Source organism: Cenococcum geophilum (genome assembly GCF_001692895.1).
Source record: "Cenococcum geophilum 1.58 unplaced genomic scaffold K441scaffold_88, whole genome shotgun sequence".
Taxonomy (NCBI): Eukaryota; Fungi; Ascomycota; class Dothideomycetes; order Gloniales; family Gloniaceae; genus Cenococcum; species Cenococcum geophilum.
This window is the reverse complement of record NW_027137646.1, coordinates 407,185-531,507: the sequence shown is the minus strand read 5'-3', so window position 1 is coordinate 531,507 and position 124,323 is coordinate 407,185. Positions and strand designations below refer to the sequence as shown.

At 44.3% G+C, this 124,323-nt stretch overlaps 36 protein-coding genes across 36 annotated transcripts; 17 read left to right on the top strand and 19 right to left on the bottom strand.

Moving 5' to 3' along the window:
- Positions 1-2,861: 2,861 nt before the first annotated feature.
- On the bottom strand, positions 2,862-4,531 carry K441DRAFT_742625 (uncharacterized protein; the record flags this gene model as incomplete). The annotated part of the gene is made up of 4 exons (XM_067654393.1): positions 3,860-4,531; positions 3,697-3,784; positions 3,224-3,636; positions 2,862-3,094 (listed from the first exon to the last, which is right to left on the bottom strand). Coding segments are annotated over exons 1-4 (1,334 nt in total), but the record flags the coding sequence as incomplete, so codon positions are not given.
- A 1,228-nt stretch (positions 4,532-5,759) lies between these two features.
- K441DRAFT_359617 (glycosyltransferase family 48 protein) lies at positions 5,760-11,754 on the bottom strand. The gene is made up of 4 exons (XM_067641372.1): positions 11,700-11,754; positions 11,405-11,594; positions 11,226-11,354; positions 5,760-11,156 (listed from the first exon to the last, which is right to left on the bottom strand). Exons 2-4 carry the CDS (start codon positions 11,560-11,562, stop codon positions 5,948-5,950), a joined length of 5,496 nt encoding a protein of 1,831 aa, XP_067496833.1. The 5' UTR covers positions 11,563-11,594; positions 11,700-11,754; the 3' UTR covers positions 5,760-5,947.
- Positions 11,755-13,883: 2,129 nt separating this feature from the next.
- On the top strand, positions 13,884-16,284 carry K441DRAFT_623285 (carbohydrate-binding module family 43 protein). The gene is made up of 5 exons (XM_067646034.1): positions 13,884-14,289; positions 14,347-14,384; positions 14,444-14,469; positions 14,524-15,285; positions 15,340-16,284. Exons 1-5 carry the CDS (start codon positions 14,206-14,208, stop codon positions 16,035-16,037), a joined length of 1,608 nt encoding a protein of 535 aa, XP_067496832.1. The 5' UTR covers positions 13,884-14,205; the 3' UTR covers positions 16,038-16,284.
- Positions 16,285-17,330: 1,046 nt separating this feature from the next.
- Positions 17,331-20,664, bottom strand: K441DRAFT_701375 (developmental protein-like protein fluG). Its single transcript, XM_067653331.1, has 3 exons — positions 19,307-20,664; positions 17,979-19,254; positions 17,331-17,850 (listed from the first exon to the last, which is right to left on the bottom strand). The coding sequence occupies exons 1-3, from the start codon at positions 20,441-20,443 to the stop codon at positions 17,621-17,623; spliced, it is 2,643 nt and encodes an 880-aa protein (XP_067496831.1). The 5' UTR covers positions 20,444-20,664; the 3' UTR covers positions 17,331-17,620.
- A 623-nt stretch (positions 20,665-21,287) lies between these two features.
- Positions 21,288-21,588, top strand: K441DRAFT_671032 (uncharacterized protein; the record flags this gene model as incomplete). The annotated part of the gene is made up of 2 exons (XM_067650363.1): positions 21,288-21,460; positions 21,531-21,588. Coding segments are annotated over exons 1-2 (169 nt in total), but the record flags the coding sequence as incomplete, so codon positions are not given.
- K441DRAFT_671031 (uncharacterized protein) lies at positions 21,405-22,260 on the bottom strand. Its single transcript, XM_067650362.1, has one exon. The coding sequence runs from the start codon at positions 22,081-22,083 to the stop codon at positions 21,649-21,651; it is 435 nt and encodes a 144-aa protein (XP_067496829.1). The 5' UTR covers positions 22,084-22,260; the 3' UTR covers positions 21,405-21,648.
- A 1,057-nt stretch (positions 22,261-23,317) lies between these two features.
- On the top strand, positions 23,318-24,083 carry K441DRAFT_682739 (uncharacterized protein; the record flags this gene model as incomplete). The annotated part of the gene is made up of 2 exons (XM_067651614.1): positions 23,318-23,591; positions 23,641-24,083. 2 exons carry the CDS (start codon positions 23,318-23,320, stop codon positions 24,081-24,083), a joined length of 717 nt encoding a protein of 238 aa, XP_067496828.1.
- A 313-nt stretch (positions 24,084-24,396) lies between these two features.
- On the top strand, positions 24,397-25,280 carry K441DRAFT_359421 (uncharacterized protein). The gene is made up of 2 exons (XM_067641369.1): positions 24,397-25,183; positions 25,257-25,280. Exon 1 carries the CDS (start codon positions 24,515-24,517, stop codon positions 25,082-25,084), a length of 570 nt encoding a protein of 189 aa, XP_067496827.1. The 5' UTR covers positions 24,397-24,514; the 3' UTR covers positions 25,085-25,183; positions 25,257-25,280.
- Positions 25,281-26,589: 1,309 nt separating this feature from the next.
- Positions 26,590-27,976, top strand: K441DRAFT_359405 (uncharacterized protein). Its single transcript, XM_067641368.1, has one exon. It carries the CDS (start codon positions 26,646-26,648, stop codon positions 27,825-27,827), a length of 1,182 nt encoding a protein of 393 aa, XP_067496826.1. The 5' UTR covers positions 26,590-26,645; the 3' UTR covers positions 27,828-27,976.
- A 434-nt stretch (positions 27,977-28,410) lies between these two features.
- On the bottom strand, positions 28,411-29,432 carry K441DRAFT_671022 (Mog1p/PsbP-like protein). The gene is made up of 3 exons (XM_067650361.1): positions 29,255-29,432; positions 28,996-29,199; positions 28,411-28,875 (listed from the first exon to the last, which is right to left on the bottom strand). The coding sequence occupies exons 1-3, from the start codon at positions 29,326-29,328 to the stop codon at positions 28,563-28,565; spliced, it is 591 nt and encodes a 196-aa protein (XP_067496825.1). The 5' UTR covers positions 29,329-29,432; the 3' UTR covers positions 28,411-28,562.
- Positions 29,433-29,453: 21 nt separating this feature from the next.
- Positions 29,454-30,489, bottom strand: K441DRAFT_648779 (uncharacterized protein). Its single transcript, XM_067646908.1, has 2 exons — positions 30,011-30,489; positions 29,454-29,953 (listed from the first exon to the last, which is right to left on the bottom strand). Exons 1-2 carry the CDS (start codon positions 30,241-30,243, stop codon positions 29,824-29,826), a joined length of 363 nt encoding a protein of 120 aa, XP_067496824.1. The 5' UTR covers positions 30,244-30,489; the 3' UTR covers positions 29,454-29,823.
- Positions 30,490-30,868: 379 nt separating this feature from the next.
- K441DRAFT_682735 (putative mitochondrial aconitate hydratase) lies at positions 30,869-33,443 on the top strand (the record flags this gene model as incomplete). The annotated part of the gene is made up of 4 exons (XM_067651613.1): positions 30,869-31,592; positions 31,725-32,783; positions 32,837-33,123; positions 33,180-33,443. The coding sequence occupies 4 exons, from the start codon at positions 30,869-30,871 to the stop codon at positions 33,441-33,443; spliced, it is 2,334 nt and encodes a 777-aa protein (XP_067496823.1).
- A 566-nt stretch (positions 33,444-34,009) lies between these two features.
- On the bottom strand, positions 34,010-34,924 carry K441DRAFT_483749 (uncharacterized protein; the record flags this gene model as incomplete). The annotated part of the gene is made up of 2 exons (XM_067641913.1): positions 34,010-34,269; positions 34,357-34,924. Coding segments are annotated over 2 exons (828 nt in total), but the record flags the coding sequence as incomplete, so codon positions are not given.
- Positions 34,925-37,132: 2,208 nt separating this feature from the next.
- K441DRAFT_594694 (purine and uridine phosphorylase) lies at positions 37,133-40,408 on the top strand (the record flags this gene model as incomplete). The annotated part of the gene is made up of 5 exons (XM_067644963.1): positions 37,133-38,165; positions 38,341-38,354; positions 38,423-38,677; positions 38,825-39,360; positions 39,415-40,408. 5 exons carry the CDS (start codon positions 37,133-37,135, stop codon positions 40,406-40,408), a joined length of 2,832 nt encoding a protein of 943 aa, XP_067496821.1.
- Positions 40,409-42,056: 1,648 nt separating this feature from the next.
- On the top strand, positions 42,057-42,317 carry K441DRAFT_480859 (ankyrin; the record flags this gene model as incomplete). The annotated part of the gene is made up of 1 exon (XM_067641896.1): positions 42,057-42,317. A coding segment is annotated over one exon (261 nt), but the record flags the coding sequence as incomplete, so codon positions are not given.
- Positions 42,318-42,997: 680 nt separating this feature from the next.
- On the bottom strand, positions 42,998-44,657 carry K441DRAFT_742576 (glycoside hydrolase family 16 protein). Its single transcript, XM_067654392.1, has 6 exons — positions 44,135-44,657; positions 43,998-44,093; positions 43,798-43,880; positions 43,611-43,746; positions 43,461-43,567; positions 42,998-43,416 (listed from the first exon to the last, which is right to left on the bottom strand). The coding sequence occupies exons 1-6, from the start codon at positions 44,262-44,264 to the stop codon at positions 43,288-43,290; spliced, it is 681 nt and encodes a 226-aa protein (XP_067496819.1). The 5' UTR covers positions 44,265-44,657; the 3' UTR covers positions 42,998-43,287.
- Positions 44,658-45,213: 556 nt separating this feature from the next.
- On the bottom strand, positions 45,214-47,751 carry K441DRAFT_671018 (uncharacterized protein). Its single transcript, XM_067650360.1, has 4 exons — positions 47,455-47,751; positions 46,829-47,387; positions 45,449-46,773; positions 45,214-45,399 (listed from the first exon to the last, which is right to left on the bottom strand). The coding sequence occupies exons 2-4, from the start codon at positions 47,325-47,327 to the stop codon at positions 45,355-45,357; spliced, it is 1,869 nt and encodes a 622-aa protein (XP_067496818.1). The 5' UTR covers positions 47,328-47,387; positions 47,455-47,751; the 3' UTR covers positions 45,214-45,354.
- A 684-nt stretch (positions 47,752-48,435) lies between these two features.
- On the bottom strand, positions 48,436-49,821 carry K441DRAFT_594722 (golgi transport complex component Cog5; the record flags this gene model as incomplete). The annotated part of the gene is made up of 1 exon (XM_067644965.1): positions 48,436-49,821. One exon carries the CDS (start codon positions 49,819-49,821, stop codon positions 48,436-48,438), a length of 1,386 nt encoding a protein of 461 aa, XP_067496817.1.
- Positions 49,822-49,975: 154 nt separating this feature from the next.
- K441DRAFT_671014 (uncharacterized protein) lies at positions 49,976-51,055 on the top strand. Its single transcript, XM_067650359.1, has one exon. It carries the CDS (start codon positions 50,030-50,032, stop codon positions 50,972-50,974), a length of 945 nt encoding a protein of 314 aa, XP_067496816.1. The 5' UTR covers positions 49,976-50,029; the 3' UTR covers positions 50,975-51,055.
- A 191-nt stretch (positions 51,056-51,246) lies between these two features.
- On the bottom strand, positions 51,247-53,072 carry K441DRAFT_648759 (uncharacterized protein; the record flags this gene model as incomplete). Its single annotated transcript, XM_067646907.1, has 2 exons — positions 52,370-53,072; positions 51,247-52,315 (listed from the first exon to the last, which is right to left on the bottom strand). The coding sequence occupies exons 1-2, from the start codon at positions 52,895-52,897 to the stop codon at positions 51,248-51,250; spliced, it is 1,596 nt and encodes a 531-aa protein (XP_067496815.1). The 5' UTR covers positions 52,898-53,072.
- A 346-nt stretch (positions 53,073-53,418) lies between these two features.
- On the bottom strand, positions 53,419-54,840 carry K441DRAFT_623251 (uncharacterized protein). Its single transcript, XM_067646033.1, has 2 exons — positions 54,610-54,840; positions 53,419-54,554 (listed from the first exon to the last, which is right to left on the bottom strand). The coding sequence occupies exons 1-2, from the start codon at positions 54,758-54,760 to the stop codon at positions 53,722-53,724; spliced, it is 984 nt and encodes a 327-aa protein (XP_067496814.1). The 5' UTR covers positions 54,761-54,840; the 3' UTR covers positions 53,419-53,721.
- A 117-nt stretch (positions 54,841-54,957) lies between these two features.
- Positions 54,958-56,974, bottom strand: K441DRAFT_671011 (mitochondrial carrier). The gene is made up of 2 exons (XM_067650358.1): positions 56,711-56,974; positions 54,958-56,521 (listed from the first exon to the last, which is right to left on the bottom strand). The coding sequence occupies exons 1-2, from the start codon at positions 56,808-56,810 to the stop codon at positions 55,350-55,352; spliced, it is 1,272 nt and encodes a 423-aa protein (XP_067496813.1). The 5' UTR covers positions 56,811-56,974; the 3' UTR covers positions 54,958-55,349.
- Positions 56,975-57,254: 280 nt separating this feature from the next.
- On the top strand, positions 57,255-58,907 carry K441DRAFT_682725 (uncharacterized protein; the record flags this gene model as incomplete). Its single annotated transcript, XM_067651612.1, has 2 exons — positions 57,255-57,647; positions 57,705-58,907. The coding sequence occupies 2 exons, from the start codon at positions 57,255-57,257 to the stop codon at positions 58,905-58,907; spliced, it is 1,596 nt and encodes a 531-aa protein (XP_067496812.1).
- A 2,406-nt stretch (positions 58,908-61,313) lies between these two features.
- Positions 61,314-63,222, bottom strand: K441DRAFT_594640 (uncharacterized protein; the record flags this gene model as incomplete). Its single annotated transcript, XM_067644960.1, has 5 exons — positions 61,314-61,417; positions 61,476-62,510; positions 62,566-62,887; positions 62,939-63,105; positions 63,177-63,222. 5 exons carry the CDS (start codon positions 63,220-63,222, stop codon positions 61,314-61,316), a joined length of 1,674 nt encoding a protein of 557 aa, XP_067496811.1.
- Positions 63,223-63,910: 688 nt separating this feature from the next.
- On the top strand, positions 63,911-64,393 carry K441DRAFT_594668 (uncharacterized protein; the record flags this gene model as incomplete). The annotated part of the gene is made up of 1 exon (XM_067644961.1): positions 63,911-64,393. A coding segment is annotated over one exon (483 nt), but the record flags the coding sequence as incomplete, so codon positions are not given.
- Positions 64,394-65,277: 884 nt separating this feature from the next.
- K441DRAFT_359128 (uncharacterized protein) lies at positions 65,278-66,477 on the bottom strand. The gene is made up of 7 exons (XM_067641367.1): positions 66,295-66,477; positions 66,213-66,233; positions 66,007-66,160; positions 65,849-65,947; positions 65,742-65,790; positions 65,378-65,679; positions 65,278-65,327 (listed from the first exon to the last, which is right to left on the bottom strand). The coding sequence occupies exons 2-6, from the start codon at positions 66,225-66,227 to the stop codon at positions 65,532-65,534; spliced, it is 465 nt and encodes a 154-aa protein (XP_067496809.1). The 5' UTR covers positions 66,228-66,233; positions 66,295-66,477; the 3' UTR covers positions 65,278-65,327; positions 65,378-65,531.
- A 25,355-nt stretch (positions 66,478-91,832) lies between these two features.
- On the top strand, positions 91,833-91,988 carry K441DRAFT_594670 (uncharacterized protein; the record flags this gene model as incomplete). The annotated part of the gene is made up of 1 exon (XM_067644962.1): positions 91,833-91,988. A coding segment is annotated over one exon (156 nt), but the record flags the coding sequence as incomplete, so codon positions are not given.
- A 1,562-nt stretch (positions 91,989-93,550) lies between these two features.
- On the bottom strand, positions 93,551-94,157 carry K441DRAFT_359063 (uncharacterized protein). Its single transcript, XM_067641366.1, has one exon. It carries the CDS (start codon positions 94,006-94,008, stop codon positions 93,604-93,606), a length of 405 nt encoding a protein of 134 aa, XP_067496807.1. The 5' UTR covers positions 94,009-94,157; the 3' UTR covers positions 93,551-93,603.
- On the bottom strand, positions 94,024-98,088 carry K441DRAFT_671006 (transcriptional activator spt7). Its single transcript, XM_067650357.1, has 5 exons — positions 96,496-98,088; positions 95,545-96,440; positions 95,021-95,494; positions 94,744-94,964; positions 94,024-94,678 (listed from the first exon to the last, which is right to left on the bottom strand). Exons 1-5 carry the CDS (start codon positions 97,865-97,867, stop codon positions 94,198-94,200), a joined length of 3,444 nt encoding a protein of 1,147 aa, XP_067496806.1. The 5' UTR covers positions 97,868-98,088; the 3' UTR covers positions 94,024-94,197.
- Positions 98,089-100,590: 2,502 nt separating this feature from the next.
- K441DRAFT_682720 (uncharacterized protein) lies at positions 100,591-101,178 on the top strand (the record flags this gene model as incomplete). The annotated part of the gene is made up of 1 exon (XM_067651611.1): positions 100,591-101,178. The coding sequence occupies one exon, from the start codon at positions 100,591-100,593 to the stop codon at positions 101,176-101,178; it is 588 nt and encodes a 195-aa protein (XP_067496805.1).
- Positions 101,179-102,071: 893 nt separating this feature from the next.
- On the top strand, positions 102,072-102,913 carry K441DRAFT_594738 (uncharacterized protein; the record flags this gene model as incomplete). The annotated part of the gene is made up of 4 exons (XM_067644967.1): positions 102,072-102,096; positions 102,203-102,321; positions 102,373-102,486; positions 102,539-102,913. The coding sequence occupies 4 exons, from the start codon at positions 102,072-102,074 to the stop codon at positions 102,911-102,913; spliced, it is 633 nt and encodes a 210-aa protein (XP_067496804.1).
- Positions 102,914-103,332: 419 nt separating this feature from the next.
- Positions 103,333-104,015, bottom strand: K441DRAFT_671003 (ribosomal protein S26e). Its single transcript, XM_067650356.1, has 4 exons — positions 103,981-104,015; positions 103,797-103,924; positions 103,585-103,687; positions 103,333-103,506 (listed from the first exon to the last, which is right to left on the bottom strand). Exons 1-4 carry the CDS (start codon positions 104,001-104,003, stop codon positions 103,383-103,385), a joined length of 378 nt encoding a protein of 125 aa, XP_067496803.1. The 5' UTR covers positions 104,004-104,015; the 3' UTR covers positions 103,333-103,382.
- A 249-nt stretch (positions 104,016-104,264) lies between these two features.
- On the top strand, positions 104,265-106,901 carry K441DRAFT_701352 (CBS-domain-containing protein). The gene is made up of 4 exons (XM_067653330.1): positions 104,265-104,693; positions 104,754-105,627; positions 105,675-105,769; positions 105,823-106,901. The coding sequence occupies exons 1-4, from the start codon at positions 104,523-104,525 to the stop codon at positions 106,678-106,680; spliced, it is 1,998 nt and encodes a 665-aa protein (XP_067496802.1). The 5' UTR covers positions 104,265-104,522; the 3' UTR covers positions 106,681-106,901.
- A 135-nt stretch (positions 106,902-107,036) lies between these two features.
- K441DRAFT_648733 (ARM repeat-containing protein) lies at positions 107,037-111,358 on the top strand. Its single transcript, XM_067646906.1, has 8 exons — positions 107,037-107,475; positions 107,538-107,760; positions 107,820-107,995; positions 108,047-108,478; positions 108,528-109,215; positions 109,263-109,334; positions 109,382-110,687; positions 110,793-111,358. Exons 1-8 carry the CDS (start codon positions 107,293-107,295, stop codon positions 110,998-111,000), a joined length of 3,288 nt encoding a protein of 1,095 aa, XP_067496801.1. The 5' UTR covers positions 107,037-107,292; the 3' UTR covers positions 111,001-111,358.
- A 625-nt stretch (positions 111,359-111,983) lies between these two features.
- On the bottom strand, positions 111,984-114,031 carry K441DRAFT_648730 (uncharacterized protein). Its single transcript, XM_067646905.1, has 2 exons — positions 113,457-114,031; positions 111,984-113,394 (listed from the first exon to the last, which is right to left on the bottom strand). The coding sequence occupies exons 1-2, from the start codon at positions 113,751-113,753 to the stop codon at positions 112,354-112,356; spliced, it is 1,338 nt and encodes a 445-aa protein (XP_067496800.1). The 5' UTR covers positions 113,754-114,031; the 3' UTR covers positions 111,984-112,353.
- A 327-nt stretch (positions 114,032-114,358) lies between these two features.
- Positions 114,359-115,590, top strand: K441DRAFT_623222 (ClpP/crotonase). The gene is made up of 2 exons (XM_067646032.1): positions 114,359-114,715; positions 114,774-115,590. The coding sequence occupies exons 1-2, from the start codon at positions 114,372-114,374 to the stop codon at positions 115,342-115,344; spliced, it is 915 nt and encodes a 304-aa protein (XP_067496799.1). The 5' UTR covers positions 114,359-114,371; the 3' UTR covers positions 115,345-115,590.
- The last annotated feature ends 8,733 nt before the right edge of the window (positions 115,591-124,323 follow it).

Here is a 124,323-nt window from a genome sequence, read left to right as displayed (position 1 = left end):
GAGCGGATAGCCCAGGAATCAAGGTTTAGCCCACAATCTCCGCGGTGCAGGTATATACTAACCTACATACAGGTGAAAATCCGCTTAATGGGTGCAGCTTCTAATACTATTGTTGTCTATGATAACTTCGACTACCTCCAACGAGTTCAGCATCAAACACTTGGGGATACTGGGACGTTCTATTCGCGCACGACTGGCAAGCTTGTCTTTGGTGTAAGTATACCTAATGGTGGGCTTCGACAGAGCATGCTTCGTGCGGATATTCCAATTAAGTTCTCGGATATTGCAGAGGCTCCAGGTAATTTACAAGACGAGATACAGAAGCAGATCTCGACAGCTTTNATCTATAAAGCCATTGTAGAGGCGTACCCAGGCCTTGATATATTACTCAGCAAAAACCCGCGGTTCAAACATCCACGTATGCCTTCTATTAATGTAATACCCGCTGCGCGGACGTCTAGGTTTAACCTAGGACCTATTATGACTGGAGAGGCTTCTATATCTGAAACCTATAAGGTACTAGACGACATTTTTCTCCATCAAATGAATCTACAACGCACCGATAAAGCATTTGAGGAGCGACTGTTTCTGATCTATGGTGATCAAAAGACCGCAAAGCTTATTCGGTCATGTCAGGGAGAACGTACTGAGTCAATATCCGCCTATGATAGCCTGCGTTGGGCTCTGCCTATTCCAGCTCTTTGGCACCTAAAGCTGAACTACCTGTATATGGTTATACGGTATCACTATGGTGGCAAGCAATCAGCCCAAGAGTACTCTACGCTGTACACCCACATGAACCACCTAGGTCGAAGAAATATCCCAGCCGAGCGCGCGCCGTTTCATCATATGGAGGAGCTAATTCTCCATAGCTTCGACGCTCGTATCNTAGCGTTGCTCCATACTCAGATTAAGGAGTCTTGTAACACCAAGTCGCCTATAGATATCAAGCGGTACCTTAAAAGCCTATCTCCGCAACGTCTATTAGCAGTGGTCGAGGATATCCGCACAGCGGTTTTCGGTCAGGAAGTCTCTCGGGCGGCCAACCATGCCAGCCAGCCTGCGGAACCACGGCAAAAGGGTCACCTTAAGCAGGCTGGCAGTGCTGCATCCTCACAAACACTTTCTAAGCCTGCTGATGCAGAGTTTCTAACGCACGTCCGCTTTTTACAACTGGTAGAGACGTACAAGGTCCTCAAGCACGCCATCAAGCTTGCGGATATTGGCCTGCTCAGCCGCGTGCTCCCCCGCATTTGTATCTATTTCGCAGGTGGTCGAAACAAGAACTATCTACCAGAGATGTTACGTTTCTTCCAGTTAACTTCAACAGATGCTTGTTCCCCTGAGCTCCAGCAAGCTATCCTAGTAAATAGTCTAGTGAATATCCGCGGCGAACAGGATAGTCACTACCCGATAGATCTCGACAACGAGCTACTTAATGGGGAGCTAAAGCAGCTTATGCACACTCGTGGCAATTCGACATTTAACCTAGACTCACTCTTCCGCTGGAGCATTCATATGACTAATTATACAGGGCCACTACGTGCAAAGTTTGAGATCACGTTCGGCGAACGGATGTCTACTCGACATACTGTTAAATCTCCTGCAGCGGATATTCAATCGCTTGCTAATGCGATTGCCGAAGGTTCTATTATCCGCCGTCAGGCACGGCGAGCAAAGATGGAAGCGCCGCCTCTACTACAACTAGGTATTGAACGACTTAATCAATCTGCCCTCAACGAGTTCAATTCACGGCTAGGCGGTGATCTTTCCGCCGTGTTTGATGAGCTTGATCTCCATGACGATGATAATGAGCTAGATGGCTTCGTACTCCCTGCCGACTTTGCTCAAACCCAGCTTCAACCTGCGTATGAGTTGCTCGATGAGTAATACAAGATATTAGCTATAAGCTATTACTACAACCGTTCAATATCCGCTATAGTTAGTAGCACTGGTACATATTCCCAAGTAATTGATATTATTAATTAATTAATCTATTTAGTTCCTGGGCCGCGCTTGCTAGGGGTGTAGGGTATAAGGGGAAGGGGGGGCGTCATCCTAATAGATATCAGCTACTATGGTTGCAATATCCGCTTGGCGGATATAAGGTAAACTCACCTAGTATTAGCTAACCCCGCCTGATATCAACTAACCTCGCCTAATATTAGCCCGCTGTATACTAATTGGCGTTGCCGTTGATTTCCTGTAGTGCTCTTCGCATACGTTTGCCTCTGTTTAATCGCGCCGACCGCCTTTGCGGTACCAATAAAGACGTATCCAACTGGCGGGTTGCTGGCGGCATAGATGTATCTAACGGCTGGTATAAGGGTAATGATGGAGGAGTAGGAGCTGGAGACCCAAGAGTTGGCGAAGGCATAGGTACATCCTCTTCCTGAGTTATTGGCAAGAGGTCTATGGCTGACTGTTGACTAGCCTGCGATATATCAGCGCCACAGTGAGGCGCTGATTGCCACGGCGCTGATATTTCAAATCTCCTATCTGAAACCTGCGAAGCCCGTATAAGAGCCTGTGATAAGCGCTCATCCGCAGCAGCGTGCTGCTCTAACGCTTGGGAAAACCGCTCTGACATCTGCATAATTAACCCAGAAGAACCTGAGAGTTGCCCTATTTCTTTCTGTTTCTGCTTTCGTTCCTCATCTGCTAAAAGCTTAATAAGGGACGGAAGCTCCTCACCGAGGATATCAGGATCCCACTCAGGCATTGCTTGCCTTAATGATGCCGCATCTGGAACCCACCCTATGTTACAGAGGCGACAAAGCTGCTTATCCGGTATAACACAATTAACTGTAGGCGTCCATAATGTATCCTGATACCTGGCCTCCGCCCATTGCGTAAACCACTTCTGTATATTGCTTAACATAGGCTCCCGGCGGGTTTTCGCAATATCCGCACTATGGCTAGTGCGGATATCGTACTCGCAATCCATGAATATTGCTGGGTTGCAGTTACTGCAACACAAGTCTTTACTAACAGTAGACTGTGGGTCTCCATAGTGTGTAAGTTGTATTGCTCGTAAGCATACCTGATCCTCATTAACTAGCCGCCATAGGGTGAACGGCAGTTTACCACGCAACTGCGCATTAGTCAACCGCTTCTTTGGGCGTAGGGTCGGTACGATAAGCTCTTCAGGTAGGCGTACTGTAGAACCACCAGGGCTTAACCCACGCCCGCTTCTTGTATCTACCAACTGCTCAGTACTGACTGACGCTATAGATGAAGCATCGCCCGCAATATCCGCAGTCTCTGCGTTTTGTCGCCCGCGGATATCATTGCGCAGCGCGCTTGCGCGAAGATCGCCTATACACTGAGGTTGTGTATGCTTAGAACCACCTAATTCATCGCAAGGACCCCGCCAGCGGCTCTCAACCATAAAGATTGCTTCGCCTGAGAGGCCTTCTCCTCGGCCTGCCCGGCCAAACCGCTGTGCCAGCATATTACAGGATTTGTGGCGAGGCATTCCATATTGGATCGAACGGTAGATATCCGGGACATCTGCACCGTGTGCTACTGCATCTGATGCAACGAAAATTCGAATTCGAGACGTTGGGCGCGCGTATTCGGCGTACAAGCGGTCTTTGTCAATATCCGCAAGCGTTGCGTGGTAGCTCTGCACCGCTTCTCTAGCAACAGCAGCATCGTAGCCGCGATGGATCAACCAGCTGCGAATAGTATTACGACAGGCAGCTATCCACTCCTTAGAATCAAAGAAGATGATCGTCTTTGGAATCAGCTGAAGTTGATCGAACTGTTGGCGGTATGTCTGCTGTGCGGATATTAAGCGGCTTCTTGATTGCTCGCCTTCTCCTCGGTCACTATTACTAGCAGTGTGCGAATACACTGGAGCAGCAGCAATAGTAAAGTAAAGAGCTCGAAAGTCCTTCTTCTCTGGCGCGGTCATGACCCTCCGTATAATCTTTAGCTCCGGCCGATCGATTGGGGTTTTAATAACTTGTATATTAGGTTTAAACCCAGCNAGCTTGCATACAGTCCGAAACGTAGATGGGTCTAGTGTTGCGGTACATGCAAACCAAGGCTTATCAACTAAGACTGAACGTACTTTAAAGAGTTGTGTGTACGCTATACGGAAGGTCTCTCCCCAATCAGCAAGCAGGTGTACTTCATCAACCACCACAAGGGCAACATGGGAACGAAATATCGGGTCTATCAGAACCTTATGCAGCTTGTCACTAACCAAAAGCTCTGGGGAGATAAGGATATGTGTGTAGCTGCCCGTGCGGATATCCTCAATCAGCTCGGCGGATATTGTTTTCTCCCACACATGAACAGGTCGAACATAAGGTAGCTTTGCAATCTTTTTTACTTGCTCTGACCCAATCGCGTTAAGTGGAAGAACAATAATAACAACTGCATTAGGTACAAGACATGGTAGTGCTTGCATTATCATACTCTTGCCAAAAGACGTCTTTGCCACAAGCATGAGATCTCGCCGCTCAAATATCAGCACCCTCAGGGCCTCGAGCTGCTCCGTATGACCGCGGTACGGATATATCTCCGCAATAGCTTCATCTAGCTTGCTTATTTGAAGTTCATGAGAGCTGCTCATAAGCTGGGGTAGCTCCCTCCGCAGGCTATATAGCCGTGGAGACCGCTGGGGATCCATTTCAATATAATCCCCAGCCCATTGCGTACTGCCAGCTTGTTGATCTGCTTGACTGGCTTGTGGTTTGCGACCTCTTTGCCTTATTCGCTTTGATGGAGGCATTGGTGGATAGCGCTTAAAAGCAGCAGAGGGAGAATAGAGGGTTGGATAAAGGCAGGGAGGACTTAAACACGTTGTAATAGATAGATCTTAATGGGTTTTAATCATTGGATTATGGATATAATGGATGGAGAGTGGGTGGTTGAGATTGACGCGTCGTTGGTGCGGATATTGCTGATTGTTCACTTTGGCAAACCGCGTCACGGCTATTTTGAAATTAATGTCAGGAACGGGAAGGCGGGGAGACTTCTTACGTAGACCATTTGATTCGCCGGAGCCTAGTGTATAATCGATGGATTTTTCAAGCTGCCTAAACTTGTCGTAAGAATAAGAAGTGAATATCCGTAATATCAGCCATGCGGATATCGCGACGTGCTTTACAAACGTCGGCCAAAGTGTCTCAGACCACACAGGGACAGATGGCCTAAACTGGTTTAGTGCCATCGGGCCGGATTTATCCGGCGTCCCATGTGGTCTGAGCATGCTGAGACAACGCGAACAAGGCACATAATTGGGATCACGTGATCTAATCCCGCTCAATTCCGCAAGTATTTTAAGCTCACGAAATGACACCAAGGACTCGTAAATTAATACAGATTCATATATTTGAGTACAATGCATTCACTATCTAACAGATGATTAACCCGAATCCATCGCCCATCCTCATAGTATATGTGCAAACCGCGCCTTGGTGGCGAAGAGATCAAAAAGAGAGAAAACCTAAAGTATCTATTCCACCGAACACCAAAACGAAGAGATGCTAAAGTCGGCTGCTCAAAAATTACTATCGTTACGTAACCGCTGCTCAGGCAGACGGTTGCCAGCGTCATGCTTCTGAGGTGTTGTACAATGCACGAACATGAGCCAAGTAAACGCGCCTGTCGCAAAATGCATATGCCTATTCAACTTCAGAAAGCCCGGAACCTCGCTCCACTTGTTGCAGTCGCTGCTGCTCCTCCTGCCAGGGCAGTTCCGGTCTGCGAGCTGGATGTATCATTGTTGTTAAGGCCAGTAGGCTGAAGGAGCTGCATGGGAATGGAAGGCAGCGAGGTGAGGAATTTTCCGGCAACGATCGGTCCAGCAATGAGAGCAGCGAAGATGATGAGAATGACGAAGTAGAGGATGGCATATCGGACGACTCGCCGCTTCCTAAGCTTCGTCTGCTTGAGAGAATAGATCGGAGGTCGGATTTGACGGCTACGACAGTTAGCAAATGAACTGTAGAGAAGTAATGGTAACATACCTTGGACGTAGCCAGAAAAGCATAACGGAATGGAACTTGTCAATGTAAGGGACAAGCAGCGCGGGAAGCATAATGAACAGTAAGATATGGCCAAGAATGAAATCGGCTGCAAACATGCCAAGTTCAGTGATCTTGCACAGAAATTCACGACCGGGTTGCGAAATCGTGTGCCATCCCATCGCGTACCACTTGCCAGTCCACCAGGCAATGTTGGCAGTATCCGCCTTGAATTCTCTAGTCAGTGCCAAGGAAATGATAAGCTTGAAGAAGAATCGTTGGATGGCAACGACCGCAACCATTCCCAGGAGAGCTTTCGAGAAGCTCCAGCCTTCCAAGAAGAACATGACTTCAAAGAAAGCAAGGAGCATCACAACAGCGATACCGTGTGCAATAGCAGCCAGGACGGCGCCAAACTTCTTGCAGCAAATGCTAAGAAGGGGGCCCATGCAACAAGCCATACCAAAGAGCCCAGCAAGAACACCAGCGTTGATTGCGATAGGTCCGAAGGCGACTAGAGCCACACGAATAAGTGAATTGGTGGCCTTGATTGTCGTGGGAGCTCCTTTGCTGTCCAGACTACGATCAGCATCCGAGACACCAGTCTGAGCGTTGATGAAGAGGTAAGGAATAAGAGTAACAGCGACGAGGACAAGTGGGCCAAGTATTTCACTGAAGAATATGTTGCCAAAGGTCGCCCGTGGAACATCACCAGACAGCTTCGAGGAAGGATCTCCGAGAGCTTTGCGTTTGTAACCAGTAATACGAGTTCGAGAAAGGCGACAATACCCAATCCATGAGGCACTGTGAGAACGAGTATTTCCACGAGAGAGCCAGCGGAGATATTCTCGGTAATCAATGAAGAAGTCGTCCCATGAAAACTGGTGAGGGTTGAACAGGAACGGGCAGATACACAAAGCGAGCAACGAGGCCCAGAAATAGATCAGCCAGGCTCCCCAGACAGTCATTGTTGCGAAGAGCAACATCATTAGGGATCGAGCGCCAATATAGATTGAAGGTCCAGCGAAGCGGGAATAAAGGATGCCAAACGGAATGCGAGCGGTTGCAAATCCACGGCCGGTACCGATGTATCGTGCACCACCGAAGGACAGGTCGGTATGAAGAGCGTTGGCGTAGATCTGACAGACGAACACCTCAAAGAATGGCGAGAGAGATGAGAAATGCTTAGCAAGACGAGTAGCAGCACGCCAGAAGCCGCGTTCAGTGAGTTCCTGAACCACTAAAGGTACGAATGAGATGAAGAAAACAATGAAGATGGAAACGATGCAACGTGCAACCCAGTCGAAGATAGGCACGAGGTTAGCGCATCCAGTAGGCATCATCGGATCAGTGATGGGCACATCCTTGTTATAGTGGCAGACAATCGTCTCATGCCTCAATGCTCCCAAGTTGATGATGACAAACATGAATAATTGGACAGAAAGCATGATGAATAAGTTGTTGATGTGGAAGCCAGGATGTGCGTAGTAGAAGGACAAGAACCGATCCAGAGGTAGCTGGGTGCCGAGATAATAGTATTCACGGGAAAGCATTTGCTCTCCCATACCGGTGCCAATCTTCGTAGTAAAGTTAAGAATCGATCCAAATCCGAGATCACGACCTTTACCACACTGGTAATATTCGCAATGCTTTATCCTACCACCACGAAGCAGAGCATTCATACCAGCGTAGATATCCTCGTTGAGATGCAAGCCTTTTTGAGCCTTAGACACACCACCGCGAGTCGTCATGAAGATGCCGTTGAGGAAATCGGGATGACCGTAATGCAGCTTGCCACCAATTTGAGCCAGGGTACGAGCAAACATAGTACCGAACGTTTGTTCCTTCCCAGCGGCAACGTCACCAAGGATACCAATGTTCTCAGAGAAGATGTACTCGCGGGCACCAAGAATAGCCACAGGGTTGAAGTTCGGAGATGGAATGCCCGGAGTGTAAGGGGAAACGTTGTCAGTAGTCATCTCCTCAAACTCGGCCAGTACGCTTCGGATCTTGAGACACTCTTCCAAGTAGTTGTCTTGGTTGGCATCGATAAGCTGAATGTACTCTCCTCGGTAGAAGATAATACAATGGTTCTGATTGTCTGATTTGCCATCACCAAGAATTGGGTTACCAGAAAGTTGAATACGGAACTTAGGTCGACGCATGCCGTTGTCCATCAGCTCGGAGTGACCATCAATCAATGCGGAGTACAGACGAGGTTCTTCGCCTTCGTTGACTGGAGGTTCTTCATCGAGGTAAGCAATTTGAAGGTCTGGATAAGCGCGGAGGAGGAATTCAGTGTTCTCTCGCTCTTCCTTGGAAAACTTGGCGTAACGCTGCATCGAAACAACGATCTTGAACTTCCGTCTGGCCATCCGTTCCAGTTCCCGTTCAAGCTTGTCAGAATTACCGCCAAACATCTGGACGACCTCGGGATTTTCAACGCGATACAGCAGCTTGATAGCACGGCTGTAATTCATGAAACCAGAGATTGTACGATACAGAGTTTGCGAGCGAAGGGACGCCCAGATACGGGTTCTGAGAGTGTACTCCGGAGCAGCTGACTTAAAACCAATACAATAGAACGGTAGATCGTCGATCTTGCTTTTAGCAGTATCCTTCTCGCTCTTCTCGTAGTCACCGTTAAATTGCGATGTTTCATCTGCAAGAATCTTGGTATCCTTAACGAAACAATCCCATTCGTGAGGATGAAGTTGCTTGAGATACTCCAATAAAGTGACGCGGGAATATGGTTCATCCTCACGAATAATTTCACGAAGGGAAAGAAGAATCTTTTCGCTGTAGTGAGGAATCATGACGGTGAATGTTGGCATATTGTCAACGGGCAATGGCTCCGGAATGGGTGTAGATAATGACTGGGCGAAGAAAGAGATACGACGTTCAGCTTCACTCTGAGCTGGGAAAAACTCGGTCTTGAAAGAGTGATCTTCCTGGGAAACGAAGAAGGTGGGGGCGCGAAGAGTCCTCTTGCCTTCTTGCTCAGATGGTACTTGATGATAAAGCAGCTTCTGGACATGGTCAATCGCGAGAAGATGCTCACGGTACATTGAAATGACCACGGCATTCCAAATCTGCGAAATGAGAACCTTCGGCTTGTACTTGATCTCCATGTCTGTAGTGGCAAGAATCTTCGAGTAGATACGCTTAGGGAGCCGGGAGAAGATATTTCTCCAGGGCGTCCAGATAGAGACACCCAGATAGAAAGACCGGGCCACAGAGAAGAGCATGTTTAAAATGATGTACCATAGATAAGTATCCAAGAAGAAGAGGATCAAATCGGTAAAGAACATCAGACCGAGAAGAATCTTTGGTTGATGCTTGCACAGAACGTCTCCGATAATGGCGTCTCCAAGGCAGCTGTTGATCTTCATAGTAGACAAAATCCGAATCGGGTCACGGAGAGACAAAGTTAGGAAGAAGTACGACTCCGTCATCTTAGCTGCAAAGACCAATACCCAAAGGCCGAATGACATCCACATGTCGTTACCATGGAGGCGCGGATAGCTCGCAGTGAATGTTTGAGACGCAACGTATTGCCGTGAATTTCGGGTGAGATAACTGCCAAAAAGACCCCCAATTGGCATGACTGAGAAGAACAGAAACGTGACGAGAGCGATCAGAAACTGGACCACACCTAGAATCTGAGCAATCTTCCCGGTCTGACTGATTCCGAAGATGTATACAGCTGGTCCAATGTTGACAGCGAAAACAGCAAGGAGGAACAAAAGACGCTTGGTCAAATGCTGAGCACCTGACCATTTCCGCGGTACATATGCCCATTCTGCCACTGTAGCGAAGATCATGATCAGCGAGGCAATAGTTCCACCCAAAGCCACAGCTGACCATTGTGCGGCTTTATTTGGCTTGTTGTTAAGTTGTTGTTGGTAACCCTTCGTATACAACGTTGGGGAGTTGAAAGCTGTGTAGAACCAGAATGCCGTTACGTGGATAACCCAGATTCTGTTGAAGTTGACCACCATGTGGAACCACGACCGCCGCTCATAGTAGGTCTTGAAAAATACCTTTTTCCAATGAACATCTTTGAGCTTTTCATACCGCTCCGCAGGAGATAGATCGACAATTCGAGACTTATCTTCCATAACGATGCGTTCGATACCCTCAGGATACCAGAAGAGTTGATTGATGTCGTCATACCCAATAATCGAAGCGTGGTCACGCTCACGACGGACGTATTTGCCATCTTGGATTTCATAACCCTGGTCTCTGCAGTATTGATAGAGAGGTGTAATCACATTGTTGAGGTATGTGAACTCCTCGACAGGCTCCTGGCGGTTCTGGCATGCTGGAGAGTTTAGGTAGTCATCCGCACACTTAAAGATGAAGCAAAGCGCCTCAGGCATGAACCGCACCTGGTTGGCTTCACCCCAACATAAAAGATACAGAGCTATTTGTCGAACACGGTCATGTTGAGACATTCTGTTCATTCGAGTTTTCCAGCGATATTCAGCAGCTTCCAGGCTGTTATCACCTTCCAATGCTTCTAGAGTCTGATCCTCGTTTGTCGGGTTTTCTCCAGCCTTCTTTTTAGCAGCTTTACGAGCCTTCCGGGTTCTCCGGTTCGCTTTTCCAAGCTTCATATTGGCGAAACCAACAGCATCGTCCAAGTCCAAATGAGCGGCGAAATACCATCGACGGTAGTTAGCATTCTCCCCTCCGATGTAATCGGCATGTAGGGATAAAAGAGCCTGGTTGGGTGACATACGAGACGCACGAGAATCCAAAAGTGTCATCAGGTGGTCGTACATATTGCGCATGCTGTCACGCTGAAATCCAAACTTAGATGTGAGATCCAGGAAGATGTCCTCGATCTCCTCTTTCGTTAGAGGAATTTGGGCATCGGCTGTCCAAGCTGGATATGGCTCCCGGGAGCGCTGACCGGCAGGTAGAGCGTTAGTGTAGTCCATGCCGTAGATTGGTGTTGAAGCACCAGATGATCGATTTCCGCCATATGAGACTTGGGATGATGGAGGTCGATAGCCGCGGTTCTGGCCTTCGTTGTAGCTGTTATACCTCTCGTCACCCCGACCGTAATAATCCATGTCAGCGGCGCGAGCCATATCTGATCTCATTGTGAAATCGCTGAAGGTTTCGGAGTCCTCCTCGGAGTCGTGGCCACGGCGCTTTGGCTTCGCTCTATCAAGAGGTTAGCAACTGAAAATGGCTCATTTAGGTTTAACCGACCCATAGTCGTTCTGTGCATACCCCTGTTGACCGTTTGCTCCTCCTTGGTCATAATACTGATCGTTGTAGTACTCATCTTGGTAGCCCTGGTGGCCACCCTCGTAATAGCCTTCTTGTTGATAATGACCTTGGTTTCCATCGTAGTAACCACTAATATTTTGTCAGCATTCCAATTAGTCGTAGAGGTCAATCCGACCTACGCTTCATCATAGTAAGCATCGCCATGTTGCTGTTCTGGATAGCCATGCCCTCCATGATTATCATACTGTCCGTATTGGTCATCGTGGTAGTAGCCGTCATTGGCTTGACCATGGCCGTAGCCATCGTCGTAGTGGCCTCCTTGCGGATGTCCCGACATCTTGAGTAATTAGAGCAGTACGATGTCGGAGTCTGTAGGGACAACAGTTAGTAATGGGAGCAGGCTGGGCAGTGCGGAATGTGCAGCGGTTGTTTAAGATCACAACCTGAAACCACCCGCGTCGGAGGGTTGCCAACCTCAAACAGCGACCATCAGGACCAGCCAATTCCAAATTAATTTTGTTCCGAAGCCCAGAGTGTTAAAATTGATGGTTATTACAGTTGTTGAACGAGTGGTGGTGATGTTGTTATTGTTCCGTCGAACGAATGTTGACGTTTGGTTAACGAAGGTCAAGAGACGTCCGGTTGCTCGGGCGGGCTCGAAATTTCTGCACTGCCGCCTTTACTGGTGCTTGCACGGCAACGTGTTGATATGAACGAGAGAAGGCGTAGGGTGTTGATGCAAGTTGCTGTGGGCGACGCGCGGCTGGGATAGGGAGCTGCGGGTTCCTCCACCTTCGTGATTGGCGGACCTCCTTTCTGTTCACCGACGCACTACTGGTTAGGCTGCAGTTACGAGCGGCTTCCCTCAATGCAACCCGAGGCCAGTAACAGGAAAGACAGTCGAAAGGGTAAAAAGACAAAGGAATTAGGAGGGAGGTGAGGGGTGCAAAGTAGATGTAGGAACGAGTGGACAAGGACAAAAAGGGGAGATGGAATGGGAATTCGTTTTGAGCGCCGCTAGGAGCATCGGGGGGGCTTTCTCGCTTGATGCAGGTTTGCGGCGCCAACGCTGACTGGTGAATCGCAAATTGGGTGGGTCACCAAGGATTTCAGGTCAAGGCTGTCCAACGCTTTTTTTGTCAGCATATACTCGTCAAGGCACAGCTACTGGGCCCAAAACGGCTCATGCAATCGCCCAAACCTCGCCGCGAAAGGCCCCGTATGCTCTTGTCGTCGTTACGCCTACTCGAGGTACAGTTCTGCAAAGTTCGCCGCCGGCAGTTAGCAGGCGATTTCGTAGTAACTTTAACAAGCCACACGATGCAGTGATCGGCATCTCCTGTGGCTTGTCTCGCTGTGATAGTCGCCATTAAACTGTCATGAGTAGGCCAGCCGAGTGGCAATACAGCTCCTATTCTAAATGTAGGCGCACCATGCTCCATCCAGCCCATCGGGCTTGAAGCTTTCGAGACACCCAGAGGTCCCAGGATGCCCATCAACTCGGGTCGGCCTATGGAAAAGACTGCTTGCGATGATCTGGATCCCCGCCGTGTCTGCTATCGCATCTGCAGCCCCCCCTCCATGCATGTCGCGCGGACGTCACGATTTCCAAGGTCAACCGCCTTGGACACTCCCGGCTGAAGTGACCGAGACGATCTTCCAACCTGCTCAAGCCAGATGTGGCTGGCCGTGCCAACTTCACCCGCATACCAGTCAGCCAAAATGATGAGGTGGCGGCCCGTCATTGATACCCTTGCTCAAACGTTCGCCTGGGCAAAGCTCGTTACAAAAAGTTTGAGAAAGGGGCGCTTGCGGCTGATCGAAAGACGGATCACCGAGGGGAGCCTCAGCTGCGGCGTCCACCGGCAGCGGCTTTGCTTGAATGGTTTTGAATAATTTGCAACCAATTGCCCTCCCGCCATCTGCGAAGCTCTCCTCCGTTCGTACAAGTTCCCCTGAGCTCTGCGCGATTAGATTAGCCCGCAGGTACCTAAAGTAGAACGGAGAGACATGGTGCCCTTGTCCAGCGAAATAATCATAGCGTTCCTCGTCTCCGTATATTACGAGCGTTACAGACAGTTGCAGGCCTTACGAATCTAGTCGTGCACCAGGTTTTTCCCTAGCCACAAATCTTATCTTGCATCTTTGTCTTGATACGGCAGCAAGCCCTGCATGCAAGCCTCTCAGAGTGACAGACAGACTTGCGTAGGCTGGCTCCAGTAAAAAAATGTACTAAACCAAAGCCAAAAACCCGCAGACCGCATCCAGAAACAACAGCATGGCTCCCGGGAATTCTCCACATCCAAGCGTGCGCTCGCACTTCGCACTTCCGTGCGGCACTCCTATCAGTTGATTACGAACCTGAACAGCCCCATTTCCTCCTTCAGAATTATGACCCCTATCACCCCTCAAGCAGGTTTGTGGTTATGGGCTTGGGCAAAATAATAAGTTGTACTCATTACAATGACTGTGGGTCCAGCGGAATTCCCAAATAGAACTCTCTATACTTTCATAGCTGTAAAAAATAGAAATCTTTTACAGTATAGCAATTTTGGCGACAATCTGTGATTAGCCAAGAACCGATCATGCCGCTACCGTTCTGTTGCTGATTGCGCGTCAAGCTTCGGCGCCTCCACATTTCTTGTTTCGGCCGTGGGAGGACAACCTGGCGGCCGTATCCCCTGAAAGTTGAACACGCTTCACCAGACCTTCCAATCGACATCGCCATTCACCTGTTTCTATGGTGACTTCTGTTTTCAACCCTCTCGCTGACTCTCCTCTTAATTATTATTGAACACCTTCTCGACACTCATTGCCTACACCTTTCCTACCTTCGTTTGTGTCGCGGTGCGAGCGCGTCGACTCCTAATTTCCAACCAAACATCCACCGTAACACGACTTCTGTGCAGCATTGCCTCCACGCCAACACCGCTAAGTTATATCCCCGAGTTCTCATCGGTTTCTCTGGTTAGAAATCATCATGAGAGGCTTTGGAATTGCAGCGGCCGCCGCGGCCTTCTTCATATCTTCCGTCGCCGCAGATGTCGACCCGATCGTCATAAAGGTGGCTTATCTCTGAGCAATTTATCGCTCCCGAGACATGTTTCTGACTCGCTTTTAGGGATCTAAATTCTTCTATAAAACTAATGGCACACAATTGTTAGCCCATTCCGTCCTACTAGTTATCCGCCACGTTCCGTGCTAACCGCTTCTCATAGCTTCATCAAGGGTGTAGCATACCAACGTAGGCTATACCAGAACACCTCCGCAAAAGATCACCTACTAACCATTGATACAGAGGATGTCGGAACAAACAGCTCTGAAACCGAAACTGTTGACTACGTCGACCCTCTGGGGGACGTCGCTGGATGCAAGCGCGATATCCCTATTCTTCAACAGCTTCAAACAAACACTATTCGTGTTTATGCCATCGACCCAACGGTAAATCATGATACTTGCATGGAAATGCTTCAGGATGCTGGTATCTACTTGATCGCGGATTTGTCTCAGCCCGGCCAGTCAATCAATCGGGACGATGCTACTTGGAACGATGATCTCTACGCCAGGTACACAAGCGTTATCGATACGATGCAGAAATATAACAACGTTCTAGGCTTTTTTGCCGGCAACGAAGTCTCAAACGCACCCAATAACACTGACGCCAGCGCTTTCGTCAAGGCTGCCGTCCGTGATATGAAGGCATATATCAAGGCCAAGGGATACAGGGTAATGGGTGTAGGCTATGCCACGAACGACGATGCTGACATCCGTGTGAACCTGGCTGATTATTTCAATTGCGGCGATGCAACCGACTCTATTGATTTCTGGGGCTACAACATCTACTCCTGGTGCGGTGACTCCTCCTACACTAAGTCAGGTTATGACGTCCGCACTGAGGAGTTTGCAAACTATTCCGTCCCAGTATTCTTTGCCGAGTATGGTTGCAACGTACCCTCGCCTCGCAAATTTACCGACGTCCAGGCCCTATACGGTTCACAGATGACGCCCGTTTGGTCTGGCGGTATTGTCTACATGTACTTCCAGGAAGCAAACAACTACGGTAGGTTTAGGCAAGTTCAATGATGATATTTTCCTGCTAACAGTTGTACTTTAGGTCTCGTGTCTGTTAGCGGAAACAGCGTGAGCAAGCTTCCAGATTTCACGGCTCTTTCGAGCCAGATTGCCAAGATTACTCCAAGTGGTATCAATTCCGCATCATACACACCTACCAACACCGTACCACAAAGCTGCCCAGCCGTTGGTTCGACCTGGGCTGCGAAGGCTACTCCTCTGCCACCAACCGTAAACGCCGAGCTTTGCAGTTGCATGATGTCTTCTTTGAGCTGTGTAGTAAGCCCATCGGTAAACGAGACCACTTACAATGACCTTTTCGGCCTTGTCTGCGGGATGCCCGGTAGCCCTTGTGCTGGTATTCAGCACAACGCTACTACCGGTACTTATGGAGCTTATGGCATGTGCAACGCTACTGAGCAACTCGGGTTTGCCCTCAACCAGTATGCCAAGAGCCAAATCAACATTGCGCAGGCCTGCGACTTCGGGGGTTCAGCAACTACCCAAGTGGCTGTCGCAACTCCGAGCGGGTCTTGCAAAACGTTAATGGCTGAAGCTGGTACAGCAGGTACCGGTACAGTGACCTCCCAGCCGACAGGAACCGCAGTTAGCTCCGGCAAAGCCTCTCATTCTGGTGCCGCTGGTGCTGTGACAGTTCCCAGCCTTAATATTGGTATACTGCAACTTGGTGTCTATGTGTTCTGTGCTGTTGTAACCGGTGCGGGTATGATTTTGTTGTAATGCAGTCAATACTGGCTTAGGGTTCCTTGCTGTAATTCTACACAGCTGGCGGTCAATTTCTATCCTTTTGTATTCTGACTAGTGCACTGGGTAGAGGTGTTTTCTTTTGCGGAGACTGTACAAAATCCTCATACCCTGCTTTCCAACAGCCCTCCTGTCTATCCCTACTAGGTTCCTACCCTAACATAGCATCATGAACACAATTCTCTGGATTAAATTTGGGTTGAAATCAAGATGACTGCTTCACTGAACTGCTGTTCTCTCCCTAGTGCTTAATTCATGACTGGTGTGTTATGCACGCCTAAATTCTCGTTTATCTGTGACGTCTTGACTAATACAACTAGGAATATCGCCCCCCAAAGATTAACCATCAGAATCTCTAATTTATACAGATAGCCCTTGAGGTTGTAATTAGTGACTGGCCAGACCAGCAATGGCCAGACATATAAAGAGTTAAGGGACAAGGAGAGAAGCGGACTGTCAGCCAAAAACAGTCACATTTAATGTAACAAAGCCGTTAAGTCTTCGGAAATTGATTTATCTAACATCCTGCCAACTCAACAACATAAGTAATACTGCATATGATTTAAGATCCTCTAAGCGCTCTATACGCTACTACCGTGGGAGTTTACATTCCCTAGTCCTCATGGCGCCGATAGTTTCGTTTTTGGGATGTTATCATTTATCATTTCACAATCCGGTCATTTACTAGAGAACTTGTGATCCAATCGTCTCTACTCCCCTTGAAATACATTATCAGGAAAAGATAATTTCCTTGCTTGCCCAAGAGATACACCCCTCCTGCCGCCCATTCGTTTTCCTCATTCAAGTTTATTTCTATATCGCAGGTTCTAGGGTTTACAAGAGATATTACGTATCTCTACATTCATTTCCATCGCCTTCTTTCTGGACTTGGGGTTCCCGGGAGAAAGATGCTCCTCGAAAAGTTTACGGTCTTTTGACGGATTTTCAGCTTCTCCACACTTGCACGAGCGTAATAATTACGATCACTCATACCAGTAATCTGTGCGACTTGAAGCAGCCGTATGTGCAATATAATTTGTATCCTGATAACTCGCTGGTCTTTTAAAAAGGCCATTTAAAAAGGCGATCATTTAAAAAAAGAATATAGTTGAGACGAGTTAACTGTTGGCGCGTAAAAATCAAGTAGCGGTATTAAGAATGCACTCTAGCTCGGACCCAAAATGATATCTTTAGAAGCTACGGGATAATTCACCACATGGGCGCTTAGTGTATGTAGTCGTGGAGATGGTAGTATGATGGATATTAGTGACCCCCTTAAAGGTGATAGTATCGGTGGGCAGGTAGTTTTGGCCATTTAAATCCCATAGCAGTCATTGTCTCCACACCAGTGATGTTCCGTTTCCTTGCGTTGCCATAAAATTAGATATGAGTGCCCCATTAAACTTAGAGGCAGCACACCTGAACCGCTATTGTTGATATACAACCTAAAGTGATAGAAATAAAAAGCTGCCGCACAATATTACATAAACTCATTGCCCTCCGAAAGGTTGCGTGCGCCTAGATCCAAGAAAAATTCCCAGAGCAATTAGAAAAAGGCTCTAATATCTCTCAATAAGCCAAACCCTCCTCTCCTGCTCTGGCATATCTGCCAACATCTTCTGCTCCACCTTCTTCATTGCAACGAAGTCAGAGACAAGGCCTTCCGCTAGTATCTCTTTCAAATCGGAATCCTTCTCGAGGGCTTCAAGAGCGGACCCTATGTCGGCGGGCATCCGACGCTCGATGCCGTAATCCTTCTTCTCTTCCGGAGACATTCTACTAGGGTTGTCTACAGCAGAAGGTTAGTAAAGGAGATTCAATGGGAAAAGAGAAATTTCATGGCTAGCATAATATCGTTTCCGAAGCCACCTTGGAACCCCAGGAAGATGCCCGGTGAAAATGAATTACAAAACTTACATGGAGTATCTTTCTCCATAAAATCTTCGCCGCCTGCTTTTAATCCTAACAGGCCAGCTCCAACAATCGCAGCCATAGCAAGATACATATTTGCCATTCCGTCAAGGCACCTTACTTCCCACCTTCCTCTATTAACCCTCCTCAGCGGCGTCTCACGATTCTGCGTCCCCCACGCTATCCAAGTCCCACCGGTCCAGCTATCATCGACTACTCTATCATAGCTTACAGCTTCTGGCAATGAAAAGGCGCAGATAGCTCCAAGATGTTTTAGTACGCCACCAACGAAGAATGCAAGCTCTTTATCAGGAGAATTTAGGGATATGTGTGCGTGAGCAGCAGTGCCAATGCCCGAGAATGGCTGTGGGTGTAGTGTAGCGCGGAGATTATGCGTTGCTGCTATCTGAGCGATCACCTGACGAGCTTGGACTAGAGTGTCAACGGCCGCGAGGGGCGGGAGAGGCGGCAGCACAAACTCGTACTGTCCCGCCCCAGACTCGGCGTGGAATTGTTGGATAGGAATACCGATATCTGCGAGACTGGTTGCTATTTCGGCGAGAAAGGGCAGTTGTAGCCACTGTTCGGGTGTTAAAGTTCCCCAAGCATGTGTTTTTGTGAGTGCACTGTAAGGGTTTGTTTGGTCGTTGGGATTGCGGGAAAGGAACGTTACTTCGATTTCGAAACCAACGAGAAGAGATGTTGAGTGGGTTGTAGACAGGTCATCAAGAAGTATTTGGAGACCCTTGCGGGGACATCCTTCGATCGGTCTGCCCTCTTCATTACGCCAGAAGGCAAGCACGGTTGCAGATACAAGAGGGTCTTTCTTATGCGTTCGACGCAAGGTAGTAAGATCTGGCTCAATATAAACCTGGCCTGTAGTATTGACCGCAGGTGTGGTACCATCGTTTTGCAAAGTGCCCGTGTTCCCTTGCGAGATGCCGATACGACTTCCGGTCTTGATGAGACGCTCGAATTCAGCAAAAGGTACAATACGGACCCGCATTGTGGCCATGTAGTCAAGCCATTCGACATACACAAATTCGATCGAAGGATTTTCCGTCTTGGATTTCTCAAAAACCTGGACGTCGTAAACTTGTGTTGGTGACTGTGGCTTTGGATGCCATGTGAGAGCTTTTTGGATGTTCTCACCCATTTCTTTAAACTCCAAAGGATAGCGCAAGTCGTATAAGACATTGGCGTTATTGAATAAAATGTCTTTAGACAGCGAAACTGCTTGTGCCGCAGTCAAATCTTCCTTTCCGACATATTCAACAAGGACCTATAAGTCTAATGTCAGTGTCAGACTAGAAGATGCTGAATAGAAGCCGCACCTCTTGGAGCACTTCTCGAAATTGCTTGTTAGCTAGCCAATAAGTCTCGGGGAACCAATGTCCGTCGGTTGAATATAGGATTTTGCTACCAGGTACGAGCTCCAAGGATTGACGAAGAACTGATGTCTGACCATCCCTACTCAACATCGGGAAAACTTCCCCAATATCTAGATAAACGTGCTTGAAGACTGTCGCCAGATAACCAGCTTCTCGAGTATATGGATAGGATGAGTGAAGAAGGACAAACGGCACATTACCATAATTCTCTATGAGTGGCTGTAGATATGCTGGGTTGGATTGCAGAAGATTAATGTCAGCATCCCCAAGGCCGGTATGGAATTGTAGTGGCTTTGACATTCCACCTCTGGGACTGTCGGCTAGTATTTCCAGTGTTTTAAGCACGAGGTAGTCGTTCACCGCTTTTCTTTCAATTCTATACTTCCGCTTCTTGATGGCACGTGTAACGTAATGCTCAAAGGGCGTTCCCACCTGCAAGAGGGCCTCGTTGTATTCAGGTTCAACGTCCAGCCCAGTCCTGTAACACACAATCGTCTTGAAACCAGCTACGTCGACATCCTGGATGGCACCTATTATTTCACGCTCAAAGTCTTCTGTAAACGATAGCCATATATCAGAGAGATACTTTTCATCCTCGAGATCTTCTTCCGTGGCCTTCCTCAAGATATCTTCCATTAGCCCTTCTGCAACAGTTTCTACCCGCACGATCCGTTTCGTTGGGGCTGGCGTAAACTTATCATGCCAATCAAACATTTGCATTTTTTCGGCACCTCCAAGACCATCGTCCATCAGGATGCAGTGAGTTCCATGGAGGCACTTCTGTATGAGGTTCTCTGGGTCTCTTCTAAGCCATTCTGCCCGCTTTTGAAGGATCGAATCCCAACTAGCATCGTTAGGGCATTCATAGAGTTCTCTAAGTTGTCTTTCTGCCCGGAGATGTGAAAGTGATTTAAAGGTGTCCCTTAGCGCTCGCCCTTGAGCTTCGGATGCTATTGCTTCGAAAGGGTATGATTCGAGATTCGTTGGAAGTAGAAGGTTATGAGCATGATTGTCAATGATTGGACAATTCTTTATGACAGCCTTCAGCCGGTCAAGAGATGCATGGTTAGTACTATCCATTGTTCGTTGAGGCGTACCCCGCGTGAGCGCGATGCAATGACGACTTAGGCGCTTCTCGTGATGGTGCTAGAATGAGATCTAGGCAACTCATCAACCAGTGTGATGAAATGAGATTTTGTTTCTTCCTGTATTTCCAGTTTGATGCCCGTTTTATATGGTGGAAAAGCTTTTCTTGACACAGGGCGGTTGAGTGCTCTCCCGAACTTCCAGGGGTCGAGGTGTCTAATCGATAAGAAAAGCGCTAGGCCGAAATGGTCGCTCGGATTGGTCCGCTAGGCAGGTTCATCGCCAATTCCCAAATTCTCCCATGGTTTTCTTCTGTACGGAGGTCGCTGCCTAAAGTTTTTGCACCTTCCTAATTAGGAAGTTATGCGACTGCGCACGCACAATCACGGGTGCGCAGCTATCAGCCTACCCCACGTAAATTTAGTCACGATCTCGCTACAAGTGCGTAATTTTTAGCACTGCTACGTAAGCCGTAATACCAGCTGCGTAAATTATAGCACTAATAAATTTTAATAAATTTTAAGTTATAATAACTACTTCAATGCTATTAACTATACAATAATTTTAATTTAGAAATGATATAATGCTTATAGAATTGCATAAAATAATTTTTTTTTTAATAATATACTAATGGAGTTAGTAAGTTAACTTCCTAATTAGGAAGGTGCAAAAACTTTAGGCAGCGACCTCCGTAAATTTGTATGTAAACACCGGGGAACGGCGTTTCGACGGCACCGACGCTGGCCCGCGCTGGCCCGCGCGCGCGTTGCCAAGCTCTGCACTTTAGACAATCCCCCAGCCGGGACCTTTCCTAGGCAGGGTTCTTTTTCTTCCATCACTCCGACAATGACCGCCACATGGCATCACATCCAGTATCTGGGTACGTCCTGGAGCGATTGGGATGCTATATCAATCGATTGAGGACTCTAGAAGGCGAGGGCTTTGGAATACATGTCTCGTCCTCCAAGCTTGTTGATGTATGTGACGACCGCTATTGGATGACGACAGAGCGTAGGTTCCCCTCCTGTCCGGGACTGCGTACTCGATAGTACAGAAAGTAAATATGACATTCGTATGACAGCGATTAAACGACTAGGATAACAGATGGAAACACGATGCCGATGTAAACGCCCGGCGGTAAGACAAGCAGCAAGAAACCATTCAAACGCCCTCTCTCTCCTACACCGACCATACCTCTCCTACCAGTCAACCTCAAATTCTCCACCCTCATCAACTGACGCCGGGATATCTTCATCATCTATCCCGCAGGTAGATCTTGGCTCATTTCCCGGTTCGCTTCTTCTGCGCAACTTCTCCGACCCTCGGACCCAGTAGGTGAAAACTATACTTCCATCCGGGTTCGTAGCTTCAATCTGGTTGACCTTGCCCTCATTGTCCGCTTTCTGGAGGGTTGGATATTCATCATTGTACCAAATGCCATTCTTATTCACTTTCTCCTTGTCCTTGGTCTCATTGACGCTCACGTCCATAACAGTGGCGAAGACATCGCACATAGTGGCCATGGCGGTGGACATGTTTCTAAAGTATTGTTTTCGCTTGTCTTTGTTTTGCGTAATGCAGCGTAGCGGATTGGATTTCACCTGTTTCAACACGTAGAGATCGCTCGTCCACATCTCCTATTCTTGTCGTTAGCTGATTCGTCACGTCAATGGGTCAAGGGCCGAGAGAAATACCCAGATCGTGGTCATGGCATTCCCGCCTTTCTTGGAGAATTTCCTGGCAGCGCCGCTGAGACCTCTCGTGTAGAAGAGACATGTGGCAGCGGGGGGCCGCTTGCAGGTGTTGCTGATGAACCACTATAGTATCACTTCCCGTTAACCAAATGCTATAAAGCGGCAGATCGAGGTTAAAAGCTTACAGCGACGGTGTATTTAGATATGTCATCACACGGAACGGTTGCTTTCTCGACGGGGTCTGTAGGCGCGGCGTGGGCAAGCCCTGGGATAACGACAAGGAGCGCGTAGAAGCTCCGGATGAGAAGAAGTTGAAATTGCATGGTGGAGGTTGTAGAAGAACGATTCAACGGTCTTATACGAAAGATGATATTGAAGAAAGCTCGAGGTCACTGCTCCTGTAGAAGGAGAGTGTTCGAGAATTAAATAATGGTTGGAGATGGACATGGTAAACGTGTACTGTTGCTGAAAATGAGCAGCTCCCGTACGGCCCCGCGTTCTGATGTCTGAGCCTGAGGTATGATACAATCAGTGTCGAATAATATACTTCCAAATATATCTTTGGAAATAGTAGGATGAGGCTGGGTTGAGAGAAGCTCCACTTTGGATGCGGCGTAGTATGGTATGGGGTTGACATACCACACATGGTGGATCGGACGACAAGTCGTACATGTTATTCAAGTCTTTTATGATTTGACTTGGTGAGTAAAGTCTAGGTCGGACGTGATGCCTTCTGTATCCATTCTACTAAAAGAGGATCGCAATAGATTAGATGGAGGCATTGAAGGAGACAAGCACTATAATGCTCGTACGCTGATAGCGATGTGAAAATTGGCCCCAGAATTCCAAATACAATATCTTGCTGATGTCCAAGTGTTGGATTCCAATGTGCTCCTCTGTGGTGTGGTTGATCGGCTGGTTGGTCTGTTCGTGGGATGGATTTCGTATGTTGGTGTTGCGCATGCTGTGCCGTAGAGGAGCAGAGGAGCTGCAGCGCTTTGCCACCCAACCTGAGCATTGCCTCAATTTCTCGCCGCACCAAAGGCGGAGTTGTCAGGCTTTCACGTGGCGTGCTGTGTGTGGCAGAACAGGCTGCAAGGCTGGATTGCTTTGCCACCTAACCTCGATATCATCTCAACGTGAGTCTGCACTCTCTGAAAACGCAGTCTAGAAAATGCATACCTTAGTACCCTCTCCGAACAAACCTTTAACCGACACGGGACGACCTAAGTCTCTATGCTACCTCCAAGCATCCGAAGCGAAGCAGAGGGGAGAGATCACCGAAAGTGAATACTTCCATCATCTATTCGCTCACTGCACCTGGGCAGGTGAGGAACATGAAGACGACGAGAAATACTTAGATACTGGAATAAATTGGGCGCTTCAGGACGCGGATCCTCTAGCATACTCAATATCCTGTTGGGCTAAGCGGATGGATCCAGTCGATGGTAAAGATGAGCATCATGCGATCCTAAAATAGGAACTAACTTACGGCAGATGCTACCCCATTCGAAGACGTCTTTAAAGCCTACCGCAACGGCGGTGTCGCGGAGGTCGAGGCTGCACTTAATGCCTTGCCAAAGCCCGATCATGTCCGAGAATTTCGGAAAATGCTTGCGATGCTAGCGTTGCAAGAACGACGAGCAGACGTACTCAAGATGTGTTTGGATGCGGGAGGTTTTTCTTACGAAAGTTGCTTCCAGGACGAAGCCAATCGCCTTGATCCAAATAAAGATCCGGAGACGGACAAGGTGCTTGAGGAGTCCGACTTCCGGAAGATATATCCGCGGAAGCGCTGGATACCCTGGGAGGAGCGTGGTGCGAAGAAGGAGGAGAGAGACAGTGGTGAGGAGAGCGACGGCGAAGATGAGGATAATGATGATTGGGAGGTCGATATAGCTGCCTTTGACGAAGGAGGTGAATTTGAGATTGATTGGTAGAGAGTAAGGTAGTTAAGAAGAATGGTATCTCTTTGGAAAACCCAGCTGCGCGGCTAAAGACTGAAGGACCGGCAGTCTCACCGTCACAAAAAAGTGAGACTCGCCCCAGATGGATGACACTGTCGGGGGTGCTTTGACGAAGTTTACGATGCCCCAAAACTCAGGCGGATTAAACTCTTATCGTCAAATATCTCCCAAGTTCGTCTAGGAGAATGCGAAATCTCGTAAGTTTGGGGGCATCAGGAACTACGTCAAAGCACCCCCGGCAGTGTCACCAACCACCCTAACTCTTGACGAGACATTGCAGAACGTCATGATAGCTTCTTTTAACGGACAATTACCTAGGTGGCTTTCTACCGGCTTCCATCCACTGAGGGCTCAAAAGAAGACATACTGACAGGTGACTTTCCTCTAAGCAGCTACCGCCAGTTATGTGCCCATACTCAACTCACTGGCTCCAACCAGTACTCAACCCGACCCTCGTGAAGCTCCGAATCCTAATGTTGTGCCATAGTCCCCTCGCCCTACTCAGCAGCAGACATCGCATATTTCTCAGCCTCCGAACCCCGAATCCCCTCCAACTCCTTCACCAATCCCTCCCACACCGCCGCCGGAATAGGCACCTGGTTCTCTGGGATATCGACTTCGTACCAATCGGGCAAAGTGCGCTGGTACAGGGAAGGATCCTGCTTCTCCCCCTTAGTCAGACCCCAACGCATGCTCGCCTGCTTAAGAGCAGACGCGAGCAGTGCCCGAATCATGTCTCTCACCACCGGCGGCGCGGGGCCAACTCCATCGAACAAGGCCACCAGGTCGAGCGGGACAGGGCGGCAAGCGTCGAACTGGGAATCGTGCTGAAAAGAGACGCGCAGGTCGCGGAGGTTCGACATTTTGTGGGGGGCGGTGAAGCTGAAGGTAGAGAGCATGGTAAAGCCTGGATCTTTAAAGAGGACGCCGTCGATGCCTCGGATTTTGATGTGAATGTGCAGTCGTCGCACTAAGCTTAGGTCCTAGTTGGTGGCGTACGAGCCAGAGTTGGAGGAGTGTCCCTATGGAAGGTTGAATCGCGGGCAGCGCAAGCCCATACCAATCTAGAATATGTGAGAACTATAGAGAATCTCCTTTGCTTCCGCGCAGAGCTTTAGTTGTTAGTCCTAATTCTGTTGAAAATAGAGTACCATTTTAGACTCCTGGACAGATGTGACACTGTCAGAAGTGCTTCAACGAGGTTTATAACACTTCACCTTCCGCAGAAGATCTTATAGAACCACCTGGCTTCCTGAAAGCCCAGGCAGTATCATGTTAAGAGTTTTGGGGTGTTATAAACCTCGTTGAAGCACCCCTGACAGTGTTGCCATCGCCGCCCAACTAAAATGGTATAATGTGATTTCCATTGCGAACCTGCTTGCAAGTGAGGAGGATAGCGTTTCGCGGTGCCTGCGGACGCGGATGTGGTGGCTCTGGGCGTTGAGGTCGGCGGGGGACGACCGGAAGCTTTCCATGGATAACAGAGGTGCCCGAACGATCGACGAATTTGCCGATTGGCACCAGAAGCTTACGATACACTCCATCGCGCATTTCGCGCGGGAGATCAAGGAACTGCGCCATCGTGGTGGCGAGGTTATATGTTGGTGGTGAGTGGAAGTGTTATTGACGGGCGTTGCTATTTTAATGACGGAAGCCAGGCTTAGCGCTATGAAAATTAAGGCCTAGGAGATTTACTCTAGGTTAATAACACTATTAGGAGTGCTTTAATAAGGTTTATAATACCCTAAAACTCTTAATATAATACTATTTAAGCTTTTAAAAAGCTAAGTAGTTTTATAAAAAAAATTATACTAACGTACCCTTTCTAAGTTTCCATCATTGCATCATACTGCGGTTTACTGTTTTCACCAAGTTTTTTGTGGACTAGGTTATTGCTAATCCCGGATTTATCCTTAGAGAGCTCATTTTGTATGGCCGCCTCGAGTCGACTGTCTGGGTCCCTCTTCTTTGGACCTCGTTTTCTATGCTGGATACTCATGATGTATAGGGTTCCGACTGGGAAACGAAAAGGGAGAGATGAGAGAAAAAGATGAAGAGGTAAGAGGGAGGTCGGCCATTGTTATAGAATAGCACACTATATGGTAATAAGGACAAGGGTAGATAATCCTCCCCTGGTCCTGTTTCGCGCGAAAGTCGGTTTCGATTTTGGTTTGGGAGCCTTCGTTCGCTTAAAGGCAGGGATAGGTGTGGGGGGGGCAAGGGTTATGCTTGGCATTCTGGTAAATTTGCCGCTTAAAACAGCGTCAAAACCATCCAGATTCGGAGGCTTACCTCAGCAAGCTCAGACCGAAGAATCAATTAGCGGACTTACGTATATCCGCAAGCGGATATCGCTAACCTTTTTTGTCAAAAAGTTGATTCTATGGTCTGAGAGACTTTCGCGAGATTTATTAAGCGGTCAAACTTATTTGTATGTAGAGCAGTTACCTTCTTCACGAAATTAATCTACACCCCAAAACAGCTATTATCTCAGAAATACCGTCAAATTGATCCGCAGAAGCAGCTCTATAATTGATGAGTATATCTACTCCGTACGCCTCCACGGTATCTAGTAGAAAGCGCCGCCGAATGGGCGATTCGCCTACTCAGGGTCTGCACGAAGCTCTGCACGAAGCTTTGCACAAAGCTCCGCACAAGGCTCTGCGTACGGAGGCTCTGCACGAAGGTCTACACGAAGCTCTGCACGAAGGTCTATACGAAGCTCTGCACGAAGCTCTGCACGAAGCTCTACACGAAGCTCTACGTACGGAGGCTCTGCATGAAGCTCTGCACGAAGCTCTGTGTACGGAGGCTCTGCACGAAGGTCTGCGACGGAGGGCTCTGCACGAGGTCTACACGAAGCTCTGCACGAAGGTCTATACGAAGCTCTGCACGAAGCTCTGCACGAAGCTCTACACGAAGCTCTACGTACGGAGGCTCTGCATGAAGCTCTGCATGAAGCTCTGCGTGCGGAGGCTCTGCACGAAGGTCTGCACGAAGGTCTGCGTACGGAGGCTCTGCACGAAGGTCTGCACGAAGGTCTGCGTACGGAGGCTGTGCACGAAGGTCTGCACGAAGGTCTGCACGAAGCTCTACACGAAGCTCTACGTACGGAGGCTCTGCATGAAGCTCTGCACGAAGCTCTGCGTACGGAGGCTCTGCACGAAGCTCTGCACGAAACTCCGCACGAAGCTCTGCGTACGGAGACTTTGCACGAAGCTCTACACGAAGCTCTACACGAAGCTCTGTACGAAGCTCTGCACGAAGCTCCGCATGAAGCTCTGCACGAAGCTCTGCACGAAGCCCTGCATGAAGTTCTGCACGAAGCTCTGCACGAAGCTCCACGTACGGAGGCTTTGCACGAAGCTCTACACGAAGCTCTGCACGAAGCTCTGCATGAAGCTCTGCACGAAGCCCCGCACGAAGCTCTGCACGAAGCTCTACGTATGGAGGCTCTGCACGAAGCCCTACACGAAGCTCTGCACGAAGCTCTACACGAAGCCCTGCACGAAGTCCTGCACGAAGTCCTGCACGAAGCTCTGCACGAAGCTCTGCACGAAGCTCTGCACGAAGCTCTGCACGAAGCTCTGCACGAAGCTCTGCGTACGGAGGCTCTGCACGAAGCTCTGTATACGGATGCTCTGCACGACGGCTCTGCGTACGACGGTTCTGCGTACGACGGAGGCTCTATATAAAAGCTTTGTGCAGAGCTTTTAAACACGGAGCCTCTGTACGGCCTACCCAAACAATAACTGCCTAAGGTTCTTTAAGGTACCTATCGTAGATCTATGCGGGTTTTATGTATATTAGGTAGCGTTTGCTAGCGTTTAATAAAATTATATAGAGCTTACGCTCTTAACAACGCGTTTTTTTTTTAACGAAAATAAGCATGAGACCTAAAAATACCTAAGTGATAAAAATAATATATTCTAAAAGCCAAGGTTCTGTTATATAATCGATGAACTTTAGGGAATGATATAAAATACTGGTGTTGAGTTATTTTAATATCCGCAACCTCCGTAACGCGGATATCGTTTACGCGCTTTACAAATGTTGCGAAACCCGCTCAGACGTGATTCTGGTGGTTTCGTACAAACGTAGTTAGTCAGCTTGCGGACCGATTGAAAATCCGCACCAACAGAATCACGTCTGAGCCTGCTGAGGTAATTCGGAGGCATATTTCCCTGAAACCTGCGTTGAGGTGTAAAAGTGACAGCGTTCATAATTAAGACAGGAGATGGTCTGAGTTCTCTTGGCATTTTCTGAAGAATTTTTGACCAAGGACTTTTGGATTTTGGACATTGCATGGTGGATCATTTGCGTCAATTTTAATCATACTTTTACCATAGGTCTACACCATAATAAATACTCTAAAAAAACCTGGTAATAAAATATGATCCCCCATCATAAAAATTTTCCAATCCTATTAATCATACTCTCCGCATCTGCACTCTAATTCACAAATAAACCCCAATCTTTAATCTCAAGCGTCTCCAAAATCTTCTCTTGGACCTTCACCGCACCATCCATAAGCGGACCAAGCTTTGCAGTAGCCAAATCTACTGCCTCACTTACATACTCGCCCGGCACGTGCGGAACGTTGACCGTGACAACGATGTCGGTCTTCTGCTCTGCTAGTCGGACTAGCACCAGCAGGATGCCCGTAAAGTCTGGGACAGGCTTGCACGGCGCAGAGGCTCCATTGGGGGAGATAGTAGGAGGTTGTGGGTGCTGGGTCGCAAAGAGGGTGTAGGTTGGGATGTTACTAGAAATTTATCAGTGAAAGGTCATGCACGTGATGCACACATATTTTGTTTAGGAAAGTTGAAGTAGCGTGAGAAAATAAAAGAAATAAAAGACTTGAAATCCGAGATGCATGACTTACGCCATCCTAGCTAGCGTCGCAATACCCGGGTGGAAGTACTGCGTGCCTTCTGCAGAGCCTGAGACGATATCGTCGAAATGGAACTTCAGCGCTTCTTCGTCTGTCGCCACATTTTCCACGCGCTCTGTGATATCGAAGATGATGCTTGTGAAGCCATTACTGTCAAGGTAAACTTCTTGATGGTCGGGAACTTGGCGGATGGAGCTGTGTGAAACGTTAGTTTGATATACGTAGTGGTAGTGCTCGGGATATTGAGGACCTGACGTCGCCGAAGCCCGTGGGGAGGTCAACGGTGATGGCACCGCCAAAAAGTTGCGTGGGTTGGAATGCCATGATTAGGAGAAGAATTATCTCTTAGTTAGAAAATGCTCAAGAGTTTTCGTCACGCGTTAGTGGATCTTTGCTGCCGCTCCTCGATCCATTTTATGGTCTTAATCTAGGTAGCCGGCTAGGCAATAGTCAGGCAGCGAGGAGCTTCTACCTAATCGTAACGACAGCAACTGCCTGCAGATTGAAGGCAATTTTCTAAAAAGATGGTATTTGAGGTATCAGAAAATACTCTGATTTATTTCCCTACGTTCAATCCACAACGCATTTTCTTGCCTGCAGGCAGCTAGCGTTAAGTCGCAGGTAGAAGTTTTGTAACCGAAATATGCTCTCCTGTCTTGGACATTTATACTCCTCGAATGATACAGTTTCCCTTAGCTTACTTTCCATACCGCTCTAAAACGCCATTCCCATGTAGATTTTCATAAAGGCTCAAACATGTGTAATCGGTGCATGAGTGCTTCCCGATCATGCCTGACGCCGGTTTGCTTCATTTCCACTCTATGCAGAGGCAACAGGGCCATCGTCAATCTCCATTACAGTGTTGGTGTGTTTCCCATTGTCAGTGCTGAGACCTATTGCTGCCTCAGATTCCTTCTGGGTATGTGGTTCCTCTCGCAGCTGCCGTAACCTAGACACGTCAGTCAGCTTGCTTCTAGCTCCAGACATCTGCATAGAATTCTTATACCTCCGCTTGTGATTCTTGCCCCGTCGGTGCGACGTGAAGTTTGCCTCTCCTTCAAACCATTTTGCACACTCTTTGCAGTACCACTGCCCTAATCCGGGAAGGTCCTCCACCGCTTTGGTCTTTTTGTATTGAGCAAGATGGGCTTCGGAGCTTAAGTCGGCATGGATTTGATCTAGATCACGGGTATATCGCCTGGTCTTTTTCTTAGATTTTGAGCCTCGTATCGCTGGCATGGTTATGGTCAGGTTGTCGGGTACGGCTGTGCTCAAATGAGGTTTTTTTTTCGTGGACGGCAAGGCGATAACCGACGCGCGGCGTAAGAGCTATTATAATAAAATTGTCAGAGATTGCAAGCTTGTGAAAGGTTTTCGATGGCAGCTTCAGCATAGTAATGCTGTTCATAAAATATTCTATGGTGATCAAATGTCTCCGTACCCCCTCATCAAGCCGTCGAACCCAGACAGTTTTGTGGTTGTGAGTGAGCCTTAGCGACCGGTAATGCGGATGGCAACCGATTAATTGGCAGGGCTTCATGACAGAAGCTTCTGCATGCAACAACACGCTCTGCATAATCTGAATAAACATTTCATAGGTGCCCACTGAATCAATTGATATACCTCATACGTGCTGCTCGGGACTATTCCAAGTGCACGCGGCTGAACGGGAAGGAATTGCCGTGGGGTTTGGCTGGTCGGGCTTTTGCTTTTGGCAGCCTCGGGTGAAGCAGAGCCTTCAGCAGCACCAGCCTATAGGAGCGAGCTTGATAATCTCGTGCAAAGAGCTTGACGTTCTTCCTCTTCTCCACCCATACCCCTCCCTCTCCGCTCAATTCTCACAACCACAATTTCACCAGCCACGATGAACAGGTTCTCGAGGCTCCCAACCCAGCTGGGTAGGCGTGCTTTGGCTACGGTCAGCGATGCCCCGCTCTCCCGCAAGGTCGAGATGACCAATTGGGAGAAGGGCCATTACATCAACTACAAGAAGATGAACGAGAACCTGAACATTGTTCGCGCAAGGCTAAACCGACCTCTGACCTACGCAGAGAAAATCCTTTATTCTCATTTAGATGACCCTCATGGCCAGGAAATTGAGCGTGGCAAGAGCTACCTCAAGCTTCGACCGGATCGTGTTGCTTGTCAAGATGCAACGGCCCAGATGGCTATTCTCCAGTTCATGTCCGCAGGCATGCCCTCCGTCGCCACACCCACAACCGTACACTGTGACCATCTCATTGAGGCCCAATTAGGCGGCGAGAAGGATTTGGCGCGGGCGAACGATATCAACAAAGAAGTTTACGACTTCCTGTCAACGTCTTGCGCCAAATATAACATTGGTTTCTGGCGGCCGGGCTCTGGTATCATTCATCAGATTATCCTTGAAAACTATGCCTTCCCCGGTGCTCTCATGATTGGAACAGACTCTCACACTCCCAATGCCGGCGGTCTTGGTATGGCTGCCATTGGTGTTGGTGGAGCTGATGCTGTTGACGTCATGGCAAATCTTCCATGGGAATTGAAGGCCCCCAAGGTTATTGGTGTTAAATTGACTGGTCAGATGTCTGGCTGGACTGCTCCCAAAGGTTGGTTCTTCAACATTTCTCTCTCTAGAAGCTGTCTGGACGGTGGTCTGCGGGCAATAAACAGCTTCCGGTGGCCCCCACTTTACGCCTAAGGTCTCCCTACATAAAGCTCAAAACTAACAAACCCTTTAGATATCATCCTCAAGGTTGCCGGAATCCTTACTGTCAAGGGTGGAACTGGTGCCATCGTCGAATATCATGGCCCTGGCACCGAAAATCTCTCTTGCACGGGTATGGGTACTATCTGCAACATGGGCGCTGAAATGGGCGCCACCACATCCCTTTTCCCCTTCAACGACCGCATGTATGACTACCTGAAGGCTACAAAACGTCAGGCGATCGGTGACTTCGCACGAGAATACGCTGCAGAGCTCCACGAGGATGAGGGCGCTGAGTACGACCAACTCATCGAGATTAACCTCTCTGAGCTCGAGCCCCACATCAATGGGCCATTCACACCTGACCTTGCTACTCCAATCAGCAAGTTCAAAGAAGCTGTCAAGACAAACAAGTGGCCGGAAGAGCTTAAGGTTGGTTTGATCGGCTCATGCACTAACTCCTCTTATGAGGATATGTCCCGCGCCGCTTCAATCGCCGAGGATGCCATGAGCCATGGTATTAAGGCTAAGTCTCTGTTCACTGTCACTCCTGGATCTGAGCAGATCCGCGCTACCATTGAGCGTGATGGCCAGCTGAAGACCTTCGAAGAGTTTGGTGGTATGGTTCTTGCGAATGCCTGCGGTCCTTGCATTGGCCAATGGGACCGCAAGGATGTCAAGAAGGGCGAGCCAAACTCTATCATCTCCTCTTACAACCGAAACTTCACTGGTCGTAACGATGCTAACCCCGCTACTCACGCTTTTGTCACCTCGCCGGATCTTGTTGTTGCCATGACTATTGCTGGTACTCTTAACTTCAACCCATTGACGGATTCCCTCAAGGACAAGAATGGCAAAGAATTCAAGCTCAAGCCACCGACTGGTGAAGGTCTACCCGCCAATGGATTCGACCCAGGACGCGACACCTACCAGGCCCCTCCAGAGGACCGCGTTTCCGTTTCTGTTGCCGTTTCGCCAATATCTGATCGTCTTCAGATCCTCGAGCCATTCAAACCTTGGGATGGAAAGGACGCCTTGGATATCCCAATCCTAATCAAGGCTCAGGGCAAGACCACGACTGATCATATCTCAAGTAAGGAGCCTACCTATATATGTTGCAAAAGATGAATGCTAACGTTAATTTAGTGGCTGGTCCCTGGTTGAAGTACCGCGGCCATCTCGACAACATCTCCAACAACATGCTGATCGGTGCCACCAACTCGGAGAACGGTGAAGCTAACAAGATTAAGAATATGTTGACCGGAGAGTATGATGCCGTCCCTGCTGTTGCTCGTGACTACAAGAAGCACGGCATTAAATGGGTCGTCGTTGGTGATTGGAACTACGGCGAGGGCAGTTCCCGTGAGCACGCTGCATTAGAGCCAAGGCATCTCGGCGGTCTTGCTATCATTACGCGATCTTTTGCCCGTATCGTAAGTAGCCTTCATTATCCTGCTTAAAAACGAAAAATCTAACATGCTATCTACAGCACGAGACAAATTTGAAGAAGCAGGGTATGCTTCCTCTTACATTTGCTGATCCTGCCGACTATGACAAGATCCAGCCAGAGGACAAGGTCGATCTTATGTGCACTGAGCTTGCAGTCGGCGAACCAATGACCCTCAAGGTTCATCCTGCTGATGGCAGCAAGCCTTATGATATTAAGCTGGTGCACACATTCAACGAGGGCCAGATTGAATGGTTCAAGAACGGTAGCGCACTCAACACGATGGCCAAGCAACATGCATCGTAGACAAATGTAATCGCAGGTCGAGAATCTGAAGGAGGAGATAGTCAAGTACTTCAAGTGCTTCCGGGGATCAAGTCTGTGGACGAGAGAATGAACGAGAACGGAGTGCCCGAGGTAAGAAGGTTTGGGAGGGATGTTGGTTTAGTGTTTAGACACCCTATATGTAGCAGTTGGTACAATTTTCATTTTGTTTGTGTATCTCACCCCTGATTTCCTTCGGGCTGTCCTACATGTACTTGTTCTATAGCGTATCTAGCATGTATTCACTGGTTTATCCCTCACACATCCGTCTCTCCCACTTTTAGTCCTTTGAACGCGAGTTCGACTTCCTGAAGCGCCGGACTACTTTTGATGCCCGCATCCATCTTCACCCTATCTTTCAGTTCCCTGTATTCCTTCCCTAGCGCCTCCATTACTTTTCCCATGCCTGCCTCCTCCCCCCTCTCTTCCAACCTCTTCTTCACTTTCTGGAAATTCTCCTTCACAAAGCCCTGATACTCGCCCTTCCCCTCACCCCCTTTCCCCTTCCTAAGCGGCGGCTGCGTCTGCACCAATGTACCCTTACACTTGCCGCAAGTATGCCGTGTCGGATCCACCGACTTGCTATGGCGCTTAAACTCGTGGCCGCAACCAACGCACTCCCAGACGTATTTATAGGCGATGTCATAGGAGTGTTTTGTCGTGACAGTAACGCCGCGAGCGGCAAAGGCGCGCGAGACTTTGGTGGCCCAGGACTTGAACTCGGCGCCGTGCGGGTTCGTTCGCATGTTCGAGATCATGAAGGTGGTTAGGTGGCAGTATTCATGCGCGAGCACATTGAGGAGGCGATCTACCATTAAGCAAAAGAGTACATTAGTAAAGGTGAACAGGTGGGGATAAGCTGTTCTGGCTAAGGGGAGGGTAGAGGGCATTTTACCTTCATCATCAATGACCTTCTCAGCCAACTCGATCGACGCATGGTGCCGATACAGCGTCACCACCTTCCCGTCTTCTCCGCGCATCCGTACCGTTTCTCGCCGCCAGTTTGCTCGCCCGGCGGTGGAGTTCAGCTTCTTGCTCCACAAAATCTTCACGCCGCCGCATGGCGCCGCCAGCTCGCCTATCTTGCCTCCCGCTATCGTCTCATCTAGCTCGCACAGGAAGGACTCAGCCAGCTCATGCTTCCGTGCTGCGAAAGCTTTCCGTGTTGCACGGACCTGGGTTGCGGTGGGGTCGCCCGCCGTGCGTTTCGTAGAGCTTTTTCGTGGTGAGGAGGTTAGGGAGGGGAAGGAGTCGGAGTCGGAGTCGTAGGGGTATGCTTTTGGCCTTGACCTTGATTTTTTCGGAGAGGCGAGCCCTTTTGCGGGCGAGTAGGTGTCATTCCAGGCGTTGACTACGTCGGCGCTCCAAAAGGCATCAAGGCTAGGACGGAGGGAAGGCGGGGATGGAATGCGCTTTGATTTTAGGGGGGATATGAGACGAGATTTGGAGGGGCTGCCCGGTGGTGGCGGTGGGGTGCTGGGGCGGGCTGTTGGCCGGGCTTTGCGAGGGGAGCGGCTGCGGGTCGGAGAGCTGAGGCTGTTAGATGGGACCGATAGGATGATATAGTTCTAAATTAATAATTAGATACTTACTACTGATGAATAGCCTGGTGACCGTTGCCTGAAGAGCTGCAAGGACGAGCGATATTTGGAGGTACAGCAGATCCAACAATTTTTTTGAGAGGTTTGAACGATTTTATACGTTCAGGTGTGGTTGTCAAATCTATAACATCTTGGATTGGCCGAGAAGCTGATCTTGAATATTGTTCATGTTCTTTCAATCTTGGCTCTGTATCCTTCTCAGACTGTAAACTAGAGCGTGTGGTTCCAGAATCCTGTCGCCTTGTCTCTTTCTTGTCACTATTCTGGACCATTGCATCTGATTCCTCCCTCGCTGTTACATCAGAGCCACACCATAAGCTCTCTTCCACGTCTTCTTCCTCTTCCAATTCTTCCCTCCTATTTCTATCCGCTGGAGCTATCTTTGCCGGAATCCTTGCCAACAATCCTGTAGAAACAGAAGCATTTGCGTCCTTCCAAGTCCGCTTCGGTTTTTCCGGCATAAATAATTCAGAAGCCGGCATTTTCTGCAGTAGCGTAGCATCCCATGAATCAGAAGCCGGCATTTTCTGCAGTAGCGTAGCATCCCATGCCATAGGTTTCAACACCCTCTTTTTCTTCGCAGGCTTGTCCGCCGCCTGCGCCTTTGGCATGGAACATGCTAACGCACGCTCCCGGTCTCCAGAGCCATGGACTTCTTTCAATTTTTGCGTATTACCTCTCAGAGAGCTCTCGTTTCCCTTCCGACTTGTATTTTTTGCAACCGATCCATTGGATTCTGTAGATTTGGCTGTTTGGCCCGTATTCCGAGTCTTGTGCTTGGATAGAATAACCTCAAGATCTGGGAGGCTGTCGCCACTGTCTTCAGTGTCAGAGGGAATCACTTTACGCAGACGAGCCATGTGAAGTTATTAACAGGCTCGATTGCCTGAGTCTTTCGTCAATTCCAGAAGAAAAATGTGGTGTACAAAGGATACGTGAAGTAGACTTGAAGCCTGTGGTTTGTTTACGAACTCGGTTGGGTGGACAACGAGGTCACGTGCATATATCCAGTAGAACTTCTCTCATTCCGATCCGTGATGCAAGTAAGCCAGCTCTCGGGGGAGTGCCTAAAGCACGAGTCTTGCAATTTCGTCAGTATCGATTACATGAACAAAAGCCATTAGAAGTTCCACCTTCTCTGATTGCAATTCTCTCGCGTCATCCTTGGTGATCTCGTCCACTCGTTTGCTGTCGATCGGAACTTGACCTCGTCACTGGGAGGTGACTGGCATAGACATGCTAATTAGACACACCCGCAATAAATAGCTGGGAGCGACATGTACCAATCTTATCGCCGTGCCTCAAATGAGCATCAATCAAGTCTGCTTCCGCTTGGATAACAACTGAGACCCAGCGACTGTTACTGGCTTGCCTGACTTGTTTTGCTAACGCGCCGGCGGGTGGGCTCATCTTCCGCAAAGTTTGTTCAGAGAATAGAATTGTTCAAAAAGAATTTTGGTATCTTACTTCGTTAAGTGCTGGTTAGGAAGTAGGCCTTTGAGCGGAAATGGTTCGTTATATATCAATTGACATTATTCAGCTCGCAACAGGAGTGTGTATTAATGACGGGGTCGAGCAAAATAGCTCTTAGCGTTGATGCTGCAGGGTCTTGCCTTTTCCCACCAATATCCGGCTCTTTTACGTGATAAACTTTGATCTCTGTAGATAGATCGCCAGTGTTGAGCGGCTCCAAACTTCGTCGTAAAGACTTTCTTTTATATCGCATATCAGATATACAAGTTGTAATTTCGATTCGTTCAACTGAGTAATGAACCAGCCACGAACTCGGAACACAGCTTGCCCAACGATAGCGCTTGCCACCGGGCGCATATTCTCAGCTGCCTCGCCAAGCCAAATGCTAGCCTTGCTATGCTGTCAGATTCCTCCAGCTATAAGAAATATCTCCCACATCCTAAATGCCCCAGCAAAGGTGCAGATATAAGTTAGCATGTTCTAAGGTATTTTTAAAAGAAAGCCTATTATGTAGTCGCCTTGCTGAGTCATATCTTAGCCGTTTCTACGATATCTAAGCCGTCCCCTTACCTCCAGTCTTTCGGTCCGATCTTGCCAATGGCGCTCAAACAACATGACTCCTACGAGCTCCCCCAGGCCCCCGCTTTAGACAATGATGAGTATACCGTTGGTTGGGTTACTGCCCTTGCGCTCGAGCGTGCTGCTGCTGAAGCAATGCTGGATGTGGAGTACGACGAACTGCAATGGCAGCATGAAAATGACAACAACATATACACCTTGGGTTCCATTTGGGGGCATAATGTTGTCATTGCCAGTCTCCCAGAAACATATGGGCCCACAGCTGCTGCAATAGCCGCAAGTCAAATGCTATCCACGTTCAAGTCGATCCGAATCGGCCTAATGGTGGGAATTGGCGGAGGGATTCCGAACTTGGAAAGCGGTCACGATATCCGACTGGGGGATATTGTCGTGAGCACACCAAGTGGCATGTTCGGCGGCGTAAAACAGTATGATTTCGGAAAGACAACTGCTGGAGGTGTGTTTGAACCCCAAGGTTATTTGAACCCTCCTCCTCGGGTCCTTCTCAATGCGGTAAACAAGATTAAGACGAAGCATATCAGGAAGCCAAGTGATGTGCCAAATATTTTAAGAGAAATGGAGGAGAACAACCCTTTCATGGTTGAACCCCATCAAGGAGGACCATCTTATCTTCACCAGGGTTCAGATAACGACCGCTTATTTCAAACAAGGTATCAACACAAGGAAGGAGCAAAAACATGCGACGAATGTGATCAGGAGCAGCAGGTGGAACGTCCTCTTCGAAAGAGTCAGGATCCTTTTATTTACTACGGCACCATTGCTTCTGGTAATCAGGTCATTAAAGACGCAGAAACCAGAAATATCCTAGGAAAGGATTGTCTCTGTTTCGAAATGGAAGCGGCTGGATTAATGAACGATTTCCCATGCCTTGTCATCCGAGGTATCTGTGATTACGCTGATTCACACAAGAACAAGCGTTGGCAAAATTACGCAGCAGCAACCGCGGCTGCGTATGCAAAGGAGCTCCTCCGAGTCACTCCGGTTCGTGGCGTCAAAGAGCTACCCAAGGCGGCTGCGGTGATGAACAAGCGTTAGTTTTTCTAGTTCACTCTAGCTTTGTTAGCACCAGCGAGAAGACCGCCACTAAAAACTAACTAAACCTGAGACTTTCCTGAAAATCTTCATCATCATAGTCCTAACTATGCTTGTTAAAAAGGCCTACTGTGCAACAACTGCTGTTAAAGAAATGTCCTGATTGGATTTAGTACAGGAAATAGATGTAAAGCTGACCCAAATGGAGAGAGTTTTTGAAGGTATTTTGGTTCTATTTAGCAAAATTTGCTGTAGCGTGAACTACCTAACATTATCATAGCTCATCACAACCAAGAGCTCCTAAACTGGCTCTCCCCTCTTGAGCCATCAAAAAGACATCATGATATTCGTTCTGGCCGTTTTCCTAACAGTGGCACCTGGGCAATTCGGCACAATGACTTCTTAAACTGGTTGTCAGATTCGCCTACAAGTCCTATTCTCTGCTGCTATGGAGACCCAGGAGCTGGGAAGACATTTATCTCGTATGTCAGAATGCTTGCTTTACTCATGGTGCTGATTAGATTTGGAGACAGGTCTCTTGTAATTGATGAACTGGAAAAGATCCGGGGCAGATACAGCCAATATTCTCACTCTGGAGGCGACAAGAAATCCAAAAAGTGCAAACAAGACACTGAATCAACAGAAGCCGATGTACAGTCAGCGGAAAAACCGGTTGTGAACATAGGGCTGGCCTACGTATACTGTGATTACCGGGACCAAGCCCAACAAACAACTCAAAATATCTATGGAACAATCCTAAAGCAACTGCTCAGGGCGTTACCCAGTATTCCTGAAGAACTAACGGAGATTTTGCCGAGGAGCCATCGTGAGAAAAACCCTCTTGAGCTTGCTCAGTTAAGAGATGCCCTTCGAATTACTTCCAGGTTTTTCGACCGGATATATATCTGCCTTGACGCGCTCGATGAATGCGAGCATGTAGATCGGTTATTAAGTTCTTTGAAGCAGATTCCTTCTTCTGTCCGATTGTTCAGCACCGGTCGCAAGCACGTCAAGTCCATTATCCAACGGTACTTTGAAGATACTCAAACAATCCTCATTGAAGCCAAAGAGTCCGATATTCGGATATTAATCCAAGAGAAAGTTAATGAAGATCGCATGAAAGACCCTGAGATTATGGACGCGAAGCTAGAGCAAGATATTATTGAAAAAATCTCTGCATTGTCCATGGGAATGTTAGTTGTCATTCAACGATTTTGAACTATAGCCCTCAGCTGATTATATTACAGCTTTCTTTTGCCTGTGCTCCACATTGGCACCGTCCTTGAAGCCCGAACCATACGCGAGCGCCGAGAAGCTCTGCAGACTCTACCGCCCAACCTTGAGGAAGCATTTGGTAAAACCATAGAAAGGATCCAAACACAACCGAAAGCCTGGGTTAAACAGGCTACCAAAATCCTCACATGGATACATTTGGCCGAGCGACCGCTCTCAATTGACGAGCTACTTGAGGCATGTGCCATAAGAGAGGGGGACAATGATTTAGATCCCAACAATTTTCCTAGCCGAGGCACATTTCTTAATTGTTGTTTGGGGCTGGCTATAGTCGAGAACGAGACGTCAATGGTCCGCCTTGTCCATTTTTCTCTTCAGGAGTACCTCAAAAAAGAGGTTCAAATCCTTGGTCGGCCGATTGGGGAGGGACATGAAGATATGGCTCGGGCATGCTTGACATACATAATGTTTCGGTCAGTTACAGAAATGGATTCCGAAAAAAGTTCCGAAGAGAACAAAGCAGGAACCTCAACGCCATCGTATGCTCTGTTGAACTACGTAGCTTGCCAATGGGGCCACCATGTTCGGAAGAGTGGTTGTTCGCGAGGCACAGCAATTCAACTAGCACTTAAATACCTTCACGTGGATTTAGATAGGCGTATGAAAAGTCATAGTTGTCTCTGTTCCTCTTTTGGTACAGTAGATCGGGTCGCTGGTTCGTTCTCAGTTGTGCATATAGGGGCATATTTTGGTATCCACATAATTCTATCAGAGCTGGTTAGGCAGTACGATGTCATGGCTGACTCAAAGGATAATGAGTACGGCCGAACGCCTCTGTCGTGGGCGGCAGAAAATGGGCACGAAGCCATTATAAAGCTACTGGTCGGGCGGGACGACGTCGAAGCGGATTCAAAGGACAATAGCGACCGAACACCTCTGTCGTGGGCGGCAGAAAATGGGCATGAAGCCGTTGTAAAGCTGCTGGTTAGGCAGGACGACGTTAAATAAAGCGGATTCAAAGGACAATGGCGGCCGAACGCCTCTGTTGTGGGCGGCAAGAAATGGGCATGAAGCCGTTGTAAAGCTGCTGGTTAGGCAGGACGGACGTTTAATGCGTCGAATCCAAGGACAATGGCGGCCGAACGCCTCTGTCGGTGGGCCCGGTGCGAGAAATGGGTCGAGGCGAAAAGCCGTTGACTAGTAAAAGGCTGGGCTGGTTCGAGCGGGGCGTACGTTTAAGCGATAATCATAGCATTACTTGTAGGGGTCTGCGGGGGCGGAAACAAGAATTTTCTCATCTAAGCATTTCTTTTTTTCTAAATCTGTTTGTTAAATTAGACAGCTTCTTAGAGACGTCGCTAGTGTTAAAGGGCCGATTCAAAGGGTTTAATGTAGGGCCACTTCCTTTAAACCCTAAAGCGCTCTTTCGTTATTTTTGGGTTTCGGCGGGCTTAAAATTAGTAGCTTATCTCTGCACGAAAGCCGTTTGTAAAGCTTTACGCTGGTTCAGCGTTACGTGGACTGACGCTTTAAGTGGATTCTCGCCATAATAGGTAAGGGCAAACCATCCTTTCTAGCGTAGTGGCTGCCTTAAAAATAGCTAGAAGCCTTACAATACACAGCCCTTGGTTCGCGCATGCGACCTTAAGTGGATAAAAAGGGCACTAAACTAAACACCGCCGTTGTACACTACAAGAATGGGTCACTAATATTATTATCGTTTGTAAAGCTCTTCTTAGTAGGACGACGTTTAATGCCTCTAGTGTCATTTACAATAAAAGAGCGCATCATTATGTAAAGACGGACCAAATTACATATAACGAATTACTACTAAAAAGATCCTTGGGACTTATATATTCTGGTTTCTTAAGGTCATGATTTTTATAGTCTATACCGTTGCTATTATACCTGTTATAGCCTTTTTTCACTTTCTTGGGGTGACCTATTGGCTTTTCTTGTTTTTCTTACTGATACTATTAATAGTTCTTCTTTTTTTAATAGTACAATGACCTTTACGTCTTTTCTATTTCCTTTAATAGTGGTTTTTTGCTGCGATTAGTACTTGTAGTTACATTTAGCCTTTTATTTATTATAATCTTTATGGATTTGAGGCCGTTCAGTTATTCTCTATGTTGTGAAGCGTAACCCCTGCATAATCTCTGACGGATACAACTATTGGGGGGAATGGGCCGCGCCAAATACGAGCTCCTTCTGTTCTGTGGCAGAGCGGCCGCGAAAATGGGCATCAGAAGCCGTTGTAAAGCTGTGGTCTCGAGCGGGTGGGGCGACGTTAAAGCGGATTTCGATATGGTAAATTGGTGGCCTACGCCTCTACTGTTGAGGCGTGCCTCGGAAAAAGGCAGCAGAGCCGATGTTAAAGCTGCTGGTAACCTTGGCGGGAGGCGCCCGACGTTAAGTGGATCAAATGAAATAGGACGGGCCGAATCCGCCTCGATCCCAACTCGTACAGGGGCGGCGACGAAAAATGGGCACGAACGCGGACCGTTGTACCAAGGCAACTTGCCCATAAGGTCGAGGGCAGCAATGGACGAACGTATTAAAGCGAGCAGATTCATAAAGGGACAATAGCAGCCGAACGACCTCTGTTGTGGGCGGCGAGAACGTTGAAGCGGATTCAAAGGACAATATCGGCCGAACGCCTCTGTTGTGGGCGGCGAGAAATGGGCACGAAGCCGTTGTAAAGCTGCTGGTCGAGCGGGACGACGTTAAAGCGGATTCGGGGGACAATGGCGGCCGAACGCCTCTGTCGTGGGCGGCGAGATATGGGCACGAAGCCATTGTAAAGCTGCTGGTCGAGCAGGACGACGTTGAAGCGGATTCAAAGGATAATGGGTACGGCCGAACGCCTCTGTCGTGGGCGGCGGAAAAAGGGCACGAAGCCGTTGTAAAGCTGCTGGTTGAGCGGGACGACGTTAAAGCGGATTCAAAGGACAATAGCGGCCAAACGCCTCTGTTGCGGGCGGCGAGAAATGAGCACGAAGCCGTTGTAAAGCTGCTGGTCGAGCAGAACAATGTTGAAGCGGATTCAAAGGACAATATCGGCCAAACGCCTCTGCTGTGGGCGGCGGAAGAAGGGCACGAAGCCGTTGTAAAGCTGCTGAAATTCCATAGTGCTCACTTCTAGTAGTTCCCTTTCTACTTAACCTCCTCCCCACCCGCCTACCTATAGTTGTTGTTCTTTTATATACCCTTTGGAGTGGCAAATTAAAATTTGTCGGATGATCGTGACTACCTATATTAGTTTAGCTTTTCTATATTTGTCGACCCCAACTGGGCACCAAAAGAACTGGTCCTATTGGCAGCGCCAATTAGGATAGTATATAACCTTAAATTCTGGCTGACAATATTGGATATAGGGGTGTCTTGGCAGCTGATCTTGACTGTATATAGGGGCTCAAGAGCCGCTCTCAATTCTCATTCTTGATCCTATTTTTTAACAAAATTTACCTTAGGCAACTTAACCGTATTATTGAGTCTTGACTTTCTTTGTTTATTAAATCGTTGTAGTGATATTTGTTGTTCTGACTCGAATTAGCTGCTTGATCTATAATATTCGGGTTTCTATCCCCCGGTTCCCTCACAGTTCGTTGGAAGGAGTGCTATCGCTCGACCTTAGATGACTTCCCGCGTCTTCCCATAGTAAAATTCCCTTTACATAGTTTCGCAATGCCCGTTGCACTGCTTAGCGAAGTAGAAAAGGTGGCAGATCTCTATCTCTGCTGACCATCATCTAATTTGCAGAGGTTGTGACTTTTTTGTTACAAAGATCGTAGTTAGGACTGAAGAATCTAGGCCGTATTGCTGAGGTCCCATTGCTATCCCTTTTAACATTCGCAGTTGGTTCTGCTTCTGAAAAGGCGGCTGGATTATCTGACATATGCTTCACAGACAGCCGAGCCGGTCGAAGCCGCGCAGTCGCCTGGCTGCCAAACTTTGCCAGCCCAGGCTCCGCAGAAGGTGGTGTCAATGACGATTTTCAGGTCCTTGAAGCGAGTCTAGAAGTCACAGCCACTCCTGGCGAACTTGGCCAGCGGGGTACCCCAGCCACTGGGGTTGGGAGTATTGCTTGCGACGTCATTGGGATGGCTCCGGTATGAGGGAAGAACCAGATACTGATTAACTCGGTTGTCCGCTCCATGGCGTAGACTCCGCCGTCCGCGAGGTTGAAGTTCGTACAAGACAGAGCCACCAGGGAGGTTTCCTGCAGAGGCCACGGAGGTGGAAAAGGGATTTATTGGTGCTTGGATGCTACAGCCAAAGTTCTGTCCTTGACCCACGGCGTTCACATCGTAATTCATAGCTGTCATCTGCCCGCTTAATGCGAGCTATCCGTTTGTGTTCCCCTGGATTCCTGGAAAGGTGGTGGTATTTTCAACGACACACCCAGCGCTGGTGTGAAGAGCCATTGTATTGACGGATTGCTGGTTAACGCCTTCAATAATATCAATCTCCCCCATTTCTAGCCGTGGATCAGCGAACATCTAGAATGCCAGCTAGTTTCCGCAAGTCGAGTCCGGCATGTGTATAATATCGCCTATGAGAAGCCCTTGAGTGTAAGTCCTCTTGCCTTCGATACGGAGAGGACGGCCGTTCGGCGTTTTATTTGTGAAATCGGCGCTGAGATATACGGACTCATTGAGATAACCGATATATTGATTGCTTCCTGCTGAGTCTAAAGATTGATATTATACAAATTCCTAAGTAGTGTCGGACCTGTGATGGAATTGAAATTCGGGAAGAAGTTCTGGTATGAATAGTCGTCGACAAGCGTATACTGTGTTGAGGCTTGTTGGACTAGGGGCATGGTGCTCTGCACCAGTGATTGAAAAAGAGATCGCGTCATCGTAAAATCAACTGAGTGAGAACTTGATGTGCCTGGGATATTTAAGAGAGCGGAACTCGTTAATCTATTGATGTCGGATGTACTGTCCTGCGGTAACGCAACGAAAATGCTGAGATCGTGACAAAAGGGGACGTAAATCTTCTAGAGGTTCGGAACGATTCGAGAAGCAAGGAGATAAAGCAGTCGAATGAGCTATTCAACTCTTTTTGTCTAATTGAGCGGCTTTATATTGTGAACAAATGAGGTCCGTGGTATAACAGAGGTTACTCCGTCATCAAAGGGAAGCTGAATAAAAGAACAATGAAGTAGACCTCATTGGGGAAAGCCAATATGTCGGCTATAAGAACCATAGGCAAGTGAATCTGAGATTCTCGGTTTTAGAGCAGGTTGAGGTGATATCTTTAGACGCATTTGATACTTCAGATCGGATTTCAGTGTGGAGACTCCGTAACGCCGGTCTGAAAAACCTAGGAAGTTATTTTGCATACATTGCTAAGAGCACAATTTGAAGCTTGCGGACGTGCAACCGGGCGATCTCTATTCAGATTAGATAATGCGGTTAACTTGATAAGGACGATCTGGGTGCCTTCATGCAGACAGGCTCGCTGACAGGGCAGCCCTCCTAGGTGTTAGATCACTATTTTCTTGACGATCGAAGAAGTCAATAACGTACCGAGGTCGAAAAAAGTTCTCCGCAAGAAATTCCACTTCTGATTGGAGATCTTGGCATAAGGCGAACGCACAACGGGAATACACACGACACAAAATGATCAACAATTGTAGGGATCGGTTATTAAGGGTCTTTGTAAAACTCACATCTACCTAGAATGTAGCAGAAAATGATAGATAGAAATATCTCAAATAGTTAGGTATATGTAGTCCACCTATAACTTCATCCAAAGAGCCTTCGTGCAAATTAAACACAAACGCCTCATTGACAGTTCTGACCGTTTATAGTTCGTGAGGTGAGAGAGATTCCGCCAGGAGTTGCTCACTTGCGACTAATATCAGAGGCTACGAATTATGGAAGAATCCAGTAGTCATTTTCGCACGAACCTTGTTTCAAGCGAGAGGTAGATGAATCCATCATCTACAATTTCCCCTCAGACTGAGCCTCCTTGACCTGCTCGAAGACCTTCGTAATTCGTTAGCATCAAATATATGTAGAGGCAGGGCTATCTTACCTTCAGCATTTTTCTACGTGCACCCAATGCATTGACGCCGCGCTTTTCTAAACCTTCATCATCCAACTCTATGAGCTCCGTCCATTTCAGGTCTTTCAAGTTATCAGTGTACTTGTGCAATCTCAGACTCCTAAGCCAGTTAGGGATGTCTTGCAGAAGAGATGGATCAGTTGGATCCTCTGGTGGCTTCGAACTTCCGCGTCGTCCACGTGGGGATCGACCACGGTTGATCTCAGAATGATCCGAGATGTATCCTTCATGATGACCGGCACTAAGGCCAATGCCAAACTGGCTGAGATTCAAACCGGCTAAACTGTTATTAACGAGAGGCGAGGTTCCATCGTAAGCAGAGAGGAAACCGTTATTCTGGGGAGAAGCGAATTGCATGCCAGCACCCAATCCTTGGGGTTGCATGGCGAGACCGGGAGAATTCGGGCGAGACCGGCGACCGTTGATAGCAGCAAGCTGTTGAGCTTGGAGCGCGGCCGCTTGTTGTGGTGTCAAGATCTGGCCAAGCTCGTTGGTCATGACAAACGAAGTGTTAGGCATGCCTGAGGCGTTGATACCAGGAGATAATGGTACATTATTTCCAGTCCCTTGACCTTCCGAAGACCTAGCTCGACGATACTTGCGAACATCGTCAAGTTGAATGCGATTGTTGACCGTAGAAAGAGCAGCAAGTTTCATGGCAGTAGCATTAGCAACCATGTCCGCTTGACTAGCGCCCTGTTGATTAGAAAAGTTGGAAGCCATGGGAGTATTAACCATAGACGCCCAATTGCCGCTTCCGGCATACGGAGAGAGCACAGGCATGTTGTTCAAATTGTCCGGCGCATTGAGTGTGGTGCTCTGTAAATTACCGTCTCCAGACAGCGGCAGACGTGGGGAACGAAGGCCAGCAGAAGGAGGTGGCTGAGTGAACTGGCCCATAGGCTGTTGATAGCCGGAAGAGGATTTAGGACGAGTCACAGGCTGCTGTCCGTCGGAGCTTCGCGGTCCCCATGGGGAGGCTGGTGGCTGTGGGAGGTTTTCCTTCCTATTCTCCTCCGGAGCGGATATAGTTGGCGCAACCAAGGATGAACGATCGCCAATAGTGCTGTTTCGGTTGGAAGTCGGTGCGATCCCGGTATGCTGGGTAAACTCGGCCTTTTGCTTGGCAATAGCTGCTGCGGCATCGGGGAACATGGAATTTATCGTCGAAGGATCTAGGCCGGAATTCCGTTTCGCGCCCGGCGATGGAGGGGGACGACCGAGGCCAAGAGAGTTTCGAGAGCCTTCAACGTTCAACTTGCTCATTGCATCACTCAGCTTTTGTGACATTGGATCTGATGCGTTCGCTTATCAGCCCAATTTGTCCGCATAATTAGACGAAATACACACCTTTTTCTCCAAAGCTGGCTGGAGATAGCACCCCAGACATTGGGTGGCTCTTCGCCATCTGCTGCAGAACCTGAATGAAGAATCTGATCTGCACTTGAGTTGTCTGTTGGAGAAGGGCGTAAAGAGCAGCGGTCCTCTCAGCCTCGCTAAGAACGCGGAACCACTGTTCAATTGCGCTCAGCTCGTCTTTGAAGTCTTGATCAAGGGTCGCAGCCGCCATTTCTTCAAGTGTTGCCTCGTACTGATCGATGTCCGCGATCCATTGTTGGGCGGCTCTCTCCATCTCGTCTGGGTTGCCTGAGTTTGTGTTCCCGTGGTTGAAATATACCTCGGATGAAGGGCGAATGCCACGATTGGCCAAGGGTGAAGAAAACCCACCCATATCGGCAGACGCTCGAAGGTGATGGCCCGGGCCGATGGCACGAGAGGGGGGNGGGCGAAGGGAGCTCGAGGCTTCAGGAGTGCTGTTCCGGTTGCCTGCAATATGGCTTGCGGACATGATGACTGATAAGATTTTCGCTTTTTAGGTGAATGATTTGTGTTTGGAAAAATATGAATTCTGTTTCCAAAATTAGACCGTAAATAATTGCGCGGCCGCGGGGAGGGTGGTGAGAGATTAAGCATACATTTGGATGGTAAGTGTCAAATTCTTTTGCTGTAGGATGCGTTCGAAGACTCCTGCAGTTCCTGCTGGCCTCAAAGGAGCTTCGACTTGCGGTGGGGTTCAGGAGAGAATCGGCGCAAGTAGGCCTTTGTCCGGTCAGGGAAGGAGGCTGAACAAGTAAGAAGTTGGCACAGGGAAGAAGAGCAGGTGCTAAAATACCAAGCTACAAGAAAGAAAAGGAGTGGGGGAGGAAGAAGGACGGTGAGGGTGAGGGCAAAGGCGGGAGGGAGAGGGTGAGATGGGGTCGAGGTTTGGCAGGTGCTCAAAAAGAACGGCTTCGGTTCAGGGACGGCTAAGCGGCCAAGACGAAATGGCAAAGTAACCGCTGACATAAGCGCGGCTGCTAGCTTTATTATTCGATCCCGTCTCGATTGTTCAATAGATAATAACGATCACTTTATTGACACCTATAGCGTTTCGGAAGCACAATCGACCCGCGATCTGCTCGTAGCAGCTCAGGAGTAGTACAATCACAATGCTGCACCCCTCGCCGCGTCCGCAGGGCGCTCCCTTCGACCTGCAGCCATGGCTTTGTTAAGACGGCCTGCGGCTAGAGCTGTCAACATATGAAAGGCAGACAACGCTCACTACATGATGCATTAACTGCCGTCCATGGAAACAGCTCACGGCCTCTCCCCCATTTGAGACTTGTCCGTGTCATTTCACTGCGCACATTCTATTGTTTCGGAAGTATCGTTTCTATTGCAGGAGCATCTGAGCGATCGTGGAACTCTTGCATCCGCAACAAGAGTAGACGGAGACCAAATGAGCCCGCCATCAGGTCACTTTAGTCAGGCGTTAAACCTAGGAACTGAGCCGGTCATTCTTCACTTGTAGATGATGGGCTGCTCCCTGTGACCGCCCAGCTGTCTGAAGAGGGCCTCATACTCATTCCGTCGTTGTCAGACTTCATTACACACGATTGAAATTTGCATCATCACCCTCAACGACCTATGGCCCCAATAATGGACCCTACCATAACCGCAGCTTCGCGCTCCCAGTTGCCAGCCATAACCGTTTTACCTCTGCTTAGCGGTCCAACCGGTAGTTTCGAGCCTCGATTGACGCATTCGCGAACAGCATCCCTGACCCTATCTTTATTGCTTCGCAATGTCCTCGCGGAAACGCCACCACGATGCATGATTTCCTGAACGCGCGGAGACAGGTTTGAGGCTAAAGACCTCCAGAAATACGACGGGAGTGAAGACGTGTCTAGACTTTGCAAGAGAGGCCGTAAGAAGTTGGCCGACTTGGCATTCTCTGATGATTTCCCATTGACTGGGCCTAAGCTTTCTAGGAGTGAATGTACTGGGGGTTTGATCGACTCCAAAAGAGTTTCTAGAGCCACAATATTCTGACATCGTGCGGAAATCTCTAATAAAGCCCGATCAAGCGAGGGTAGTGTCGCAAGTGCTCGAGATAGAGCGGCAAGGGAAGATTTGAGCGCTGTTTGCAGATAGTCTTGCAAAACATTTATGAGTAAATTTGGTTGAAAGTTTTCGATGGTCGTATCTACCGAGGTTGGAGAGAGCAGGTAAAGAGTCAAAAGTGCGGATGTAGTGCGAGACTTTGTGTCTTCCGTCTGAGCGTATGTAGACGCTGCGTTGGATGATTGGCCAGAAGATGGATTTGAGGATAATAATGAAGACATGGAGAATTCCTTAACGACCTGTTGAGCTCGTGAAAGGATGTTTCGCTCTGCGGGAACAACTAATTCATTTTTTAATGTCGTTATTGCATGTATCCTGTCGAGATCTTCACCCTCTTCACCAGGTCTTGAAACTGTTAGGATCTGGCGAAGTGAAAGAAGTGTGTTCGATGATCGCACCATGGCTCTGTGGTCCTCACGTTTTGCAGCACCTGCACCTGTGCTGCTCAGCTCCGCCATCTGCACTTCGAGTTGTCTTCCAAGCATTAGGTAGCGTGCTACGGCTCTCCCAATTTTGACTGTCTGGCACAGCCTCTCTGCAGTCAGCCGGACTTGCTCTGCCACCTCATAACGCTCAATGACCTCCTTCTCAAGTGTTTTATAAGACTCCGTTAGACTTGCAACCTGTCCTTCCACCTCCTGCAAAATCCGGCCGCTAGACTCGGCATTTTCCTTTGTGTACTCAAGTAACGGAAGTGCAGACTTTGTCGTAAGAGCGTCAATATGGGTATCAATCTCCTGCACATCGAATAGCACGCGAGAAAGTGGTGTGGAAAGGTCTAGAGGCGTGTCTGATGGATTGTTCGTGGACAATACTAGAGTATTGGCGAAAGCCGTTGCTGAAAAGGACGGATCGAGGAAAGCTTCATAGTCAATGTATGATGGCTCTGCGTCGGCCATGTTGAGGCGCTAATAGGAACGCTGGTGCGAAACGGATTGCATTAAGCCCCGAAAAACAGTCAACTTGAGGTTCTTGAACGGGCAGGGGTCTGTGGTTTGGCTCCCACTATCGATAACGGTCCCAACTTTCATATGCATGTCAAGCTTCCTCTCCACCTCACCTCCACCTGCCTCTATGTATTGGGATTTAGCTTCTCTACGGCCCAAAATGCCTTCCTCAATGCCAGTGCCCTCCATCCGTATTCCAATTGAGCTCCTAACTCAAGCCTCCTTCTCCCAATTCGGCACTGTCATCGAGAACCCCGCGCACTCTGAAACCCCACCATCACAACGCCTTCCACCACCAGACTCCGTTTCCGCAAACCAAGGCACAGCGCTCAAATATATCGATGTCACGCATATGGCGAACCTCTACAACCTCGCTCCAAGTAAAAAGCCCGCAAGAGCAGTTATGAATATGTTCGTCTGCTCGCCGCGGGAACTGCGCCCGCATGAGCCGTCCGAGAGTATGCCCTCAAGCTGGGGTGACATTGACCTTAACGACGACGAAGACAATGGCGAGAGACAGCTTTTTGACCTGAAGATATTAGAGCGACATCCATTCACCACTCAGACCTTCATCCCAATGGGGCTATCACACACGTACAACTCAACACAGTATCTTGTCATTGTGGCACCTACTCTACCTGCCTCTGCCTCACACCGCAACGTTGACCGTCCTCCTCCTTTCCCGACACCGGGTCCTCGAAAGCGGCGTTCTGTGCGCGATATCTTCGCCCGCGCTCGACCATCGCCATTTACGAATGAAGCTGCACCCCCACCAAGCACCTACTCTCGGCTTAGTCCTTCACAAAGGCTAAAAGGACCTGGTTTACCAGATCTAAAGAACATACGTGCATTCATAGCAAGTGGCAACCAAGCTGTGACATACGAAGCTGGGACGTGGCATGCACCCATGGCAGTGTTGGGAGAGCGGAGCATTGATTTCGTAGTTGTGCAATTCGCAAATGGAGTCGGAATTGAGGATTGCCAGGAGGTAGAGCTGATCCCCGAAAGGGGAGCTGACGAAGGTATCGCAGTTTTAGTGGAAATGGATTATAGGGGTGGTGTACGTGTCAAGGCTGGGCCTGGACCGGTAAAAGCGAAATTATAACGAAGTCCTCAAGTAAAAGTTCTGTGGAACATTAATGTAGTTGAATATAATGTTACGACAATGAGTTTTTGTCTCTGGACATCAAACAATATCTAAACATTTTGACTTGACGGTGTGGAAGCGATCCGCGTCAAGAGTGACAATCCGGGAATATCAGGATATCAAAGTGTCTACCTTAAAACGCCTTGCTGGATGCGCATAGCCCTAATACAACCACCTACTCTGAGCAAGTGCTTTCCATAGTAATTAAGAATATCCGCAGCTTTCTTACCGTTAACGCTTACTGGAATAATCCGTCAACCGACGCGACAATTCGGCCTCAGCGGAGTTCATTGAGTCCTCTGTCCCTGCCATGGGAGTATCTTGGGTCATTCTCGCGATAGGTGCTCGACTAGTAGAATTCGCCGGTTGGGAACGGCTTGGACTCATAGGCGTCATGTTTAGTGGTGGCTGCTGAGTACTATTTGGAGCCGGAGTCGCCGAAAGAAATGGTGATGGTGGTTGGGACAGGGTCTGCTGGGGTTGCACATCATCCATTATGCGAGGATCAACTGGCATTTCGTAGTTGCTATACTGAATTATGCCGCCAATTATGGCTGGCTCGTTTGGGCTCGCGCTTATTGGAGCTTGTGAATGTTGTTGGGCATGCGCAATTGCAGACGCTTCTTGGCGTATCTGTTGGCTAGGGGAGGGTGATCGAGATGGTTGTTTTGGAGGCAGGCTCAAGACCCTGCCTGCGGCACTCACACCGCTAGTTCCTGGGGGGGAGTCATTTGGACGACGTGAGGACGATCCCTCGGGCCGAACAGGAGCTGTCTTGTTCATCTCGTTGCAATCCGGACAGTTGCGAATGACTTGGCTCACTGTCTCCTTGATTCTCACCCAATGGTATTTCTCCGCAATTGCGGCAGTTGTTTTGTTGATGCCGCCGTGCTGCTTAAGATGAATGTTTCGCGCGATCTCATACTGTTTTTGTGTGTCGGCGATGACTTCCTTGCCTTTGAGCATCAGTTTCTCTGGCTCATCTTCTGTGGCCGGCACGATCTTATAGTGCGTTGCAGCGCTTCTTAATCGACTTTTCTCGGCACGATCCGCTCCGTTGGGGTATTTTCCGTGCTTGAGGTAGAACCTAATCTTGTCAAATCTCTCTTCAGATACAAAGTCTTCGTCCTGTCCTAGATCTCTCCCATAGATTATTGCATCTACAAGCTCCCCAGGGTAGGATTTGAGGTTGCCACATCCTTTAACGCGCCCAATACGCTTGAATCCAAGTGCATCCCATATACGACAAGACGCAACATTTGTCTCATATACTAGGTTGAAGACGGAGTATGTATAGCCCTTTTGAAAGCATTAGCATCTTAACTGAATAGCTAGGCCGCGAAATATACTAACCAGTTTTGGCGCCCACTCCAGATAACCCTCTCCCATAAGTCTACCTACGCCTCTATTTCGCGCGCCGTCCGTGACAAGGAAACCGCCATTGCAAACATGGCTTGATCTTCCAGGATAGTTTGGCTTAATGTAGAAACTGCCCAGGCACTCTTTTTCCCAGTCTCGTCCATTCTTTGCCATCTCTCGGACTTCTTCCGCGCTCTGAATATCACCCAGCAGCATGACTGCCCCAAAAACACCGAACCAATATGGACCAAAGGCCTCCAGTGGCAAAGGCAAGATCATTGGGTACGTATCACCCTTTTCGATCTCTCGGTTGAGTTGGTCGGATAGATATGAGAGAAGCGACAGCGGAACTTGATCTGCTGCTGAAAAAGGTATCAGAGTAGCGGTCGTGACTCGATCTCTCAGTGTAACTTGACGAGGCACAATCTCTAGAGGCAAGGTCGAGGCTGGGATTGGGTATGGTAGCTCGCCAGACGTCCGGTAGATGACCGGAGCCGTAGGGTCATCGAGCATCGCAGGCATAGTAGTAGTGAAGGCGCAATTGCAGAATTGTTCAATCTATTTTCAATATTAGCACAGCATGGGACCAGTAATCGATTTTACGCTGCAAGGCAGGCCCATTGTCAATGGTGGACCTAGTCCAAACACGCGCATCAAAGATTTGTTTGTGATGGCTACGATATAAAATAGGTGTACGCATTGCTGGTGATTTACAACGGAGACAGGGTCATGATGAATGCTTAACTTACTGCAGTTCTGATACTGGGGTGTGATTTTGGTCACCAACGTTGGAAGAACGCCGACTTTCATGATAGACGGATGAACCTCGGAATGGCACGTGCTCAATATTTAATACCATGCCGTCCTTGAGCTGCTTCCTATGGGCTTTGGGTGTGTTATGGCTCATTATGCATCAATTATCAACAACATAATTCAAATTACTTTCAATGCCATATTATTTTGACGTTAATACTTCAAAAATGAAGTAACACTTGGAATGATGAGTCTTCCATCAAAGGACACTGCCATCAGCACTCTTAGACCCTTGGACTCCTAAACCCCTCATTAGCACATTATCACTTTTTTACAACCACACCAAGTTCAACTTCCCAAATTACCGAGGGCCACCATGTTGGGAAAAACAAGGGGTCCACTTCCCTCCTCATACGCCTTATCCATCAGACATCTGATCACGAGGTGTTAGTATGTCAACGGCAATAATAGCCTTCAAGCCAACCAATCTCCGCATCTTCCAATTAAAATACATTTGATAATTAAAAGCCCGCTCGGCCACCCATGCCAAAACTCCAATCGCTATGCTGCATGAACCAGGTCCACACCAATCCTCATAACATCACAAACGTTTCTTCCTCTTTCCTAGGACCTAACCCTCTCCCAATACCGTCCTTTACCACCTCCCAATTGACATCATCAAACTTCCTCCCTTTAACACCCCCATCCCTCACCGCCTCCTTCAGCTTCCCCGTCGCAATTCGCCTCATCATGACGGTGTCCCTAGCACCATGCAGATTCCTCCCCTTCCCTTCCAGTAAAAACTCCTCAAACCACTCCTCTTCATCAGCACTGAGCGGCAAATCCACCAACTCAACGCCCCTCCCGGCTCTCCTCTCCCCTGAGAAGCTCTGCAGTGTCTGCGAAATTAGCAGCTCCAGCAACCGACGCTGCTCGTCCTGCGGCCGCGCTCGCGCAAAGTAGAACGCCTCAGTGACGCTGCGATCAGCCAGATACGCAAAAAAGCGCTCGCGCACCTCCTCGCTCTTCAGCGGCGGCTGCACAGTGTGGTAGTACGCGAGTGCCAGCGCTTCATCTTTCCCGCGCCCGCTACCAGTCTCGCCGGCGTGCTTCAGCAGCACGTTAAGGATCTCTTCTGGGAAGGTCGGGAGCAGGGATGGGTGCGTTAGGTATTCGGTCGCGGTCTGAAACTGCAGGCGGTCGAGGGCCCACAGGCCTTCGAGGAAGGTCCAGAATTTGTTCGGGAGGTGGACAGTGCGGGCGAAGGAGGCGGCGACTTCGGTTTCAGAGTGTATGGAGGGAGAAAGATCCTTAAGGAGGTAGAATAGCAGGCAGTGTTTGTTGACGAGGGCAATTGGGGAGGATACGATGCGTTTGTGGAGTTCACTTAAGTCGTTGATTGTTCGGGGTGGGTAGAGGTTGCCGGCTGGAGTTAAGTTAATTACAACCCTCGCTAAAATTATATTCTATGGAGACTTTACTTTTTACTCGAAGGACCTCCGCAAGGCGATCAAAGAATAGCTTGTTGTCAAGAATGCGTCGGTTCTTTATTATTTCGCTATGGAGGTGCTCGCTATAACCATGGTCGGGGGAAAGATTGAAGACTTGGTTGAAATCTTTTATTTCAATCATGGCTATTTTTCATAAAGCTAAGGTCTTAAAGAAAAGGGTTCAACCGAATTAGAGTCGGTGTTTGTTGTGGAGTACTGTAGGTGTTGATCGCAAACTCCAGCTCGGAACGCGGGGATCCTCCGCGCCGTCAGGTGTCCTGAGCAACAGTTAATACCAGGCGTCGCATCCACATTTTCTGATTCCTACTAAATATTGAACGGGTGCTTTAACAGTTTAGGATAGCGACCCAGAGCATAACATGATTTCTTTTCAGTCCATTGTCAGTATAAAAACGCTATACTACATGTGCTCGCAGAATGAAAGGAGGCTTGGTATCAAAGTTACATTTTGTTGTCAATGATGCATCACCTCTTGTTTAAACGCCAGACTACGCAAAATGAGAGGGAATAACCTCCAAACTCCAAGCCCAAAGCGATAGTAATTTTGTACAAGAGATCAAGTTGAGCGGCGAAGCGCAAGTGTAATTCCTTCGATGACATATTTACACTAAACGGTGAATGACGATATATCGACTTGAAGCCTCCTACCAGAAACCCCGCAAAGTATGGAGTTAGAGACCTTTCGGGATGTGATGGAACTCGAAGCTCTCTCAGCTTTCATATCGTCTCACGCCTCTGCGCTCGTTTATGTCGTTCGCCATTTTCTTTCCGATCTCGTAGCTGCTGATCATAATAGCGCACGCAGGCGCAACCTTTAGGCATCTAGCTGCCCATCCTTTGAATAGACCGGGCATTCCTTGTTCTTTAAATATGTGCCACAAGAAGCGTGGCATTGACTTGTCTTCTGGTCGTATAATGTTTGCGGCATTTGATCCAATACTCTGACTGTCTCCCATGTGGTGTATGACCTGCTGCCTAGTCTTGCCGACATCGAACGGAGTTGTCACTAATGCAGCCACAGCTCCTGAAGTGGCGCCTGCAATAAAGCTATCCACAAGAGTTGCGGTGTGATTCTCGTGGCTGCGGGAACGGCTTCTCCGTCTTACTTTGTCTGCGCCAACACCAAGAGAAAATTCACGCCCATACTTTCTCGCTTCGGCCCTTCCCCGCATGTCTGTCAATGCATTCCGTCCAGTTTCGTAACCCCACCAATATATTGCAGAAAACGGCACATCGCGCCACAGAGTAAGAGTTAGCCCTCGCCACAGACTGTGAATTCCTTGGGCGGCTACCATCTCACGAAGCCCATCAAGAGTCTTGTGGAAGTGGCCTGCGGGAGTGCTCGCGTGATGGGCTGCTTGCATTCTCGTTCGAAACATCTCGATTGGGCTGACAGCTATTGCTGCTAGAACACGGGCTGCTGCACCAGCTACAAGTGGAGTATATGCGTCTGGAACAGTGCCTTTAAAGGGAGATTTGGAAGATGTGCGGAGCCAGTCGTAACCCGCAAAATAGATGACATTCGCGGGCACTGCCATTACTAGCGTGGGGGAGAGACCACGCCATAGTGTTCTAGGACCTTCGTGTCTTGCAATCTTCCGTAGACCGTCTAGGGTACTATTGAAGCTCCGTCGCTCTATCTCCTCCACAGCGCATGCAGCGCTAGGCGGAGTAATAGGCGCGATTGTGGGGCCGGCGACACAATAAGGAGCATTGTTATTTATCCAAAACACTTCGCGACAGCATGCGGAGATGCCAAGGTTAGGAGGTAGATCTCTAAACTGGGCAATGGGAAGGGTGGCGGCGTAAGGGCGAGTGTGAGAAGCTGAAGCGGTAGGTTGTTGAGACTGTAGGCGAACACGAACAACATCAAGAGGAGTGACTAGAGAGTTGAGAATTAGCTGATGCCCCACATAGACTTGATAAGGAGCTGCATGACGTTCTTTCCACTCTTGCTTCCTCGGAAAATGATTGCCCGAAAAAATATTGCTAGGACAACGAACTCGGATAGATGTCCTGCATGTTCATCTGGAGCTTAAATAATTAAAAAATGAGGCGCAACATCGCATACCTAGTAGAGATGTCAAGACACTGCCGGTGACAGCCGACAGCATCTTCTGGACGAGAGAGATGCTGAGGTCTCCCGTACCCTCGGCATCGTCGGTCGCCATGGCGGAGGTGTCTTGTTAGATATCCAATGGTATCACTACCTCGTGTCCCTACGGGGTGTCTGAGTCGCACAAATTCCAGAGACAGGCGGTGTTAACATGTTCATAGAGCAAACCGATGACTGTTGCGCTCGGCGTCGGGGATTGAGCAGATACGATGAGGGAACGGTGATGTCGTTTGGAGATTTTAGCGTGCCCGGCCTTTTTTTTCGCTATGTCTGCCGGGAAGCCGCATGCCAGGGCCACTGGCGCATCGAAGTGGCGTGCTGTGACTCCATTTACCAATGCACATCTGAGTAATATGTACATCTGCGGGCTTCAGCCTCTAGATCTTCTTTTAATTCATCATCACTTCCATGTACATAGTCCATCTTGCTTTCCCTCAAAATATAATTTAGTTCAGCCCCTACTCTACCCAGCCTTCCGAAGCTGGACTTAGATACCACTATGAACGAGGCCGAGGCCGAACTTGAGAGCTTCCGCGAGCAATGGCGGGAAGAGGTCTCAGCACGCTCAAAATTCAAAGTTACAAGCTCAACAGCGCCTCGGAAAGCCGCGGGGGCATCTTCGACTAGACCGCAAGCTCCCAAGAGCACACTACCTAAGATACCCACTGATAAGCCACAGGAAAGAATAGAGGAATTGGATGAAGTAGAGCATCCGACATGCCATGATGTCGGAGAGAAAGAGTCGGGAAGGAAGCTTGGAGACCCAGGTTCCTCATCCGCCCAGCCAAACAAGGAACCGCGATCTGCATTAGAACATTATGAACAAGCTGTAGAGAAAGAATCTCAAGGCAGTTTAGGAGACAGCGTGAACCTATACCAGAAGGCATTCAAGGTATATCCAGCATATGTGAAATTTCTAGTGCATCTAAACACTAAACAAGTTGTGTAGCTTGACTCCCGTGTCCACGAAACCTACCAAAATAAGCACTTCCCGGCGTCCTCCTATCCGCCACCCAAAACGAAACCACAAGATGTAAATCCGTCGAGTGCTCCGGTTACAGTCCCTAACACCGCCCACCACTCATTGTATGGTCTCTCTGCTTCGCTCTCGTCCCTGATCGAAGACTTCTCGTCGCTCTCAATCCAGGGCGAAGCTCCTCCAGCAGATCTCTCCCCGCCTCCAGCTTGTCCTATCGCCGGGCTTCCAGAAGAAATTCTTGTTGAAATTATTCTCCAAGCCGCAGTTCAAGACATTGCTTCTTTTGCCCGCCTGGCGCAGGTGTGTAAACGTCTCGCCTATCTCGTCGTTACCGAAGAGCGTGTCTGGAAGCGAATTGCACTGGGCTCCGAATTCGGGTTCGGGGCAATGCTTTATCAATGGGCATGCACATTCGATGGAAAACCGCTTGGCGATGACGGAAACGGTGGCATGTTACTTTCATCGTCCTCTTCAGATGACGAAGCTCTTCCTCGCATACCTTCATCCGTCACAACCTCCCTTGTGCCCTCAGTTTACCCAACATACCGTGCCCTCTTCCGCCAGAGACCTCGCATCCGCTTCAATGGCTGTTACATATCCACCGTGAATTACACGCGACCAGGTGCTTCTTCCCCAACCTCCATATCGTGGAACTCGCCCGTCCATATAGTGACATACTACCGTTACTTGCGTTTCATGCGTAACGGTACCTGCATTTCGCTTCTGTCAACTGCCGAGCCGGCCGACGTGATCCCGTACCTCCGCCCAGAACACCTACACACCAACCATAGCGGCGGGCTGCCTAGTGCCGTCATGAAAGATGCCCTGCCTGGCCGATGGCGGCTCTCAGGGCCTAGCATGCCGGCTACAAATTTACCCGGCGTATCCGGAGCTTCGGCTTCGGACCGCAACGCCCAAGATGGTGATGCAGCCGTGTCGAAGGCTGAAGTGGAAGGCACACTGCACGTCGAAACGGCGGGTGCGACGCCTAAGTACTTATATAAGATGGTTTTGTCACTTGCTAGCGCAGGCAAGGGAGCTCGGAACAATAAGCTGGCGTGGAAGGGATATTGGAGCTATAACCGGCTCGCCGATGATTGGGCGGAGTTTGGGTTGAAGAACGACAGAGCATTTTACTGGAGCAGGGTTAAGAGTTATGGTATGGGATTGTAACGATACCCGCCCGCTAGTAAATAGAAGAGTATAAAGGTTCTCGAAAGGCAGAGGACCGTAGATATCGGTGATTCCATGTGATCTACTGAATGATTCTATGTAAGCAATTAGATAGCCATTTTAGACACGGAGTGATAGAAGAATCAGCTGGAATACAGATACAATACAGATACGCATATAGCACCGTAATAATGGTGAAGTTACTTTATACAGTGCATTTTAGAGAAAGTATCCCCAAATTTGACATGCCAGCCCAGCCCCAATCCAGCTTGGAAAATATAACAACCATTCAAGGCCTATTCGGTGATAACATATCCGTCAAATAGCTCTCTGCCCTTTCTATATGCTCTGTTATATATGTGCAAGTCCTCTCTAGACCTTTATATATTTCCACCACTGAACCTAAAATAATCCATCAGGTACTAGCCAGTAGAATTACCCGTATGACGAAAGCACGGCATACCATTGTTGCCGTATTCAGAATTTCGACGCTTTTCGTACACCAGCAGCCAGCGTCGTCCCCGTCCACGCCCATCCGATCGTGGTCACCAAGTCGCTATCGCCTTTACTAAGACCATTACCAGTTCGAAAATATCTAAGTTGAAAGATCAACCGCACTATCCAAAACTACAGCACCTTCGTTTCGATCCTAATCAACCAAAGTGTGATCGATTGCAGCGCTTAGCATCAATTGAAGAAGACGGTTTATTTTACGATGAGATCGCCGCTTCTCCTGTGTTTTACTGAATGCATATGCCAACTATTGATCATATCAATTCGTTATTAGGTATATCCCAGAGGCCATCAGGTGTAGGGATAACGGATCGGAGTTGCTAGTGATATTGCTGAGGTTTTAGGGATACTGATACGAATTGCATCATAGGCATAAGAGGTTCCAGGATGGGTTGACGGTTTGCCGGCAGGAAATCCGTTGTATATCTGCTTCCTTTATCTTGTGAGCCTACATCCAGAGAGAGATCAAGCAGCGAGACTGTTATCGACGCGCCGGTGGATACGGGCTGGTGGAGGAATGGTATACCAATTGCATGTTGATACCAGCAGCACGCCTCGCGCAACGTTGGACGTCTACGCTGGACGTTTGCAGTACTCCTTGGTAGATTCTTCTGAGCTGTGTGGCAGTGGGTTTGGGTTTGTATTTAGTAGTAGTATGTTCTTTGATTAACGTTTGATACGGATCCTACTTGGACCTACGCAGACTACTTCGTACACAGAGGAAAATTAATATTATACAGGAAAAACCCCTGGCTTATTGGGGGGAATACCCTGTAGGCTACCTTAGTAGGGTGAAAAACCCCGGTTTAACCACCTCCGCACGCAGCTAGCAGCCCCTAGGGCTGCTTAGCAGCTACGTTTAGACTTCCACTAGATCTTAGATCTCCATTGGTACCACTGTATCCTTCTTCTAGTTTATCTATAGCTAGGGTTTACTATGTCCTAGCTAGGCCTTGCTGTCGGTCGATTGATTGCCATGTGCTAGTAGTTTTCTGTCTTGACCGTCCCCCCTTATAGCCGTCTCTTGTAGACTATTGTTTGCTATAACCTCCCCTAGAGCTCATCGAAGGTGTAAGGGGGATTTATTCGTAGCCGGCACCGTAATATTAAAAGGCGAGCGGGATGTGTATGCTCTGGGTATCTTTTCCGCCTAGGCCTTAGTTTCCAGGCCCTCTCTAGGGGGGCCAGTCCGTAGAGAGGAGACGAAACCGTGTGGTCGTTATCTAGGCTGCCAGGCAGTATAGTGCGATTAATGGCGAGTGACTTATCATTCTCCACGGACTCGTATCGCCCTAATGGTTAGGAAGGGGTGTGCTTGCTCGTTCGTTCGTTCGTCAATCGTAAGGGATCGTCAATGTCTTCGATTAGGGGGTCAGGGGACGTTGAATCCGACTCGTATCCATGAGGATTATACAGGAAGGCTCGGGATATAGTTGTTTACTGTGAAGGGGTGCCATCAGTGGTAGTTTTCGAGATCTCACCATCTCTTATGGAAACTTTTCACTGCCCATGACGTCTCAAAAACCATTGATTCCCATCCGCACGCTGTGCGACGTCTCTGCGTTGGCTCTGCTGAATCCGAAGACCAGCAGGTTCGTGGGCCAAGTCACCTCGTACGGGTGCAGAGTCCGATTTCGGCAGCCCTTGGGTTTGTATTTAATCACAATAAAAATCCACTGCGGATTCAATAAGCCTAACGATCGCTCTTGCCTTACGACTTTGAAGCCAAGGAATTTCCATGCTCCTGCTATGCATATCAACACTCTCAAGTACAGGACGAAGGATCGTTGCAGACATCTCTATTCCCAGTGCACAAAGTATTGCTGGAGCTACATTGTTGGTATACACACCTTTTTGCGACGCCAAGCCCTGGTTTATCCTCGACTTCGCGTTCTACCGCCTCGGCATGCCTCTTCCACGTCCGCGCAGCGCCCTCTGCGCAGCTCCTGGGGGCAAGCCTCTTTGCGGTGCTTGGGGCTGCTGTGACTCTTGGTTCTCTAGACGGTGTATTAGCATATTGAGAAGAAAGAAAAATAGGTCTTAGGATGTACGAACGTATCGTTTCGTCCACACTCAGAATCAGGCATGCTGCTTCCGTTGCCGCCTGAATCGCATTTACCTTCACCAAACTTGGTTCCCATACAAACCTCTCCATGTTATTTGCGATGCCTTCATTGATGAAGTCGACACCAGCCCAGATATTGCCTTTACGATGTTCAACGCGTAGTCGATTGAGAATATCCGTCGCATCGAAGCCTGCATTGTCGCATAACTGCCTAGGTATCACTTCTAAAGCTTTAGCGAATGCTTTGATAATGGCCTGCTGTTTGTGGGGAACATTCCTGTCGGCAAAGGCATGTAGGTAGGCAGAAACTTCCATCTCGCACGCGCCACCACCAGCGACGATGTTCTTGTTCTTAATCGCACGTTTCACGATCATGATTGCATCGTGCAGACTTCGCTCCACCTCAGCGATGAACTGTTCAGCACCACCACGCAGGACGAGCGTGCAAGTCTTGGCTGCCGAGCAACCTTCGAAAAAGTTAAAGCGTTCTCCACCAATCTGACGTTCCTCGAAGGTTTCGCAGGTGCCAAGGTGTTGAGGTTGGATATCCGAGCAGGTAGACTGAATGCTGGCTCCAGTAGCCTGTACTACGCGCTCAAGATCATCTGATGAAACTCGTCCGGCGCAGAAAATATCGCGGTCGGCGAAGTATTGTGTTGCTAAATCGCCAATAGGCAGTTTGCTGAGGACAACCTTTGCTCCAGTCTTGTGCAGAGCCTCCATCTTGTTGAAGATGATCTGCCACTCCGCATCAACAATGGCCTGGTATTCTGAGACTTGTTCTACCCTGACTTCAGCATTATCCTTCTCGCTCTTCAACTCCAACTCTACATTCAAGCACACAATCTTAGGATTCTTGAATGACTTCGGTTGTTGCTCGAAACCTGCATAGGAAAAGGTCTTCTTGAATGCGACGCCGTTGACGAAGAGGGAGTCCTGAAGAGCGCCACCGGTAATTTTCTTTATTCCGATGAGTTTCTCGTTCAAGTCATCTTGATCAAGTGATAGAACAGCATCCACTACCACTAAATGAGAAAATCTTATTAGCCTCCAGTGCTCACTATTTGTTAGAATACTCACTTTTCGTGAAGAAATCCGAATTCCTATGTATCAGCTTGCTGCTCATGGCTGTCGCAGCGAGCTTCCTTAGGGTCTCCCTCTGGTTGGTCTCGGCCGTGTCCACGGCAATCTCCATAATTTTGTTCACTGCCATTTGCGAGGCTCTTCTTAAGCCCTTGATGATTGTCTGGCTGCTAACGCCCTGCTCAACATGTTCCTTGATCTCCTTCAATATTTCTCCTGCTAACACAACAACTGATGTTGTGCCGTCTCCAACTTCCGCATCTTGTGAGCGAGCGATGTCTGTGAGAATTCGTGCTGCGGGATGTACAATGTCCAGAAGCTACGTCAAGTCAGAATTTGCTACGTAGGGTTCCAAGATGCCTTAGCATACCCTCATGACTGTCGCTCCATCATTCGTAATTGTTTGCTTTCCATTCTCGTCTACCAAAAGCACATCCCCACCATATGGTCCCAAGGTGCTCTTAATTGTTGACTGAACGGCAAGACAAGCATTGATGTTTGATATTATTTGACCTCTTCCTTGTGTCTGGTCGGTGCCTTTGTGCTGTCAGTTATACAATGCCGTTGTAAAGATAGGACAGCAAGTTGGAAAGCTATAAATCCCCCACCTTCTTTCAACACGATGATCGTAGGTGTCTGGCCTCCGAACGACATCGTTAAGAGGTTCTTGTATTAGACAGTAGCAGGAAGTTTAAAGTCTAATGTTAGATAACTCCCAAAAATATGAATTTCTGAGGCAAAAGGGGTGGGGAGGAGGGGTTGCTAGCTGCAGACTACAGTGGCCCAAACGCGTCTCAAAATTCATCTTCTCGTCGGCGGCCTGCGGGTCAATCCTTCCCCGTTCCGATGCCAAGACAACGCCAACCTTCAGGCTGTCTCTTGCTCACTCTCAGTGGAGAGAAGTTGAAGTGACATTCCACTGTCCCGAGAGTCCCTTGCGTATCTCACGGACTCGATCCTTTGCAAAGATCTCCCCTGTATCAATACCTATCTGCCAGTTTTCTTCTCTCATTGGAGCTTCACCATCCTCCTATCTATGGTCACCAGCGCTCGTGACCTCAAATTCAGCCACCAAACAAAGGCTTAATTTACTTTGGATTTTCTAACCAGAGTTTTTGTTCGTACTGGAGTGTTTGAATCAGTCCGAAGATCGCCACGCCTGTAATGGCTTCTTCAAGAAAAGTGAGACTCACTCAGTTCATTCGGAGAAAACCCCCGATGATTAAATCTATATTTGCAGCATTTTACAATTTACAAAAGTCCAGCGTCCAAGGTCAATAAGAAAGCCCAGGGCCAAGACCAAGGCCAAGACCAAGCAAACGAGACAAGCAGCCCAGAACCATCAATACCTGAGATTATACCTGCTGTTAACGACTCTCCCCCTCTACTACGTGTACCCTCGGAGATTCGCCGTGAAATTTTCCGCTACCTTGTTCCGAGTCCCACCAAAAAGTTCCTACTCTACTCTTATACAGATTGCGACTCCACAGTCATCATCTCGAAATGTAACCGACAACCAAAAGGCCCTCCGGATAAAACATCTCTAGCAATTCTCCGGACCAATCGCACGATCTATCACGAATCTTTATCCCTGCTATATTCAGAGAATCTCTTCCACTTCATCGGTTTGAATTATCGTCCCGTTCTAGCTTTCATCAGACGACTAAGCCCAGATGCGAAAAACCTAGTACGCAAAGTTCGACTTACTCTACTTACGGACCAGCAAGGCGAGCAACCTGCTAACCATGATGCTTTCTGTACTGTTATTCATGACTTCTTACCAGGATTGACAACTTTGCACGCAGATCCGTGGGACTTTTTCTAAGCCGCATATATCCACTGCATTTAATTTTATCTGTTGATTTCTCGGGCGGCAGTCTTGATTACACATAGTCATTTTGTTCTCGAAAGCGAGAGACGATTTAGTTCGCCACTTGCATCCAGAGCATTGCATTTCGGATTTCTTCCTCTCACTGCATGGTGGTTTCACATTATCTTGGAGAGTTCGGCGTTTCTTTCACCATGACTTGATGAGCATAAGAATATGACTTTATGGATTTGCATGTACGGGGTTTTCCCTATCTTTCATACGGATACGGTAACAACTCTGCCGAACTTACGCACTTCACTTCCTCAATATTGTAGTCGCAGCTCTACTCTCATTGATCTATCCGGGTTTTCAACATCCCTCGTCATTCAGTTCTATGAAGGCAGTCTTCCGAAATTTCGGCAAGATTAGAGCATCACTTTCACCTCTCTCCCGATTTCTAACATTTTCGAGACGACTAACACTAACCGCCTCAAATTTTCCCATATAAAATTAACACACTCCCACTCACTAACAACTGGAATTATCCACGCAGGTCCAACCGCATTCCCACTCTCATCATGAATCGCTTTCCCAGACACATATAATCCAATGCCGCGAACTGCAGCACCAATCCCCACAATCGCGATATTCAACGCCATCTTCTTCCAATTACGCGTATAACCTCCCCAATTCATAAACAATCGGAATATGCCGCTGAGCCCGTACGTAAACCAAGACGCAAAAAGCGAGGAAATAAGGGCAAGCAAGTATTGGAATTCGGGATCGACTCGGCGATGATGAAAGCGATGACCCAGAAAGTAAGAGTGATAGCAGCCCAAGTTCCAACGGCAAGCCAGGTGCGTGTCGACATGTGTTTGGTGCCGCGGAAAATCCTTACGTATACGTATTTAGAGGCTACGTGACCGTATATGACGCCAGTGATGATAATCTAGACTGAAAATATTAGGTTATAGCCAGAAATGAGTAGGAAGAGTTTACAGTCAGCGGTGCAATCCCGTAAGCAACTTTTATGAGAATGTGCTCTGTACCTCCAAGCACTGGGCTGGCGACTTTCGCATCAGTGTATCTGTATACTACCACGGCCACGATCACGTAGATTGACGTGTCTACTGTTTATAGGAGGAAAAGGACTTTATGGAAATCCTTCAGATTTTTGAACTCGCTGATGAATGAGAAAAATGCGACGTGGCCTGCGTAGGTGAAGGTAATGTTCGAGACACTGACGAAGGCTTTGGCAAGGCTCGTGTGGATGGTTGCATTGAAGTGGAGACCAGGAGCAGCTACGATTAAGTCAGTCGAAGTTTTGGGGAAATATGGAGAGCTATGAACTGTGAGGACTCACGAAACTCCGACTCCAGTCATCAATACTGCTGCACCAATAGATATGAAAGCTGATCGCAATTCAGAGTCATCCATCTGTCACAGCTCTCGGTAAAGATGTCAACCTACATGCAACTGATAAGTAGGAAACTTTCTTCAGTGTCCGCGGCAGTGTAAATATCCACAAAACGATCATGCCAATCNCCCCCCCCCCCCAAGCAATTGTGCCTATAGAAGTTAGATTTAAGATCCATAAACGGTTTTAGATTTGGAAATCGAGTGCTCACAGGTGGCGTGACCCGTCATGACATTGAATGCAATAGTGAAAGTCAATATGTGACTACCCACACTGAAAATGAAAAATATTGTCTGCGCGGCTCTAAATACCTCACGACCCCACACGCCTAGGAGGATTTCTCCTGCATCGGCCATGTTGTGGATCTATGCAAATTTAGTTCAGGCATTTGAGATACCAAAGGAGTGATATGCTTACATGCAGATATGCCATCTTGAACTAGCCGAGCCCAACTTTTGTCAGCGCCACCCCAAAGAACTAATGAGAAGGATACACATACACATAGCCAGTATATGTTGCAAGAATACCCAATCCAGCAATCGTTATGATTCCAGGGATCATTCCTACAGCTGCTAGTACAGAGGGTAAAGAAAGTATATCTAGAGAAATGGTCTCCGCGATCATGACTGTCTCGAGTTCAGGATATGAGTCTTCAAGACTGATCAGAGGGCCTTACTCATGCTAGCTTGTCTATATCATATTTTCAGCTCAAGCACACTTTTCGACCAAAACCAAACGCACGGCCACACATTGTGCAAAGCCGGAGTTCTTACCACCACCTCATGGTTCTGTATTTAACCTCCACCCCTTCTTTATCTCCGAATGGGTCACCTCTCTTATCTCTCCATTTACCTCCCCTTCCCCGCATAGAGTCAGGCAGGCCATGCTTTTCCACGTCCATCTTCTGTGTCTCCGAGATTCCCGCTGCCCGCTGTGCTTTCGTATGACGGCTTACGGCTGGGATTTTCTGCAGTAGGTGCTGCAGGTGTCATGCCACGCTGAACCGGCGAATTGGTGCGCATTGTATCGCGCATTGCCATGCAAAGAAGAAGAGAAGAAAATTCGGCTGGACAAAGTTCGGGACATGGGCCAGACTTGTACTAAAGTGGTGGAACCAAACTCTGCTCGTATTGTGTTTTATCGTGTTACACCCTCTCTGGTTCCAGTTTTTTTAAGCTTAAAGAATACTAAATAGGGATTAAAAGACAAGAAATAGGAAGACCATAACGTCATTCGAGGAATGTAGCCACGGCTGCAGGGGGAAACGAGGTGCAAGCTAGACGGTGTAAGATATTTGAAGTGTTTAAGACAGCTTCGCGTATTGCCTTGTCAAGCTACGCAATACGTAATTTTGCTTTAGCTTCGTCATTTCCATCACGAGGTCGCCTGCGTTTTCCAATTGCTATTACCTGTACTGTAGGGAAAGATTGACGGTGTCATGCTGATCTCTTTGGAATTCTGCATGGTCAGAACGCATCTGGGATGTCTTGACAAAGCGTAAATTGAATGAGGGTCATGTTTGGGTTATGCAGCATCCTGCAACAAGTTGATACGGCAATGAAGTGATCTCCATACAGATCTTTGCATGTCATCACAGCAAAAGATGGAATTAGCGTGGATACATGGGAGGTTCAAGAGATCGCCGCGAAAGTTGCGTGACCTAAGCTTTTGCAAGGAAAGCTTGTGGGAACGCCAACCTCTTCGTAATACTCCATCTCGTACCCAAAATGCATAAAACGACATATGTAGATATTTTTGTCCTATTAGTCCTTCTCCAATTCCTTCTGCCAGCTACCAAAACTGTTATAAAGACTAAGTTATTAAGATACTCAGACACTTGCGCAAAGACAGTCGGCTGAATTTATACTCATGCCGAGTATATTTCGAATCACCACTTCTGTTACGAACATTGACCTACGTTTTTGGCCTGGTGGTGTGGTAGGCTGAGAAACCCTAAGAGTCTAGCCACACAGCGCCTACAACCAATACCTTATCTTCAAAGTGGACAAAAAGGTCTTTTCCTAAGATGCTTAGGAAATGCAAACATCGCAGAGAGCAGCAGCCATCTTCTTTTTCACGACCAAGATCACTTGACAGCTAACGCTACAATGAAGTCTTTCGTATCAAGCATACACCCCGGAACGCCGCCAAATGCGGTTAGTTGCAGTCTCTTATATTCCCACTCCTCGAAATTAACTTCGAAAAGAAGTTTTGTCTTCAGATTATCTCCCCCACGTAATCTCCTCCAAATTTCCACTTCCCGGAAACTCTTTTGCTGTCTTCGTACTCCATGCACTCACTAACAACTGGAATTATCCACGCAGGTCCAACCGCATTCCCACTCTCATCATGTTGTCGAGCAGGGATATCTCCTTCCGCAATATTTCCTTGATGTATGCTAATTAGGGCCTTTTGTTCCCGAAGAGCACCAATGTACCCTTTCAAGCCCGTGCTTCTACCTTTTAGAAGTCGTTTACCGCTGGTGGGAGCTAAAGTCGAGTTGGATACGGATAGAGCTGAGCTGAGGGTGGATCCAGCTGCCAGGTAGGTTGATTGCAAGAGGGAAGGAGTCCAAGTTAGTTGTTGTAAATGTAGCTTCACCCCTTCATTATCACGGAGAATTTCGATCTTCACGTGGTCGGGTGTTCTGTCTTCAACTGCCTGGTGTGGATCAAGCTCCCCCTCCGCTATTCTCGTAAGACTCAGAGCTACACTGCTGGCATAAGTAGGGTCTTGAATCCCATTCAGGGCTCTCTTCAAACCCCATGCACACAATATGTTGCCAGACCTCACAAGCAATCATCTGACAATCAAGCAGTTCCCTCTAGACTCTACGAGGGCAACAAATGATGCCCTCGATGGACTCGCGCGCTCGACAAGCTGACCTAGCCTCCCTATGCCAGACTTATAATACGCCCTTAACAACCCTGCAAGCTGGATGAGCGCGCAAATCATGCCTGAACGAAATACTTCACCCGCGCCATGGAAAATCTCCCCCGCTGCTTCCAGATTCCGCATCAGCGTTGCAAAGAACAGCACCTAATAGTACTGGATATCGAGACTGGCCTCCGTATCCCTGCAGTCCTCGCGCAGCACGCCACAGTGATATACTTGGACCGGGGTCTATTTGGAGCTCCTGGTTGGATTCAGATTCGACGTGGATTTGGATTAAGCCTTCTGATTGGTGGATAGGAGTGGATTTGAGACTGATTTGACTCTTGGAGCTCCAGATCTATACCCAATTCGAACTGTGGCTAAGGAGGAATAGAGCGCTGAGAAGTTAATGTATAATGCGAAGCCAATCGGCGGCTCTGGTGACTGCACTGTTAACTTATTAACTGATTGGTAGAGTATTAGCCATAGAATTAAGGACAGCTGCTGCTTCTGTAATTGCTCTCTCGCATCTACCACCCCAACCGTAGTGTTGTACTTAACTTCCTCCCCTCCCTCTGCGATGGATTGATATCTGTTAATTCGCACCCCCCCCTAATCTGACGAAGTTATCCTTGCTCCAAAATTAATTAATTCGGACGCTAACGACACCAAGGAGGTGCTTAAGCTTAAGCTGCAGGGCCGCAATTACATTCGTTGTAAAGCCTTAACGAAGAAGCCGAAGTATACTAAACAACGTACATCACCTATATAGCTCTAGGGTAAGGATCTACGACTTAAAGAAGGCGATGGCTCGATAATATATTACTACTATTACATTTATAAGAAGTTGAAGAAGCTATAGGAGCTCTTGATTGTATTAAGTGGAAGATTTACCGCGTTAACTTACCTTATTAACGACTATAATATAGACAAAGCTACGGGCTTACTAAAAAAGCACCGTGATCCTATTTCGGCTTAGCTAACGATTAAAGACTACCCTACCGAGAGGTCTCTTATTTGGAGTTATAATTTTAACACTTTTAAGCAGCTGCTTATACGATGGGTTGTCTATTATTATATCGCATTCTTCTAATTTAAAAACGCCTATTTCTGATAACTGCTATACTTTATATACCCTAGGCTTAAGAAGTTATTACTAAAGGCCTCTAAAACGATTCGCGGGTAGGTTAAAAGGTTATTTAAATCGCGGAAGGATGAATTAAGGAAGGAGCTAAAGAATGCCCATAGTATGATCTCGATATCCTTTAATCTTTAGACATTACCAAATGCACTTGGTGTCCTTAGTATAGCGGCGTATTTTATTAATAAATTAGGCAGGCGTTGCTATGTAGTATTAGGCCTTTACAAAGTTATTAGTGAATACAGCGGTGAGAATATGGCGGCTGTCCTTCTTAATATCTTTAAAGACTATAGGATCTGCGGTAATATTGGGTATTTTATAACTAATAATGCGGAGTTAAATGATACGTGTATTAAGGCAATACTTCGAGCGCTCTACCTAGGAATGTTAGTAAAGAAACGGAAGGCTCGTAGACTTTATTGTTTTGGATATATTACGAACCTTTACGCCTAGGCCTTTATTATAGGGGTTAATACAGAGAATATCTATAAGGATTTGGCTGCTATATATCGCGACTAGGATTTTAAAAAAATAGAGTAACTTTAGAAAAAGCGCGGAGCGGTTAGATTGCTCTATAATCTTATCTAGTATATTCGTATAACTCCCTAGCGTCGCGCGGCGTTTAAAAGGATTTAAATTGGGGGTGCTTTAGCTGAGTTTGATAGCTTAGAGGTACGTAATAATATCTTAGTATTAAGATTTGGGTTAAGATTTTGGGTATAACGTTAAAAGACAAGGGTTTAATTCGCTTAGGTATGGATTATTAATTAGCCGGAGGAAAATTAAATCTAAATATCTTTAAAAAATTAATTCTACTGTAATGGCTGCTAGCTTATTTAAAATAATTAAACGCGCTAGAACTTTTTATTTTTAGCTATTTCTCGCTTTCTTAATTGTAGGGAACGTATTATAAAGTTCTGCGAGGATTATATACCAGGCCCCGGCGTTAAAGCACTTAGCAAAGATAATATACTTATCGACCTAAATTAAAGTTTCTTACTACTATTGTAATACTGTCTGACGACCTAGATTGTCTATACGAACTATGTTTTAGTTATTTTGTATCTTAAGCTCGTATATCTTATTAAATATCTCATTACCTATTTCTCTTAACTATGACCTACTATATAACGACGTCGTTGTTATTATATTTAGGACCTACCTAATATATATAAGAGAGCTTCTAGAGCCCTCTTTAATAAAATAGAGTTCTCATTCCTAATCGTCCGTTTAATAGTTATAAGCCTAGGCCGTCTACTGCATTATCTTTAATTCTAAAGCCTTTATTCCTATTAATTTCAATTATTATCTTAATTATAGATAACTACCTATAATGACTTCTTAATAAGAAACCCCTCCCGTTATTATATTATCCGTTATCCTTATAAGCCTAAATAATTAGGACAAATGGATTAAGGTTATTAAGTTAAAAGCGAATAATAATTGTCTCTAGAAGTATATTAACCTATTAACACCTAAGACTAATTTACTATAGCTTAAAGAACCTATTTATGCCTTACCTAAGGATGCTAATAGCTAGGGGAAGATGAAGCTCGCGGACCTAGATAAAGAGGAGAAGGAGGAGCTCTATACGCTTAAAGCCGACTATAGGGACAATATAAAGCTATATAGAAAACAGCTATTAGCTCTTAATATATTACGTAGCCATATCCTAAGCTCTATCTTATATACCTACCTTATCTATATGTTTAAATGTACCACCACCTATAACATCTTAGTATCTCTTAAGAAGAGAATTGCTCTAACTAACTACGCCCGAAAGCTTTAAATAGCTACTTAATATATAAGGCTTAAGAAGGCGCCTTAGAATTAGAACTTTGAGATCTAGTTATAAGAGTAGGTGTTAGTTATACAGGGTGACTTACCAATAATGACTACTTGAGTAGGGTTATAGTGATGTTGGTTAATTCTTATTTTTTAATAGGAATAAGGAAAGGGGTGAGGAACCTAAGGTTCCTCACCACGCTAGGGCCACGTTGATACGTGACGGCAATATGCTTCATGCGACGGCAACTTGCCTCATTCCCAACACTGGCAACTTTTCTTTTTGTGGTTGCTATATATATATACAAACAGACAGTATATAATAATACCAGATAATATATAACAAAACTAGATAATATGTAATAAAACCAAACAATATACGATAATGCGGTAGTTAGTAAAATTTGGTGGATAACGTAAAAACAGGTAGGCCGCTAAGACGCTAGTAGTAAGCGAGCTAATGGCGATTTTTTATGCCGGGCATGGAAAATCCTAATTAGTTGGTAGAAGTCTACACCGCCACCTAAATTAATTAGGTGTGGCGCTCTTAGCAAGGATCTAATTAATTAGACAACTTTAACCAGTAGTTAAAGTTTTATAAAATCTTAACTTCTCTAAATTTCCCTTTTAACTTAACCTTTAACTTATATATATAGAGTATTTATATTAACAAACGTCTCTAGTGCCTTATTTAGGTTTGCCTTTATTATTATATCTACTAGGTTATCTTAGCTATTAATCTATTAGATCTTAAAGAGTTTTTAACGCTTATAGGACTGCTAAAGTGCTAAAATATTAATTATAAAACGCTTCTTCTTTATAGTACTAAGCTTAACTAAACACTTATAGAGGGAATATAAGTTGGTGTATATAATTATAGGGATAGCAGGAAGTTTAAGCCGGTCTATAATTATCTTAAGGGTAGTTCTAATTGCAATTGCTATATTAACTCCGCTAACTATTCTATATATCTCTAACACTAGAACGCTTTAAGTAATGCGCTTACTCTTAGTTAAGCTCTAATAAATAAGGTTACCGTAGATTATAAAGTTATTCTCTCTAATAGATTTGTTTATAATAATAATCTTATATCCTAGCTAGGAGCTAAAATCTTTATTATTTATAAACGATCTATTAACAAATATAAAGAGCTTAGCGGTAGGAAGGTTAATAGGCATATAGAGTAGTCCCCTGTTAAGATGGTTTATTTACTAGGAAAGACGCTTATTTAGGGTAAGAACGTCATTCTTAGTTAATTCCTGGTATTAAGCGGCAATAGAGAGATTAAAGGAAGCCTTAGGTTAATAGATAGAAGCTATATAAGCTCTATAAGCGTATTACTCCACATATCCTTACTTTAGAGAATTAATATTAATAATATTAATCTTCTTGCCTTAACCCTTCTAGCGTAGAGTAATAGAGCCCTTATTTAGGAAGAGGATATATCTATTAAAGAGTAATAGTGTTGCTAAGTTAAGTCTTTCCTTTAGCTTTGCTATAAGGTTTGCCTTTACTAGCTTATCTTCTTTAAGAGCTAAGAATTAGTTATCTCCTAAGATAATTATATCGTCTGTTTATATGCCGACAATTCTAAATAGAGTTCTTATAGTTATAATAAGGAAGTAGGGATTAAATGTGGAAGTAGTTATTAAAAGCTTTTTCTTATGGTGCTTACTGTAGGTAGCCTACTAATAAGTTCCTGCCTTTGCGATTCTATATAATAGCTTAAGTACGACTATAATCGTATCCTTAGGATATTGGTGGTGAATTTGCTCTAGAAGGTATGCTAGTATTAAGCGCTAAAGGCGCGTCTCTAATTAGGTGTAGGCCTAAGTAATATCTTATAGGTAAACCGCCATCCTATTCTTTATTAAGGAGGAAGCTAGCGTAATAATAACTTATTAACTAGCTTGTTAAATTATAAGGGATTGCGTAAAAATTACTTTCTTACCGTTATTGTTATAACCTTAAATAACTAGCCTTAACTTCTTAAATGGGGTATTAGTAGCTTTGCCTTTAATCTTATTAACTATTCTTAACTTAAATATGCGGACTCTATTAAACTTAATAGGGTTATATTTCTTAAATTTAGAGACTTCTCTTATAATGAGACCGTCGATCTCCTACTTATTAGATACTTAGAAAGGAACTCCTAAAGTTATAATACGGCCTTTCTTTTGGAGCTATTTTATAAGTTTAAAGTTAGTCTTCTCTTTAGCTGTTATAAAGGCTATTAATAGTTTATCTCTATTCTTAATAGTGGTAACGAATTACTCTTTAAAATTAATAAAATGTTAGTAATTTTGTAATTTCTTTAGGCGACCTTTACCGCGTTATAGTTGCGGTACGTTTACTATAATTATATTAGAATCGCCTTCGCCTTTTAAAGTATGTTAATCGTAGTTCTCCTCTAGGGTATCCTTTAGGGTATCCTATAAAGGCTCGGAGCTGTTATCCCTATAGTAGGGCTTAATAACGGTTAAGTGGAATTAAGTAGGTCTATAGGGCATCTAAAGAGTATAAGTTTAACTATTAATTATAATGAGTTTATATAGGCCTAACTATCCTCCCTTTTTATACTATACGCGTACCTCCGATTAGAGTGGTAGATTAAGTATAGTTAAGGTATTTAGGCTATTTCTTATTCCTAGTGCGTTATTAACCTAGCGCGTAGCGTAAAGACGTCGTACCTCCTTTATTGCCTTGCAAATAGCCTTAGCTTATTACGTAATAGAGGGAGATAGTAGAGAATTATTAGTTATTTAAGGGTAGGCGCTAAAGACTAGCAATATAGGTACAAGCCTATCTAGGCTAGTGGTATTGTTAATAGCCTTAACAGCTATCTATAGGATAAGCTCTTTGCTAGCACCCTTTAGTTCTAAAGAAATAATCTTATATGCGCGGCGTAATAGCGTATAATATTGTTTTACTTTTCCGATACTATTATATACCTTAATAGGGACTTCCTTAACCTTAATTATTATTACCTTTGCCTATTATTGAAACTCTATAGATAAGAAGTTCTTTTCTATATTATAAATAATTTAATTAGGGGGTTCTAGGTAGATATTAATCCAGTATAATTAAAGAGTATCCTATATATTTCTAGCTAATATATCTTTTAAAAAGCGTGCGGCTTAGAAGGAGGTTAAGAAGTTAATAACTTAGAGTACTAGCTTACCGCTAAGATATATAACATCTATAATAATGCAGAAGTTAAAGTTATAGTTATCTTTAAAAGTAAACTTAAATTAGCCAGGGAACTTCTAGTTTATTTAGCAGTGGTGGCAGTACTTTATAAGATGTTTAATTACCTTAACCTTAACTTTATAACCTGCTCGCTAAAGGACCCTAAGCAATTAGTAAACAAATAGGTGGCTAAAATAACGGTGTAGTTAACGTAACTCTAACTTAGTTAGGTGGCTCTAAGTAACGCTCCTTTCTAGCTGTTAAAGAAGTAACTAAGGGTAATCCTACTTGCGTATAACGGGTACCCAATTATCTCCCTAGATAAGTATATTCTTAAGGTTATTAAACTTAATACCTAATTTATCTATATTTTGGATGTAGAATAGGAACGGGGTGTTTGCGGGGATAATATGGAAAGTAATATATCCTAACGGGGTTTGGACCTTAATTATGCTAAAAGAGATTATAGTACCCTTACTAAAGCGAATTGTATATTGGCCTACTGTTAATTAGTTAATTTAAATAGAGCTATTAAGCTACTAAAGAGCTCGAACTTAAGGCTCTTCTGCTATAAATACTTCTGCGGTTCTAGTATCTAGTATAATACTATAGAAGACGTTCGCTAAGCATCTGTTGTTAAAGGAGAACGCGGAACTTTCCTTTAGCTTATTAAAGATATCTAACTTTATAATAAAATAGAGCGTAGATTGGTTATTAAGGATAGCGACGGTTTGTATGCTATTTACCTTACTATACTTAGTAAAGTATTAGTTGGGAGAGTAGTCCTTAATTTCTATATCTATAAGGAGCTATTCGGCCTTATTAACCTTACCCTTAAGATCTTCTTCGCCTTTATATTAAACTAGAAAGTTTTAGAAGTAGGCCATAGTAACCTCTTAGTTTCCGACGTTTTATGAGCTTTAGTGAAACCTATTATATACCTCCTTTTATCTATTAAGAGGGTGTCTAGTTAACTAGTAATTTAGCTTCTTATAAANNTAGCACTTTTTCTAATAATTGCTNNNAAGTNAACCTCTATAAGGACCTCNATNATTNCCTTATAGTTAANNTTNATTATACCCTTTACCGTATCCCCTACTACGTCTACTATATATTTAATTAGTCTAGTTATAATTATGTTGGTTAGCTAGGTTAATTAAGGTAGGTTAGAGTTAGGTGTTAAATTACTATACTTCTTAAGAGCGTAGAGCGGTGCTAATAGAGGATCTTAATTAAGTATATATTCCTTTATAAGTACTTATAGGGTTAAAGAGAGCAAGATTGTATTCTTTAATACCTCGGCATGCGCTAATAACTTAATTACGTAGGCTAAGGTCCTCTTAATATGATTTAGATAAACCATACTAAATTATTTAAAGTTAATTAAAGAGCTTTTAAAGATAATTAAGCCAAGAGACACCTGGGTTCGTAGCAATAATTCTTAGAAAGGTAGTCTCTCTCTACTCCAATATATATTGCTGCTTATTCTCTTCTGTTTTAAAGTGGCATTTTGTCTTATATATTATTTAGTTAAAATTATATCCTTTTTCTGCCAAATAATTATAATAAAAGGTACTGGCGCGGCCCTTAAGCATAATAGAATAGGTGTTATAATATTGGTTAGGTTCTAGTCTAACCTTTTAGTAATAGTCGTAGAAGATACGTAGCTTTAAATTAAGGATGTTATATAGTTCCCCGCCAAACTTCTTCTTTTAGTCCGTATAGAGCTTTATAAACTCTATAAGCATTTTTAAGGTGCCTTTAAGTGATATTAGACCACATTAAAATTGCATTAGAGATTAAGGTAGGGATTGCTTTGTAGGCTATAGTAGAGATATAGGGCTTAGTAGAACACGGCGTGGTACCTAATCTTCCTATAGTAGAGTTTAAAGGTTATTAAATCGCGAAGCAAGGGGATCTTGCGCTTGCTCTTAAGGGGTAGTGGTTAATATTACTAGTTAAATTAGTAGATCCTAGGGAGCTGGAGATAGAGGTGGAAGCAATAGATATAAAACGTGAAAACTTATGCCTAGAGTAATGGAATTAGAGCGCGTCTCTATTGGTGTATTATTTAGATTTTATCGTAAGTTAAGCTTCCTCTTAGTATATAGTTGGTGCTTAACCTCTTATGGAGTCCATTTATGCTCTTCTTTTATATTAATGACTTGCTCCTAGATATTGTCTTTAATAGTACCCCTATCTATAGGAATAAATACTCTATTCTCCCGAAGGAAGTTATAGAAGTCTTATATAATATCCTTCTTCGTAAGAGCCTATATTTCCTTTATCTATCTAATAAAGTCCTCCTTTATATAATACTATAGCTCGGTATTATTATATTCGCTATTTATATAGTATACCATGCGGTATACTAAGAATCCGTTTAGGTTCTGTTCCTCGGCGTTTATAGGGTTAATGTTTATATTCCACGTCTCCAGGTTAATGCTTTTCTTATACTTCTTTAGGTAGGTTAACGCTATAGTAGGTATAAAATTAACGGGGTGTTATACGTTAAAGGTAGGTAGGATTTTTAGCTTTATAGAATCTTATAGGTTTGCTATTAAAAGGTAGGCAATTAAGATGTTGTTGACGCGTTTTGGACGTTGACTTTGGGACCATAGGTTTAGTAATACTTTTGACCTAAAGTACTCGACTAAATCTTTGTATGCGTAGTTGTTTAACGCGTTTTAGACGTTAATTTTAGGACCGTAGGTTTAGTAACACTTCTGACCTAAAGTACTTAACCAAATCTTCGTAAACGTAGTTGTTCTATATAATAGACGCAACTTAGTATCTCCTAGTACTTAGTGATACTTCTATTATTAGTTTTCCGTAAGTTTAAGGTAGTACAGTATCGCCAGGATCTATTCTATATAAGCGTATATAGCACCCCTATATAAGACTATCTCTTCTATTTAAAAACCTAGCTACTCTATAATTAACTGTGTATTTAACTACTAATTAGTATTGGTTATATAGGGTAACTCACCAATAACGACTACTTGAGTAGGGTTATAGTGATGTTAGTTAATTCTTATTTTTTAATAGAAATGAGGAAAGGGGTAAGGAACCTAAGGTTCCTTACCACGCTAGGGCCACGTCGACACGTGACGGCAATATGCTTCATGCGACGGCAACTTGCCTTATTCCCGACAGTGGGAGAAGATATATATAGAGTGTAAGGAGCAAGCTCTACCTAAGGTAGATAGTAATTATTTAGTGAAAGACTTTGTATATGTAGTTAAATTAATTATACTAAGCTAGTTAGAATATTAAAAGAACGAGCTTAATAAGCGTAAGTAGGAGAAGAAGACGCTTCCTATTTTCTTTAAACTAGTTAAAATATACTAAAACCACCGTTATATAGACCTTACCTAGAAGGGCAAAACCCTATAAGGAGGATCCTTTAGAGTTACCTTTAAAGATAAGTCACTAAATTTAAAGCCTAAATTAAAGCCTTAATTATTAGCAAATAAGTAAAAGAAGGAAAGGCAACTGCCACTAGAGTGCCTATGCAGAAAGCGTTACTACTTTAATAAATGCTAGTATATTATAGAGTTGATTCCTTACCTATTATAGTTTAAACTAAGTAACAAAATTTAAAAGAAGGTAGATAAGAAAATTACTAATACAACGCCCGAAATTAAGGCTCGTATTAAGTAAATTAAAAAGGACAATTAAGCTAATAAGAAGGACGATTAAGCCAATAAAAAGCTAAAGGAAGGTAGTAATTAGAGCTTATAAGGGCCTACCGAAAACTTTATAGTTTATTATATAGAATCTAATAACATAACTTCTAATTATAAGCTTCGCGATAGTGTAGTTTTTAACTTAGAAACCAGCCTATACGTCTTTAATAATAGAGCTAGGTTTATTAGTAATATTAAGCCTATAATAGAACGCGTCTACATAGGCTCGTATATAGAAGAAATCGTAGGCTATAGTATAGCTGCAGTTACAATTAATAACCTAAAAGGGAAGAGATAGATATAGCTCTTAGAAGCAGCCTTTATACTAGGCTTCTATACTAACTTAGTATATCTTAATAAGCTTAATAATAAGGGAGTCTACTAGAACAATAAAGAGAACACTCTCTTCTATAGCGACGACAAGACGTACGCCTACTATAGCCGCCACTATAGTTAAAACACTATTAAATATAATAAGCTAAAAAGTAACTCACCTAAGGCTTTATTTGCGACTTAATTAAAGCCAATAAAGCATTTATTAAAGCCTCTACTAAATTAAATAGAAGGCTATATATAGCACTAGCAAATAGGCTATGCAGGAAAAGATGTAATTAAGTAACTACCTTAGTTAGTGATGGGCGCGATTATAAAAGGCCTAATAACGGTAGAATGTAAATTATATAGAGTAAGTAAAGCTTATAAGGTGGTATCTAGAAGACCTCTAACTTGGTCACTGGTTCCTTTCTATAAAATCTACCTTAATTTAATACCCGGAATAGTTATATTTAATGGCGATAAGTATATAGTATACTTCCTTAATGACGTAACGCGAATGAATAAGGTAAAGACGATGGCTAAGAAGTCGTCCCTTACCCAAATTATTATTAAATATTGTAATGTTATTAAACGACGATATGGCTTTAAGGTAGCCATTATTTATATAAATAGAGAGATGTTTCTTGTAGGCGAATTTAAGGAATAGGCAGCTAAATGAGAAATTAGTATTAAAAGATTAGCACCTAATACTTAATTATAGAACGGTCTAGCGGAATAATCTGGGGGGGGTAATTATATAAAAGGCTTAGTGTATAAGAATTAAAGCTTATCTACTAGAGGAGCTATATCCTAAAGTTTATAAAGTAGCTGCCTATCTACTTAATTAAACGCCTAGTAGAAGACTTGGGTGGTAGACGCCTTTTAAAAGAATCTAGTTAGCTATCGGTATATTACTACTAAAACTAAATATAGGCTACCTATAAGTCTACGGCTATAGGGCCTACCCTCTTAAGTATAATATTTTATGCCTAAATAAGCTCGCGTTAAGGGCCTATATAGGATATCTAGTAGGATATAATTTAACAAATATATTCTAAATCTATATTCCTAGTTAAAAGAAGGTTATAAGAACTAGAGATATAAAGTTTAATAAGCGGTTACTTTATAATAACTTACAGCCAGATTTGGTAAATATACTTTAAATTAGAACTAACCAAATATTAGAAATTATTAATATTTATTAAATACAGAATCTTTAAGATAAATTAGAATTGTTGTCTAATAAAAGCAATAAGACTTAAGACGAGATTTAAGTTAATACTAAAGGGAGATAATAGGTAGAATCTAGTAGAAATAAGGAAGAGCCTAATATTAAGAGTAGTAAGTAATAAGATTTAAGCTCTAAAGACGACTTAGCTCTAGGGCTTTCTACCCTAGATAAAATATTAGAACCTAACTTACCGGAGCCTCTACTACTATCCTTAAATACCTTAGTAAAGAAGCTGTACTATATCCTAGTTCCGACTAATAAAGCTAAGCTAAAGAAGAAGATTAATAGTAATATAGGAGAGCAAAACGTAGTTAAAGGAAAGAGACTTAAAGAACAATTAAAGATCTATGTAGGCTTTCTTACTAATATTACTAACTAGAGCCTTTTAGCTTAAAGATTAGCCTTTAATATAGGGCTTATATTTTATAAAAAGCTATACTGTAATTAGCTCCTACTACCGCCTAGGAATTAGAAGGAGCTTTAAAGATATTAATATAAAGAAGAGTTTATAGCTGCTACCCGAAAGGAATACACGGACCTTTAAAATTAAGGAACGTTTTAAGTTATTAATAAGACGATTTATACTAAAATAGTGCCTATTATCTAGGTATTTATATATAAGACTAATATTAATAGATATTTAATGAGGTTTAAAGCTTATCTTTATATATAAGGTAATTTATAAGAGTTAGTTTATAAGGATACCTATACCGCAACTTTAGCAGTAAGATTGTTTAGAGCCTTAATGGCTATTATCGCAATATTTAACCTAAACTGCTAGTAAGGCAACGCTATTAATATATTCGCAAATAGCGTAATTAACAAGGTTGTGTATATTAAGTATCTAAATGGATTTCTAGTTAAGGGTAAGTGCCTACTTCTCTAAAGAGCGCTCTACGGATTAAGGCGATTACCTCTGCTATAGTACGGTGACTTAACAACAACGCTAAAAAAGGAAGGCTTAAAGCTAGTAGCGGAGGAACCTTACCTATATTATAACGATTAGCTAATAATCTTCTTCTATATTAATAATATTACAGCTATATTTAGGAAGAAAGATCTACTTAAGCTTTAAACCTTTAAGGAGCACCTTATAAGAAAGTATAAGATAAAGGACCTAGGTAACTGTCGGAATATATGGACAGAAGTTACGTGGTTACGTGTCGTTGACGTGTCGTCGTCGTGTCTTTAATTAGTTATCCTTATGGTGACTAATCAACCCCCTACTTAGGCACCGCGATCCTTACGATCCTCTGCGAAAGAAATATACAACCTAACAAGACTACGATTACGACATTACGTGATATTAGCCTTAGGTCATGTGTTCCGACAGTAACCTTACCTAGTTCTTAGGAATTTAAATTATCTGTAATAAAAAGAATAGGAAGCTCTGGCTTAGCTAGGATTTCTATATTAACAAAATTATAATAAGCTTTAAAATTAAAAATTATTATAAGATATATATACTAATGGGTATTAAGGAACTTAAGCCTAATTTAGAGTAAGCCTTTAAGTAGGATACCTATGTAACGGAGCCTTGTAGTAGGAACTACGGTAGGCTCTATTAATGGGCTAGGTGTGTAAGAAATGCAAAGATAGTAGTTAATAATGTAATAATAACTAGTGGAGTGGTTGCCTAATAGATTAACTCTAATTGTATTCTAAGAATTACTATAAGGAAGGAACTATCTAGGTAGGGACTAAGGGTCCTTAAATATACAGCCGTACTCCTATAAAAGTTGTTACTCTATTTACTCTATCTACTCTATTTACTCTATCTACTCTATTTACTCTATCTACTCTATTTGCTCTATTATAGATTCTATAGATTATATAGATTATATAGATTACATTACGTGACTCTACTTATTATTCCTTGTTATATAGTTCCACGGGTTCTATCCTAAACCGTACTTACATTAACTAACTAGCTTCTTTTAACTCTTTTCTAAGTAGTTATAATATTATACTTAAAGCGTCCGTAATACTATCTCCCTCCTCTCTATTTTTGTCCTTAAAGATACCTAGTATCTCTAAGTTGTTTACTAGAGGTGTAATATTCGTCTAATTAATTTAGTTAATATTGTTACTTATAATACCTAAAGCCTCTTCTTCTTCTTTAACTCTTTATTATACGCATATAGTTTCTTTTATACTATTACTTAGTAAAGTAATACTATCTCTATATTCTTGTTATGCGAAAGAGGGGTTAGTTTATATTACGTTGGCGAGTCCTTTATCTTAGCAACCCTTTTTTTACTTAAAGTGTATTAAAGCAAACGTTTAGTTGTCTTACAATATTCGTTTAATTTCTAACGCTAAGTGTGCGCGTCCTATAACTCTTAATAGTCTTTAAGTTCCCTAAGTAATTTATTATAGGGTCTCGTATTTAATCTGCTACTGCGAAGCTTAATAATAAGTTATCCGTTGCCTTGGCGGAACTTTATTATTTATATAACGCTAAGAAAGAGGCTGCTAATACTTAGCAACGGGCTTTTAATTCTCGTCTTACTGCGTCTACTTAACTAATTTGTCTTAAGAAAGTGCGTAAGAAGGTTTGTTTAAAGGAGTGGAAACTTATAAAATAAGGTCTATAGGAACTTAGTAATAAAAGAACGGATTCTCTTTTAATAGGGAAGGAAATAACTCTAAGTAGTTTAGCAGTCGCTCCTCCTAGGTCCCCCTTAGGTGGCTTATTCTTTAGTAATTCTTTTTTATTAATATTACCTAACCTTTTCTCTTCCGATACTCCTGTACCTTTTTTATAGCATTTTTTTAAATTTTCTAGTAGTTCCTAGGTAGTCTCGTCGTAGCTTATCTACTTTACTTTATACTATATTTTATTGTCTACGTCCTTATAACTAACGATCTTTAAAACTTACTATTTATCTTCCTCTTATCCTCTATATATGTCTACTTTATAGATTAGTGGCTTAATACTTCCGTGTGCTAGTTCTAGTATTACGATATATTGTATAGGGTAGATCTTTATCCTAGCTAGTAGGTTTAGCTTAAATGTAACTAGTGAAATTCTTTATATAATTTTGAAAGGTCCTAGTCTAATATAGTCTAACTTCTTACTTAGTTGTTAACTCTTGAAATTTTTGTATAGTAGCCATACTTTATCTCCCTCCTTAAGATCTGGTCCCTTAGATCTCTTAGTATCATAGTACTTTTTTATTCTTTGCTGTACCACCTTAGCTGTCTCTATAAGGTTTATATAAAGATTTATTAAATTCTCCATTCTTTACTTAGCTGTGTGTAACGTGGCCCGCCTCCACGTCGCCATACGGCCAAAAAGACTGAGAGTGCTTGCGAACTTGTCGCAAGCGCGGCGGGACCTAATATATATACTCTTACAATTGCCCTCTCCTCTACGCGCTCGTCCTCAAGCGCTCACAGGGATTCCTCTATGCGCCCGTTCGCGCCACAGGGATTAAACGTCAAGAGTATCACTATATTAGTTAGTCCCTAGTAATATAAGCGATTGGAATCTCCACCGACGCTTTATCGCACGGATGTGTGTTAGACTATACTAGAGCGAAGTGACTGATGGGGATTAAACCCACGATACCTGGCCCTAGTAAGTTCGCAAGCATAATTGTAACGTGGCCCGCCTTTATGTTGCTATACGGCTAAAAAGACTAAGAGTGCTTGCGAACTTGTTGTAAGCGCGGCGGGACCTAATATATATACTCTTACACTGTGCTACTTATCTTTTTTACTTATTATAGCGATAGTAAGGTCCTTAGCTTATATCCGTAATTCGCCTTAAATAGTAACGTACCTATTCCTTTTTGCGGTGTTATATTATATATAAATTATATAACTGGTAATAGTAATACCTAATTATTTTGTATATAATTAATATAATGCCTTAGATACTATTCTAGTATCTAATTTAATTTTTCCGTTTAACCGTCTGTCTGTAGATAATATGCGGTAGAAGTTGCTGCTTAAACTCCTTGCTCTACTAAGAATACTTCCTAGAATACTGCTATAAATCTTAGATCTCTATCCGATATAATTTTACTTAGTACTCTATGTCTTATAAATACTTCTTTAACATAGATTCTAGCAATATCTTCTACTAATATTTCTTCTATGCATGCTATAAAGTATCCCTACTTTATAAGCTTGTCTATTATTACTAAAATCGCGTTATAATCTTGTCCGGTAATAGGGTCTCTTAACTTTAGTAACTTAATAATAAAGTCCTATAATATAACCTCCTATAGTCTTCCTAGTATTTTAATAGGTTGTAGCTCTCTATATAGCTTATATCTTATTAGTTTGTTCCTTTAGCAGTCTAAATATTTTTTTATAACTTACTTAACTAGTCCCCAGATTCTATTAATAATGTACTCCTCTTAAAGTCTTAACACTAAGCCTATAGCTCTATTATGTCCTTAAGTTAGTCCCTTATAAAATGACTTAACAAACTCTTTTATAATAGATCTTGGCATATACGTTACTTCTTAATTTTTGTACTACTTTAAGTCTAGATCCTTTATTTATGCGTTTAGGATCTTTTACGTCTAATTACTCTCTAGTAATTCGTGGATCTTTTGTTCCTATATTACTACGATTTTCGGATAATTATATCTAATTAATCTATCTGTATCTTTTTATAGTAAAGCCCCTAATGGCTTTTTATTGCTTTATAGTTTGGTTTTTCTGCTTAAAGTGTCTGCTCGTGCATTCTCTATACCCTTAGTATATTAAATCTTGAAATAGTATTCTGTAAGCATCTCTGCCTATCTAACTTATCTATAATTAAGTTCTTTTATTATTAGGAACCCTATTAGGTTCTTATAGTCCGTCTTAACTAAAAATGGTTTCTCTATGCCGTATAAGAATGATCTCTATTCCCTTAGTGCTGTAATTATACCTAATAACTCCTTGTTATAGATGTTATAGTTTAGTTCTAGTAGTGTTATCTTTTGACTATAGTATACTACTAGGTGCCATTTATCTTTATATTTCTGTAGGAAGTACGCTTCTAGTGCATAGTCTAATGCATCCGTTTTAACTACTGTCTCTAACTATAGTTAATAGATTTTAAGAACTGGCTCCTGGGTGAACAATTGTTTAATCCTTTTAAACAGTTCCTTTTATTCCTCTTTTTATGCCTATAGTTCTTCCTTCTTTGTTAATCTTATAAGTGGCTCGATGTTCTTTAACTATTAAGCTATAAACCTTCTGCAGTAATTGCAGAATCCTAAAAATGACCTTAACTGCGTTATATTTTCTAGTTCTTACCAATTTACTATAGCTTCGATCTTCTTTAGATCTATACTAAGTTGGCCTAGTTTAATAATAAATTTAACGAAATCTGTCTTTCTAGTAAAGAATTTATATTTCTTAATTGCTACTAGTATTTATTCTTCTTGTAGTTTCTTTAAGACCTATTTAACGTATTCTCTATATTCTTCCTCGCTTATTAAGTAGATGATAATATTATTAAGGTATACTATAATAAATTTATCCAAGTATTCTCTTAATATATTGTTAATACGCTTCTAAAACGTTGCTAGTGTATTTATAAGCCCGAATTGTATAACTAATAGTTTATATAGTCCTTCCTTTAACCTAAAGGCTGCCTTATATTTATTGCCTTCCTTAATCCTAATCTAATAGTACGCCCATCTTAGATTTATCTTTGTAAAGATTTACGCATTACCGATCCTATCTTAAATTTCGCTAATTAGGGGTAAAGGATACCTATCCTTTCTAGTAATGCTGTTTAACTGCCTATAGTTAATATATAGTCTAAGTTTTCCATTTTTCTTTAGTACGAATAGTACTAGATATCCCGCTAATAACTACGATAGTCTAATGTATCCCTTTTAAAGATTTTCCTAGATAAACTCCTTAAGTGCTTATAACTCTTTCTCTATTAACTTATAAGTTGGGTAGAACCTTAAACTTATTCCTAGTTCTAGTTCTATCTTATAGTCCTATGCTATATAATCTAATAGCTTTTTACTTTTTAGTGACTATAGCTTCTTGCTATACTTGTGGTATCTTTTTAGTATATAGCTTAATCCTTAATTGGTCTCCTTATATATTGCTCCAACTTAGTACTATACTAACTTAGCTTATTGTTGTATCTTGCGTTATTGTGTATTTTTGATATTGACCTAACCTATAACCTAATTAATTTTTGGATTATATTCTTGTAACTAAGGCATTCCTAATACTGCCTTATTATTCCCTAATGGTAATATGTCGAAAGATATCTCAACTTATTTTCCTTTAATAGTTATTTAAATTGGTCCTATTTTAAGATTAATAATGCCTCCTCCGTAGGCTATTGGATCTCCTAAAATTGTTACTAATAAGTAAGGGTGCTCCTTCTACCTATATAGTATTCCCATTCTTTTAACTGCTATTAGTAAGATATGGTTTCTTATTGCTCTACTATTTACTAATACTTTAAACTATTAATCTTGCCATTTAATTTTTAAATTTAGGTATTGTCCTTAAATTCCTTTAAGGGTTTAAGGTTCTACTACTAGCTCCCTCTAGTCCTATAGGCCTCTACTTTTCCTAATTATTAGCTACTTAATCCTATTATACTTAGCTTATTCTTTAGCTAATACCTAGTTCGCTTTTTGTCTTTAATATACTATAGATAGGTATTTTCTAGGTATTCCCACTATTGTTATTTATCTAAGTATTCTTCCGTAAGGAATTTTCCTAGTTAAAGTGTTAAACCTCCTTCCTCTTGGATTTCTGCTAGATGCCAGCTGTATATATACTTAGTATTCCTATATTATTATTTATCTATTATCTAGTATATCCTTATAGGGTATTTCCAATTCTTTTTTTTTAGATTCTTATATATCTCGTATATATCGTCTATATATGCGATCCATAATAGTATATAGTGTGCTAGGTGCTTTAGGTTAACTCTTAGCTTATTTTTATCTTTAAGTTTAAACCTCTATCGCACTAATCTAAACGTTATAACTTTATTTATAGGTACTAAGACGCGCCTCTTACTTCTCTAGTCCTCTAATTATTCCTCTAGGTCTTTTAACGTTATAATTAAGGCTCCCTTAATATAATTTATTGCTTTTTCCGTAATAGAGTAGTCTTAGATAACTTTCTCGTCTAACCACATATAGAAATCTTCCCATTTATTATTATGTCGCTATCTATACCACTTTTAGTATAGCTATTAGAGTATATACGGCTTATTTATAAGGAAGTATCTTCTTATTACTACGTTATAACAGCCCTTTATATGTTATTCTTCGAACCTAGTAGGAATCCCTAAATCCTCTTCTTATTCCAGTTTAGTAAGCTATTTAGCTCTTAGTGTGCCTATTCTCGGCCTATTAGTGATCCTTTATACGGGTACTCTATCCCTTATACGTCCTAATATGCTAGATCTCTTGTTTAGTTTCTGCTCTTGCTATAAGGTAATTCTCGCTCTAAATTCCTCTATGGTTTCTTTCTTTTCGCGTCTTACGAGCAGATCCTTAAAGTCTTCTTGCTTCTTAATCTCGGTATTAAACTCTTAATCTTTAGTCTGAATATCTTATTTAACTAGTAAGTCCTCTAGGTCTATGTATCTATCTCCTAGTCTAACTACTGTTTATATTATAGATTCTCTAATCTATAAAGAAGCCCCTTACCTCTTACTTATAGGTGTCTTAATTTACACTCCAAAATTTTAATCCCTTAGATTCTTTAATCCTAAGCTTGCTTTTAACCTAAGCTTAGCTCTAGCCTTAGTTTAACTAGGCTTTACTAGTGTCCTTATCTCGTCTTAAGAGTTCTAGATTTTACTTATCTTATTTTAAGAGTCTTATACCGTTAGAAATACTTATCCTGAGCTTATTTATATATTCTTAAACTAAGCTGCTGCTCTACTCTATTGGTTATTGTCTATTATAGGTCTCTAAGCATGCCTTATCTCGTCTTAAGAATCTTAGTTATTTTTTATCTTATCTTAAGAATCTTAAGCCTTTAGCCTTTTGCTTTTATTAAGTGGTGAGCTAGCACTAGCAGTCATCTGCTTACTTAATCGTCTTTAGATATTGCTCCTTTCGTCTTATAAAGCGATAGATGCCGTATTTAATGGTATTGTAATACCCGTTACTAAACCTTACTCTATAGCGGTTTTAGTCTCTGCTTCTATTACGTTATTAAGGTTTAGATACCCCTAGTTAGTTCCTTTACTATCCTTATTGCTGTTAATTAATAAGTACTCTAACTCTATTATTATTATTACTAATCCTTATCCATATATTACTGTAATATCTTAATTTAGCTTATAGAGTTAATCTTATTTTTTATCTAACTCTTTAGTTCCTTTAAGTCCTTTTAACTCTAGCTCTTATAGCTAATAGCTTATACCGTACTTAGCGTCTTTATAAATTTAGTATACGTTATTATAATAAAACGCAAAACTTTTAATTAAACACTCTTTTGTTCCTTGTAGTATACTATTATCCCTTTATACGTGTGTGTTATATACTATTAGTCTAGTTCCCTTTATTATATAGTAACTCTAACTATCTTTATAGTCCCTTGTAAAGTAACCCTATTTTCTATAATTTATATAAGCTCCGTTTTTAAACTATTAACTTTATTATAGAGTCCGCCTAAACGTTTTCTGCTATTAAGATCCTTAGTTTAGCCTCTACTTCTTAGTCCTATAATTACTAGATTTTTAACCTTTAGGTTTCTATAGTTTCTTACTCTATCTCTTATAGGCTTCTTTAGTACCACTTAGGTCTATTAGCTCTGCGCCATACTATAGTTTCTAATTTAGCTTTAGTTATTACGTACTCTACGTCTTATATAACTATGAAACTCTATCTTAGCCTCTTTTAGCCTGTTCCCTTTAGAAGATCCTATTATTAATCTTAATTGCTTAATCTATTAATTCCCTTAAGGTATCCGCATTTTCTATTAGAATAATTATGTCCTAGACTTTAGCCTTAAGTCCCTGTTTATACTATGCTATAAGCGCCTTATTATTCTATTCAACCTATATCGTAAGTATTTAAAACTACGTCGTGTACTTAATTGCTAAAGTTTGCTATATTAGGTTCTGAAGCTTTCTCTCCACTATAGTTGTTGCTTTTAGGTCCCTAAATATCTATATTAATTGTTCCACAAATTCTGCCTAGCTAAAAAAACACAAATCATACCTCTTAATTAGTAGTAGTTATTCCATTAGTCTATATTTCTGTTAAGTAGGGTTTAAACTATTTAAGTGCCTAACCCGTTAGGAATAGTCCTGCGTAGGCTATCTAGTCTATTATTATGGCTAACTTAGCCCCTTCCTATATGACTTTAAAATGTATTTATATTAGGAATCCTTTAAGCTTTAATCTTTCTCCTAATAATTATTTAATTAAAGGTAACTTAACCTTTACTGCTCCGATCCCGTTAAGTCTGTTCTTAAGTATTATATTATTTTCTATTAATTAATCCACTATTTCTTGTAATTATCCTACTATTATAGGTTGTTGCGAGTTAGTGTCCGCTATATTGGTGTTACCCCCTAACCTTAAAGTAGTTGCCGCCGTCAATGGCGTTGTAGTGGCTGCTTTTGGTAGTATATTATTTAACTTTTTATATTTAATACCGTAACTAGGTAGTAATTATATAACGGAGCCTTATAGTAGGAACTACGGTAGGCTCTGTTAATAGGCTAGGTGTGTAGGAAATGTAAAGATAGTAGTTAACAACGTAATAATAACTAGTGGAGTGGTTGCCTAATAGATTAACTCTAATTGTATTCTGAGAATTACTACGAGGAAGGAACTATCTAGGTAGGGACTAAGGGTCCTTAAATACACAGCCGTACTCCTATAAAAGTCGTTGCTCTATTTACTCTGTTTGCTTTATTCGCTCTGTTATAGATTATATAGATTATATAGATTATATAGATCACATTACGTGACTCTGCTTACTATTCCTCGTTATATGGTTTTACGGGTTCCATCCTAGACCGTGCTTACATTAACCAACTAGCTTCTTCCGACTCTTCTCTAAGTAGTTGTAATATTGTACTTAAAGCGTCCGTAACAACCTACGCCTATTAGAGGAAAGTCGGATTTATACTCTATATAGCTAATATCACTTATCTAGATATAGTAAGAATAGTAAGTAAGCTATTAGAATTCTTACAAAATCCGTTACTAATTTACGACGCAGCTGCTATAAGGGCAATTACCTACCTTAATTAAACTAAGACTCTTATAATTAAGTACTTAAAGGAGAATGTAATAAACTAGATCTTTATAAGGGCTAGCGATGTATTATTTAGTAATAACCTAGTAAGTAGAAAGAGCATAGAAGGTTATCTATTTACCTTATTTAGAGGGCTAATTAACTAGCGATTTATAAAGTAGAAGTTAGTAATAAAATTAAGTACAGAAGTAGAGCTTTTAGCCCTATCGCATGTAGCTACTGAGTTAATTTAGTGGCAGCGATTCTTTAAAGAAATCAGATTTAACCCTAATAAGAAGTAAACGATATATTGTGATAACCTATAGACGATTTAACTACTCACTAAAAGCGATATAGAGCTTAATACTAAGCTTTAACACGTTAATATTTATTACCACTAGCTCCGCCAGGAAGTTCGTAAAGGAAGCATTAATATTAAATAGGTGCCTACTGCGGATATAATAGTAGACGGCCTAATAAAGGCTCTACCTTGTTAAAAGCACGAGATGTTTGTTTAGTAATTAAACCTCGTTAATATTAAGGATCTAATTTAATTTAATTTAAATGATATTTAGGTAAGGTAAATATATAGAGGATTTCCTTTAACTTAACACCAAATTGCTATCGTGACTTTTTAGTATTTCTACAGCAGCCCAGAAGGCTCTGTGCAGCTGGGGGGGTGTGTCGACCTGAATCGAAGTTCCTTACTACTATCGTAATACTGTCTGACGACCTAGATCGTCTATACGAACTATGTCTCAGTTGTCTCGTATCTTGAGCTCGTATGTCTCATCGAACGTCTCATTACCTGTTTCTCTTAACTATGACCTACTACATGACGACGTCGTCGTCATTATATTTAGGACCTACCTAATGTATATAAGAGAGCTTCTAGAGCCCTCTTTAATAAAACAGAGTTCTCATTCCTGATCGTCCGTTCAACAATACTTCTTGCGCGACATTAGCGGGAGCTTAAGCATCTGCATGATTACCTTAAAGCTTTTTACGAAGCTACTATTATGGTAGAAGGTAAGCATACAGGCCTTACGGATCACTTTTAGACTCTTAATTGGCTTTTACTGGAGCTTAAAAAGACTTAGCAAAAGTTTACTAAGCTCGCCTCCTAGAAACGACGAACTGCGGAGTTACAAAACTATAAGTAATTGGCTGGCTGTTCGGAGGCTATATGGCAAAAGTGTGAGAAGTATTACTGTAAGGTAGATGAGACAGCTACTTACTATATAGCGATCGTTCTTAACCCAATACTTAAGATGCAGTGGTTTCAGGACAATTAGGGGGCGTATAAGGATAAGCGGGCTTGGATTCTAAAAGTTAAAGCTCTTATACAAGAGCTCTGGCTTGAATATAAAGGTAAGACTTGAATTACGCCTTTAGCGACGACAGATAATTCTATACCGCCGCCGTTAAAGCTAAAGATCTATACCTCTGCTTGTAATTATAAGCGTCTTAAAAGGATACATGCCGACGACCCCGCTAATACACCTCCTACCACTCCTAATTGCTTGCAGGAATATTTAGAAATGAACTACCTCCGTATAGACGACTTTGACGATTTTGATGTTATACAATATTAGCTGGATCGCTACGACAGCTAACCCAATCTTGCTCAGTTCGCCCTTAATATATTTGCAATACCACCTATATTAGATAAGTGCGAGCGACTCTTTAGCAGCTATAAGATTCTTCTAGAGGATTGTCGCTCTCGCTTACAAATGGATATTATTAAGGCAAATAAGTGTCTCCGCCACTAGTACGGGCCTCCGAGTAAGGGCACGTTTGATAGTTTGGAAGTGGGAATTATAGAGGGAGAGCCTATACTACAATCCGTATCACCAAAGGAGGTCTTAAAGGCCCGAGTCGCAGCATACTAAAAGGCCATGGAGGAAGCTGCAAAGGCGGCAGCGGAGGAAGCTGTAAAGGCAGTAGCGGAGGTAGCTTCGGCTGAGCCAGAGGCTATTGAGCTTAGTGATGGCGATGATAAGAGCTCCGATGAGGACGCGTACGCTGCTTTTAAGGCGATTGAGGTAGAAGATGAGGAGGCTTTTGTATAGGAAGCTAAGCGATTTAGAGTTAATATAATAAGCTTAATTAAGTCTTCCTTCTTTTCCTCAACACCACCCTACCGTTAAGACTTACTATTTATAGTATATATTTGATATGGAGCCATACTGGAGCCCTGGAGCTCCACGAGCTTTTAGGCGTATGGAGTGGATTTAGGGGTCAAATCCACTCCACTCCAGTCCAATCCTTTCACTGGCACGCCATGCTCCATCGCATGCGTTACTAGCGGGATGAGATCTCAGGTTTCCGGACCGCGACACTGTGGCTTGTAGCGCGGGCCCCAAAGGAAGCTGTCGCAGTAGACTGCCCAAGGGGCGAGGAAGGCATCGTGGGTGAGAAGGTGGGATGAGAGATCAGCTTCGGCGGAGAAGTGGAAGAGATCGAGAATATACTGGATTTGGGAAACGCCGATTGGACGGCGAGCAGCCATCTAGTTCGGGTAGTGACTCGCGAGCCGAAGAACCGTGAATCTAGGGGTAGACCAACTTGTAGGTTTCCGTAGCTTCGAATCTTGGGTTGATGGTGTAAACAAGCTCCAACAAAAAGAAGAAGAGGGTTTTGTACTTTGGGCCTTCATAGCTCAAACTAGTGAGAGTTCGTTCTGGTAGTTTTAATTCACTCACGTATCGCTTGTGGAGGAAAGGAGTAAAACGTCCAAATGTCGACGTGAAAAATGAATTTGTGTCAACGGTCACTCTATATTATCTCAAAGAAACTTCGCCAGCTTTTTATGCATAATAGTCAAACGACAAGGTGGCAGATGGAGGAGACATATATAACAATTTAGCAGAGACAGGATAAAAGCAGGAAAGTGTAGGAGAAGAGATGCTTTGGTATTTTCATCCTGTACGTATAGGTCGGCTGAGCAATCTTGGTAGCTATCGTTTCTTCTGTTTTTTCTAGGTATGACACTCATGAGGGCAACTATTGCAAAGAGAAAATTTGATACTGTTAGAATGTAGAGAGGAATTAGCATGAAGCATTGAGGAATACCCAACTACTAGATTAAGAACATAAAAACAATTCGTTGAAGAGCTTTGACTCACTGCATGCTACTTGATTAAGGTGCTCACTCTATAAAAACTCAGTCCAGCTCCATCTCTCTTTTTCATGACATTATTGGCTGCGTAACAAGCAATTTAGTAGCCCAAGCTAGAGAAATTCTGAGCTACATCAAAGTCAGCCATCACTATATCTAGCCTATGAACCACTTAATCAACGAATCGGATTTTCTAGTATTACTCTAGAGCGCACTACCCCCGGGACATTCCACACGGCGTCCGTATATACAAAGAAACGCCCTCACTAGCCCCTTGCTCGGTCCCGCTCTAGAACTCTGGTGGGATTTAAAATGAAACAAATAATGAAGTCCAAGGCATTGGGTATACAACCGCCCGCCACCCAATCCGCCCGTTCGCATCCCCAACCAGAACCCATTGAGGACAAAAACGCCTGCGCCAGATCTGCAAGCCAACCGGCTCCCGCACCTACCCACGGTAGAAAATAACTGGTCCATACCGCATCCTGCTCAACCGTGCCGTCCCGTTCATTCGACTCTCGTGAATATGAGAAATGGACAAAACAATAAAGAGAAATGACGAGAGTGAAATGTGGGCACCAGCCATGGAAGAGAAAAAAAGATACGAAGCCGCGTGAACACCAGAAGCGAACAATGCTCATCCCGGCTCCTAAAGGAGTAAAATTACACATAAAAGAAATAACAATCCCATCACCGTAGGCTACAAGATCCAATAGTATCGAGATCGGTGTCCACTCGAACTACACCTTTGTGTTCATGCATTAGATAAGCGAACCTTAAGCCGAGAGAAACCATTTCACCGTCTCAACCGAATCCAACTGAGGTATCTTTCGAAACGCAAGCCAGAGGACATGATGATCCTAGGCCGCGCCAATACTTTCTGGACTAATCATACCCACTGCACTTCCATCATCCTTTTCAGGCTCTGCCGTAGCCTGATTCTCTTTCTGATGACCAGGCATCTCAAGTTTTAGTTTACCCACCGGCTTACCCAGCCCCTTGAGCAGCCCGTTCCCGTTAACTGCCCCAGGGCCATTTGCATTCGCAGCGTTGTCATCTTTACCCTCGTCCAGCTTCCGCTTTTTGCGCGCCATTTGCTGCTGCTCTCTGAGCGGGCGCTTTCGGGGGCTGGAGATCTTGCCTGTCGGAGGAAGACGTGGCTTTGGGAAGCGTTGTTTGATAGGTAGGTCTTCGTCTTCGAGGAGGGGCTCGTCATTGTTCTCACGTAGTTTGGCGAGAAACCATTCCTGCACAAGGCCAATCTGGGATGTGACGTTGCGGATAGTGACAGGCTCAAATGGAGGGGGTTGTTCCAGGAGGACACCGGTAGTTGACGTGTTGCTGTACAGAATCTTAGTTTCAGTTTCCCACAAAAAATGGGTAGGGATATGAGATCGAAGACAAACCTCGTGTTCTGGGCCTGGAAGGCGTTGTGCATCCTATTTTGTAAGAGATGAAGTGGAACGCTAAGCGATGCAAGACCAAATTCTTTATCAAGGCCAAGTTCCTTAAAGCCAAAGAAGTCCTCGTCGATATCTTCTGCAAAGTCTCCTCCAACGAATTGTTCGCTCCCGTCATTAAAGGCACCTGCGCCATCTACACCAGCACTACTATCAAGAGCGGGACGCTACAAGCCTAAATCAGTGACTTGTATTTATAGGGGGTCGGTTGTAGATTGCTTACCAATAGTTCAGCAAGATGCGACTTCATGCGATCATGCATAGCGGCCAATTTGGAGCCTAGTCTCTCAACATCCTCTTTCACATAGCCCTCAAGTGTCTCGAGATCAACACCATTCTCGTGCAAGCAGTGGAGTATAGTTTCCTCGCGAGTGAACCGTGGTTTCAAAGCCGCCTGGGCGCCAATCGCGTTCCCTGAGGCATCCTCTACCTTCATTTTAGGCGCCTCGCGATACACACCAAGGGTACGGACTAGTTGTGTAAAGAAGTTGCTAGCAATATCTGTAACGGCATCGAGAGCAGACGGTTGAAACTCTTCGAATCCGGCGTGATAGAAAATTTTGCCAACGCTCCGCTGAAGCGCGGCGCGACAGACGTACGGAGACATGATAGGGCCATCATCTGAGACGACCAGAGGTTCGATATCGGCCTCAACAAAAGGTTGAGGATCATACTTTTGAAACTGGTTCTGGTACATCTGTAAAACGGTTAGCAATATCGTCATTAGACTGTTTAACCAGACTTTACCTGTGATTGGAGCTGCATCTGCTTGACGATGCCAATCTTAGCACAGATCTTCCGCGTGTCTTGCATCTGTCGCATGTTGGCCTCCATTTTCTTGGTCAGGGTACTCTCTGGGGAAGTGAAATATCCCTTTGGCACCATTCGCATGAATTCCTCAGCCTGGTCGATAACTTGGCCTTCGGAATCTTCAACCCATTTTAAGCGGTCAACAAGGTCAGGGATAGCAGATACTAAATCATAGTAGTCGGGGACTTGACGTTCATCCTCGCCCTCTATTCCCTCTGCTAAAGTTTCACCAGAGGTACCTTGAACACCATCTTTACCATCTGGAACAGAGATACCTTCAGTAGTATCTTCTTCGAGCGCTTGTTTGCGGTGACGTAACCATCGTCTCATGCCAGCTTTGCTCCTTAATATTGCGGGTTCTTCGACGTTGAGATGGTCACCACGAAACAGTCTATTCCTTTCAGCGGCGATTATGGCTCTGTCTTTTTTTGTGATCTGCTTCCAGGTCTTGTACTCCAGGTCATCAAGATCTGCATCTTCAGTCTCTAAAGTAAGACCGCTGACAGAATTTCCAGTACCATCAGCCTCTGACACATCGGCCTGGCTACCTGGAGCGCCACTACGAAAGATACCATTTGGTCCGATAGGGGTGAGAGTTCCAGGTGGCGGGGTTGAGAAGCCGTTCAAACTACCCTCCATCGACAAATCTGTGTCAGTCCGTAAGAATTCGTTTTTGAGATTGGACACCACATTATTTAATGATGGCATTGGTGGTTTGCTTTCAGGCCCAGGTGTACCCTCCAGACCTGCTGGTGGAGCTTTCCGAGCGGGATTTGCGCCTTTGCCCCCTTTGCTTGGTGCTTTCCGACCACGCGAAGCCATGATAGGTTCTTCTAGTGCAATGCCGGTCAGCGTCATGATCTGTAAGCTATTTACTTCACCACATACCATCTTCGCTGTCCTCTGCACCATCAATGTCCACATCCCCGTTCCGTATCCTCCTCTCCTCCGCTTCCACCTCTGCGCGGTCTCGGACCACGATGTCAGGTATCAGAGGCACCAGCTTCTCAGTTTCCTTCCTCATATAGAGGGCCTTTTTCCGAAGATAGTGTGCTGGATCAGCGTTGTATTTGAGGCAATTCGACCATATGAGCATCAAGTCGTCGACGAATTCCTTCTTCGACTTGTATTGTAATTGCTTGAGTTTCTTCATCATCGTTCCAATATCCATAGGGTGTTTAATGATAACGTAGTAGTCGGGAGCTTCTCGTTTGTTAACACGTTGTAGGAAAGGGTGCGCATGCTCTGTAGCTTTAAGTTCCATTAGAACTTTCTCCATACTCTCATAGAGCTCTTCTTGGCCGATGCGATCCTCGTTTGCCCATTTACTTCTGTTCTTTCGTACTTCACTTATAAGGCTGCGGAGCTGCGCATCGGTAGCGTGAACCATATCTCTCTTGGCATCGATGCGAGCAATGAGGTGCTTCAAGGTTAGGCTGGAAGCTCCGAGGTTGGTAGTGCTCAACGTGCCTTGCTGCGCGGGGGCTCCAGCACCACTGCTAGTGGTGTTGGCTGCTTGTCCAGACATTTCCGTCTCGACCTGTCGGTCTAACTCATCAAGTTTCTGCTGCTCCAACATGGCGTCCCGGTCATTCTCCAGAGTGTAGAATAGAGTGTGGAAGCTTCTCCTGGCAGCATCCTCCTCCGCCTTTTTGTCCTGCTGAAGCTTCTTTCGTACATCATCCGATGTCTTGATCTGTTCTGAGGTAGGTGTACTTGTCCGCTCAATGCCTTGCTTGGTTAGCAATGGGGGTACCTTAAGGCTTGGTGGATCGAGGGTGGTGAGGGAGCCCGGGTTAGGAGCACTCTTAGAGAATAGAGGTGATGCGCGATCTTCATCTTCATCATCGCCTTCATCGTCATCGCCGTAATCGTCCTCGTCGATAGTTCTAGCAGGTTTCTTTGGGGTGATTATAGGGCGCGGCTCCTCGACCGCCGAGGCAGTCTCTTGGGGTGCATCATCGCCCAAATCCATTCCATCGCGACTGTCAATCTTCTTGCCATCTCCCAAGGCGGCCATCAGACGCGCTTCGGTGAGCTCGAAGTGCTCTCTGAACTCTGCAGCCCGAGGATCCTCCTCCCCCATTGTATCCCCCCCCTCCCCGGAATTATTACCCGACCCGTTAGATATGGCGTCGTTATCGCTCATATTTGGCGTTCGGAGTCGGATCGCATTGGAGAGTTGACCGGAGAGACGATGCGCGCCATAGCTGCCTTGTCGCGATGATGGTCGATGGGATGGGTTGTTGGCCGCGAACATATTCCGCTGGTCTCGGTTTCAGTTCTTGGCACGCCCCTCTCGCGGTGGTTGAGAAGCCACTGCGGGCGTCCTCAGAACCTCGTACAGCTGTCGCCAGGAGATGAAACCAAGCATCGAAGGAACCGTGAGGATCGTCAAATCAAGCGAGCGAGTTTTTTTGATGAATATGGGATGGGATGGCGGCGTCACGAGATAAAAAGTATGGACAGCGGGTGCGCGAGTGCGGCCCTGGAGAGGAGTGAAGTTGCAATTGAGTTGGTCTTCCACGGAGGAACCTCGGAAGCCAAGCCGAGCCTTACAAAACGGCCACCTACCAGGCGAGCAGCTCCTAGCAAACACTACAACAAGCATTCAGACAGCGCTGCAAACATGTAGCTAACTTCGCACAACTAGGCAGGCCTAATAAAGGGTATATTATGGGATACCAGGAACCACTGATGGAGATGTAGAAGCTAGGTGTCGTCTGGGAGAAGCCTTGTCTCCGTCCCAGGCAGCTCCTAACCAGGGGTTGGCTTCATCGAAAGCTGGTATGAAGATCTACAAACAGCACGCGGGCGGTGTGCGGGCTTTATCTGTTTCGTATTACTGTATTATTCCTTTCGAGCTTTCTAATAAAGAACAACACATAGTAAAGAGCTTCGAAATTCAAGAGCATATGCAAGAATATGAAATATAGGGAAAGGAATATCCAATTCATAGAAAGTCGAGTTTCTCTCGTTTCATTCGCAGGTTACGCCTTTACCATCCAACCCATACAACTCTTCTATAAACCCTACCTACTATCTCAATCACCCTCTATCTCCCGAAATTCTTCTCTCACACATTACATCAGTGCTTGCATTCTTTAGTATTTTCTCTCGTGGGTATTGTTTCAGTCCTGGAATTGCGATTTTCATCCACTTGTGTCACGAAAATTCAAATGGGAACAGCAGAAATGAGAAGTGATTTTCTTTGTCAATATATTTAGGAAAACTGAAGGGATCTATGCCGAAATTTCGATCCCAGGCGACCATCCAACCACAAAGCTGTTTATTCAAATCCTCATGCGATTTCTTGCATTAGTTTGTACACGGATCGGAAAAACGTTAGAGGCACGCGGCGATTTGTACGCGTCATGTGTTAATCCCTATTAGGTAGGAGGGCTATGCAAAGGATTCCAATCCCGTCACGAACGCGCATCAGATTGCTGTGCCACATCGTCCAACAGTGAAATTGAAGGAGGAGGGGATTTGAAACCCGACTTCCCTGCGGAAAGAGCGCTTCGGGTTGGGGGAGATGGGGGATTACCGTCAGTGTTGTCGAACAGGACGATCAAGAATAAGAACTCTGGTTTATTGTGAGAGGCTCTGGAGCCTCATTAAATACACGAAGTGGGTGGGTCAAGGGCACCCCTGATCTAAGCTTGATATAGTAGTGATCGATGCTAGGCCGACAAGTGTCCATACTGTACCGCACTTATTAGAACTTACGAAACGCCTACCAAGGCCGAGACGCCTTGCAGGCGCCTAATGTCAGGTCGACAATCACTAAAGCGTTCGCCATAGAAACTCTTAGAAACAGACAACTGTCAAACCGGACATGATATCCCATACCTTTTGTCTCCTCCATAACCAGGCCCTTCTGTCGCCTTTCAAACCTGAAGTTGTACCATCCTCGCTCAATGGACAACCCAGATGTTTTTAAGCCGTACGTACTCACCACTACGCTCGTCGGAGGATTCGGAAACACCAGTTAAACCTTGGCCATGGGGGAGCTGGCTAGCCTCGAGAAGAATACGCAATGCCATCGCTATTGCGCTGATGCGTCTACTTGGTATTGCCTTCCTCAGACCATCATTCTCACGTTTCTAGTTGGACAGATATAGAGCGTACAGGCATAACGCGACTGGAAATACCCTGGAACCGTCTGATGTCGTCAACTTCACTAACGTTCACTGGTTAGATTTTGCCTACACTAATACGTCACGAATAGCAACTATCTCTGCAACTCTGTCATGATGTTCGAACAGTGCGATGCAGCGCGTCATCAAAGTCAAATCAACATACTATGGCCAATACACCGACTCAACTGCAAGGTATAGCATCAATAGCTCTTCCTCTACTGGCGGGAAAATCTGCAGAATGGGCGAATCAGATGATAAGCATTATCACTCCAGGCATCGGATATCTCGCACTCGTATTTGCCATAGCACAACAGCAATGGGGACTTTGTTCGGCAAAGTCTGGCTTAGGACTTCTACCCTAAAAGTTAAGGATTGTGCCGGTGCTGCAAAGGAGAAGTATGAGATAATAACATCTTTCATATTCTATCCTTCTGAATGGCTCACTAGGATTGGGCTGAGGCATGGCGTGGAAGCCAACCTTAGGACCTCAACTAGTGGATGGCGATTCTATTATAGTCCGGTTCGCGCAGTGCCAGACAACCAGTGATCTCATTGGACTGGACTGGACTGGATTTGAGGTTAAATCCACTCCAATGCTCCAGTCCAAATCCAATGGACCATACCTAGATAGGAATAGCGGTTACCGAAATAGGTCAGCAGTCTAGTTAGGATCCATTGGATTGAGTAGTCGGCTCCAGTCCAATGAGATCACTGCAGACAACTCTCTCATATTTCGGCTCTGCCGTGAAGGTGAGCTTAAGGCAGTCCAGATATTGCCCAAGTCAAGGAAGCATGTATAGCAAGGCAGTTGCTAGTCATATATGCCGCGTGGGCTAGGGCTATGCCCGGGGGCGTTGAAAAAGTCGACGAACTTATCACCCTAGAGCTTCAGACGACTTTGGCAAAAGCAGGCTGGACTCAAGAGACTTTGCGCGATTCCATCTTCGATACAGCACTGAAGGCGGAGCCAAAGCCCGATTCAAAGTGCTGTTCGCAATGCGGCGACGATTACAAGTCTTTGCGAATTGGCCTAGTTGCTCCGGTATGGATCACCTTTACGGAATGTGTAAAAACAAAGCACAGGTTCAATAGCGGGTGTGCTGAATTTGTCCGGAGGGCTGGTATCGTCAATCAAACTGACCTTTCGAATTCCATAAGACTAGTTGATAATCTTCAGAAAGATGGCAGCAATAGCGGCGAAGAAAGCGGAGATGATGAAGACGAAAATGACTGTGGTGGTGAAGATGCCCGTAGAAAGTTCGATGCCTATGCGGCAAAGACTGGAAAGGAGTTGGGCTCTCCGGAGAGCGATTCATTTCTCGCTTCTGCCACTCTTCTCTACCTGCCCAAGGCCGAGTATGGCTCGGATCATACAAGCCTGGTGAACGATTCTGCGCTACGTGTTTCCTTAAAGGAGAGGAGTGTATAAATGAAGGAGGATTAGGCACCGAGAGTATGTTCTCCCCTAAGCCTGCGACATATGTGATGCTTGGGCTTGATCCAGTTGAGGATAACTAGGTAGATTACAATGATGTGCTGTAATTTTTTGTTAGCTTTTTTTTGGGTTATACTTTTCATTCAGTCCTCTTCTAGCGTCTATGTACGAGAATGTGAAAATAGTATTGGTTTTGGTTTCACATCTTGGGGTTCATTTCAAGATATGCAGTACTTCGTGTAAATGCCATTAACGTTACCTCAGTTGCCTATAGTGTTTGCGGTACTAATCTAAGTATCAGAGGGTACGGTTACCTACTCCGTTTTGTAAGCTTTGCAGCGTGTGGGAATTGAACGAGCGACTTGATTTTGAATGTAGCTCTAAAGTCTCTATATATACACGAGGTAGGTGGCAAGAAGATAACGACGATGATCCACAATTGCTACTGTAGACAGCGCCACTTAGTCAGTAATAGGTAATGGAAATAGGTAGTAAGACATATGATGTCAAGAAACGGGGTAGTACGCGGGTGAGACAAAATGACGTTTTGGCATGGTACCGGTAGTTGGTTACACGTTTCAATATAGCATATTCACGATGCCTGAAGCTGTGCATATAGTTCTCGAGACTCGCCATGAAAATGTAGTAAGGTTGGAGTGCCGAAGCAAGGGGGTTGCCTAAGGCTTCTAATTATGCACTAAATGCTTGGCACTAAACGCTTGGCACTGACAAACGTCAGGGCTGAAGCGGAAGCTTGTCCAAAATCCTCTGGAAAGCTTCACCCACGCTACACACCACAACGGCTCTCAGATCTCTCAATAAACCCCTCATGTTTCGACTTTTGGAGTGAAAGGCATTCGGCCGCCACTGCTATTCCAACACCGAATATGCGGATACGAAAACCATTCGCAGGTAAGTTTCGGAGCTCTGCAACGTCGCATATCGTATGATAGCTGTAGCCTCAGCGGGTACAACAGATACACATACATAGGAAAGCGGATTGCTAACGGCATGTCAGGTGCCTTTGTTGGCGTCTGTCTGGTAGCTGCACTAGCCGGATTCTCTCCCTCACAATATATACCGACATACAAGCAGAGCGACAAAGTCCTACATTTCATAACCTTCTTCCTCGTCACAGTATGTATGCTTCCCATAAGCTATACTAGGTAATCTAATGTAAATCTCCAGATACTATTCTACTGGATTCTCGAAACTAACCGCCGACGTGTTCTCCAATTTACCTTTATTGTTTGCCCGCTTTCCCTTGGTTTCGGATCTGAAATCATCCAAAGTATATTGCCAGTACGTATTCTAAATGCTTGATATGTTCGTGTATAAGCTTAATATCCCCTAGAATGGCCGTGACTTTGACTACTACGATATCTTTGCCAACATCACCGGATCCCTTCTGGCCATGGCACTCTGCAATTGGTATCATAAACGGATGCTAGAGCGGAAACGGGCAGCTCGAAGCTACCACGCAGTCGCAGGTGATGATATAGATGGAGTGGATGTAGAACTCGGGGGGGATATTGGGCAACAGGAGTCTGGTGTTATTAGGCCAGCAGGTGCACAAACAGTGGAGGAAGAGCTAGATAATTGGGATGAAAATGTAGAGGACTGGGATGATGGTGAGCCGACCGAAGAGAGTGCAGATGGAGAGGGGCAGGAAACGCCAAGTAGCTCTGCGGATATCGGTCTGGTGGATACTATGAAACGAAATGATTAAGATGATATGGGCTGTATGAATTAATGTGATTGTTGTTTTTTGGGGGACCTTGGACTTCGGGCGCGTGCGGGACCACAGGCGTAAATGCTTTTGTTGTAAGATTGTAGTATCAACAGTATGAGACTATTCAAACAAATTCAGTTTGACGGCGCATCGTGCAGCGGTAGCTTGGCTATTTCACCGCGTTCCAATACCGAGGTTGAAGCCGGAATTACGACATATGGAGAACATGCTGGCTATTGGAGAACCCATGGCGAGGCAGACTACATTGTATATTTTGTGGTATAAGCTCTTTAGCTAGTGGCGATGCCATCTTTTGGTGCGACGTTCGAAATCCATAATGTCGTTACGTCTGCTAGAAGCTCCTAGGAATCATGCAAAAATTCCATTATAACATGTAGAAAGGACCAGCAAGACCCATGCCCAGCGTCACACCTTCGTCTACTCGTTCCCCTTCTCAACCACCTACTTATACTCCAGCTCCAGCAGCAGCAGTCTTAGCGGCTTGCTGAGGGTTGACCTTCTTTCCGTCCTTATTGTACCTCACGCGTGGTGGCGGGGCGCGGTTTCGGCGACCTTCCCGTGAACGGACACTAATTGAGACATAAAGTATTGGTTATTCATTCCGGCTAGAACATGATCGCTCGTAGTTGGGTAGGATGAGAGCATACCGAACAATCTTGCCGTGGATAGCGCAGGATACGCAATATTGAAGTTTCAGGTACATCTTCGGCACGGTATATTCGGGGAAAACAGACGCATCGGAAATATCACCTATCCGTAGTTGTTAGTTGAGGCAGATCTATAATATCGATTCTCTCATGCAATAATGATCTCAAGTTCTCTTTGAGAGCTTGAAAGTAGCGGGTCCTAGGAAACATACGAATGGCAGCGGACTCAACCATGTTCCTGATGGTGAATCTCTTAATCGCTTTATCCTTTGGTGTGCATCGCGAGCAGTTGGAGCAGCGGATGGGCTTGACGTGGCCGCGACCCTTCTTGTTTCGGCCGCTGTATCTCAAATTAGTCTCTCCTTTGCTTTGAGAACCGTCTGCTAATGACCATACTTTGACGCTCGCTTCTTGACCATGGTGGGCTGAATCTGCAATATCATTAGTCCTGCCTCATGGCGATCCGCTTCTCATGGAAATAACTAAGATTACCTGTCTAAGAGTCAGCGGGGAGGTTGCTGTTCAGAGTTCGTTACGTTCGTGGCGGCGTCGCTATTGAGAATGTCGAAATTGAAGCGTTGTGGGCGAAGCGAAGACCGAGATTCAGCCGCCAGCTTATCTTATCCATCTTTATCTTGGCATATCAGCTGCTGATGAGCGGTGAGTAGACGAATTTGTGCTTGAAATACTTTTATTAGTACATAGTGAATAATTACTCCCACTCAAGCTGCTTAACGATATCTATATCCCGTTTTTTGATTCTTGCGCCTTGAACTGCAGCGACGGTGGCACTTTCTGTTTAGCTCTGTGACCTGGCAACCAGGGATCTTTCCTTGCATCATCAGACGCCCTCGAATAAGAAACGCTTTCGTGGAATACCCCGATCAGCTATCCACTGCGAGAGCCAGCATCTACTGCAGCTTTGTTTCAGAGTCATAATGTCTGCCACTGGCACCTTTAGAGGTGCGCCTAAGTCCAAGGGGCAGGCCCCGTTCACGAACAGTCCCTCCGGCATACCTCGACCTGCTATTGACTCGCACACGTCACAGAGCGATGCCGGCGCTTCAACACTTAGTGCAAGTCGGCAGAAACAGACAAAAAGGGATGAAGTGAGTGATAGCGTTTCTATGCAGCTTTGGGATTATAGGTTGTAGCTAATCCACTCAAAGGCTATTCGGCGGAAGATTGAGACGGATCTCAACAAAAAGAAGAACCCAGGAGGTCGCGTCCGTCCAACAAGAAAAGCACCACCTGGGACTGTACTCGCTCTCAAACCTAGCCCGGCCCTGCAGATCAAGCCGTCTACTACTGTTGCCGAAGCAGCTCAATTGATGGCGGCGAAGCGGGAAGATTGCGTTCTGGTCACAAATGACGATGAGCGGATTGCTGGTATATTCACGGCCAAGGATCTTGCTTTCCGAGTGGTGGGTGCGGGAATCGATGCTCGAGATGTTACCATTGCAGAGATTATGACGAAGAACCCTCTTTGCGCCAAGACCGATACAAGTGCCACGGACGCATTGGACCTTATGGTCAGGAAAGGGTTCCGGCATTTGCCCGTAATGGATGAGAATCACGATATCTCTGGAATACTGGATATCACAAAATGCTTTTATGATGCAATGGAAAAACTTGAACGTGCATACAGCTCCTCACGGAAGCTTTACGATGCTCTGGAGGGCGTTCAGGCTGAGCTTGGTTCAAGCCAGCCACAACAAATCATTCAATATGTGGAAGCAATCCGACATAAGATGTCCGGGCCAACCCTTGAGTCTGTCCTAACCGGTCTACCACCTACAACGGTCTCTGTCCGCACATCCGTTAAGGAAGCAGCTGCGCTCATGAAGGAAAACCATACCACCGCAGTTCTTGTGCAAGACCAAGGCTCTGTAACTGGCATTTTCACAAGTAAAGATGTTGTTCTTCGTGTTATTGCTGCGGGTCTTGATCCTGCTACTTGTAGTGTGGTTAGAGTGATGACCCCCCATCCAGACTTCGCGCCGATGGATATGAGCATTCAAGCTGCTCTACGCAAAATGCACGGTATGGCTGCCTTGCACAGCGTCTCATATGTTTGCTAACAGTCGTAGACGGCCACTACCTGAACCTGCCGGTAATGGGTGAAGCTGACAAAATTGTTGGAATGGTAGATGTCCTTAAACTGACGTATGCTACTTTAGATCAGGTAAGTACCATAGAGCGTTGGATATTTATCACCAATATTCACTGTTGGATCAGATCAACAATATCACTACTCAAGACAGCGAAGGCCCCGCATGGAATAAGTTTTGGCTCTCTCTAGACAATGAAACCGAATCTATGATGTCTGGTGAAGGTGGAAGTCGACTACCCCAGACTCCTGATGCTCGATCGGTTATGTCGCCTGATATAGGCCGACCGAGTTTAATTGATCGTGGAGATAGTGTCCTCCCTAATGAATCGGCTTCTCACCATGGAGCTGACTCACCTGCGCACTCTGCTCTTGCTGGCGCGCAAGCTACATCATTGGAGGACATACCATTTCCGTTCAAATTCAAGGCACCAAGTGGTCGTGTCCATCGACTGCAAGTTGCTGCTTCAGGGGGTATCGAAGATCTCATCTCACGTGTTGCTGGAAAGCTGGGATCTGAAGTAGAATCTATTGGCGGTACTCCAACTTTCGAAGACGGCAAACTTTCAAAAGCCGGTTTCGCTCTCAGCTACCTTGATAATGAAGGTGACACTGTATCGATTACTACGGACAACGATTTGGTTGAAGCCATTGGCCTTTCACGGCTGGCAAATAGAGATAAGGTAGATCTTTTTGTCCACGATCCTGAGAAGCCCCCTCTCCAGACTACTCTCGAACCACAACCCGCATTGGCCAAGCCGCCAAGCCCTCCTGGGTCAGTTATGAAAGAGCGAAAGAGATATTTTGAAGAAGACGAGGAAGAAGAGGCTGTAGAAAGGCATCATCGACAGCAACCGTCCTCCGTTGCCAAGCAAGAAGAGCTGATTGCTGGTGTTCCGAACGATTTACTTCTTCCAGGAGCTATCGTCACTCTAGCAGTGGTAATTGTTGCCGTTTTTGCTCTGGGCCGTGCTTCGAACCGATAGCTTTGTTACGACAAGAAGCGTATTTCTAATATCTGACGCGTATATTGACTCCTAGACTGTAGCACCAATATTCTTCATTCTATATCCCTGGATTCATCCACTAGCTCCCAATTAGACAACAATCACTTTGTACTCTAGGTTCAGCGGTGGCTTTGGCAGTGAAGGAAGGACTCAATTAATTAGTTAAATAAAATTTAGGCCCGAGAGGCCTTCAAAATTGCACTAAGTTTGTTATGATTGGTTTGATAACGGAAAATTCACATGCGTAGCTTCGCCGTGACTATGGGCGAAGGTATGACACGCCCACCCTACCTAGTCGACGTTGTGTTGGACACATTTTTTTGCTTTCGCGCCTCGCGCACCTTCATTCACCCCGCTAACAACAACAACAGCCCTGCCTGAATTTTTTATACACTTTGATACGCGAACCTCTACAGCTTGTCAGAGTGTTTGCAAGACCTTGAATCTCTCTTGAGTATTTCAGCCGGCCGCAGCACACTCATTCAGCCTGGAACATCATCTTCCTCCCTTGCGGAACCTAACTATTTGTGCGCATCTGCGCCCACCTTGCACTTCTAAGCCCAGCTTAACCTACCCTCTACATAACACACCATGTCTTTGCTGCCACCCGAGGTGCACGCCGCACTAAGCCAGCTGCTCAAAGGGTTACAAGCTGCCGATAATGTAGAACGTACACAAGCGGAAGAACAACTGAATACAGAATGGGTAACAAACAGGCCGGAGATTTTGCTCATGGGCCTATCGGAGCAAATACAAGGGCAGGAGGATCCTTCGGTGAGGAGAATAGTTCGCCTTATGGAACTTATAAGAATGGGCTAATAGGTCCGCGTTGGTAGACACGCTCATTCTCAGCAGTCTTATTTAGGCGGATAGCTACGAGAGCACGCAAAGATCCCGTGTCAGGGCAGACCAAGGATTTGTTCCTGACGCTACAACCGCCAGAGAGAAACGCGATTCGCGCCAAACTGTTACACTGTTTAGCGGCCGAATCTCTACCTTATGTTAGGAATAAGATTGGAGATGCAGTCGCAGAGATCGCTAGGCAGTATACAGAAGAAGGTACAGCATTGAAATCTCTCGGCTGGGCTAGAAAATTACTGATACAAAAATGGTACCAGGTGAACCGTGGCCAGAATTGCTGGGAGCCCTCTTCACAGCCAGTCAATCGAATGACCCTGGTCAGCGAGAGAGCGCCTTCAGAATATTTGCTACAACACCTGGCATAATAGAGAAGCAGCATGAAGACACCGTAATAGCAGCCTTTACAAGAGGATTCAAGGACGACGATGTCTCGGTATATAACAACCCAACGCCACTCGAATCTCGAGTACTAATAACGTTCAAGGTTCGGATCGCCGCTATGGAAGCATTTGCCTCGTTCTTCAGGTCTATCAACAAGAAATCCCAGCCAAAATACTATGCACTAATACCCGAGATACTTAACATTCTGCCTCCTATCAAGGAAGCAGGCGATGCAGAACAATTAACTAAAGCACTGATCTCACTGATCGAATTGGCGGAAGTGGCTCCTAAAATGTTCAAGCCTTTATTCAATAATCTCGTCATGTTTAGTGTATCAGTCATTCAGGATAAGGATCTTGGCGATCAGGCCCGGCAGAACGCACTTGAGCTTATGGCAACATTTGCCGACTATAACCCTCAAATGTGCCGCAAGGATCCAACTTATACGAATGATATGGTCACACAATGCTTATCATTGATGACTGATGTTGGAATAGATGACGATGATGCAGAGGAATGGAACGCGTCCGAAGATGTAGGTAAAATCATTCCCTCAAATTCACAACATTACTAACTTTTGGTAGCTGGACATTGACGAGAGTGATATGAACCACGTGGCCGGCGAGCAGTGCATGGACAGACTGGCCAACAAACTTGGAGGCCAAGCAATCTTGCCACCGACTTTCAATTGGCTCCCACGGATGATGACTTCTTCTGCCTGGCGCGACAGGCATGCTGCTCTTATGGCGATCTCTGCAATCTCAGAAGGTTGTCGGGATCTAATGATCGGAGAGCTAGACAAGGTCCTTGATCTAGTTCTACCCGCTCTCAGAGACCCACACCCACGAGTTCGTTGGGCTGGCTGCAATGCTCTTGGGCAAATGAGCACTGATTTTGCCGGCACAATGCAAGAGAAGTACCACCAAGTCGTCCTGCCCAACATCATCCCCGTCTTGGAGTCAGCGGAGCCTCGCGTACAGGCGCATGCTGCTGCGGCACTTGTCAACTTCTGCGAGGAAGCAGAGAAGACCGTCCTTGAACCGTACCTTGACCAGCTCCTTGGCCATTTACTCCTGCTCTTACAGAGTCCAAAGCGCTTCGTGCAAGAGCAAGCTCTTTCGACGATTGCAACTGTTGCCGATTCTGCAGAGGCTGCTTTCTCAAGGTATTATGATACTTTGATGCCATTGTTGTTTAATGTATTGCGCGAGGAGCAATCCAAGGAGTACAGGCTGCTTAGGGCTAAGGCCATGGAGTGTGCAACATTGATCGGTCAGTACAACCCCCAAATTGACTGAACCCTACTAATTGTACTTCAGCCCTTGCTGTTGGTAAAGAGCGGATGGGCCAAGACTCCATTGCATTAGTTAATGTGCTTGGCACCGTCCAACGTAAGAATGTCCCCTTGGAAATTCTGATATTAAACTAATCAAAATAGAAAACATTACGGATGCCGATGACCCGCAAGCATCATATCTACTCCATTGCTGGGGTAGGATGTGCCGAGTTCTTGGGCAGGATTTCCTTCCCTACCTTCCTGCAGTCATCCCGCCTTTAACTGAGCTTGCTGGTGCCAAAGCGGACATTCAGCTCCTCGATGATGAAGAGCAGGTCGCGCAGGTGGAACAAGAAGAGGGCTGGGAACTTGTCCCCCTTAAAGGCAAGGTCATTGGCATTAAGACTAGCACACTCGATGACAAGCATATGGCTATCGAACTCATCGTCATCTATGCTCAAGTTCTCGAGGGCGCTTTTGAGCCATACGTTAATGATATCATGGACAAGATCGCTCTACCAGGGCTGGCCTTCTTCTTCCACGACCCCGTACGGGTAGCTTCAGCGAAGTGCGTACCCCAACTCCTCAATGCGTACAAGAGAGCGCATGGGGCCCAGTCAGCACAACTTGGCCAGCTATGGGAGCGCACCGTGGAACGTGTCCTCGAAGTTCTTAGCACCGAGCCTGCAATCGACACACTAGCAGAGATGTACCAATGCTTCTATGAGTGTGTTGAAGTAATAGGCAAGAACTGCCTTATAAGCACGCATATGCGCACCTTCGTCGACTCAGCCAAATCTGTGTTAGAAGACTATCAAGAACGCGTCAAGACTCGTCTAGAAGAGCAAGCCGAGACGGAGGACGGCGAAGAACAGTCTGAGGAGACTCTATTCGCCATCGAAGACGATCAGAACCTGCTCTCAGATATGAACAAGGCATTCCATACCATTTTCAAGAACCAAGGCACGAGCTTCCTCCCTCACTGGGAGCTGTTGTTGAATTACTATAATATGGCGGTTGTTAATACAGACCCGACCCAACGCCAGTGGGCCATATGCATCTTCGATGATGTGTTGGAGTTTTGCGGTCCGCAGTCTTGGACCTACAGCCCGCACATTATCCAACCCCTTATTGACGGCATGCGCGACGACGTGCCTGCAAATCGCCAAGCAGCTGTGTACGGCATTGGTGTTGCAGCACATAAAGGAGGAGAGGCCTGGTCGGACTTCGTAAGTGCGAGCCTGCCCATGTTGTTCCAAGTGACACAGCGCCCCAACGCGCGGGACGACGATGATGTCTTTGCCACGGAGAATGCCTGCGCTAGTATCGCAAAGGTCCTGCACTATAACAGCTCGAAGGTGGGCAATGTGCAAGAGATAGTCGCGGCTTGGATTGATACTCTCCCTGTGACGAATGACGAGGAGGCAGCGCCGTACGCTTACAGCTTCCTCGCGCAATTGATTGACCAGTAAGCGCCACATAATATTTCTTTTTTTTCCTTGTATCTTTCCCTTCCGTCCTTTCCCTCCTAATACCCCTCTGTTTCAACATCTACTAACAAGTGATACAATAGACAAAATCCAGCCGTCATGTCCCAAGCCGCGAAATGCTTCACCTTCATCGCGCAAGCCCTTGAGGCCGAGACCCTGCAAGGCCAAACCGCCAGCCGTATCGTAGGCGCTGCGAAACAGCTGGTCACAACTGCCGGCCTGGACGCCAACCAGCTGCTGGCGAATCTGCCGCCGGAGACGCAGCAGACGGTGCGCGTGTTTTTTGGGTAAGGGTGGGTTACGAATCTGAATGTGCATTGGGATATTTTATGGGCGGTCTGAACGAATGAGATTAAAATGCTGAATGGTTTGAATGACGAGTGTGATGCTGAGCATGAGCGGAGTGGGGCATTTTGCGATTTCCCCCTTTCCCTTTTACTACCACTATGCTAGTACTTGGATCCCCCCCTTTTCAGTCATGGAGTTTGTCGAACATTTGAAATCATCCCACCACCCCCTTTTGTTTGTGCGATTCTAGTTTATTAGATAGAGCGGCACAGCGAGGCTATTTGCTGGGAGGATAGGAGAGGCTTGCGTGCCGTGTAGGCAGAATTAGAAGCTTATGTTAACATTGATAGATGATGGTGCCTGGAGCTGTTCCTGTGAGGCGAATGTTCTGACTGAGTGTGACGGTTAATGGTCTTATGAAGGTGACTGCAGAACAAAAGACAGCGGTTGAACCACTTTAGATTATACATGCAATGTTATTCCTTTCACCAAAGATAGAGCTGCTGGGGCAATACCGACGGCTGCGACTCGAGGAACTGCGCAACAGTAGCTGATTAAAGCAGCGTTTAGGATGATTTACTAAAGCAGGCTTAAAAAAGTCAAAATCCCAGAATTTCTAAATATTGAGAAGAACTAAACGAGGGATTTTGAAAGGCTGTCTATGAAAATTAAAGTCTCTCATAAAGGATGAGGAACTGTTGAACGGACGATCAGGAATGAGAACTCTGTCTATTAAAGAGGGCTCTAGAAGCTCTCTATATACATCAGGTAGGTCCAGGCAACTGAGTCAAATAGGTAATAGAAATAGGTAATGAGACATTCGATGAGACATTTAGTCATAAGTTAAGAGACAACTAAGACGAAGTACGTAAGTCCGATTCGGGTCGACAGGAGTGGAACAGTGAGATACGGTAGAGCAGTGCTTGCGTGAAAAGTCAGTAATTCACAAGGTCATAAACTGAGAGGTGGATATCTAGTAACTACTTCAATTTTCTAGATAATACAGGATTCAGGTGAGAGTTCTATAGCCGTAGTGTCAATATAGCCCGCTGACGCGTATAAACTATATGTGAGATTGATTCGCCACAGTTAAGACTCGTGACTATGATATCGTTGCTATCTAGATATCTAATGTAAAGGCGCGATCTACCGCTCTAACTTAGCCTCCCAGACTTATGTTATACACTCTGGAAAAATGACTTTTTTTATAGAAGATACTTTTAGAAAAGGTGTGGATCATGCGTCACAGCCGGAACGCCGTTCTCTCTTCAATACGTATTGAACTAAATGATCATAAATCGGTACCGTTGGACTAATCACGACCTTAAACTGAGTTGTGTCTTATGTTCAAATTTTCTATCCGGTAACTTGCATCCCCATTGCTGACATTTCGTCGAGGGAGGATTCCGAAACGCGTGCCCTATTAGTATAAGGACGGTTGACTGTGATCCTGGTTCCTTGCATATGGTCCTCCGCCCAGGTAGCCAGCGTCAACCAGGGTTCTTCTCCCACATACTCGCAGCATGACATTGCAAATCTATCCAGGACGAGACTCTTCAACGACGATTTAAAAGTAGAAAGGTCGCCGAGTAGATCATGTACATCCATGCCGACGTTGCGCAGACAAAGCGATTGAAGGGGTCGTTTCACTCTTGAAAGCAGCCGGTCGGGAGCGTAGCCGATCAGATCATGGTAGATATCAATGACGCTGCCAAAATTTCCGTTTAGCTGGAGACGGACAAGTTTCGGCAGGGAATTAATGGTCTCAGCCCAGTATCCCACCATTTTGGAAGTATCCCACCCCGTGGTGTCCCAGTCGAACCCGTTGAGAGTGCCATGAACCCCGCGGATATCAAGAGTCAGGGTTGTTACGGAGAGCAAGTTCCTTGCCGGATTATGGGATATGCCATGTAGGTCATACATAAACCAGTAAAGTTCCGGTTGACTCGCAGCAGAGAGATGGAGCGATTTGACCTTTCTAGGGATTGTTTGAGTTATAACGCCACTGGCCCATGCAAGGCTTATGATTCGGTCTTCAACGCAAGCCGGATTCTCGTGGGTAATCACATCTCTCCCCCATCGTTTAATAAAGGCGTTCGTTGTGGTGGGATCAGGATGATCTATCCGTTCGCAGATGCCCACTCCGACACGTTGAAGTTTCGGGAGTTGACGAAATACTTGCATGCAGACGTGCTGTGCGTGAGGAAGGAGGTTAAGCCAATTGCTCTCTATGAAGGGTTCGACCATGGCGGTGTGATATGAGAAGCAGAACTCTTTCTGCTCAAACGTTAGAGATTTCTCATCCCGGACGCCAAACCTAGATAGAAGACGCAGGGTTGTTGAGTTGCGTGAAGTTTGTGTATTTTCGTCAACCTTCTGTGGGATTGTAGGTGGAACCTATGTAGCCATTTCACGTCAGATCCAGAATCGTAATTTAAGAGAGTGTTGGTAGTCCATACTTTTAGCTGGACATTTCTAATGTGCTGTGCAAGCTCTAAACCCAACGGATCGACGAGCATGTCTTCCAGTTTGGATGATAAGCCAACGGTGACAACCATAAGACACATATTACGGAAGAGGAACTGTGGTACCCATCGTGCAAGGCAGCGGTGTGCGAAATTGGCACTCTGGAGATCTTTCTTTTGGCCAGGCTTGAAACGGTTCTCATAGGATGGTGCGAGATGACCCACAACGATGCTTAACAGCTTTGATGGAAGATCCGAAAGACGCTTATCAACGTCCATAAGGGAAGGCATGACTTTGAACTACCAGCTTCGTGCAAAGAATAGAAACAATGAGAAATGTGCAAATTACTTGAAGCATTAACCTATAGTATGACACCAACTGAGGTGGGAGTCTGATGAGTGGGCGTGAAGAAAGAGTGTCGCGTGTGAGTCAGAAGATTGTCGTTGAGTTTCGTTATTTGTAAACGTTGGAAAGTTTACGAACTGTTCAATGGGTGACAAAATCCGCTATCCCTTAACCCGTTGGGTTTCTTAGAGGATTTGCTAGTGGATTTGATTGGACACTTGCATTGAACCGGGTTCTCCGATTGGCTCAAATCAACGGGTTAAGGGATAGTCTCCCATCTGTGAAGGTTCGACGCACAAAAGCTCAATATCCCAGCTTAATTTTCCTTCACTATGAGCAGTAGCAAGGTATTAGAGAGAAGAATAGCTATGGGGAAGAGGCTGCAATGTCAATCCATGCCTTTACAGTAGACGCTATTGATATATTTGTCTTTTTAATGGGGAATAGCCTCCTACTCAAGCCAAATTTAAAGAAGTTGGTTGGAGGTCGAGTAGACGTTCTGACTGCAAACACTTCAAAAACCGTTCACCACCGCCAGCATCTCAAGCACCTCCGTCCCAACCATGCCTTCATCTCTCACCCCAAACCTCACCTTCCGCACTACCGTTCTTCTCCGGCAGCTCCAGCGCTGTGCCTATTCCTCCCCCGCTTCTTCGCCGGCTGTAATTAATGTCATAAATATCCCCGCGCCCCACTGCGGCAGTATCCGTATCCTTTCCTTTAACCGGCCCGCGGCTCGGAATGCCATCTCGAAGCAATTGCTTGCTGAGCTGAACCACCAGGTCACCAGCATTCATAATGAAGGCGAAGCTGGAGCTACAAGAGCTCTAATCCTAGCTAGTGAAGTGGATTCAAGCTTCTGCGCCGGCGCGGACTTGAAAGAGAGGGCCGGGTTTACGGCCGAGGAGTGAGTTTGATTGACGACTGCACGGACGTTCTATTCACAGTGCTAATCATATTTACAGAACTATGAACTTCCTTACCTCCCTTCGCGGTACCCTGACCTCCATTTCGGCACTCCCAATCCCTACCATTTCCGCTCTCGCCGCGCCGGCGTTCGGCGGTGGTCTGGAGCTAGCCCTGACAACCCACCTCCGTGTCTTCGCCTCTACAACCACCGTTGCACTCCCTGAGACCCGGTTGGGGATAATACCTGGCGCCGGTGGGACGTACCGTCTACCCGCAGTTATCGGGCTCTCACGAGCTCGGGACATGATCCTTACTGGACGAAGGGTCCATGCTCCCGAAGCATACTTCCTCGGTTTGTGCGATCGGTTAGTAGAAGTAAAGCCGGATGAGGCAAAGGAGGCGGGGGTGGCTAGGATGAAGGTGCTGGAGGAAGCAGTTAGGTTGGCGAGAGAGATTTGCGAGGGCGGTCCTATTGCGATTAAAGCTGCACTGAAAGCTGTTGAGGGATGTGCTCTAGGCGAGAAGGTAGAAAACGTTATGTATGATATTGTCGTCAAGACCAAGGATCGCGATGAAGCGCTAGTTGCTTTTCGTGAGAAGAGGAAGCCGGTTTTTAAAGGGCATTAGGCAGTGACTAGACGCTCGAGTTTGACACTTTACAAACTGCCTACAGGACGTGAGCAAATGGAAAAAGGTACTCGAAGCAGGATGCCACGGGAGACGATTCCTGGTTTTACGCCACCGATTTCTTTCCCTGAACTCTACTGCTATGCATTAGATAGACCAAGCTTACCCAAAAACTTCCAGAATATTTGGAACGTTGCACTAGCATGCAGCTGATAGTACATAAAGCGTACCAACTTCAACACACAGAAAGCTAATAATAATTTTTTTCTCTAACCATAAGGTTTTCACCTGGAAACGTCGGAATTAAAATTGGAGTCGGTTTCACGATAAGGACTATTTTTAATCTCCAAAGAAGAATGTGCATAGGTCTTGTCTGAGGTCAACTTACACATGATGCAGTAGTCAAAGTTAAAATAAATGCAACAGTGAAAGATTGGTCTAGAGATAGGCTATTAGAGCGTAAGGGGCATTGATACAGACTCTCATGCTCGCAATAATCACAAATAGCCTTCACGTTTGCGCTCGATACCATAAATTCAGACATAGAATTACTTATGAATTTAGCAAAACTATATGGTGCTATTGAAAAGTCTATCCGCGAGCGGAGGCTCGGCAAATTCCAAATTTACCGTGTAGATGCAACAACCAGAGCTTCAATGCGTCTATTTTATAATCCTTGAGGCTTATAATATCAATCATAATAGGAATACTATAGGGATTACCCCTCTTACCTATCTTCGTTTTCTTTATAGGCAACCTACTTAAACCCTTTAAGGAGGGGGTAACTTAGGGGATAGGCTTTATTAATAATATAAACCTAATTATATATAGACTAATAGCTGTAGAAAACTATAGGATACTAGAAAAAGCCTATAGAACTAATATAAAGTAGGTAAGGCAATATAGAGCCCGCTTTATACTAGAGAAATACTAAGTAATTTATAGACCTCTAATATATAATCTATATTTAAGGCTTTAGGGGATAACTAATTTAAAGGCTAAGGGTATTTAGCATATAGGTAAGTAGTAACCTTTAGTAAAGCATATATATAAAGTAGGCGGTGTTACGGCTTAAACAAATGCCTCTGAACCGAAGCTTGAACGAATGCTGTATTACGAAGATACTAAGCTAAGGAGAAGGAAAAAAGGGGTCGCCAGGACCGATGTAACAAATATGTAGGGTAAGCCGCCAAGGCGCTAGCTTTAGGCGAGCCAATCGTAGGTTGGCAGAATATGGCAGAATTTGGCAGGTAACGTGCGATAGCGCCGTTACATTACCCCCCTCTTTAAAAGAAAGCCTGCCCCTAGGCTTAGTTAGAAATAGGGTAGCACTAGGCTTACAAACGTAGGATTACAAAAAAAAAAAAATATAAGATGAGGAGATAAAGGGGACACGAGTACGTCCAGACTAAGTACAAAGGGCGATTATGGGCTAAGTGGAAGCACTAGGCCAGAAAGAGTAGCCGCTAAAAGTCTTGGCATGGATCTGACTAATTAGACAACTTTAACCGGTGGTTAAAGTTCCTAGATATCTGAAATTTTATGGTACTAACAGAAAATAGTAGAATATAGCAGAATTTGGCAGATAGCTATATTAGGGCTTTGGGGCGTTTTTGTCCCTATATTCTTCCGGTAACTTATTATCTTTATTATACTAGCATTCTATCTATTTATCTAGGTACTTTAGGGGTCCAGGTATATTAGGGTATTTATTATAGAATTCTTTAAGCTTCTAGGGGCAGCCTATAAAGTTCCATGTAGAGTACCAGGTTGGGTTAGGATTGTAGCCTTTCCATTAGACACGGTATTTTAGCATTCCCTATACTATCTTATAGGCTAATATTTTATTAACCTCCTATTTACTATTACCGTTTACTTAAACTAGTAGGGGAGGCTCGTTCTTTTATCTAGGTAATAGGTTATTTATAGCTTTCTGTAACTTATCTAGTAAGAAGATAGGGTAAACCCTAATTAAATCTAGGAGCTTTATTTTATATAAGTTGCCTATCTTTTTAAGAACCTTATACGGTCCTGCTATCTAGTAATCTAGCTTATAGCTAGGTTATTCGGTTTTCTAATTCCTTATAATAACCTAAACTATTTTTATTACGGACGCTTTAAGTACAATGTTACGACTACTTAGAGAAGAGTTAGAAGAGGCTAGTTAGTTAATATAAGCACGGTCTAGGATGGAACCTATAGAACTATATAACGAGGAATAATAGCCAAAGTCATATAAGGTGCTACGTAAGGAACGTAAGGAATAAAGGGAACTTACGTACCTTACGTATAAGACGTATATTACGTACAAGAAGGATTTCTTAGAAGTACGGTTGTGTATTTAAGGACCCTTAGTCCCTACCTAGATAGTTTCTTCCTTATAGTAATTCTTAGAATATAATTAAAGTTAATCTATTAGGCAACCACTCCACCAGTTATTATTATGTTGTTAACTACTATCTTTGCATTTCCTATACACCTAGCCCATTAATAGAACCTATTGTAGTTCCTACTATAAGGTTCCGTTATATAATTACTACCCGGTTATAGTATTAAATATAGAAAGTTAAACAACATGCCACTAAAAGTAGCCACTATAACGCTATTAACGGCAGCAACTACTTTAAGGTTAGGGGGTGATACTAGTATAGCGGACACTAACTCGCAATAACCTATAATAGTAGGACAATTATAAGAAATAGTGGATCGATTAATAGAAAATAATATAACACTTAAAAACAGACTTAATGGAATTAGAGTAGTAAAGGTTAAGTTACTATTAATTAAATAATTTTTAGGAGAAAGATTAAAGCTTAAAGGATTTCTAATGTAGATATATTTTAAAGTTATATAAAAAGGGGCTAAGTTAGCCATAATAATGGACTAAATAGCCTACGCAGGACTATTCCTAACGGGTTAGGTACTTAAATAGTTTAAACCTTACTTAACGGAAATACAGACTAACGAAATAACTACTACCAATTAAGAGGTACGATTTATATTTTCTAGCTAGGTAGAATTCGCGGAGCAATTAATATAGATATTTAGGGACCCGGAAGCAACAACTATAGTAAAGAGAAAGCTTTAGGACCTAATATAGCAAACTTTAGCAATTAAGTATACGATATAGTTTTAAACACTTACAATATAAGTTAAATGGAATAATAGGGCGCTTATAGTATAGTATAAATAAGGACTTAAGGCTAAAGTCTAGGATATAATTATTTTAATAGAAGATATGGACACCCTAAGGGAATTAATAGATTAAGTAATTAAGATTAATAATAGGATCTTCTAAAGGGAACAGGCTAAGAGAGGCTAGGATAAAGTTTTATAGTTATATAAGGCGCAAAGTACGTAATAACTAAAGCTAAGTTAAAAACTATAGTATAGCGCGGAGCTAATGGACCTAAGTAGTACTAAAGAAGCCTATAAGAGATAAAGTAAGAAACTATAGAAACCTAAAGGTTAAGGATTTAGTGATTACAGGACTAAGGAGCAGAGGCTAAATTAGGGATCTTAACAGCAGAAGACGTTTAGGCGGACTCTATAATAAAGTTAATGGTTTAGAGACAGAGCTTATATAAATTATAGAAAATAGGGTTACTTTACAAGGGATTATAAAGATAGTTAGAGTTATTATATAATAAAGGGAACTAGACTAATAGTATATGACATATACGTATAGAGGGACAATAGTGTACTATAAGGAATAAAAGAATGTTTAATTAACAGTTTTACATTTTATTATAACAACATATACCAAATTTATAAAGACGCTAAGTATAGTGCAAGCTATTAGCTATAAGAGCCAGAGTTAAAAGGACTTAGAGGAACTAAAGAGTTAGATAAAAAATAAAATTAACTCTATAAACTAGATTAAGATATTACAGTAATATACGGACAATAATTAGTAATAATAATAATAGAGTTAAAGTACTTATTAATTAATAGTAATAAGAATAGTAAAGGAACTAGCTGGGGGTATCTAAACCTTAATAACGTAATAGAAGTAGAGACTAAGACCGCTATAGAGTAAGGTTTAGTAATAGGTATTATAACACCATTAGATACGGTATCTATCGCTTTATAAGACGGAAGGAGTAATATCTAGAGACGATTAAGTAAGTAAACGACTGCTAGTGCTAGCTTACCACTTAATAAAGGCAAAAGGCTAAAGGCTTAAAATTCTTAAGATAAGATAAGAGATAACTAAGATTCTTAAGACAAGATAAGGTAAGCTTAAAGACCTATAACGGACAGAAACCAATAGAGTAGAGTAATAGCTTAGTTTAAAGATATATAAATAAGCTTAGGATAAGAATTCCTAATAGTATAAGACTTTTAAGACAAGATAAGTGAGATCTAGGACTTTTAAGATAAGATGAGGACACTAGTTAAGCCTAGTTAGACTAAGGCTAGAGCTTAGCTTAAGTTAGAAGCAAGCTTAGGATTAAAGAATCTAAGGGGTTAAGAATTCGGAGCGTGGATTAGGACACCCACAACTAAGAGGTAAGGAGCTTTTTTATAGATTAGAGAATCTATAACGTAAATAGTAATTAGACTAAGAGACAGATATATAGACCTAGAGGACTTACTAGAGGAACATAGTATTCAGCCTAAAGATTAAAAAGTTAATACTAAGATTAAGAAGTATAAAGACTTTAAGGATTTACTTATAAGATATAACGTAAAGGAAACTATAGAGGAATTTAGGGCAAGAATTACCTTATAGTAAGAATAGAAACTAGATAAGAGATCTAGTATATTAGGACGTATAAGGGATAAAGCGCTAGTATAAAGGATTACTAATAGGCCTAAAGCAGGTATACTAAGAGCTAAGTGGCTTACCGAACTAGAATAAGAAGATAATCTAGGGATTCCTACTAGGTTTAAGGAATAACATACTAAAGGCTATTATAACGCAGTAATAAGGAGATATTTTCTTATAGACGAGCCATATACACTTAAGCAGCTATACTAAAAGTGGTATAGGCAACGATATAACGATAAGTAGGAAGATTTCTATATATAGTTAGACGAGAAAGTTGTCTAAGACTACCCAATTATAGAGAAGGCTATAACTTATATTAAGGGGGCCTTAATTATAATATTAAAAGATCTAGAGGAGTAATTAGAGGACTAAAGAAGTAAGAGGTAAATCTTAGTACCCGCGAACGAAGTTGTAACGCTTAGATTAATATAAGAGAGGTTTAAACTCTAGGATAAAGACGAACCAAGAGTTAACCTAAAATATTAAGCATATTATAAACTATCGTAGATAGCATATATAGATAATACGTATAATATACATAGAGCACTAAAGGATAAAAATTAAAAGTATCTAATAAGAATGTATTAGATAACGGATAAGGCGAAGTATTAAAACACTAAGTATATACATAGTTGGCACCTAGTAGAAGTTTAAGAATAAGGGGACTTAATACTTTAACTAGGAAGATTCCTTACGGAAGAATGCCTAGATAGACAATAATAGTGGGAATATCCAGAGAACACCTATTTATGGCACATTAAAGATAAAAAGTGAACTAAGTATTGGCCTAAGTTAGACTAAGTATAAATAGGATTAAGCAGCTAATAGTTGGGAAAAGTAGAGGCCTATAGGACTAGAGGGAGCTAGTAGTAAAGCCTTAGACCCTTAAAGGAATTTAAGGATAATACCTAAATTTATAAGTTAAGTAGTAAGATTAATAGTTTAAGGCACTAATAGATAGTAGAGTAATAAGGAACTATATCTTACTAATAGCAGTTAAAAGAATGGGGTTACTATATAGATAGAAGGAATGTCCTTATCTATTAGTAACAATTTTAGGAAATCCGATAGCCTACGGAGGAGGTATTATTAATCTTAAAATAGGACCTATTTAGTTAACCATTAAAGGAAGATAAGTTAAGATGTCTTTCAATATATTACCATTAGGAAAAGATAAGGCAGTATTAGGAATGCCTTAGTTATAAGAATATAACCTAAGGATTAATTGGATTATAGGTTAGGTTAATATTAAGAATACTTAACGCCGTAAGATATAATAATAAGCTAAGTTGGTATAGTACTAAGTAGGAGCAACCTACAAAGAAATAGAAAAAGGGCTAAGCTATATACCAAAAAGATACCATAAGTATGGCAAGAAACTATGGTTACCTAAGAGTAAAAAGCTGTTAGAGTATATAGCATAAGATTATAAGATAGAATTAGAACTAGGAATAAGTCTAAGGTTCTTTTTAATCTATAAGCTTACTAAAGAAGAAGGTAGAGTATTAAAAGAGTTTATCTAGGAGAACTTACAAAAGGGATATATTAGACTATCGCAGTTATTAGCGGGTTATCTAGTACTATTTATACTAAAAAAGAATAGCAAACTAAGGCTGTGTATCGACTATAGACAGTTAAACAGCATTACTAGGAAGGATAGGTATTCTTTACCCTTAATTAGCAAAATCTAAGATAGGATTAGTAATGCGTAAATCTTTACAAAGATAGATCTAAGATGGGTATACCATTAAATTAGGATTAAGGAAGGCAACGAATAAAAGGCAGCCTTTAGATTAAAGGAAGGACTATATAAACCATTAGTTATATAATTTGGGCTTATAAACGCACTAGCAATGTTTTAGAAGCGTATTAATAATATATTAGGAGAATATTTAGATAAATTTGTTATGGTATACCTTAACGATATTATTATCTACTTAATAAATAAGGAAGAACATAGAGAATACGTTAAATGGGTTTTAAAGAGACTATAAGAAGAACAAATGCTAGTAGCAATTAAGAAATGCAAGTTCTTCACTAGGAAGACTGATTTTGTTAGATTTATTATTAAACTAGGCCAATTTAGTATAGATTTAAAGAAGATTGAGGCTATAGTAAATTGGTAAGAACTAGAGAACGTTACGCAATTAAGATTATTCCTAGGGTTTTGCAATTACTGTAGAAGGTTTATAGCGTAATGGTTAAAGGATATTAAACTATTTACGCGATTAATAAAGAAAGAAGAACTATAGGTATAGGAAGAGGAATAGCAAGAACTCTTTAAGAAAGTTAAAGAGTTATTTACCTAGAAGCCAGTTTTTAAGATTTATTAACTAGGACTAGAGACGGTTATAGAAATAAATATATTAGACTTTATACTAGGAGTATATTTTATATAAAAGTATCCAGATAGATAGTACCCAGTAGCATATTATAGTCGAAAGATAATACTACTAGAGTTAAACTATAACATCTATAATAAGGAGTTATTAGGTATAGTTGCAGTACTAAAGGAATAGAGAGTATTTTTATAAGGCATAGAGAAACCATTTATAGTTAAAACAGATTATAAAAACCTAATAGGATTCCTAATAACGAAGGAACTTAACTAAAGATAGGTTAGATGGGTAGAGATGCTTATAGAATACTATTTTAAGATTTAGTATACTAAAGGTACAGATAACACGTAAGCAGATGCTTTAAGTTAAAAGGCTAAACTATAAAATAATAATAAGCTATTAGGGGCTTTACTACAAAAAGATACAAACGGATTAATTAGGTACAATTATCTAAAAATCGCAGTAACTTAAGAGAATAAGTTAGAAAAGATCTACGAAATACTAGAAAGCTTTTAGGTATAAAGGATTTTAGAAGTATAGCTAGAAGATCCACAGTCGGACATATACGAAAATTAAGAGGTAAAGTACATCCTAAAAAGCATAGTAGAATAGTTTATGGAGGACTTCTATAAGGGACTAACTTAAGGACACAATAGAGCTATAGGCTTAGTATTAAGACTCTAGGAGGAGTATATTATTAACAGAATCTAGAGAATAGCTAGGAAGGTTACTAAGGAGTATCTAAATTACTAAAGGAATAAACTAATAAGGTATAAGCCGTATAGAGAGCTATAACCTATTAAAATACTAGAGAGACTATAGGAGGTTATATTATAGGACTTTATTATTAAGTTACTAAAATTAAAAGATCCTATTACCAGACAAGATTATAACGCAATCTTAGTAATAGTAGACAAGCTTATAAAGTAGGGATACTTTATAGCCTATATAGAAGAAATCTCAGCAAAAGATGTCGCTAAAATCTATATTAAAGAAGTGTTCGCAAGATATGGAGCACTAAGTAAAATTATATTAGACAGAGATTTAAGATTTATAGCAGTATTTTGGGAAGTATTTTTAGCGGAATAAGGAGTTTAAGTAGCAACTTCTACCGTATATTATCCGCAGATAGACGGTTAAACAAAAAGATTAAACTAAACACTAGAGCAGTATTTAAGGTATTATATTAATCACGTATAAAACAATTAGGTATCGCTATTACTAGTTATATAGTTTATATACAATGCAACACTATAAGAAGGAATAGGTACGTTACTATTTAAGGCGAATTATAGATACGAACTAAAAACATTATTATTACTACGCTAAGTAAAGAATAAAGGATTTAATAAATCTTTATATAAACCTTACGGAAATAGCTAAGGTGGTATAGTAAAGAATAAAAAAGTACTACGATGCTAAGAGATCTGAGGGACCAGATCTTAAGGAGGGAGATAAAGTATAGCTACTACACAAAAATTTTAAAAGTTAATAACTAAGTAAGAAGTTAGACTATGTTAGACTAGGACCTTTCAAAATTATATAAAGGATTTTACCGGTTATATTTAAGTTAAACCTACTAGCTAAAATAAAGATCTACCCTATATAGTATATCGCAATGCTAGAGCTAGTATATGGGAATGTTAAGCTATTAGTCTATAAGGTAGACACGTATAGAGGACAGAAAGAAGATAAATAGCAAGTTTTAAGGATTGTTAGTTATAAGGACATTAATAATAAAATATAGTATAAGGTTAAGTGGATAGGCTATATTAAGACTACCTAGGAGCCACTAGAGAATTTAAAGAACGCTATAGGAAAGGTATAAGAGTATCGGAAGAAAATAGGTTAGGTAATATTAATAAA

Bases quoted from the DNA above. Each gene is read 5' to 3' on its own strand.
- K441DRAFT_671014 (XM_067650359.1), top strand. From the start codon at position 50,030: ATGCCTTCCTCAATGCCAGTGCCCTCCATCCGTATTCCAATTGAGCTC.
- K441DRAFT_671022 (XM_067650361.1), bottom strand. From the start codon at position 29,328: ATGGCATTCCAACCCACGCAACTTTTTGGCGGTGCCATCACCGTTGAC. The intron at 29,200-29,254 runs GTCCTCAATATC...CGTTTCACACAG, and splicing joins ACGGGCTTCGGCGACGTCAG to CTCCATCCGCCAAGTTCCCG. The intron at 28,876-28,995 runs GTAAGTCATGCA...ATAAATTTCTAG, and splicing joins GCGACGCTAGCTAGGATGGC to TAACATCCCAACCTACACCC.
- K441DRAFT_742576 (XM_067654392.1), bottom strand. From the start codon at position 44,264: ATGACGCGATCTCTTTTTCAATCACTGGTGCAGAGCACCATGCCCCTA. The intron at 43,881-43,997 runs GTATCGAAGGCA...ATCCACGGCTAG, and splicing joins GCCGAACGGCCGTCCTCTCC to AAATGGGGGAGATTGATATT. The intron at 43,417-43,460 runs GTACCCCGCTGG...TGTGACTTCTAG, and splicing joins TCCCAACCCCAGTGGCTGGG to ACTCGCTTCAAGGACCTGAA.
- K441DRAFT_671011 (XM_067650358.1), bottom strand. From the start codon at position 56,810: ATGGCGACCGACGATGCCGAGGGTACGGGAGACCTCAGCATCTCTCTC. The intron at 56,522-56,710 runs GTATGCGATGTT...TCAACTCTCTAG, and splicing joins TGTCTTGACATCTCTACTAG to TCACTCCTCTTGATGTTGTT.
- K441DRAFT_671031 (XM_067650362.1), bottom strand. From the start codon at position 22,083: ATGTGGACGAGCGATCTCTACGTGTTGAAACAGGTGAAATCCAATCCG.
- K441DRAFT_623222 (XM_067646032.1), top strand. From the start codon at position 114,372: ATGCCTTCATCTCTCACCCCAAACCTCACCTTCCGCACTACCGTTCTT. The intron at 114,716-114,773 runs GTGAGTTTGATT...TCATATTTACAG, and splicing joins GCCGGGTTTACGGCCGAGGA to AACTATGAACTTCCTTACCT.
- K441DRAFT_623251 (XM_067646033.1), bottom strand. From the start codon at position 54,760: ATGATTGAAATAAAAGATTTCAACCAAGTCTTCAATCTTTCCCCCGAC. The intron at 54,555-54,609 runs GTAAAGTCTCCA...ACTTAACTCCAG, and splicing joins GGAGGTCCTTCGAGTAAAAA to CCGGCAACCTCTACCCACCC.
- K441DRAFT_359617 (XM_067641372.1), bottom strand. From the start codon at position 11,562: ATGTCGGGACATCCGCAAGGAGGCCACTACGACGATGGCTACGGCCAT. The intron at 11,355-11,404 runs GTAGGTCGGATT...ACAAAATATTAG, and splicing joins GATGCTTACTATGATGAAGC to TGGTTACTACGATGGAAACC. The intron at 11,157-11,225 runs GTATGCACAGAA...ACCTCTTGATAG, and splicing joins GGAGCAAACGGTCAACAGGG to AGCGAAGCCAAAGCGCCGTG.
- K441DRAFT_648733 (XM_067646906.1), top strand. From the start codon at position 107,293: ATGTCTTTGCTGCCACCCGAGGTGCACGCCGCACTAAGCCAGCTGCTC. The intron at 108,479-108,527 runs GTAGGTAAAATC...AACTTTTGGTAG, and splicing joins AATGGAACGCGTCCGAAGAT to CTGGACATTGACGAGAGTGA. The intron at 110,688-110,792 runs GTAAGCGCCACA...GTGATACAATAG, and splicing joins CTCGCGCAATTGATTGACCA to ACAAAATCCAGCCGTCATGT.
- K441DRAFT_648779 (XM_067646908.1), bottom strand. From the start codon at position 30,243: ATGCCAGCGATACGAGGCTCAAAATCTAAGAAAAAGACCAGGCGATAT. The intron at 29,954-30,010 runs GTATAAGAATTC...TGACGTGTCTAG, and splicing joins GGCAAGAATCACAAGCGGAG to GTTACGGCAGCTGCGAGAGG.
- K441DRAFT_648730 (XM_067646905.1), bottom strand. From the start codon at position 113,753: ATGCCTTCCCTTATGGACGTTGATAAGCGTCTTTCGGATCTTCCATCA. The intron at 113,395-113,456 runs GTATGGACTACC...ATGGCTACATAG, and splicing joins TTAGAAATGTCCAGCTAAAA to GTTCCACCTACAATCCCACA.
- K441DRAFT_701375 (XM_067653331.1), bottom strand. From the start codon at position 20,443: ATGGATAGTACTAACCATGCATCTCTTGACCGGCTGAAGGCTGTCATA. The intron at 19,255-19,306 runs GTGCGGCTTCTA...TTAGACTTATAG, and splicing joins TTCGAGAAGTGCTCCAAGAG to GTCCTTGTTGAATATGTCGG. The intron at 17,851-17,978 runs GTAAGTTTTGTA...CTTCTGCTGTAG, and splicing joins TATGGAGAAAGATACTCCAT to ACAACCCTAGTAGAATGTCT.
- K441DRAFT_671006 (XM_067650357.1), bottom strand. From the start codon at position 97,867: ATGTTCGCGGCCAACAACCCATCCCATCGACCATCATCGCGACAAGGC. The intron at 96,441-96,495 runs GTATGTGGTGAA...GCATTGCACTAG, and splicing joins TGCAGAGGACAGCGAAGATG to AAGAACCTATCATGGCTTCG. The intron at 94,679-94,743 runs GTTTGTCTTCGA...GATTCTGTACAG, and splicing joins TTCCAGGCCCAGAACACGAG to CAACACGTCAACTACCGGTG.
- K441DRAFT_623285 (XM_067646034.1), top strand. From the start codon at position 14,206: ATGAGAGGCTTTGGAATTGCAGCGGCCGCCGCGGCCTTCTTCATATCT. The intron at 14,385-14,443 runs GTTAGCCCATTC...CGCTTCTCATAG, and splicing joins AAAACTAATGGCACACAATT to CTTCATCAAGGGTGTAGCAT. The intron at 14,470-14,523 runs GTAGGCTATACC...CCATTGATACAG, and splicing joins CAAGGGTGTAGCATACCAAC to AGGATGTCGGAACAAACAGC.
- K441DRAFT_359405 (XM_067641368.1), top strand. From the start codon at position 26,646: ATGAGTATATCTACTCCGTACGCCTCCACGGTATCTAGTAGAAAGCGC.
- K441DRAFT_671003 (XM_067650356.1), bottom strand. From the start codon at position 104,003: ATGGTCAAGAAGCGAGCGTCAAA. The intron at 103,925-103,980 runs GTATGGTCATTA...TTTGAGATACAG, and splicing joins GTCAAGAAGCGAGCGTCAAA to CGGCCGAAACAAGAAGGGTC. The intron at 103,507-103,584 runs GTATGCTCTCAT...TGTCTCAATTAG, and splicing joins ATCCACGGCAAGATTGTTCG to TGTCCGTTCACGGGAAGGTC.
- K441DRAFT_701352 (XM_067653330.1), top strand. From the start codon at position 104,523: ATGTCTGCCACTGGCACCTTTAGAGGTGCGCCTAAGTCCAAGGGGCAG. The intron at 105,628-105,674 runs GTATGGCTGCCT...TAACAGTCGTAG, and splicing joins TGCTCTACGCAAAATGCACG to ACGGCCACTACCTGAACCTG. The intron at 105,770-105,822 runs GTAAGTACCATA...CTGTTGGATCAG, and splicing joins CGTATGCTACTTTAGATCAG to ATCAACAATATCACTACTCA.
- K441DRAFT_359421 (XM_067641369.1), top strand. From the start codon at position 24,515: ATGTGCCCATACTCAACTCACTGGCTCCAACCAGTACTCAACCCGACC.
- K441DRAFT_359063 (XM_067641366.1), bottom strand. From the start codon at position 94,008: ATGTGTAATTTTACTCCTTTAGGAGCCGGGATGAGCATTGTTCGCTTC.